General features: G+C 41.9%; 1 protein-coding gene and 1 long non-coding RNA gene across 6 annotated transcripts; one reads left to right on the top strand and one right to left on the bottom strand.

The window, feature by feature from the left end:
• Window positions 1-18,211: 18,211 nt before the first annotated feature.
• LOC133233506 (uncharacterized) lies at window positions 18,212-36,339 on the bottom strand. Its single transcript, XR_009731735.1, has 3 exons — window positions 35,816-36,339; window positions 31,728-31,954; window positions 18,212-19,229 (listed from the first exon to the last, which is right to left on the bottom strand). It is a non-coding gene; the product is annotated as an uncharacterized LOC133233506 (long non-coding RNA).
• A 6,266-nt stretch (window positions 36,340-42,605) lies between these two features.
• PIK3R1 (phosphoinositide-3-kinase regulatory subunit 1) lies at window positions 42,606-137,850 on the top strand. Of its 5 annotated transcripts, none has more exons than XM_061393366.1 (16): window positions 42,606-42,692; window positions 53,422-54,133; window positions 109,430-109,522; window positions 109,962-110,036; window positions 116,258-116,389; window positions 117,158-117,359; window positions 117,567-117,646; window positions 129,063-129,165; window positions 129,696-129,794; window positions 129,910-130,090; window positions 130,360-130,485; window positions 131,222-131,364; window positions 131,573-131,749; window positions 131,848-131,916; window positions 132,635-132,805; window positions 133,686-137,850. In XM_061393366.1, exons 2-16 carry the CDS (start codon window positions 53,800-53,802, stop codon window positions 133,873-133,875), a joined length of 2,175 nt encoding a protein of 724 aa, XP_061249350.1. In that variant the 5' UTR covers window positions 42,606-42,692; window positions 53,422-53,799; the 3' UTR covers window positions 133,876-137,850. The 5 variants fall into 5 exon arrangements, with proteins under 5 accessions (XP_061249350.1, XP_061249351.1, XP_061249354.1 ...); XM_061393367.1 differs by lacking the exon at window positions 42,606-42,692 and adding an exon at window positions 43,520-43,609; XM_061393370.1 differs by lacking the exons at window positions 42,606-42,692; window positions 53,422-54,133; window positions 109,430-109,522; window positions 109,962-110,036; window positions 116,258-116,389 and adding an exon at window positions 116,879-116,971.
• The last annotated feature ends 6,329 nt before the right edge of the window (window positions 137,851-144,179 follow it).

Genomic DNA, 144,179 nt, shown 5'->3' with positions numbered 1-144,179 from the left:
TTTCTCAGGAGGCAGGTCAGGTGGTCTGGTATTCCCATCTCTTGAAGAATTTCCTACAGTTTGTTGGGATCCACACAGTCAAAGGCTTTGGCTTAGTCAATAAAGCAGAGGTAGATGTTTATCTGGAACTCTCTTGCTTTTTCAATGATCCAGCGGATGTCGGCAATTTCATCTCTGGTTCCTCTGCCTTTTCTAAATCCAGTTTGAACATTTGGAAATTCATGGTTCATGTAATGTTGAAGCCTTGCTTGGAGAATTGTGAGCATTACTTTGCTAGCCATGTGAGATGAGTGCAATTGTGTGGTAATTTAAACGTTCTTTGGCATTGCCTTTCTTTGGGATTGGAATGAAACTGACCTTTTCCAGTCCTGTGGCCACTACCGAGTTTTCCAAATTTACTGGCATATTGAGTGCAGCACTTTCACAGCATCATCTTTCAGGATTTGAAATAGCTCAACTGGAAATCCAACACCTCCACTAACTTTCGATGTAGTACTGCTTCCTAGGCCCACCTGACTTCGAATTTCCAGGATATCTGGCTCTAGGTGAGTGATCACACCATCGTGGTTATCTGGGTCACGAAGATCTTTTTTGTACAGTTCTTCTGTGTATTCTTGCCACCTCTTCTTAACATCTTCTGTTTCTGTTAGGTCCATACCATTTCTGTCCTTTATTTTGCCCATCTATGCATGAAATGTTCCCTTGCTATCTCTAATTTTCTTGAAGAAATCTCTAGTCTTTCCCATTCTGTTGTTTTCCTCTATTTCTTGGCATTGATCACTGAGGAAAGCTTTCTTATCTCTCCTTGCTATTCTTTGGAACTCTGCATTCAGATGATTATATCTTTCCTTTTCTCCTTTGCCTTTAGCTTCTCTTCTTTTCTCAGCTATTTGTAAGGCCTCCTCAGAAAACCATTTTGCTGTTTTATATTTCTTTTTCTTGGGGATGGTCTTGATCCCTGTCTCCTGTACAATGTAATGAACCTCTGTCCATAGTTCATCAGGCACTCTGTCTATCAGATCTAATCCCTTGAATCTATTTCTCACTTCCATTGTATAATCATAAGGGATTTGATTTAGGTCATACCTGAATGGTCTAGTGGTTTTCCCTACTTTCTTCCATTTAAGTCTGAATTTGGCAATAAGGAGTTCATGATCTGAGCCACAGTCAGCTCCCAGTCTTGTTTTGCTGACTGTATAGAGCTTCTCCATCTTTGGCTGCAAAGAATATAATCAATCTGATTTCGGAGTTGACCATCTGGTGATGTCCATGTGTAGAGTCTTCTCTTGTGTTGTTGGAAGAGGGTGTTTGCTATGACCAGTGTGTTCTCTTGCCAAAACTCTATTAGCCTTTGTCCTGCTTCATTCCATATTCCAAGGCCAAATTTGCCTGTTACCCAGGTGTTTCTTGTCTTTCTACTTTTGCATTCCAGTCACCTATAATGAAAATGACATCTTTTTTGGGTATTAGTTCTAGAAGGTCTGTAGGTTTTCATAGAAATGGTCAACTTCAGTTTCTTCAACATTGCTGGTTGGGGCACAGACTTGGATTATTGAAATTGAATAGTTTCCCTTGAAAACAAACAGAGATCATTCTGTCCTTTTTGAGATTGCGTCCAAGTACTGCATTTCAGACTCTCTTGTGGACTATGATGGCTACTCCATTACTTCTAAGGGATTCTTGGCCACAGTAGTAGATATAATGGTTGTTTGAGTTAAATTCACCCTTTCCAGTCCATTTTAGTTCGCTGATTCCTAAAATGTCGATGTTTGCTCTTGCTATCTCCTGTTTGACCACTTCCAATTTGCCTTGATTCATGGACCTGACATTCCAGGTTCCTATGCAATATTGCTCTTTACATCGTTGGACTTTACTTCCATCACCAGTCCTATCCACAGTTGGGTGTCGTTGTTGCTTTGGCTCCATCTCTTCAACCAAAATGGGGAGTTCATCTTTCAATGTCCTATTTGCCTTTTCATACTGTTCGTGGGTTTCTCAAGGCAAGAATACTAAAGTGGCTTGCCATTCTCATTTCCAGTGGACCATGTTTTGCAGAACTCTCCACCATGACCCATCTGTCTTGGGTGGCCCTACACGGCATGGTTCATAGTTTTGTTGAGTTAGAGAAGACTGTGGTCCATATGCTCAAATTGATTAGTTTTCTGTGATTGTGGTTTTCATTCTCTCTGCCCTCTGATAGAGAAGGATAAGAGGTTTATGGAAGCTTCCTGATGGGAGAGACTGACCTGGGGGAGAAACTGGGTCTTGTTCCCCAGTCTAATGTAAGTTCTGGCGGCTCTGTGTTGGGGTTAATGGAGACCTCCTCCAAGAGGGCTTATGCCACACCCAGGTCTGCTGAACCCAGAGCCCCTGCCCCTGTGACAGGCCACTGCTGACCCGTACCTCTGCAGGAGACACTCAAAGGCAGGTCTGGCTCAGTCTCTGTGGGGTCTCCTGGTATGCACATGGTTTTGTTTGATCCCTTGGAATATCTCTGGCAGGTATGAGGTTTGATTCTAAATGCAGTTTCGCCCTCCTACCATCTGGGGCTTCTCCTTTGCTCTTGGACGTGGGGTATTTTTTTCTGGTGGGATCTAACATTCTCCTGTCAGTGGTTGTTCAGCAGTGAGTTGTAGTTTTGGAGTTCTCACGGGAGAGGACGAGCACACATCCTTCTACCCTGCCATCTTGTCCTTGTTAATTGATAGTAAATATTTAAAAAATATTGTTAAGTACCATAATGGTCTCATGGATTTATAAAAAGAATCTTTACATTTTGGAAATATACATATAGATGCATTTACTAATAAAATCATACAGTGTCTTGAAAAAATAAAGATAGTAAAATTTGATTTTCTAAAAAGTTTTAAGATATTTGGAAATAGTCATGTGTGTACACATAAATGTGGACATAGAGAAAACTACACAACTGATTTTTAGTAACTGACTTCGAGTAACTTCTGTATTTTTCTCTTTTGCTTATCCTACCCTTTTATATTAGGGATGTTCAGGTACTTATTAATTAAAGAGATTTCAATTTTAAGCAGCAGAATCTAACTCTACTTAATTCAAGAGAGTTAAAAGGGAACTTGCTAGAAGCCTGGGTATCCAGTAGCAGTAGCTAGTCACTAAAGAAAGCCCCCAATGAACCACACTTGCCAGACTCTGCGACCTTACATAGGTCCACACTGAATTTCGGTTGGTACTTTCACTCTTTTATTGTGGTTTCTTTGTATTCTTTTGTCCAGTTTTATTGACATTTAGTTGACATTTAACATTGTATGCTTAAGATGTACAAAATAATGATGTTTGTATCTGTGCAAATGATTACTACAATAAGATTAGTTAAAAGTCCATCACCTTATGTAGTTACAAATTTTTTCCTTGTGATGAAAACTTTTCAGATCTATTCTTTTATCAACTTTCAACTATATAATACAGTATTTTTAAACATACTCACCAGGCTGTACATTACATCCCCAGAATGTATTTATTCCATACCTGGAAATTTGTACATTTTTACTACCTTTAACTAATGTCTCCAATACCCTCAACCCTTTCTCTGGCAAGCAGCAATCTGTTCTTTATTTCTATGAGTTTTGTTTTTGTTTAAATCCACATATAAGTGAAATCATATAGTATATATCTTTCTCTGTCAAACACATTTCACTTAGCATAATGCTGTCAAGTTTTATCTATACTGTTGAAAATAACAAGATGCCCTTCTTTTTCATGGCTGAATATTATTTCATTTTTTCCTATTTAAAAAAATTTGAGATATAAGTGACATCTAACATTACATTGGTTTAGCATTTATTAATGTAAAGATTTGGTATATGTATATATCATAATATGATCACCACAATAAGTCTAGTTAACATCCATCAACACACAATTACACTTTTTTCTTGTGATGAAAACTTTTAAGATCAGCTCTCTTTGCAACTTTCAAATATGCAATATAGTACTATTAATTATAGTCATCATGATACATGTTACATCCCCAGGACTTATTTCTTTTATGATTGGAAGTTTATACCTTTTGACTACCTTCATACGTTCTGCCCACCCTAGTCCCTTGTTTCTGGCAACCACCAATCTGTTCTGTATCTGTGATTTGAGGTTTTGCTTGTTTGTTTGCTTGTTTTTAGATTCCATGTTTAAGTGGGAGCAATCACATGCCATTTGTCTCTTTCCATCTGACTTATTTCACTTAAAATATGCCCTCAGTATCTACCCATGTTGTCACAAATAATAAGATTTCCTTCTCTTGTAGCTGAAATACATACATATCACATTTTCATTATTCATTCATTCTTCAATAGACACAAGTTGCTTCTATATCTTCAGTTCAGTTCAGTTCAGTCACTCAGTCGTGTCCGACTCTTCGCGACCCCATGAATCGCAGCACGCCAGGCCTCCCTGTTCATCACCAACTCCCGGAGTTCACTCAGACTCACATCCATTGAGTCAGTGATACCATCCAGCCATCTCATCCTCTGTCGTCCCCTTCTCCTCCTGCCCCCAATCCCTCCCAGCATCAGAGTCTTTTCCAATGAGTCACCTCTTCGCATGAGGTAGCCAAAGTACTGGAGTTTCAGCTTTAGCATCACTCCTTCCAAAGAAATCCTGGGGCTGATCTCCTTCAGAATGGACTGGTTGGATCTCCTTGCAGTCCAAGGGACTCTCAAGAATCTTCTCCAACACCACAGTTCAAAAGCATCAATTCTTTGGCACTCAGCCTTCTTCACAGTTCAACTCTCACATCCCATACATGACCACTGGAAAAACCATAGCCTTGACTAGACTATATCTTAGCTATTGTTAATAATGATGCAATGAACATGGGGATACATATACTTTTTGAGTTAATATTTTCATCCCTTTTGGTAATATTTATTTCCAGAAGTGAAATTTCTATATTAAATGGTGGTTCAATATTTAATTTTTTGAAGACCTTCCATACAGTTTTCCATAGTGACTACACCAAGTTACATTCTCACCAAAAGTAATGTGGGAATGTGTTTCCTTTGCTCCACATTCTTGCCAACATTTGTTACTTCTTGTCATTTTTCTAATAGCCATTCTAATGGGTGCCTGGTCTTTATTTACATTTCCCTGATGATTGTTGATGGTCAGCATCTTTTCAGGTACTGTAGGCCATCTGCATGTCATCTTTGGAGAAATGCCTATTTAGCTCCTCTACCCATTTTTAAATCAAATATCTTGGGTTTTTTCCTCAACTGACTTGTATGAATTTTTATGTATTTTGAATACTAACCCCTCATCAGATATATGATTTACAACTATTTTTTCCTGTTCTGTTCTCATTGTGTTGATAGTTTCCTTTGCTGTGCAGAAGCTTTTTAGTTTGGTGTAGTCATATTTGTTTATTTTTGCTTTTATTGACTTTGCTTTTGGTCAAATCCAAAAAAAAAAAAAAATCGTTGCCAAGAGCAATGTCATGGAACCTGTTTTCTTTTAGGAATTTTATGATTTCGGGTCTCATGTTTAAGCCCTTGATCCATTTTGAGTTGAATTTTAAGTATGGTGTTGAATAGTGCCTACTTTTAGTCTTCTGCATGTGGCTGTCCAGCTTTACCAGCACCATTTCTGAAAAGACTGTCTTTCCCAGTTATATGTTTTTGACTCCCTTGCTGTAAACTAACTGACTCTATACATGTAGGTTTATTTCTGGACTCTCTTTTCTGTTCCATTTATCTATGTGTCTGTTTTTTATGTCAGTACCATACTGTTTTGATTACTGTAGCTTTGAAACATAGTTTGAAGTCAAGAAATGTGTTGCCTCCTGCTTTGTCCTTTTTTCTCAAGATTGTTTTGGCTATTTAGAGTCTTTTCTGATTCCATACAGATTTTAGGATTGTTTGTTCTGTTTCTATGAAAATATCCTTTAAATTTAGATAGGAATTATATTAACTCTGTAGATTTCTTAGGGTAGTATGGACATTTAAAAATATTAACTCTTCTAACCCATGAGCATAGAAGAGCTTCACTTACTGTGCCTTCTTCAATTTCTTTCATCAATATCTTATGGTTTTAAATGTATAGGTCTTTTACCTCCTTGGTTAAATTTATCCCTAAGTATTTTGTTCTTTTTTTATGCAATTGTAAATGGGATTATTTTCTTAATTTCTCTTTCTGATAATTAGTTATTAGCGTGTAGAAATGCAACTGATTTTTTTTATTGATTTTATATATTCAAACTTAACTGAATTTTTTATTAGTTCCAATAGTTTTTTGGTGGAGTCTTTAGGGCATTCAATACATGATAGGATGCCATCTGCTAATAGTAACAGTTTACTTCTTTCTGATTTGGATGCCTTTTATTTCTTTTTCTTGCCTAGTTGCTCTAGCTTGGATTTCCAATACTATATTAAATAAAAATAGCAAGAGTGAGCACCCTTGTCTTGTTTCTGACCTTAGAGGAAAAGCTTTCACCTTTCCACTGTTAATAATGATGTAATTTGGGAGCTTGTCACATATGAGCATTATTATGTTAAGATATGTTCCCTCTATATCTATGTTGTTGAGAGTTCTCATCACAAGTGAGCTGAATTTTACCAAAAGCTTTTTCTACATCTCTTGAGATGATTGTGTGACTTTTATCTTTCAATTTGTTAATATGACATATTACATTGATTGATTTGCAGATGTTGAATCATCCATACCTTGTTGGAATAAATCCTAACTAATCATGGTGTATGATCCTTTTAACGTGCTGTTGGATGTAGTTTACTAATAATCAGTTAAAGATTCTTTGTGTCTATATTTATCAGGAATATTGACATGTAATTTTCTTTTCTTGTGGTGTCTTTTTCTGGTTTTAGTATCAGGATAATACCAGCTTTGTAAAATAAGGTTGGAAGTGTTCCCTTTTCTTTTTTCTGGAAGAGTTTGAGAAAAATTGATGTTAGTTCTTCTTTAAAAGATTGGTAGAATTCACCAATGAAACCATCTGGTGCTAAAGTTTTGTTTGTTGGGAGTTTTTTTATTACTGATGTGATCTCCTTACTAGTAATCAACCTATTAAGATTTTCTGTTTCTTCATGATTCAGTCTTGGTAGGCTATGTGTTTCCATGAATTTATACATTCTTCCAGTTTGTACACTTTTTTAGTGTTCATAGTTGTCTCTTATTATCCTTTGTACTTCTGTGGTAACAGTTGTAATGTCTCCTCTTTCATTTATGATTTTGTATTCTCTATTTTTTTTTTTTTCTTGGTGAATCTAGCTAAAAGTTTTTCTCTTTTGTGTGCTCAGTCGCTTCAGTCATCTCTGACTTTTTGTGACCTAATTGACCATAGTCCTCCAGGCTCCTCTGTCCACAGGATTCTCCAGGCAGAAATATTGGACTGGGTTGCCATTTCCTTCTCAGAGTATCTTTCCAACCCAGGGTTCCATCTCCTGCATTGCAAGCAGATTCTTTACTGGCTGAGCCATTAAGGAAGCCCTATCTATTTATTTTATTAAAAAACAAAAAAACAAAAAAACAAAAAAAACCAGCTGTTGGCTTCATTGACCTTTCTGTTGTCTTTTTAGTCTCTATTTCACTTATTTTCATTCTGATCTTTGTTATTTCCTTCCTTCTACTAACTTTGGACTTGGTTATTTATTTGTTTTCTATTTCTTGAGGTGTAAAGTTAGATTGTTTATTTGAGATCTTTTTTGTTTCTTAGTAAGCATCTATCATTATGAACTTTTCTCTTAGAACTGCTCTCTTGCTACAAACCACAAGTTTTAGTATGTTGTATTTCCATTTTCATTTGCTTCAAGATACTTTCTGACTTCTTTTTTGATTTCTTTGTTGACCCAATGATTGTTTAGTTGCAGGCTGTTTAGTCACCACATATTTGTGAATTTTCGAGTTTTCCTTGAATTGATTTCCAGTTTCAAATCATCACAGTTAGAAAAGATGCATGATATGATTTTAATCTCATTAACTTTATTAAGATTTGTTTTGTGGTCTAACATTTGATCTATCCTGGAGTAAGTTTTGTGTGAGCTTAAGAAGAATGTATTTTCTGTTTTTGGTCATGGAATGTTCTGTATATGTCTGTATATGTTCTGTGCATGTGTGTGCTCAGTCACTCAGTTGTATCCAACTCTTTGTGACCAGTCTTCTCTGTCCATGGGATTTTTCAGGCAAGAATACTGGAGTGGGTTGCCATTTCCTACTCCAAGGGATCTTCCCCATGAAGGGATTGAACCTGAGTCTCCTGTCCCTTCTGCATTGGCATACAGATTCTTTACCACTGCATATCACCTGTTGCTGCTGCTGCTGCTGCTAAGTCACTTCAGTCATGTCCAACTCTGTGCGACCCCATAGACGGCAGCCCACCAGGCTCCCCGTCCCTGGGATTCTCCAGGCAAGAACACTGGAGTGGGTTGCCATTTCCTTCTCCAATGCATGAAAGTGAAAAGCGAAAGGGAAGTTGCTCAGTTGTGTCCGACTCTAGTGACCCCATGAACTGCAGCCCACCAGGCTCCTCCATCCATGGGATTTTCCAAGCAAAAGTACTGGAGTGGCGTGCCATTGCCTTCTCTGATATCACCTGTTAAGTCCACCTAATTTAATACATAATTTAAGGCTAATTTTCCTTATTGAATTTCTGACTGGATGATGTTAATATTGACAGGTATTGAAGTCCCCTACTATTACTGGATTTCTATCTGTTTCTTCCTTTCAGATCAGATCAGATCAGATCAGTCGCTCAGTCGTATCCGACTCTTTGTGACCCCATGAATCACAGCACACCAGGCCTCCCTGTCCATCACCAACCCCGGATTTCTTCCTTTAGGTCTTTTCATATTTGCTTTACACATTTTGCTATTCTTATGTTGGGTGGACAGATATTTACAATTATTATATACCCTTGATGGATTGACCCCTTTATAATGATTTCTGTGTCTCTTATTACAGCTTTTGTTCTAAAGGTTGTTTTGTCTGATATAAGTATAGCTACTTCACTTTACTTTCGGTTCCCATTTGTGTGAAGTAATCTCTTCCATTCCTTTATTTTCAGTCTGTGTGTATTCTTATATCTGAAGCAAGTCTCTTTTAGGCAGCATATAGATGGGTCATGTGTTTTTTTTTTTTTAAATCCATTCAGCACCTTGTTGTCTTCTGATAGACTGATATGGTCTATTTACATTAAAGTAACTATGAAAGGTATGGACCCTTTGCCATTTTGTTAATTATTTTCTGGCAGTTCTGTAATACCTTTTTTCTTTATTCTTCTTTTGCTCTCTTCCTTTGTGATTCATTGATTTTTCTATAGATTTTTTTTTCTGTGACTGTTTTCAATTAACAGAATGCAACAGACATGATGTTGTAACAGTGTGGGCTCTAAACCTTAAGAAGGTATTTTTATGCGTGGAGTCCTGACCACCACGTACTCATGGTGCTGTCAGAGGCTCACCTGAAGCTTACATCCTGTTGGACCAAATGGACTTAACATACATATATATCATAGGTAGCAAATTTCTTTTACACTTAAACCTTTATATTTTCTATTAGTTGTATCTGAAATGATCTTTGTATAAGGGCCATTACCAAACAAGAGAGAGATTTTATAAGCTAGGAAAATACCTCAAGAGAGGGGTTTGGGGAAGAAGATACATGTATATATATGTCTGAGTCCTTTTGCTGCTCACCTGATACTACCACAACATTGTTAATCGGCTATCAGTTCAGTTCAGTTCAGTTGCTCAGTCATGTCTGACTCTTCACGACCCCGTGAATCACAGCACGCCAGGCCTCCCTGTCCATCACCAACTCCCAGAGTTCACTCAGACTCACGTCCATCGAGTCAGTGATGCCATCCAGCCATCTCATCCTCTGGCATCCCCTTCTCCTGCTGCCCCCAATCCCTCCCAGCATCAGAGTCTTTTCCAATGAGTCAACTCTTCACATGAGGTGGCCAAAGTACTGGAGTTTCAGCTTCAGCATCATTCCCTCCAAAGAAATCCCAGGGCTGATCTCCTTCAGAATGGACTGGTTGGATCTCCTTGCAGTCCAAGGGACTTTTAAGAGTCTTCTCCAACACTACAGTTCAAAAGCATCAATTCTTCTGCGCTCAGCTTTCTTCACAGTCCAACTCTCACATTCATACTATACCCCATTACCAAATACAAAGTTTAAAATTTAAAGGGAAAAAGGAATGTAACTCCTTTTCACTTAGATCAAGAGCTGTCTTGTAAGCACAGAAATTTGGGACAATAGAGGAGGATATGAGGTCACATGGTTTCCTATTGCCATTACAACTCTTTATGTCACCTGTTAGGAAGGGACAATGATGGAAAAGTAACTAAAACCTACTGATCCCCTACTATGTGCTAGGCACTGGCCTTGGTTCTTTATGTATCTTACTGAATCTTCACAAAAACCTTTTGAGTAGGTATTCTTAACACTGCAGATGTAGAAGCTGCAGCTCTGAGAGGGTAACTTGGTGAACGTTGTGTTGCTGTCAGGCAGGTCTTCCATCTGGCTGCAAAGCTCCTTCTCTTCTCCTCTTTCCTTTGTTCAATCCCAGAAGCACCCTTTTGTATCAGTTCTGTTATCCCCACCATTAAGCATAATTAAACAATACCCAGTTGTGGATGTGATTGGTGATAGAAGCAAGGTCCAATGCTTTAAAGAGCAGTATTGCATAGGAACCTGGAATGTTAGGTCCATGAATCAAGGCAAATTGGAAGTGGTCAGACAGGAGATGGCAAGAGTGAACGTCGACCTGCTAGGAATCAGCGAACTAAAATGGACTGGAATGGGTGCATTTAACTCGTTATATCTACTACTGTGGGTAGGAATCCCTCAGAAGAAATGGAGTAGCCATCATGGTAAAAAAAAGAGTCTGAAATGCAGTACTTGGATGCAATCTCAAAAACGACAGAATGATCTCTGTTCGTTACCAAGGCAAAGCATTCAATATCACAGTAATCCAAGCCTATGCCCTAACCAGTAACCTGAAGAAGCTGAAGTTGAACAGTTCTATGAAGACCTACAAGACCTTTTAGAACTAACACCCCAAAAAGATGTCCTTTTCATTATAGGAGACTGGAATGCAAAAGTAGGAAGTCAAGAAACACCTCGGGTAACAGGCAAATTTGGCCTTGGAATACAGAATGAAGCAGGGCAAAGGCTCACAGAGTTTTGCCAAGAGAACACACAGGTCATAGCAAACACCCTCTTCGAACAACACAAGAGAAGACTCTACACATGGACATCACCAGATGGTCAACCCCGAAATCAGATTGATTATATTCTTTGCAGCCAAAGATGGAGAAGCTCTATACAGTCAGCAAAAACAAGACCAGGAGCTGACTATGGCTCAGAGCATGAACTCCTTATTGCCAAATTCAGACTTAAATGGGAGAAAGTAGGGAAAACCACTAGACCATTCAGGTATGACATAAATCAAATCCCTTACGATTATACAGTGGAAGTGAGAAATAGATTCAAGGGATTAGATCTGATAGACAGAGTGCCTGATGAACTATGGATGGAGGTTCATTACATTGTACAGGAGACAGGGATCAAGACCATCCCCATGGAAAAGAGAAGCAAAAAAGCAAAATGGCTGTCTGAGGAGGCCTTACAAATAGCTGTGAAAAGAAGAGAAGTGAAAAGCAAAGGAGAAAAGGAAAGATATAATCATCTGAATGCAGAGTTCCAAAGAATAGCAAGAAGAGATAAGAAAGCCTTCCTAAGCAATCAATGCCAAGAAATAGAGGGAAACAACAGAATGGGAAAGACTAGAGATCTTTTCAAGAAAATTAGAGATATCAAGGAAATATTTCATGCAAAGATGGGCTCAATAAAGGACAGAAATGGTATGGACCTAACAGAAGCAGAAGATATTAAGAAGAGGTGGCAAGAATACACAGAAGAACTGTACAAAAAAGATCTTCATGACACAGATAATCATGATGGTGTGGTCACTCACCTGGAGCCAGACATCCTGGAATGTGAAGTCAAGTGGGCCTTAGAAAGTATCACTACGAACAAAGTTAATGGAGGTGATGGAATTCCAGTTGAGCTATTTCAAATCCTGAAAGATGATGCTGTGAAAGTGCTGCACTCAATATGCCAGCAAATTTGGAAAACTCAGCAGTGGCCACAGAACTGGAAAACGTTAGTTTTCATTCCAATCCCAAAGAAAGGCAATGCCAAAGAATGCTCAAACTACCGCACAATTGCACTTATCTCACATGCTAGCAAATTAATGCTCAAAATTCTCCAAGCCAGGCTTCAGCAATACGTGAACCATGAACTTCCAGATGTTCAAGCTAGTTTTAGAAAAGGCAGAGGAACCAGAAATCGAATTGCCAACATCCACTGGATCATGGAAAAAGCAAGAGAGTTCCAGAAAAACAGAAAAACATCTACCTCTGATTTATTGACTACGCCAAAGCCTTTGACTGTGTGGATCACAATAAACAGTGGAAAATTCTGAGAGATGGGAATACCAGACCACCTGACCTGCCTCTTGAGAAACCTATATGCAGGTCAGGAAGCAACAGTTAGAACTGGACATGGAACAACAGACTGGTTCCAAATAGGAAAAGGAGTATGTCAAGGCTGTATATTGTCACCCTGTTTATTTAACTTATATGCAGAGTACATCATGAGAAACACGGGGCTGGAAGAAGCACAGGCTGGAATCAAGATTGCCGGGAGAAATATCAATAACCTCAGATATGCAGATGACACCACCATTATGGCAGAAAGTGAAGAGGAACTAAAAAGCCTCTTGATAAAAGTGAAAGAGGAGAGTGAAAAAGTTGGCTTAAAGCACAACATTCAGAAAATGAAGATCATGGCATCAAAGTGATGGTCCCATCACTTCATGGGAAATAGATGGGGAAACAGTGGAAACAGTGTCAGACTTTATTTTTGGGGGCTCCAAAATCACTGCAGATGGTGATTGCAGCCATGAAATTAAAAGATGCTTACTCCTTGGAAGGAAAGTTGTGACCAACCTAGATAGCATATTCAAAAGCAGAGACATTACTTTGCCAACAAAGGTCCATCTAGTTAAGGCTATGGTTTTTCCAGTGATCATGTATAGATGTGAGAGTTGGACTGTGAAGAAGGCTGAGCGCCGAAGAATTGATGCTCTTGAACTGTGGTGTTAGAGAAGACTCTTGAGCGTCCCTTGGACTGCAAGGAGATCCAACCAGTCCATTCTAAAGGAGATGAGTCCTGGGTGTTCATTGGAAGGACAGATGCTGAAGCTGAAACTCCAATACTTAGGCCACCTCATGTGAAGAGTTGACTCATTGGAAAAGACTCTGAGGTTGGGAGGGATTGGGGGCAGGAGGAGAAGGGGATGACAGAGGATGAGATGGCTGGATGGCATCACCGACTTGATGGACATGAGTTTGAGTGAACTCCAATAGTTGGTGATGGACAGGGAGGCCTGGCTGCTCTGATTCACGGTGTCACAAAGAGTGGGACATGACTGAGCGACTGAACTGAACTGAAGCATAATTATCAGTGAAGATAAGGAAAGGAAGGCATAAAAGCAACTCTGGGCACATAAAGCCCTGGGGATGGGATTAGAGGAATGAGATTTGCCCTCATCCTCACTCTGTTCTAATACGTTTCATGGCCATATGTGTTCCATATAGAACCCTGAATGTTGAAGCAGTAAGAGAACTTTGTGTCATCTACTCTTATCTTTTCTTTCTACAGTTGATGAAACTGAATCCAGAAAACTGAAATGGCCTGCCCTAAAGTCACACAGTTAGAGACAGTGCTTGAACTAGAACCAGGGTGTGCTTTTAGCTCCACCTCTCTGGTCTATGCTGCTGCTGCTGCTAAATCGCTTCAGTCGTGTCCAACTCTGTGCGACCCCATAGACGGCAGCCCACCAGGCTCCCCTGTCCCTGGGATTCTCCTGGCAAGAACACTGGAGTGGGTTGCCATTTCCTTCTCCAATGCATGAAAGTGAAAAGCGAAAGGGAAGTTGCTCAGTTGTGTCCGACTCTTAGCGACCTCATGGACTGCAGCCCACCAGGCTCCTCCATCCATGGGATTTTCCAGGCAAGAGTACTGGAGTGGGGTGCCATTGCCTTCTCCATCTCTGGTCTATAGTATAGTGTTATTTCAGAGTTCCAATTTTGGAAACACACTACCTGGGTTCAGTACTCAGCCCTATCATTTCCTGAGTGGGCTGGGCAAATAATTTCCCCACTTGTTAAATGGAGAAAAAAACATCACCTCCCTCTTGGATGTAGAGCACATAAAACGGTATCAGGAACACAGTGAGTGCTATGTGTTTCTTACCATTGACCAGCTTACAGCTCCTGGTCTCGGTGACGCTGATTCTTTTTCCATTCTGGCCCTGTCTTGAGCACCTCCCAGGAATTTTGTTATACTCTGGTTACCTTCAGTGTAAACTGAATTACAGTCTTTCTGTCATCTGCCTATATCTGCTCTAAAAAAGAATTTCTGATCCCTGTGCTATGAAGTAAGGGAGACAATCGGGCAAGACCCCGAGTTTTGGTCCTAATATCTCTAACCTTTAGTTTTCCCTTTTTGCTTTTCCCACCTGTTGGAGGTAATAGAAGGAGTGGGGCTCAGAGTTTTCCTCATCCCACCCTCTCAAGTTTGAAATCTGCCACTAGGAAAGGATCTGATAAGCTAATTCTTGGGTAACTTACTGATAAGGCCTAACCAACAACCTCTTCTTTTAGGGACGTTTTGAAGTTTTACAACAGGTTAAAGCCTAAACCAAAAGACCCTCTAATGTTAGGGTTTTGGTATGAGTTAGGAGAAGGATAGGTTTGCATTTTGGTTTTGTGTTGCTGGTATGGGACTGTGGAGAAGGAAAGGGAGGAAATCCACGTCTTTCCTATGAACCCGGGTTCTATCCTCCAGGCTGGGAGTGAGCTAACCATGTGGGCGGTTGGGGAGAAGTACTGGATTTTTTCCCAGAATTTCTTGAGGCAACTCAACTAGGATAGAAAATCAGAATTTCTTTCAGGGGAACGAAAGAGTGGGGTTAGACGGCGACTCCACCAAAAAATAGAACGCTTACTGAGAACAAAAACATATCTAAGCCAGAAGAGGATAGAGTGACCCGCAAGTAATGCCAGGAATGAGTCTGAGCCCTGACCTTACGCTCTTTTTTAATCTGAGCTGGCTTTGTGTGCTATGAGACTGTGACAGATTCAAGGTCCCAAAACATGTTCACGTGTTGCTGCCCTTTCTTGTTGTTCTCGGGGTTCCTACACCTTCAAAAGAGCTGTGAATGGAGGGAGCCATTGACTAATGTGACCAAGAGTTACTTGGACTCCTGGAAAAGTGAAATTCTAGCCAGGCCTATCCATCAGCCCACATAGAGTTCCCTCTGCACTTCTTTCAAATAAAGTTCTGTGGAAATGTGAGGAGGAAGTGGATCTACAGACACTAGAAGTCCAGATGTAACAGCATCTACTAGAGGAGAAGAGCTAGATCAGGAACCTAGTGATGGGCATGGGAGTAGGGTGGGCAGCGGGAGCAGTGGCAGAAATGCCTGCCTTCCCGATTGTGGGTCATTACAGGCCTTTATGCAGCAAACACTAGCTACAGACTTAATAGATATGTTTTCACACATTAGATAACATGTCTCACACATTGGATAACGTGTTTTCACATATGTTTGTCACTGGTTTTTCAAACACATTTGGAAGCTATAGTGTAGTAACATGGTTAATGCTGCTGCTGCTAAGTCGCTTCAGTCGTGTCTGACTCTGTGTGACCCCAAAGACGGCAGCCCACCAGGCTCCTCTGTCCCTGGGATTCTCCAGGCAAGAATATTGGAGTGGGTTGCCATTTCCTTCTCCAACATGATTAATATCATCCCTAATTTATAATTCATTGTCAATGAATGCATAGTAAAATTCAATGACTCTTATACAAGGTTCCATGAACTTGTTTTGACTTGCAAGAGAGATTCTTGTACTTGTAAAGGCTGGAAACACTGGGCTACATATATGTCTGTTCATTGTCACTGCCATGTACTCTGTGACAACCTAGAGGGGTGGGATGGGTTGCCAGACATGAGGGGGATTCAGGAGGCAGCAGACATATGTATACCTGTGGCTAATTCATATTGATATACAAAAGAGGCCAACACAATATTGATGTTCTTGATCACTGCCTGCTGTACAGCATTACGAACATAGTTCTTCAGACACTCTGTCTTATCACATCTAATCCCTTGAATCTATTTGTCACTTCCACTGTAAGGGATTTGCTTTAGGTCATACCTATGTTAGCAGACAGATTCTTAACCACTAGACCAGCAGGGAAGTCCTATTTTATTTTCTATTAAAACTCAACAGTTATTTCTTTTATTAAAACTCATCCAAACCAGTGCTTACGTATATAACGTTGAAGAAGTGATGCTTCTTCAAATTTATATCCTCCTTCATCACCTTTGTACTTCTCCTCATCAGCATCAAAGAATCAGCTGCCCTTTGTGTTTTGTTGGGAAATCCATGTTCACAGTATCGGTTCCCATGTTTAGTAAGCAGACTTTGTTTCCTTGAGTTGAGACACCACCTTGGTGACCTGACATTTATTTTAGGAGCCAGAATGACTCTGGTCTCTAAAATAAATCTGAGGACACTCAACGAATTTCTGAATATCCTATGATAATGGAGGGGGGCTTCCCTGGTGGCTCAGTGGTAAACACCCGCCTGCCAATATAGGAGACACAAGTTCAGTCCCTAGGTCAGGAAGATATCCTGGAGAAGGAAATGGCAACCCACTTCAGTATTCTTGCCTGGAAAATCACTTGGACAGAGGGACCTGTTGAGTAATAATCCAGTCCATGGGGTCGCAAGAATCAGTCACAACTTGGTGACTACACCACCATCATGGTGATTGCTTCCTTGCTTTCAGGGAATATGAAATATGAAATTCTTTCAAAACATGTATATATTTTTGCTTCCTCTATCAGATAACTCAATCACAAAAGGGCTAATGTAGTTTATACTCTCTGAACTCTGAAAGTCTACAATTTGAGAGCAGTAATTTGGAGAGTAGGAGCAGAGATGAAGAGATTAATTAACAAATGGTATCAAATGAGGCTAAACAAGAAGTCACTTTGTGTGATGGAGGGAAATTAATAAGACTATTTTTAAAAGTCAACGAGCACCCCCACTTAAGTGTGGGCTATGCATAGCGAGTTTGAAGGAACATAGAATGGGAGGTGGGGGTTGGGGATAGGTAACCTCCCAGTGGGGAAATCTGATAAACATTACCTCAGCCATGTGATCAAGGTCAACATCAACAGTCATAGGTCATGTTGATAGTATATACCCTTGATATGGTGTGATGAAAATGGCACCTTACATCCAAGGTCCTCTACCAAAACCCATTACCTTAGTCTAATCACAAGAAAATATGAGACTTGTCCTCAGAGAGCACATTCTCTTACCTCTTACAAAATCACTGGTATACTTCAAAACTGGCAAGGTCATCAAAGCCAGTGAAAGCCTGAGAAACTCTCACAGCCAAGAGGAGCCTAAGAAGACATGGCAACTAAATGCAATGTGGTGTCCTAGGTGGAATCCTGACATAGGAAAAGCACATTGGGTAAACACCAAGGAAATCTGAATAAATAGGACCTTAGTTATACTATTTTGATATTAGTTCATTGATTATAACAAAGGTGCATTAGTAGATGTTAATAATAGTGGAAACTGGGTGTAGGGTATGGGGAACTCTGTATGACTCAGTTTCTTCCACAAATCCTAATTGTTCTAAAAACTAACAGCTATTTTTAAATTTAAAAATTTAGGAACAATTATTTAAAATAAGAACAATGACAATTGTTTTAACAAGCTCACTGAGCCCATACTTGGGAGGGTAAAACCTCTTATTATTAAGAAGAGACCTTTCTGCCTAATGATTCGACCTCATCTGACTTTTCCTGGAATTCTCTGTAATGAAAAGAGTATACAAACTATTGATTTACTCTGTACTCCCATGGCCAACTTGCCTTTTCTAGGCCACAGCCACCTGGAAACTTAAAGTTAAAATTTATAAGCATAAGCTATAAATGTGTTTCCCCCAGAAAGAGTAGAAGTTATTTTATAGTCGTACCAGGGTTGGATTTCTGGCTGTACCATTTATAAGCTGTGTAACAGTATTGAACATATCACTTAACCTTTCTGAAACTCAGTGTTCTCCTTTCTTAAAAAAAAAAGAAAGAAAGAAAAACAAAAGACATTGCAAGATTATGACAAGCAAGACAACATGCAGTCCTTAAGTCAGTATCCAGCACATTAGGGTTCCCAGGAAGTGATAGTTAATAATAAACAGGGTCGTCAATCTACAACAAGATGAGATCATCCCTTGGGTTGCACCAAAATATAACTTAGAGCTCTTCCCTTCCAGTCCTCCTTCCCACTCCAGCAGGTCACACAGCATCAAGCATCTAGAAGGCTTTCTGCCAAAAACGGTACTGGTTTGTTATCTAAGTGAGTCTGGGCCATTTAGCAAAGTCAGGGTCTTTGTTATTGTTTTCATCACCACTGGCTGAGCAGAGAAAGACCAAGCCACAGGGTACATCTCTGCCTGCCAAGGTCCTGTGTTCCTAAAACAAAAACGCAGTAAAAATGGCAGTTCATGGCAGACACTGAGCCCAGGCTTGGGAGCCCGTGGGGAGGGGCTGCTCCTTCTCCTCTTCCTCAGCACCTGTCACTGAGACGGGGTGGCCCAGCCCGGGGGCAGCTCCAGCCCCGGGGCTCCCAGCAACGCCGCCCAGCCCACTCAGCGACTAGAAAGCGCCCATTGAGGGCTTGCAGCTGCCAGGGCCGCTTGCCCAAATACTACATAAAGCCTCAACTTCAGCTCCAGTGAAGAAGTCACTACTGTGTTCTTCCTGAGCCCCAGTCACGGCTATCAAACATTCAAAGCAAACTGGCGATGGTTAAACACTGCATGTGTTTACACCCCGAATCTTGAATCACAATGGGGAGGCTTGAGCTGCCAAGGCCCGGCTTTATCCTGGACACTGAAGTCTGTTCTCTGACCCACCGGACAGGAGTAGCGTTGAGTAAATACCAGATCGCTTTGCTTTTCATCGATGTTTGCTCTCAGGGACTTCAGTGGGGTTCGTCTCCAGGCGGGGTTGAAGGGCACATACTTGCAGAGTCAAGATGCTGTCTCACGTGAGTGGGCGTTCAGAAGCTTTAAGGCTTTGGTAGCCATCTCTAAAGAGAAAACACAAACAGTATAAAATAAAATATATCCAAGCAGATGAAAGGATAACTGGGATCCTTTAAAAAAATAAAAATAAAAAACTGCTATGAAAAAAAGCGAGGAGGAAAAAGAAGGATGGCAGTGTGGTTAGTGGGGTGAGCTGAGGGCTGGATGTTTAGCGCCTCATAACACTGTTCTCTACCCTTGAGAATTTAAACACTATTCATTTTAAAAAATACTATAATTAGAAAGACCCTTTGCCTCGCCCCTTTATCTAGGATAAAATACAAAACCTAGATTTTCTTTTAAATGTCCCAGTCTGTTCTGTGTTTTTAACTCTTTCAGGTTTTTTATCCTTTACATTGCATGTCAGGATTTTTTTTTTTTCTGACAATAGAAAAGTACATCATCATTGTGATAAATTGAGAAATCCAGGAAAGAAACATAAAGAAGAAAGTGTAAGTACTGTATCTTTGAATTAGAGTTTGTATTTTTGTACACTTCCTTGCCACCTGTTTACACAGAGAGAGAAAGAAAGAAAGAGGAAAAAGTAATTTTAAACATACTTAAATAGAATCCAATTTTGTTTAGCTTTATACTATGTGTTGTTTTCCTTTTTTTTAACTTCTCATGACCATTCCCCATACCATTTAGATATTCCTAAAAGAATGACTCATAATGGCTTTGGAATATTTTCACCCTATGTTTTTCAATGCCAGAAAAAGTTCAAAACAGAGTTTTACTTGTATACCATGCCGTATTTTTAAAAAATGGAACAAGCTTTTTATAGCTGGAGAGTATAAGGAAATTTATTTTGCACTAGATATATACCACTTTCTCCAGAATAATTTAAGAATCGCAGCTGGATTCAGCATAGTATTTGGCAAGTACAAATATAGTAGTAAGATGAAGTTTTCTTACCTTCAGAAGTGCTCCAAAAGGGAAATGAGACAAAGAAATGGAAATTGAGCACAAGGGTGGGTTGTAGACGTGAGGAGTGAAGCCAGAAATGGGAGATGGTGACTCAGTTCTCACACACAATCACACGCGCGCACACACACACACACACTCACTCACACCCCGACTTCTGCAGTCTGTGTACCAGCTGACAGGACCTCTCTCTTTTAAGAACTTTGGAATCAAAACTCAAAAGGATCCAGTGAAAATCATAAAGATTAGGAGGAAAAGACATACTACATATTAGAATGCAGAATAATTGAAGGGATGACAGGCAGATCCAGGGACAAGCCTCCAGCATTGTCTGGGCACTTGCCTCACCTACAGCCATACGTTGGATACGACGGTGAAAGAATAAACTACAGGGTTTGGCCCCGTGGAGCTCCCAGACTAATGGAGAAGACAGGACACAAGCAAGTCGTTTCAGCTCAATGTAAGACTTGCACGGACGGAGAATGGAAGGCAGCCCTTAGCCAGCCTGGGAGCTGAAGGATGAGGATCCATGTGCCATCAGAAGGTCTCAGAGAGGATGCAGCCTAGGAGCCAAGCTGAGAAGAATGAGACCTCACCAACACAGGAGGAAAGAGAAAATCACAGGGGGAACACTGAGTTAGCAAAGAAAGAGAAACAACTCTATTTTAAAACATCTTTTTGTCATGGGCTTGAGACCCAACGTTATTTGATATAGACTTGTCCTTTCTTCCTGTAATTTACATACAGAATGTATAATACTCTGAAGCACCCCTGAAAACTTTTGTGCTGGACAAACTTTGATAATTTTAAGCATATTCCAAATAAACGAAGGGTCAGTCATTTAAAGAAACCCTATTTAATTTGTTGGGATTCCCTGGTGGTATAGATAGTAAAGAATCTGCCTGTGATGCAGGAGACCAAGGTTGGATCCCTGGATCAGGAAGATTCCCCTGGAGAAAGGTAATTTGTTTATCTAGATAATCCCTTATTCCATTATTTTTTTAAAATATAGGATTATACATACCACCTGCAGTTAGTGCAATGGTAAAAATAGATGTCTCCCTACTTGTTGCATTTGTTAGTTCAAAACCCAGAAGGACCTTGAATGAATTTTATGTTTCTTTTCTGATGCCCTCTCACTCACACATACCCACTTACTTAGTCAACTTATATAGTGAATATTAAAATTCAGATGGCAAAGGCAGATAGCAGTACAGACAAACGTGGCCAGTTGTTGTTCAGTCCCTAAGTCCAGTCTGACTCTGTGATCTCCAAGGACTGCAGCACACCAGGCTTCCCTGTCCTTCCCTATCTCCTGGAGTTTGCTCAAACTCATGTCCACTGAGTCAGTGATATCTAACCATCTCATCCTCTGTCATCCCCTTCTCGTCCTGCCCTCAGTCTTTCCTAGCAGCAGGGTCTTTTCCAGTGAGTCAGCTCTTCATATTAGGTGGCCAAAGTATTGGAGCTCCAGCTTAAGCATCAGTACTTCCAAAGAATATTCAGGATTAATTACCTTTAGGATTGACTGGCTTGATTTCCTTGCAGTCTAAGGGACTCTGAAGAGTCTTCTTTAGCACCACAATTTGAAGGCATTGATTCTTTAGCATTCAGCCTTCTTTATGGTCTAACTCTCACATCTGTACGTGACTATTGAAAAAAAAACAGAGCTTTGACTGTGTGAATCTTTGCCAGCAGAGATGTCTCTGCTTTTTAATATGCTGTCTAGGTTTGCCATAGCCTTCCTTCCAAGCAGCATCTTTTAATTTCATGGCTGCAGTCACCACCTGCAGTGATTTTGGAGCCCAAGAAAATAAAGTCTGTCACTGTTTCCACTTTTTTCCCTTGTCCGTGGGCCATTAAAAATATGGCCAGTATGAATGCAAATTTTACAGATTAATCTCTTTTTTAAAAAAGCAAGTTGAGTTGATTTTGAAAACTTCCACATTTGCAAAGCTGACTTGGCATTTATAATTCTCAGGATTTTTTTTTTCCAGTAAGTTTGCAGCCTCCCGCAACCTACACAGTGACAGTTCAGGGAAGTCAGGACTATAATTACCACTTAGCACATAGAGAAACCAAAACAAAAAGGCAAGGTTGGCTTTTAGCTGCTCTCCCAGGTAGACCTTTAGATGGTCAGCTGTCAATAGAGAGGTTTCCTGCAGTGACTAGAGGCTGCATCCTCAGATGAGTTCTAGGTCCACTGAGTTACAACACAGCCATTTTCAGGAGGTGAATCAAGCCCTCTACTTCAATTTAATTAGAACTCTCAAATCTTGATGGTATTGAAAGTATCTATGAATCTGTGGCAGGATGGTCAAGTGCCCCACAAATTAGCTGAAGGGACAGGAGGCAGGAGATTATTCTTATCTCGCTATATTATTGCTTTGATCCCCAGGCCAGAATGTGTTTCACTGTAGTTAGAGTAATTACAGACTCAGAATGACTTTTTTTTTTCAAACAGAAAAAATTTCATTTTTCATTTGTCCAGAAGAGCAGTGATAACACAAAAGAAGACAAGTGTAGTTGTTATTTAATGAGTCATCTTGGTTTCATTTCTCTTAACTTGAATTTTTATTGTTCAGAATATAATGTTCCACAGATATGTTTCTAGTTTGAAGGAACTTAAACTACTTCACAAGGTTATACTTTAAAAAAGTAAGGTAGTGTAGAACATGCCATGATTGTTTATATAGGTTTTAGGTCACTTATACCACTGTTATCTTTCTCTCCTAGAGCGTGGACTATATACTTATTGGAAAATTTTCTTGAAATAGAAATTTTCTAACTGTGTTCACTTTGATTCTGGAATAATCAAGGATCATTTCAGTGCCGATGTTGTTCTGGTGACTATTGCTTGCGTTACACATTACCCTGAAATCAGTAGCTTAAAACTGACCATTTTATTTTGGTCACAGTTTTGTGGGCTGGGAATTCAGGAAGAGCTCAGCCTAGGCAGGTCTTGCTGAGGATTTTTCAGGCTGTTGCCGTCAGATGTTGGCTGGGGCTCCTACCATCAAAGGCTCCACTGTGCTCTCTCCTGAGTGTGTGGTTGAGGAATTCCTATGGGAGCTTGGCATGGTTAGTTAACAGAGCACCTACACCAGCATGGCGGTCTTGGGGTGCTCAAACTTCCCAGATGCTGCATGACTTCACCCAAGCCATCAGTCCCAAGAGAAACAGGCAGTAGCCTTTGCCAACCTAACCTCCGACATCACACAGCATCACTGTCACAGACTCAATGGGTTACAAGCGAGTCACTAAGATTGAGTCCCCTCTTATACGGAGAAATATCAAAGACACATTTTTAATCTGCCAGATATATGTCTGTGTTTGTGTGTTAAATAACAACTTAGAGTGTATTATCTTAAACTAGCAACCTGGATCCTCCTCAAGACTGCACAAGTCTGTGAGTTCATTTTTTACTTACAGTACCTAGCACAGGCACTGTGTTGTATCAAATGCTCCAGGGTGTCCCTGGTGGCTCAGACTATAACGAGTCTGCCTTCAATGCAGGAGACCTGGGTTCGATTCTTGGGTCAGGAAGATCCCCTGGAGAAGGGAATGGCTACCCACTCCAGTATTCTTGCCTGGAGAATCCCATGTACAGAGAACCCTGGCGGGCTGCAGTCCATGGGATCACAAAGAATCAGACTCGAATGAGCAACTGAGACACACACATGTTAATCTAAGCAGAGAACTGACAAGCTAAGGATACTACAATGCAAATGAAGAAGGGACTTTGTGGCTGCCAAATTTTTACCTTTTGTGAGCTGGAAGGATGATTGTGCTGATAAAACCACTCTATATAGTAACAACAGAAAAGCTTGGGGTTTTAAATGTAAAAGGAATCTCAGAAATCCTATGACCCCACCCTTCCTTACAGCCTTCCTCATTGTACCCCAAGGGCTTCCCTGGTGGCTCAGAGGGTAAAGTGTCTGTCTGCAATGTGGAAGACCTGGGTTCGATCCCTGGGTTTGGAAGATCCCCAGGGGAAATGGCAACCCACTCTGGTACTCTTGCCTGGAAAGTCCCATGGAAGGAGGAGCCTGGTAGGCTACAGTCCACGGGGTTGCAAAGAGTTGAACACGACTGAGCGACTTGACTTTCACTTTCACTGCACCCTAGTTTTTTCAGCTAAGCCCAGAGAAAGTAAGTGACATAACTAAGTGACAAAGATCAAGTCTCCAGTCATAAATTCTAGTCACTGCTTTTGGTACATTATAAAACTTTTTGTCAGCCACTGTTTGAGGTTATGACTTGATCAAATTGCAGGGGCTTCCCTGGTAGCTCAGATGGTAAAGCATCTGCCTGCAATGCGGGAGACCTGAGTTCGATCCCTAGGTCAGGAAGATCCCCTGGAAAAAGGAAATGGCAACCCACTCCAGCACTCAGGCCTGGAAAATTCCATGGATGGAGGAGCCTAGTAGGCTCTAGTCCACGGGATCACAAAGAGTTGGACACAACTGAGCAACTTCACTGTGTTCACTGGTTCACTGTGGTTTAGATCTTTTTCATATATAAGGGTGAATGAGGTTGAGACTCTGCCAACCTGTTGACTTAGCGCGAGTCCTTTTATTACAGGACTTTTCTATCCATTCCATCAGGCGGATAAAAGTCCTAAAAATGTCTCACTGGGAGGCCCCAGGAGTGGCTCTCTTCAGTCCCAGGTCAGAAAACCTAACTTTCTAATGCTTTCTTCCTGTTGCAATACAATCTTGTAGTTTCTACGACTGGGCAGTGTGGAATCTGGAAGGCTTCCTGAAATTTACAAAAAGCCGTGAGGTAACGAAGATGTCCCTAAGATTGCCTATAACCTGTCAGAAGGATCCACTGTATTTCTAGGTAGTGAGCACCCAGCCTACTATGACAGTGTGAGATGCTGTGCTAGCTGTTTAGAGTGTTGGAAGCAGAAAGATAGTTCAGTCCCGTTTTGCATTACACTGATGCAGTTTTGTCTGGAAGAATAGGATTTTTAAAGTGACCACCCAGTTAATTAATATAAGGAAAGAAATCACACCTTCTCCTTTGAAGTTTCTGTAGCTCCCTTTAGTAAGGGAAGGCTCCTGCCATAGCCTGTGTCAGGGCCATGTTTGAGGCTTATTCAATTTAATAAATTCCATAGTTTTGCAGAAAGGCAAGCGATAGAACTGGTGCCTCAGACTTGTTCTTAAACTAATTTCTTAGCTCTGTAAATATGCCTTTAATTCATTAAACTGATGTTTGTGAAAGTGACTGGCTCATAGCATGAACTCAGTACACGTCAGCTCCCCTTTTCCAACCCCTCAGAACTATACAGTGAGTGACTCATGTTCACAATGTTAGTGTTTCTCTAAAATCTTCTGACTCTTCGTTAGCAATGAAATGTAGTTAATATTTGCTTTCCTGACCTTATTAAGGCAGAAAAATCTTCTGGAGCTCTTTGTATTAGGGTTCCCCAGAAACCTAATAGAAAAAAATACAAATATATATATACGTATAGAAAGTGAAAGTGGCTCGGTCGTGTCTGACTCTTTGCGACCCTATAGACTATAGCCTGCCAGGCTCCTCTGTCCATGGAATTCTCCAGGCAAGAATACTGGAGTGGGTGGCTGTTCCCTTCTCCAGGGGATCTTCCCAAACTAGGGATCAGACTCAGGTCTCCCACTTTGCAGGCAGATTCTTTACCATTTGAGCCACCAGGGAAGTCCATATATATGTATGGAAACATAAATATACATGTGTGTGTGTGTGTGTGTGTGTGTATATATATATATACACACAGACAGAGAGAGAGATTTATTATAAGGAATTAGTGATCATGGAGGCTGACAAGTCTCCATGAGGCTTGCAGTCACTCTCCATAAGATCTGCAGTCAACAAGCTGGAGACCCAAGAAAGCCAGTTTAGTTCCATTCTGAGTTCAAAAGCCTAAAAGCAGCAGAACCAATAGTGTAATTCCAAGCTAAAAGCCAGCAGAGTTTCAACTCAGGAAGAGCCAGTCTGAGTCCCAGAGACGGAGAAAAACAAATGTCCCAGCTCAAGGTGATCAAGCAAGAGGAAATTCCTTCTCCTTTGAGGGAAGGTAAGCCTTTTTATTCTATTCAGGTCTTCAAATGATTGGATGAGTTTCACCCACAGTAGGCAGGACACTCTGCTTTACTCAGTCTGCCTATGCACATGTTAATCTCATCCAGAAACACCCTCCCTGACACATCCAAAATGTCTAGGCCCTCTGTGATCCAGTACAGTTGATACACGAAGTGAACCGTCACATTCCTCTTCCAATGAGTGCTAGTCAAACTGAACTTCAGGTGAAATTGGTATAGTTATAACAAAAATGACTTTCTAGTTGAAATGGATGTTACTGAGGATGTGTGATGTAGCCAGTCCTCTGTGCCGTCACATGTTACTGTGTGCTCAGGACATTTCATTCCAGTGCTGTGCGCTTAGTCACTCAGTCGTGTCTCACTCCTTGCAATCCACCAGGCTTCTCTGTCCATGGGGATTCTCCAGGCAAGAATACTGGAGTGGATTGCCATGCCCTTTTCCAGGGGTTCTTCCCAACCCAGGGATCGAACACAGGTCTCCCACATTGCAGGTGGCTTCTTTACCATCTGAGCCACCAGGGAAGCCCACAATAATTTTGTGGTTATGTAAAGGAGAAAGCAAAATTCACTCAGTCGTGTCTGGCCCTCTGCGACTCAACCCCATGGACTGTAGCCTGCCAGGCTCCTCTGTCCATGGAATTCTCCAAGCCAGAATACTGGAGTGGGTGGCTGTTCCCTTCTCCAGGGGATCTTCCCAACCCAGGGATCCAACCCAGGTCTCCCGCATTGCAGGCGGATTCTTTATCGTCTGAGCCCCAGGGAATCCCAGCATTCCAGAGCATGTGAATAAATGTGATGTCCCTGGGAATGCATTTACAAGCATAAGGCAGGGCCAGAGGCAGGAGGATGTCCTATGTAGAAGGTTGCCTCAGTCACTATCCTAGGAAGGGGTGCTGGTGCAAGCCCTCCGTCTTCCCTTCAGAAGGTGAAAGACTTGCCTTCAGAGATATCACAAGGCATGGAGAGTATAGTACACTTCACAGACGTTTGCAGACAGCAATGGCATTTTAGTGCCTGTAGTCAGAAGGTAAATCATTTGCACAATCATGATTGATCCAAAATTCAGAAATTGTAAATGTGCTGCACGTTGGTCTTATTTAGAAACCAAATATTGCTGCTTATGTGGTAGCAGCAATATTCTTGCCTGGGAAATCCCATGGACAGAGAAGCCTGGCAGGCTACAGTCCATGGGGTTGCAAGAGTTGGATGCAACTTAACGACTAAACCACTGCAGCAGCAAGTTTGCCCCCTAGCAACTGGGGGTGTCGACCGCAGTGGTTCAGAGCATGCAACTATCAGGCCTCCTCCTGCTGCCAACACAGAAGCGAAAATGGGGAAACTTGTAGAGTTTCAGAGTAGAAAACAAGTTATAAAAACAATGGCTGAAGAAGCCTTGTGTTAGCTAGAATTTGTGCTTGTGTTAGCTAGAATCCATTATCTTTATAATGAATCGCTAAAGAGATTGTATCTATATAATGTTGTATACCCACTGCACTGTCATCTTGCTCATGATACAGTCTGAAAACAGAAACAGAGAACATAACGAACTTGTCCTCAGGTCATGCGGCAAGTAAGTACCAGAGCTCTCTGTGGGAGTTTGAAAAGAGAGTCTGGCTGCATGTCTAGTCACCAAACTAGATGTCCCATCTAGAGAAGTGGGTCCTCTCTCTGCAACTCAGACAAAACCACAGTCTCTCCCAGTAACCCCATAGCGTTGCTGCCTTGTCCTGCCAAGGCCCAGGGGGATTACTGAGCAAAGGTTCTCCTTTTGTGTTTTCAAGCCGTGCCACTTAAGCCATAGGTAGAAGTTTATGGGGGTGAAATGAAGACCAGCCCTGGTGGAGTCAGAGCCTCTCCTCTGGACCCTTCACCTAACTTGAGCCTTTTATGCCCTGCCCATTCCATCCACCATCAACTACAAGCCCCTTAAAATTTTTTATTGCCTATTCCACTTAAGACTTGAATTTTCCTTTGGAGTTTTTGTTAGTTTTATAACAAAAATCTTGGCACTGAATTTTAATTTCCATAGCAGTACGGTAGCCCTCAGGAAATAGTTCCCTCTCCTCCCTTGGTCCTCGTCACAAAGAAAGAGGGCCGCCTCGTCTTCCTTTGTGAGGAAAGCTGTGGACTGGAGATGCAGCAGTGAGCAAAGCAAACAGGGCCCCTGCTCACAGAGTGTATAGTTTAGTGGGGAACACAAACATGATTCAGAGACTTACACATAAATATAAAGCTTACTGTGACAAGTCCTATAAAGGAAAGGTGCAGAGTTCAGTGGGCCAGAATGGGCAGTTGACCTACTCAGGAAGGTCCAGGAAGTCTTCCCTAAGGAGGTGACATAGAGTGAAGATCTGGAGAGAAAGGAGAGTGTGTCACAGGAAAAAGCTGCTCAGAGGCCGTAGACCCAGGCAGGAAGGAGTATGGGGATTTTGAGCAACCAAGAGAAGACCAGCGTGGCTGGAGAACAGTGGATGGGGATGTGGCAGATAATGAGGGAAGAGAAGGAAGCAGAAGCAAGACCATATCCAGCCCCCATGAAGCAGGGCTTATACACCTAGAGCAGTTCTTACAACTCTAACTTTTCATTAGAATCACCTAGGGAGTGTTTTAGAAATACTGATCAGAAGATCCCACTCCAGAACAATTCAATCCAGACTTCTGGAAGTGAAACCCAGGCCTAAGTTTTGTTTGCTTGTGTGTTTGCTTGTTGTAAGGCCTCCAGATGATTTTATTGTGAAGTTCAGAATGAGAATCATTGCCCTGCAGCAAAGAGGAAACAATATAACATTTAAAAGATGTATATATTGTGTGTTTGGGGGGAGATGGATGTCATCATCAGATTTACACTTCAAAAAGCATCCTTTAGCTAGAACCATGGAGTAAGAAATGCTAGGAAGTAAAGATTTCAGAAAGGAGTCCAGTTGAGTGACAAGTAAATGATGCAACAACTTTGGATTAGGGTAGCAGCAATGGAGGGCTTCCCATATGGTGCTAGTGGTAAAGAATCCAGTGGAAATTAAAAGAAATGGGTAAAGATGAGAGACTTCTCTTCGATTGAACAACTGGGACTGGTGGAATGGTGAAATGATGGACTTGGTACAGGAGAAAAGGAGAAGATGATTACTGGGGTTCTGCTTATACAGCAGACTAGATAATTGTCCTCTTTATTGAGACAGGGACAAAAGCTAGCCCCAGACATGGTTAGAGTGAGTGCGGGTCTTCAGTTGTGGCCTGTGGAGTATGCTTTCATTGCATACTTTCCTTCTCTTTTCTCCAGGTGATCAATATGTCACTCACCAGTCCTTGCTATTTATTATCCATTAAAACAAACAACAGCTACAACAACAAAATTATTGAGCACTTACTAAGTTCAAGTCACTTGCCTTATTAATCTGCTTTCAATTTACTCGAAGAAGCTTACTTATGAGTGAATAAGCTTTCTTAGTAAATATACATATTTCCCTAGCATAGTTCTATTTCATCTTCTCCTTAAAATTTTTAATACTGTGTATTTATTAAGACATTGAATGCCAAGTGACAGAAGCCCCACTCCAATAAACTTAAATAGAAAAAACATTTTGTTGTAATGATATAAAGGTATCTCATGGACACAAATTTGAATCTGTAGGAAAAGCTGAAATCAGGAAGTCAGGACTCCATGGTAGCTCTCCTCAGTTCCCCCTCTCTGCAAAGCTGTTTGTTCTTTTCTCCTCACAAACCAGCTTCCATGACATTTCATGTCAGCATAAAAGAAAATAGGGTAACAGACAGTTTGGGAGCTTTAAATGTTAGAGCTCAGACTGACTGACTCATCACAAAATCCAAAATCCTGAGAAAGGAACTCATTGGCTCAGTTGAGCCACATGTCCTCCTTTGGACCAATCAGCTGTGGCCAGGAAGTATGAGCTGAGGAAAAGGGGATGGTCCTCCCACACTGATTCATAAACCCCACTGTACTCTGGCTGAAATGAGTGCTCCTATGATAACCCGTGGGTACTGCATCAGTACCAGGCTTGCAAATCCTGGAGAAGCAGAGGTTAGGCAAATAGTGCAAGTTTTCCAATCCATCCCAGCTGAGTAAATTCACATATGTGAGCCATCAGCTCCATCTGAGAAGAGTTTCAGAAAGGTTGATACTTTACAAAATATTTTATTTCTTTGGACTGGCGCAATCATGACATCTGAAGTTTCCAAAATTTTGAGAATGTCATATTAGATAGTGATTACACCAGTATATTTGTATTTGAATGTATATGATTTGGACTGGGCTTTTCTGGTGGCTCAGATGATAAAGAATCTGTCTACAATGCAGGAGACCTGGGTTCAATCCCTGAGTCAGGAAGATCCCCTGGAGAGCGAATGGCTACCCATTCCAGTATTCTTGCCTGGAGAACTCCATAGACAGGGTAGCTTGGCAGGCTAAAGTCCATGGGGTTGCAAAGAGTCGAACATGACCGAGCAACTAACACTTTTCATGATCCGGACTACAAGGTTTTGAATGGATTCAACAAAGCAATGCACTAACTGTAAAATTATGCTGATTTGAAACATCATCTGCATTTCTGTAGACGGAAAATTATATAACAATTTCTAGCTCTTTTGATTCTCATTAATATTTGATTAACACTGACTCCCCAAAGCCCTAAAAGAAGGAGCAGGGGTTGCAATTTCAATTGCATTTGGGAAAATATGTACTTTGTTCCCTTGGAAATGAAGGAGAACATATTAAATGACAAGTCAGGAAGAAGCTGGTTTTGACAGTGTTTTCTTTTGAAGCTCTAAGATAAAATGAGGACTTTGCATATGACGGGTGATGAAAATGATCAGAAATAAAGATTTTGGCTGGGCTTTCTTATGGATGGGCCTCGAACAACATTAGGAAGTGATCAGGTCGATATTTGCATTCTAACTTCTCAGGGTGGGGCCCTCTTTGTAGACCATACTCATGTATTCATGACTTTTGGAATGTCCCTCAAGGCATTTACCATCCAGTTAGAATTAAACGAATGCATAGTTAATACCGTTTATAAAACTTCTACTTCTGAGAGTCCAGTAGACAGTCTACATTAGTTTTATTATTTTTTATTTTTTTGTGCTGCTAATGAAACTTTTATTTTAATGAGTCACAGTTAACATCCAAACTGTTGAACAATCTTCAAAGAAAACTGGAATGTGCAAGGCTGCAAAGAGAAGTCAAGGGATGGGAATCCAGGCAGGCATGAGCGGCCCTGCCCTGCTGCCCTGACAAAACTGTGAAATAACTGCCTCCAGACACTTTCATCGGGCTTCCAAGGTGGCTCAGTTGGTAAAGAATCCACCTGCAATGAGGGAGACCTGGGTTGGATCCCTGGGTTGGGAAGATCCCCTGGAGAAGGGAAAGGCTAGTGACTCCAGTATTCTGGCCTAGAGAATTCCATGAACTATACTCATGGGGTCACACATTTATCAGCACAGACTGAGTTTCCTCCCTATTGGCCTCTCTTTACTTACCTTTAACTTCCTTCTCCATCTTCTGGAGGGTCACTCTGATTCGTTCCAGTCTTGCTCTCAACTCATCTTTAACTCTTTCCTGCTAAGGCGCTAACTGAAAATTGAGGTGTTGTCTCAAACACAGCAGGGCAGCGAATTGAGGGTTTAGATTCTGGATCCGTGTCTGCTGTTATCAGTGTCATCTGGGGGTCAGTTTCTCTCATGTGCCCAGACCTCAGTTTCCTCACCTTTAAGACAAATGGGAAAGAATTAGATGCTAAACTCTCTCCCGGATATTGCATGTTAGTCTATGTAATAACAGCTTTCAGATGTGTTTGTATTCTAAAAGGTATGAAGAGAACAGCCCCTCTCCCTCCTCCAGTATAATTCAGAAGAAGGGTCAGCACACTCTTTCTGTAAAGAGCTAGTAACAATTTTAGGCTTTGTGAGTCATACAGTCCCTGTTGCAACTACAAACTCTGCCAGGTGAGCATAAAAGCTGCACAGAAAGGGGAGTTATTTACGATAATAGGTGGTAGGCTGAAGTTAACCTGCAAGATAGAGTTTATAACCCCCTGGTTTAGAAGATGCTGTATGAGACCAAGTTGCTTGAGTTCAAAACTCAGCTGTACCAGGTCCCTGATCTTTTTGTGCCAGATTCTTTATCTGCAAAGTGGGAGAGATGGCACAGTGGAGAAATTAATTCTTATGTGTACAGCATGTAGACCAGTGCTTGATTCATAAGAAGTGTGGTTAGCGGTTATTCTCTTCCCTCTTTTCAAATTCATGTTATGTTTCTGCACACTGTCTTTCTGTTGATGAGCTTAGCCCAACAACCTATTCTGCAGGGAGGTGTTACTAAGGCAAGGGCCACTGGCCTGCCAGGTGAAGAAAGACCTATCCCTGGACAGAAACTCATCTCTTCTGAGCTTTCTACTGGTGGACAGTCACAGCTGTCTCCAAAGCTTCTTACTAGAGCAAAAGCATATGAGCTTGGCCTGCCTCAGATGAATGGCTCTTATGCCCTCTTGTAGGATACCACCTGAATCTAAGATGAATGGTCTTGTACCTTCTGCAGGGTAGCCTTATTGTTAAGCCAGGAAGTTTCTGAACCCCTTGCTAAGAGAGGATGAATAAGGAAAAGCTTGACAAAGCCACCTCTGTCAAAGTACTGAGCCTTCCTTGGTGGTCTAGCAGTTTAGACTCTGTGCGTCCAGTGCAAGGGTTGCAGGTTCGATCCCTGGTCCGGGAACTGAGATCCCATGTGCCGTGAACTATGGCCAGTAAAAGAAGGTACTGAGTCTCATGATGTGTAGAATAACAGATTTCTGGTATTATACCAAGGATTGGTGAGGGAATGTCTCCTGCATGAGGGGAATGTCAGGACACAGTTTTAATGTGGTCCCACATGGTCTGCAGAAGGGAGATGGTGGTGTTGCTGGGTGTAGAGAGGGTATGTGCCATCATTTTTGGCTGGGTAAATGGTTTGGGAAATGGGTACATATTCTTTTTTCCTTTTGAATTGAGTGACTGAAAAAATAGCAGGAATTGCCATTTCTTTGCCACAGAATTGTGTGGTAGAGTCTTTTATAGCATTTCACATTTAAAGAAGCTTTGTCCTTAGATTGCATCATAAGCCTGCATGGTTCCTCCTATTTTTTCATGTGGCTCAGTGCCTGAATTATGTACAAGATTATTAATATTTTACAAGGCCATTGTTGACAGACCTGTAGTCATGTAGACGAGTCATAAACCTTGTCTTCCATAAGTCAACCGTACCTGTTACACTTGGCAAGTGCTTACCAGGCACCAGCTAAACCAGAATCATACCGGTGAGGCCATGGGCCAGACCAGTAAGGCCCACAGCTGGTTTAGGAGATGTAGGTTCTTGTCATGATTCTGTAACTAATTGGCTGTGTGACTTGGAGCATCACCTAACTCAGTATTATGGAGACAGTTATCTACCCTCTCTGAGACTCAGTTTCCTTCTCTGAAATATAACAGAGTTAAACTATTTGGTTGGTTCAAAAGTAATTGCAGTTTTGAATTGTTGAAGTTTGTTGTTTGATATTGGAATACATTCTTAAATGTGGTTATGTTATACATCATTCTAATGTGCATTTCTCACTTTCTGTTTTTTGGTAATGACTTATTACTTGCTGTTTATTTTATATTTATTTTAGACTAGGGAAATGATGTTAGACAAAAATCAAATTCAAGCAAATTTTTTATTGAGTTAAAAATGGGTTGTAAAGCAGCAGAGTCAACTCACAACATCAACATATGGCCCAGGAACTGATAACGAACATACAGTGCAGTGGTGGTTCAGGAAGTTTTGCAAAGGAGACAAGAGCTTTGAAGATGAGGAGCATCGTGGCCAGCCATTGGAAGCTGACAATGATCAACTAAGAGCATCATTGAAGTTGATCCTCTTACAGCTAGAGGAGAAGTTGCCCAAGAATTCAACATTGACTATTCTATGGTCATTTGGCATTTGGAGCAAATTGGAAAGGTGAAAAAGCTCAGTGAGTGGGTGCCTTGTGAGCTGATTGGAAATCAAAAAAAATCATTGTTTTGAAGTGTTATCTTCTTATTGTATGCAACAACAACAAACCATTTCTCAGTCAGGTTGTAATGTGCAATGAAAACTGGATTTTAAATGACAACTGGTGATGACCAGCTCAGTGGTTGGACCAAGAAGAAGCTCTCAAGCAGTGCCCAAAGCTAAACTTGCACCAAAAAAAAGGTCATGGTCACTGTTTGGTTGTCTGCTGCCCATCTGATCTACCTGATCCACTATAGCTTTTTCAATCCTGGCAAAACCATTATATCTGAGCAGTATGCTCAGCAAATCAATGAGATGAACCAAAAACTGCAGCAGGCATTGGTCAAAAGATGGGCCAAATTCTTCTCCACGACAACGCCTGACCACAAGTCGCACAACAAACATTTCAAAAGTTGAACAAATTGGGCTACAGAGTTTTGCCTTATCTGCCATATTCGCCTGACTTCTTGTCGGCCCAATCACCACTTCTTCAAGCATGTTGACAACATTTTGCCAGGAAAGTTCTTCCACAACCAGCAGGTTGCAGAAAATGCTTTCCAAGTGTTTGTCAAATCCTGAAGCACGGATTTTTACAATATAGGCATAAACAAGTTTATTTCTTATTGGCAAAAATGTGTTGATTGTAATGGTTACTATTTTGGTTAATAAAGATGTGTTTGATCTAGTTATAATGATTTAAAATTCACAGTCCAAAACCACAATTACGTTTGCACCAACCTAATAGATGCAGCAGGTACCTGCCAACTCTGTGATTCAGGATTACCCAAGGAAGCAAATGAGGTGTTCCCAGAGGTGTGAAGTTTTCTGATCAGCCTAGATCCTGAGGGAACTTCCCTGGTGGTCCTGTGGTTTAAACTCGGCCTTCCAAGGCTGTGAGTTCAATCCCTTGTCAGGGAGCTAAGATCCCTCAAACCTCATGGCTAAAAGACATAAAACAGAAGCAAAGTTTCTCCTGGATTTGTAGTGATGATAGATTAGCTGATAATTGCAATGGTTAGATTGAAAGTTGCCTAGAAGTGACTTATCACAGATTGAGGATAAGGAGCACATTAACCAAAAGGGAGGTATTACTGAACAAGGCAGCATATGCTGCAGTCCTACAGTTAAAAAGCCCCAGCCAAGATTTTATTCTGCTGCTCTCCATCTATGAGACTTGGGTCAAATCACATAGCCTTCCCAAGTTATCTTCTTCATCTGTAAAACGGAAATCATGATGCATGCTCTGCCTACAATGTAAAGCAGATGCATCAGTTGAAAGAATTCATGACCAAGCCCTCTTGAATCGTTGCAATCCAACACAAAAGCCATCATAAGCGTGGCTCCCTTTTACAACAGAAAGCATAAGATGTATGTTTCAAACATATCCATGGTTAAAGAAGCTCATGTCCCCCCAAACCATCCTAAATAAGGAGTCGTCTTTCCTTCACAATGCATTTTGCTCATAACTGAAGAGAGGAAATCCTTGTTAACATTGGGATACAGTCACCCAACAAAAGATTTTAACTACTTTTAGAAAATTGGTACTGTCAGAATATAGCCTTACCTGATGTAAAGCGTTTTCTTTGCACACCCAGCTTGGCAAGACCTAGAGGAAAGGCAGTGGGGTGGAGAGTAGACTGGAGAGGCTGATGGTAATGGGTTTCCTTTATTCTGTGAGGCTGTCTGAATCCTTGGGGCTCGGACTGACAGTTCTGGATCCCCTCCAGTGGAGGGAACAAAGGCTGGAGTTTCTTTTGAAAAATTCTTTCTGAGGACTGAGATTGTCCAACACAGTTTCCTTGATAAAGGGCTCATTATCTATCAGTGTGACTTTGCCCTTAATTTTTATGCTGGCAGTGCCAACATGAGAATATTTAAGCCAATCCTTTTACCCAGACAGCTGTAACAGCACCCTAACAATTTGTGCCAGTGCTCAAAGCTTGGGTGTAGAATATAATCAACTATGGGTGAAATTTCCAATTAGTTGAATCACCAAGAAATACAATTTATCAGCTTGCTTTTCATCGTATTTACACTTCTTGTCATTTTCCAAATGCAAGCCCATTTTAAATTTAAAAAACATAGAACATTTCAGAATTACTTCCTTAGCTCAACCGACTCATGTTTATAGATCTAAAGAGGTTGCTTTTGTTGGAGAAAGGTGGCTCCAAACTTCGGAAAAGGGGACCCTCTGAAAAAGAAATCCATATTAACAATGAACATATGAGCAACCAGCCAGAGAGGGAGAGTCTGTTGATGGTGATGGAGAAAATCTTATATATCACCCAAGTCTAAACAAGGTGACTACATTTTAGTCTCTAAAACTGGAAGGACTGGAATGTGACGTTAGCTCAGAAAGCTGAAAGCTAACTAAGTATACTGTAAGCTTTGTAAACGATTTTTAATCAAAATGACAAAGCTTCAAGGAGCCTACACAAAAGGGAATCAAAGAGTACAAGTGAAATAGTACCAAGGGAAGGCGTGTGAGGTGGGCTATATAAACAACACGGCTCACTGATGGGGAGGGGTGCTCCCCATCAGGTGCCTGGGACACTTTGGTAAGGTTTTCCAAAGGCAGGATGAAACATCCCTCCAGCTTCCCCACCCTGTGTAGTATGGATGTTTTCAGGGTTTACCCACGTTGTAGCCTGTGTCAGGACTTCATTCCCTTTTTTACGGCCAAATGATATTCCACTGCACATCAGTATACTTTGTTTAGCCTTTCATCTGTTCTTGAACATTTGTGTAGTTTTCAGCTTTTGGTTATTACGAACAGCACTGTTATCAACGCTGCATGCAAGTTATCTATTTGAATCCCTTCTTATTGTGGTTTTTATTTGCTTTTCCCTAATAACTAAAGATGCTGAGCTTCTGCACTTTATTCTTGGGTAAAGTGTTCAAATCTTTTGTCCATTTTTAAAACTGTTTTGTTTACTTTAAAAAAAAAATATGATTGTGTTGTGAGAGTTCCTGACCTATTCTAAACACAAGTCCTGTGTTGGATATATGGAGAAGGCAATGGCACCCCACTCCAGTACTCTTGCCTGGAAAATCCCATGGATGGACGAGCCTGGTAGGCTGCAGACCATGGGGTCGTGAAGAATCAGACACGACTGAGTGACTTCACTTTCACTTTTCCCTTTCATGCATTGGAGAAGGAAATGGCAACCCACTCCAGTGTTCTTGCCTGGAGAATCCCAGGGACGGGGGAGCCTGGTAGGTCGCTGTCTATGGTGTCGCACAGAGTCGGACACGACTGAAGCGACTTAGCAGCAGCGGCAGCAGTGTTGGATATATGTTTTGCAAATATTTTCTCCAAGATGTGGCTCTTTATTTTCATGAGTGGTTTTTGAGGAACAAATGTTTCTGATGAAATCCAATTTATTGATTTTCTTCTCTTGATAGTTCATGCTTTTTGTGTCCTAGTATTTAAGAACTCTTTCCTAAACCTATGTTCTCTTTTAGAAGTTTTATAGTTCAATTTTTAAGTGTAGATCTGTGATCCATTTTCAGTCAATACCCCATATTCAGTGGGGTACTAACATCAAGGGTCATTTTTGCTTGCGTGTAGCTTTCCAGTTGCTCCAGGCCTGGTGATGTTTCAGCACCACTCACTGACTAGTAGCATTAATGGTCCAGTTGCTCTGTCCTCAAATCTGGTTCTGACTTAGACATTCAGAGGTTCTGTCTGAACAACCTTTGCATTCTATTGCTTTAACAGTAACACATATTAAGAATTTCCAGTTGTTTCATTTAAGCTTCCAGACCTTTCTCCATTACTGAGTGTCCACAGTGTACCAGGAAGTCTATTATTTGCTGGAGTTATACAAAAATACAAGTGGTTCTTGGCATTAAAGAAAATAGCTACAAAATCTCATTTGCATGTTTCATATTTTATCAACTCAAGTTAGATTATCGTATTAATTTTTTTAAAATCCAGCTTCTTATTGCAGGGGATTTTGAGAGCAGATACAGAATAGAATTAACTGAAAACTATTACTAAGGTGGCTCATTTACTTCCATTGCATACTGGTTGATTTATTTAGTTTCCTTCCTAAAGTGTGAGGACTAAAGAGCTGAAAGAGACAAGAAATGCCCAGACCACAGATTATGACCAAAGAACTCTGAGTACAGGTGATGATGATCTGACATGTTCACTGAGGGTACAGTCAGGAAATTGCCTCTCCTTCTGATCCTTCAACATGGTTATCAGCATGTACAAGCTCAGAAACAGTAGAATGAGAATTCTCAATCTGTTGGCCTTCTGAATTCTCCCTTTGCTAGGAAGTACTATTTCAGCCAATAATTTTTTTATGCTCCTTGTAATATGTGTTTAACCTGGGTAGCTCACAAAGAGTGGAAAATTTTAAGCTAAATAATACAAAGATTGATTTTTCTCCCATTTTAGTTATCAGGGCAGGAGATAGGGAAAATAAAAATATTGGGAAAAATGTCAGAGTATTTTGCCCCAAGGTTGCTAGCACTGGTATCTCACCCATTACCAATTCTCAGCCATTGAATTCCTGCAAATGTTTGGTGTTGTAGGGAACAGAAGATTCAAAATACATGAGCCTTGAGATTAACAGTTTGACCTCAAGTTCATTATCTTCTTGGGTGTTCTTTCTTTTTTTATTCTTTTTTTAGGCCCACTTAATTTTATGTCATAGATCATCATAAAACTATAAACTGGTGGTCATAACTCTTATGTGGCCTAAACCCAGGGTTCAAAAAATGTTGAATGAATTGCCAGCATTTAATAATTGGGAAATCGCCCATTAAAAAAAAAAAAATCTGGATTTCCAACTTCTCTCTGAAAGGCCTGGCAAATCTGGGCTCACATTCCTGCATGGCCACAGTCAGCTAAACTCTAGTACCAGCTGCTTCTTTTAAGACCAGCCATTTAGGCTCCAGTCTCTCCCCAGTTGGCTTTCCTGTGGCACCTTTCCCACCTGGGTCCTTTAAGACAGTGGTTCTTGAACCTGGCTTCAAATACTGGAATCATATGAAGAACTTTAAAAGCTACTGATGACTCTGTTCCAACCCCCAAAGATTTTGATATAATCTGTTGTGTAATCCAGGCATTGGGATTTTTATAAGCTCCCCAGGCAATTCCAAAATTGAGGACTGGTCTAAAAGCATCTCAGAGTTTAACTTGCATACAAAACACCTGGGGACCTCGTTAAAATGCAGATTGTGATTCAGCAGGTCTGGGATTCTGCAGATCTAGCAAGCTCCTACATAGTGCCCATGCTGCGGGCTTTAAGACAAAGGCTTGAAGGCATTTGTTCTTGTTTAATTTTGATTTTGACCCTGAATGACAGACTTAGGTTTCACGTCTAATAGAAGTTTATTCTTTTTGTTTGAAGTTGTTTATTTATTTATTTCTGGCTCTTCTGGGTCTTTGCTGCTGCACGTGAGCTTTCTCTAGTTCAGCGAGTGGGGGCTACTCTCTAGCTGTGGTGCACGTGCTTCTCACTGCACTGGCTTCTCTTGTTGCTGAGTACAAGCTCAGTCGTTGTGAGGCCCAGGCTTACATGTGCAATCTTCCTGCACCAGGGATTGAATCAGCGCCCCCTGTTTTGGCAGGAAGACTCTCAACCACTGAACCACCAGGGAAGTCCTAACAGAAGCTTATTCTAGCACTCCTGTCATTGAAGTAGCTGGAGTGATGGTAACAAACGAGAATATCCTACTGGTCCTCTTTGAGGAGGGTACTTCTCAGCTTGCTGTGGCCTCTGAAAGCCTTTCAGTGTTGGGGGTCCTTGAGCCCTGTAGGTCTGCCTTCTGAGCCACCTTCGCTCTCACCAACCATAATATCGTGTCACCACACGATAAATCCTCTCTCCCTTTGAGAACTGTACCTCCTTTGACGTTTTGAGCTCTTTGATGGTGGCACTGCTGCCAGCCACCAGTTCGGCTGTTATTGATTGAAAGGTAGTGTTTGCGCATTTATTTGAGCATTTTATTGCAGTGGTTTCCGTGTGTGTTTCCAGATGCCTTAGGCCTGGAGCAATGGTTCTCACACCCTAGCATGCCACTTAGAAGGCATATTAAAACAGATTCACAGGCTCTACCCCCAGTATGTCTATTTCTCTGAGAGGGAATTTGTATTTCCAACAAATTCCCAAGAGGTAATGCCATGGCAGGTCCAAAGACCTAGAGATGCTCTTGGTCTCACCACATGACTTCTTATAACAGTTACATTTTGGGAGTCCAGATAAGATTAGATTAAAGCAAAGGTTATTTTTTAAAAATCTGAATATTGCTGTTCTGGTGACTTTCGCTTTTATTATTCAAGTTAGTAGAAAATGAATAAATATTTGAATATTAGTGAAATGGTGAAGAGATCAATTTAATAGAGATGAAACAAAGACTAAAATTATTCAATTTATGGAAAGAGAGACGTATTGTCCTTCCATGCAACACTCTATGGACTTATGCTTTGTGTTCAAATACGATAGAAAAAATACATATATACTGGAAATAAGTGGCTGAAGTCTATCTAGAAAAAGAAGCTTGATCAAGGATTTCATGCTATTTTTAGTTTAGGGAGAATAGAACACCACTAGAGCAGTATATAAGTGTCTTTCCAGGAACTCATTATGTAGGAAAGGAGACAGCTGGTAAGGTTTCTTCCGGCCCATGCCTAACGGAAACACAGCAAATGTCATAGCAGTTATATCTCAGTTTATTGGATTGGATAAAATTATTCTGTCACAGGGTGAGGCCCCTCCTTTCGTTTATAAAGCTCAATGTATGAGGTCCTTTATTTCACAGGATGCATGGGAATGATGTAGCTTGGTAAACTTCATATTTACTTTTAGATGAAGTGGATTCTTACACCAGTAGGTAGCTGTCTGCTTTTGTATCTCCACCTCAAGAAATACGTTGGAATAACAAAAATGCCAGGCCTGAAAACCCTAAAGTAGAACTAAGCTGTCCATCAGAATGTGAGTCACCTTTAGGGATGACTGTATTTCCCAAGGACAGTCAAATTTCAGGATATTCTTCCTCTACTTCCATTGTCCATTAAAAATAAAGAAAAGAAAAAAACAACGGAATTAAAAAAATACCTGAAAAAAAAAAAAAAACCCACCAAATTCAAAGTTTGACAAAAGTAAGTTGTTGGTTTAAAAAAAAAAAAGTAATATTCTTGCAAGGAAATTGGGAACAGGGCTTTAGGGCAAGTCGACTGGGCGGGTGCAGGTCTCGAAACCGCAGAAAGAGGAATCTGGGAAGAGGTTTTTAAAAGGCGGACTATTACATGTTTTTATGGGCGAAAGAGGAACAGAGCGGGTGGTGGCATCCCATCATATCGTCAGAGGAAGGTTTGTATCAACAGCAGATTTTTCTTGAGCAACTAAAATAATGAGGACTAGCTGAAAAATGTGCATTAGAAAATTAAGAAATTTAAGGAATTCACAGTTCACGTGAGCTTTCTTCCACCGACCCCACGAGCAACTGCGGTCTGCCTGAGCGACCTACATTTGCTCCGTCATCTCAGGACTGGGAGGGATCAGTCAGCGTGCGCCCTCCTCATAAAACTCTGCCCTTCTGGCGGGCCCGCCTGGCTCCCGGGGGCGGCAGTGCCAGCCAGGGTCCTGGAGTTCCAGGCAGGCTGCGGACGCCCGTCCCTCCGGTTCACCCTTTCACCCCTCCTTCACCCCGAGGCGCCACGCGGGGTGGCGCGGTTTTTCCGCCCACCCCCGCGGCCGCACTGGCCAAGCCGAGAACTGCAGGGCCTCCGGCTTTGGCGAGCCTGGAATCCGAGTCCTCCCAGCCTCAACCCCTGCGCTGGGACGCTGGGGGCTCGAAAGAGGCTGGGGTGTGTTTCAAGACACCGCGATTAGAGACGCAGCTTCTAAGTCTGAACTCGTCCTCGGTCTCTCGCAGACCTGCCGCCTCCGGTCTCGAAGACGCCCGGCAGCCGGCTCAGCCCTAGGCGGGAAGCAACCTGGCCGGGCTGGCGGGCGAAAACCCAGAGCACTCGGCCGGGTAGCCCAGGGCATCCCCGCGGCTGGGGGCGGAAGGCGAACCGGGCCGCAGGAAGAGTCGGCAGGAACCGAGCTCCGCCCAGCTGGCCGCCGGGCTCGCAGGCCGCGCGGTGAATGGCAGCGGCGGAGGGCGCGGTGCTAGCGGAGAGGGGCGGAGCCGCGGGCGCTGGTTGGCGAGGGCTCGGGGGCGGGGCTCGCGGGGCGGGGCCGGAGGCGGGGCCGCTGCCCGGCGCTGGAGCTGCGGGCGCACGGAAAGGAGTCGCGAGCAGCTGGAGCGGAGTTGGAGGAAGCGGCGGCCACTGCTGGCAACGGGTTGGAGACGGCGAGCTCGGGTCGGGAACGGCTGGCGGGTCTGAGCTGGGTCAGGGGCTCATCGGAGCCGTGCGCGCCAGAGGCTGCCGGTGCAGCCTGGGCCCAGCAGAGGAAGGAAGCCGGCCAGCGGGGGAGGTAGGCGGCGGCAGCCGGTCCGGGTGTGTGCTCGGGAGGGGGAGGCGGTGCGTGCGCGCGCGGCCACCGCCGCTCTCTTCCTGTCACCAGCAGCCGCTTCTCCTTCTGCAGAACCGAGCCGGGGGAAGCGAGCCGGCCCCCGTCCTCCCTGCCGCTGGCATCTGCCGCCCTCCGGGCAGCCGCGGGTTCCCTTCGCGGCCAGCGTCCCCGCGTGCTCCCGGTTCCCTCGCGGCTCCCGTTTCCCTGGTCCTCTTCCGAGCGGGGTGTGCGCGCCGCCGGGAGCATTCGTCCCCGGAGTTGCAGGCGAACTCGGGCTTCCGCCACCTATCCGTCACCGTACACTTTCCTGAGGGTTCCCCCAGTCGCCCGGCTGCAGTTTTCCGGAGCCCTTCAGCGGAGAAGAGCTCCCTGACCGCCGGCTTCGCGTAGCGGGCTGGATCTCTGCTTTCCCCCGCGCTCTCCGGCTGCAGCCGGGTCGCTGCCCGGGCACTTCCCCGGGGCGGGCGGGGGTCCCAGGAGCTCGCCCGCGGCCCCCGCCCTTCGAAGTTTGCCTCCCTCCTCTTCCGGGGTGGGGGAAGTGTGCCTCGGGGCGGCCGATCGCCGGGGCCCTAACTCGGCGTGTGGTGCCGGCCGGGCCTGTGGCAGGTTGTTGGAGGCAGATTTAATGGGGTCTTCGGATAGCCCGGAAATCTAGCTTTTTGTAACGTGGGGCTAGACTGGAGGGACCGGCCCCGCAATATGGAGCCGGCTAGAGGGAGCGAGAGAGCGTGCAAGCCCGAGCTGAAAGATCGTGCGGAATTGTCTGGAATCCACAGCTCTCACGCTCACTTCCCAAGGGCAGAAACTGCCCGGCAGATCACAAGACAAAGAGAACAGGAAAGCTCAGGCCAACCGCTCGAGTGCAGAAATGTACTTTGGTAACCAGATTCGATCGTGTACTGAAAGGGTGTGAGCGGAATGGCTGTTACATGTTGAATGCAGAATGTGTGTGAACTGGATTTGGGGAAATTCTGCTTCTCTGGACGTAGTTTGATATCAGAAAGCTCTCACGTTTACCGTTAATCTCTGGTGTAGCTGCAGTACTGCTGGTATATAAGTGTGAGTTTACTGGGTTGGGGGGTTTTATGACTTTCGAAGCGATAGGGGTTTTTCCGGCCTTTTTTTTACCCCTCTCCAGTTCTTTCCTCTTTGTCAGTCTGTGCGAAGTACGAATGGATAAAACAGTTCCGGGTTTTGAACGCAGCATTAGATTGTCATTTCAGTGTGATGGGGCTGAAGTTTTTAGTTGTTAGGCGGGACATTCACAATATAAGTTACCCAGGCATTATGTGAAGTGGGGTTTTTTTTTTGCCCCCCCACCTTTTTTTTCCTCATTGGCTTGTGTTGCGTTTTGGCAACTTTAAAGGTGGTTAGGTGTTAGTTAGAAAAGGTCAGAATAGGTAGGTATCAGCTAGAAAAGGCCAGAGTAGGAAGACAGGTTTATCAGTCATCATCAGGAATTTGGTGACTTCTGCACAGAAGGCCACAAACATTGAAATCGTTGAAACACACAAATCATTGAAAGAGAGGGAAAAAAATCACTCCTAGCCATAATTTCTTGATAGAGTACACTGTCTTGAAATAGTTTTTTAAAAGCAGTAGATGATAGTTTTCTAAGGAACAAGAGTTACTTAAGCTTTGGGAAGCAAGTGTTTTGGTCATTCCAGAGAAAATACCCAGAGTGATTTTTTTTTTTTTTTGAGGGATCCCTCTTCAATTTGGAAAGATATGTTTGGTTGAGGATCAGGTTTAAACTGGAAAGGCCTGTGGAGGAGGGTCTCTGCCTTGCAGAAATGCTAGGTTATGTCAACTACTGGCCTCTTTAGCTTTTATATGCCAATTGCAACTAGAGAGTTGTACTTTTTTTCCATAGAAGTATATAAATTTTTGTGATTGGAAGAAAGTTTTGTATATCTGATACTGGCTTGTAAAGTGTGTTAGAATGTAGCTTTTTAACTTTCAATCTTGATCTGGGACCTGTTCTTGTCAGTTGCATAATAGATATTTGCATTGTACACATTACTATCTGCTGTTTTATCTGCTTTTGTAAAATGATGATATCGCTGTGTCTTTTCACCTCTGATGCTGAGAGCTGACGTGAAAAAAAGCATTTCATTTTCCATTGATTAATAGTATTGTCTTTCTCTACCTGTGTCTTTAAATTGATTAAGAACGGTAAACCCCTGAAGTATTAAGTTGATTTGGGAAACAGAAGTGGTACAGTAAGTCATAGGTGATATGTATGTTGCTTATTGACAGTGGTGGTGGTAGTGCAAATTTATCTGCTGGAAATGTCAAGTGCACCTTGGTTGGTTATAGAGGGTTTTGTATTTTCATGCAAGCCTGCTCCACTTATTCAAATTTTGTGTTGTTTAAAGTTTTGCTCATATCTTTAAGTAAAATTTCATGAATGCCCGGTAATTCTTAGGCTACTATGTTGGTCAAAATCTTTCTTTCTTAGGTATTTTAAGGGATTATTCTAAAAAGACATCTAATCTGAAAGATTGTCCACTTGCTCATTAAAACAGGAACAATTCTAGTTGAGCTCGCATTGTGTTTGCATTTTGTCATATGCAAAATCAATTTTCGTGAATAAAGAGATGGTCAATGAGCAGATTTTAAAAAAAAGATTTCGTGGTCAGGTAGAATATTGAAAGCTAAGATCATGTTTGCATTTGGTGTTTTGCTTTTAATTCTCCCACAACTGAGGCATACACAATGCAGAAGAAAAGGGGAAGTGCCTTTTTTTAGTATATTATACATTTAGATGGGCTCCGCACAGCTCTTCTGTATTTTGGAGGACGCAGGAATTTACCAGTGAAGGCAAGAGAATAGAGTGTCCTAGTGAAGCCCTCAGAAGCCCTTACTTATCAATGGAAGGAAGGGGTTATCACCTTAGAAGGCAAGGCATAATATCAATTATATGACAGCTTTTAATAAAAAACTTAGCCTGTAATTCATTTTTGAAATATTCATCCTATCCCTTTTTCTACCCGCCCCTCTGTATCCCGGTCTCCTCTACCTACACCCTAATGTGATTACCTGCCATGATTCTACCAACGCTCTTATTGGAATTACTTGCTTAAGAAAGTGGCAATTAAAGGCCATTTCACATACATGATGCCAAAGCAGCTGAAAACAGACTGTAATTACTGCTAACCATGTCTGTTTGGGTGATGTTAGGGTTTTTGTGTATATTTGAAAGGATAGAGTGAGTGTAATATACCTTTTGCTTAAAAAAAAAATCCTAGTATAAAAACATCTTGGAGATGTTATATCCTCCCAGCATTGTTTTCCTTGAAGTATATCTATACATACATGCTCCCCACCCCCACTGCCCCCCACCCCCTGCACCTGTAGTCAAAATGGTGTTCATGTTAATAATCACCCCAAAGAGTATTGCAGTCATAGGAGTCTGGCAGAAGGGAGGAGAGAGTGAAGAAAGGGAGGTGCCAGGCTGTACCCCTCTCCCTCACTGGACTTCAGTGGTCCAGCCCTGGACTCAGCCTTAGGAGCTAGGGCTGCAATAGGAGCAGCCACTGCTTTCGGTCCCTGGAGAATGGTGTGAGTGGGATCACCTGTTTTCCTTTGAAGGCAGCTAGGAAGCAGCCACCACAGCTTCCTGGAGAGTTTTGTCCCCTAACTCCACCCCCTGCCTCTTACCACCCTCTCACACAGCCCTGGCCCCTCCCAGGTCTCCTCAGCCCTGACCTCTATGGAGCCACCCTCTGCCCCAGGACTAGATGGACAAAGTCCACAAGCAACCCTTATCTGTCTATCTATTTACTCTGAAAAGGAGTTAAAGAAACAGAGTTTTATTTTGGCTAGCTTCAGGAATCTTTCTGTACAGTTTGCAGAGTTTAGAAGCAGTGCCAAAGAAAAATTCTTGGCAAATGTTTCCAGTTTTAAATAGGAATTGTATAAGTGGCAATCAATGCTAATAATAATGATGGGATATACAGTACTGCTGCTACAGCTGTGATTTACTGGCTGTCTGACCTGAGGCACATTATTTAACTTCTCTGTGCTGATTCTCCTCTCTGTAAAATGGAGATGATAAACTGTACCCAGAATGCAAGGATTAAATGAGTTGATATATACAAAACTAGAAGGACAGTGCCTGGCCCCTAGTAAGCACTGTGTCGGTATTATATTAAGCTCCGATTATCAAGACCAGAACTCAGCCTCTGTATAAATAATTTCCTTTCATCTTCATAATAAACAGTGGCACAGAGAGGTTTAAGAGGCTTGGTCAAGTTGGAAAATCTAGGCCCCAATGGGGACAAGCATCTTTGAGTGTGAAGTCCAGTGCTTATACTCGCCTGCTTGCTGAGAATTTTCCGCAGTAACATCCTATTTTTGCAAGAGGAGAGACGCTAGAGTGTCTTCTTCCGCCCTGCCATTCCAGGGTGGCTTCCTCTCAGGGCTTCCTTGCCCCGGGGTGATGCAGAGAACTGGAATGGTCCACCCCAGGGCCTTTTCTGGGTTATAGGATGTGTTTCTCAGGCTCTGGAAGCCACAGCCTCCCTGTGATGACCACTGAGCCTGAGAAATGCGTCCAGCTGGGGCTGTGTTTCTGCACCTCGGGCAGTGCTGGCGCCATCCCATCGCTCTGCTTTCTGGAGAGCCCCATGTTCTTGTTGTTTGACCAAGGCTTGTCCTGTCCCCACATACCCAGCCCCCGGAGGGCCTGCGGGCAGGAGGCATGGCTCAGATGCCCAGCTCCCCCAGGGCATGGCAGCCTGGTGCTCATTCTGGTTGGTTTGAAAAATGAATGGGGATACTTGAGGACGCTGGTTTGGGGCTTCATCCCAGCCCCTCATTTTATTTTAATTGAGATGAAATTCTCACCCCATAAAACTTTACCCTGAGCCCAGCACTTTAGGTTGAAATTCATTATGTTTAATAGGAAAATTTGATTTTCATGATTTCCAGGACACCATATTTAAAAGGGGGAAAGATTTTTAGATGATGATTAGATGATGAATTGTGTTTTCTGTTTTTTAAAAAAGCGATGTGAGTTTAGGTAGGGAGCTTGCCCTACTGAAGATGAAAGGATGAATTGTAGGGCTGGGGCCCAGGCATTGATCCATAGCTTTGCAGCCGGATTGAAGGTCTGTCTTGTGCTGAGAACCAGGGCCAAACAGCTGATTTCATGGCAAGGTAGAATCACACGATCAGGATATATTCTTGGTTTATTTTAAGTGATTTGAAAATATTCTTTATTCCTGCCTCCCCACCAAGATTGCTAAACCTCTGTCCTTTGTAAATGGGAATGAGTAAGTCAACAAAGTCAGAGGACTTTTCAAAGAGTTGTGTTTGGTTCTTTGCCCAAATGCCTGCGGGTTAGAGGGTTAAATTGAAAATTTACTTTCAAGCAGTTGGACATTGAGAAGTCATGGATAGCTTCTTGTGGGGCGTCAGAAACAACTTTATTCTGAGGAACAGAATGATAATTGGTCAGTATTTTAGCAGAGAGAAAATCTGCCTTCATTGCAGGCAGTCTGTAAAAGGCTTGAAAGATAGGAGCAACATAATTCCCGTTAAGGAACTTTCGAACTGTTTCATATGATGTTCTAATAAGAGGAAGTTAATTTGTTATTGTTCCTAGGTTTTCTTTATAGCTTTTGTTACAGTAACTCAGGCTATGCACTGGCTTAGAGCCTATGTCATAAAACTGCCTCAGGTATTTGAAAACATTAATTACTAATGGTGGATACTGTTGTTTAGTCGTTAAGTCGTGTCTGACTCTCTTTGCGACCCCGTGGACTGTAGCCTGTCAGGCTTCTCTGTCCATGGAATTTACCAGGCAAGAATACTGGAGTCAGTTGCCCTTTCCTTCTCTAGGGGATCTTCCCAACTCAGGGATCGAACCTGCATCTCCTGCATTGCAGATGGATTCTTTACCATCTGAGCTGCAAGGGAAGCCCCGTGGTGGATATTATCTGCATATAAAAACCCAAACTATGGAAATAATTCCATTGGAACTGAGTGGAAATAGTTCAATGGACAGGTGCATGTAGCCAAAGGGTTAGAGGTACAAGCTGGTGAATCTGGGGAACATATAGTTTGGGCTCCACACTGACCGCAGGCGAGTAACCTAGGCACTACCAGTGTCCGAGGTTGTAGAGATTGCTGCTGTGCTGGGGCAAACCTGAAGGTGAGAGAAAGAGAACTTGCCAGTCCTCTAGACATGGTCTCCCCAGTGCCTGTGAATGATGATTTACATCTCTCTCCCCCACCACCCAGCAGGGACTGAGTTGTCAGAAGTTGTGCAGTGAAGAGGACTGGGGTAGCAGCAAGAGGCATTTAGGTGACAGAAGCTGAAGCTTGTAGAGCAGACATGGACAGGATTCCAGAAGAGGGCAGCCTTCTAGAAGTTAGATGCCCAGTATTTGATTCACCCCATTATGGACTTGTTTGGCAAGGATGCATCTCAGTGAAGTCTCTTTGGAAGAAAATCTGCATGGTCCAGGATGCTGAGTCTTGGACTTGAGGGCACTCCTGCTGAGTTAGAAAGGCTTCTCTTTGTGCAGGTGTTTTTTTGTGAAAGAGCCACAGATACTGCCAGTAAGGCCACTATCACAGAGAGTAAAAAGCAGACCATCAGGATGAGTGTGAGAGGTCTGAGTGTGCAGGCAAGGAATCTACATGGGTGACCTTATTGACGTATCTGGCCATCCATGGGCATCCAGGGAAACTGAGTTTGAGCAGCAGGTTTTAGAATGTTAAAAGTGATGACTCTGAAGCCAGACTGCCTGGATCTGAACTCTAGTTTTACCTGTCACTTGCTGAGCATTGTCATGGCCAAGATAATCACAGCCAAGACACAAACTCTGCACCTCATTTCTTCTTGCGTAAAGTGAGAATGTTGGTAGTACCCACCTCATGGTCACTGACCCGTGTCAATACATATATAGCTCCCAATAAATATTTGATGGTGATGGTTGAATGGGTTAATACATCTATAGCTCCCAGTATTAGATGATGACCATGATGACTATGACATCATTAAAATGGGCGTGGCCATCAGGAGAAAGTGTAAGGTGTGCAGCAGAGAAGCCACGTGCTTCCTCCCTCTAGCCAAGGCCTCTCTGTGCCTCTCCATAGGATGCCCTTCACCTGCCCCCCAGATGGCTAGGCAGCTCTCCCTCTTAACTGCTCTCCACTCACTTAATTGCCACTGAATCATGGCTGACCTTGGATTGTTTTGATTGGTCTTTCTGGCCTTGATGGTGGAGTCCCAGAAGATAAGAGTAGTGTGTGTTACTTGCAGCCCTAGAGTCATAGAAGATCTGGGGATGTTTTTTTTTTTTTCCCCCCCGATGGAGGGCCCAGAATTCTGCACAAGATTCTTACACACAAAGTAAGGTGGTTCTTACAAATGGTGAGGAAGGGGAGCTTTGTAGAGACAAGTCTCTGGCATCTAAGGCGAGGTTTGTTATTGCTGCTCTAGAGTCTAGCAGTTGCTAGAGTCTTAGGGTTCCTCAGGGTTCTTCATCTCTTTGCAGGGATTTAGCTTCAGGCCGGTGTTAACATAGTTTTTAGGTTTATAAAACCTTGAGCAGACCTAGGGCTTTTCGTACTACAGTGTCCCTGGTGCAGGACATGCATAGCTGCAGAGAGATGTCATGAGCAAGGCTTTGCGATTTGCTGAGACTTTTTAGAGGGGAGAGGAGGAATTGCAGGGGACAGGGAAGAAGGGAGAGAGGGATCATTATACTGCTCATTCTGTTAAGAATCTCACCAAACTGGCCTTCTGGGTTGTTGAAACAGGAAGCCATAGGCAGCATCTGGCGGAAAGATCTACCCAGCCTACTAGTTGAGGATTTTCCTCCCCCCTCTCCCCCCCAAAAGATATAAACTGCCAGGAAAAGCTAACAAAAATTTCAAGGCAAATTTGAAGGAATTAAATTATTCTTAGGCATATTGCCTGGTTTCCAGGCATTTAGGGATATGTAAATTTCCATGTTCTTTAGAGTTCTGTGTCTCATTTGTAACAGAGTACATTAGTACTAAAAATGGGATTTGCTAGTTCTACATTTTCGTGTGAATTTATGCAGTGAATATTTAATTTGATTCTGGATCTGGCAAAAGGAGAGGCTGTCTTCAAACATAACATAGTTTATTTTTCTCATATGCTCTGCTGGCTGCTTTAATTTTTTTTTCCTCTGCCGACTGAAATGCAAAGTAGAATACTACCCCAAATTAATATTCTTGCTACACAAAGATCTCTAGTGTTTGTTTTTGCTTCTTTTAATATGTAACTCTCCTAAGAGCGTTATTGTATTACAGCTAAGAGGCTTTAGCCATGTAAAGTTGAATGCTTTACACTTCTGAATGCCAGTATAACAATTAATCTGTGATTAGGTTTTGCTTCTTAAGATGCCTGCACCGCAGAGTGCCTATAATGTTAAACTTCTAAGGGGTTCCACTCTTGAAAACTTACAAAAGCTCTCTTTGACATAGCACACCGACATTGTGAGGCTATTGTTTTTATTGCTTTATTGTTCAGCCAGCTTAACTGAAACCTTGAGTTTGCTTTTCCTCTTTATGACCAAGATAACCTGGAGAAATGAACGTGGGGCGCATAGTGCGTCCAAGTGCGCGCTGTTCTCTGTTGTTCTAGCGGCAATCCAAGCTGCTTACCGCCTCTCTTAAGAGAGTCTCTTGACTCTCCAAGCCCTCTGCCTCCACTAGTTAAAAAAAGAAGAACCTTGCATTTCCTCCTCCACTGAACTGTCTTCATAGAGTGATCTGCAGCAGCCATCTGCTTTCTCTTTATTCCTTAACTCCTTAAAGGCGTGCCGCAAAGTCCACGGGGTCGCAGAGTTGGACACGATTTAGCAACCGAACAACAACAGATCCTCTATACCATTAGACTAGAGTGGCTTGCTCTGCTTTTCTACTGTGCGTCCACGATGGACCCAGCCCTGGGGTGACCTAGCCCTGCCTATTTTACACTCCCAGAGGCCTCTGCAGGATTTCGTCTTAGAGATCACCCTTTTCTACCTGAACCCTCTTACCCCGTATTTCCAGGGCATGGCATTGTCTTCAGACCTTGACTTTCCCATTTCAGCAGCATTCAGTGAGCCTCAATGTTTTGTCCTCGGATTTTTTTTTTTTTTTTTGACTTTTAATTTCTTTTTTTCCCCTGAGTTCCTTTATTCCATTGAGTTTGCCCATGTCTTATTTGCAGCTGATAACCAAACTTCAGGTGTGTTCCCTGTCCTGAATCACAGACCAGGTTTTCAGCTACTCACACGTGGGTTTGGATGCTCAGCATCACTGCTAGCCCACCAAGGCCTCCTGGCTTCCCTTTACCTGACACTGGTATCTACGGTCTTCTCATGAACTCAGGGTCATGCACCCTTTTTGCTCTCTTTCTCTGTTTAAAAAAAAAAAATTATTTTTATTGCTTTTTAATATCAAACAGTAATAACCTTTGGGATAAAGGAGAAAGTGGGAAGGAGAGAGCATTTTTCCTTTTTATTTTGTACTTTTCTGTACAGTTTATACTTTCTACTTTGCTTTTTTTTGCTTGGAAGGCACCAGCAAAATGACCTAAGTTCTGGTATTATATACTGAATTTTTGTGTCTTTTTTATTTCTTTTATTACCACATAGTAACATGTTGCTAAACAGACACACAAGTAAATATTTCTCGATTATCTGATGTCATGTATAAATGAGTTCTAAAATAGTGGATGGAGTAGCTGATCTCTAGGCCCCAGTAGTCGGACAGCGCCTTGAACCTTCACTCAGCTCTCGAGGCTGGGAAGAGCCCTTCCTCTTGGCTTCTCTGCGGTCCTGTTCCTCATCTTGCTGTGGTCTCTCTGTCTCCCACACTGGGATGCAGTATCCTAGGCCCGTGTGCTTCTCTCTCTCCATCCATTTTTCAGCACTGCCGTGCCCCCCCACCCCGCCACACCTCTTTGTCCCTTTTCAGTTCCCGCCTTTCCACGCCTTCTCCTGCCACTTTGGTTCATGCCCTCATGCCCACTTGCCCAGATGGCTGCAAAACGCCTTGCCTGGCTCTCCTCTTCTGTCTCTATGACAGCCCCTCTCATGCATCAGGATTAGATAGAAATTCTTCACATGTAACCCTGGTCCTGCCCGTCCCCTTTCTCCAAGCCTTTTTCTGGCTCATTGCAGATAGCATTACTCATGAACCCGCCACGAGCATGTGTGGTGTCATACAACCCCTGCTTATCTTTCTAACTCGGATCTGACGCCTCCTCTTTGGCTTCACACATACTGGACTGCCTGTTCTGGCTCTTCCCAGAATGTGACACATGCCTCCTCAGAGCTTCACCTAAGTTCATGCCGCATGTTCTTTCTGTCTTCAGATGCCTGCAGTGAGATGTGGGCTCTCCCCTGCTGGAACTCCCTAGCGTTCAGTCTCTGCTCTCTTAGGACATGTACCTCATGTCACGCTTCCTTTTGTCCCTTCTTGTCTCAGAGATGTTGCCACGTGCCAGCACCCCTCTCAGCCTGCCGAGCATTCTTAGAAAGCAGGGACTGCCTGCCTCCCTCATCTTTGTTGTGTATACCGCGTGAAGCCCAAGTATGCCGGCCCATGTCCGTCTGCCAGATTGGTTAAGTACTTGTTGAATGGCAGTCCAAGTCCAGACTCATGCAGATGGCCCAAGTGTGCTGCTCATTCATAAGTCTTGCTTTCCCTTTGCTAGGTGCAGCTCGCATGTGGCGTGCCACAGTCAATGACAGATGGGCAGTGTGACAAGAGTGTCAGAAAGGATCGGGCCTCGCCGGGGGACTCAGCCTGGAGTCGGCTTGTCGACGAGTCGCTGAAGAGGAAGCTGGTGGGGGGACCGTGGCCACAGAGGAGGAGAGCCTTGACTTCAGTCACACCCTTCATGGAGGACAGATGGACGGCCGGATGGCCAATCACCTCTCCTCCTAAACCTTTGGAGATTGATGCTTTGTCTCCTGCTGGAGGTGTATCAGGAGCCTTCGCACACACTCTGAATTCACTTCCCGGAGAAACGTCAGGGTAAACTGCAGTGTGCAGCCAGCCTCAGCCGTCGCATGGTCTCAGGTCTGCAGCCATGAGTGCCGAGGGGTACCAGTACCGGGCGCTGTACGACTATAAGAAGGAGCGGGAAGAAGACATTGACTTGCACCTGGGGGACATATTGACTGTGAACAAAGGGTCCTTGGTCGCTCTTGGATTCAGTGATGGACAGGAAGCCAAGCCTGAAGAAATTGGCTGGTTAAATGGCTATAACGAGACGACAGGGGAGAGGGGAGACTTTCCGGGAACTTACGTAGAATATATTGGAAGGAAAAAGATCTCGCCTCCCACACCAAAGCCCCGGCCACCTCGACCCCTTCCTGTTGCCCCAGGTCCTTCAAAAACTGAAGCAGACAGTGAGCAACAAGGTCAGTATTGATGAGTGATTGCTTCATGACTCCTTTTTTTTTTTTTTTAAAGGAAAAGTCTCAGATTGGTTGGGCTGGGCTAAAATGCTCTGGGCAGAAATTGTTTTAGCAGCTTTACTTGAATTTACATGCGGTGCATAAAAGTTGATTAGTTATTACATGGCTAGAAATTTGTGTTCGTGGGGTGGAGAGTTGTTGTAAAAATAGGACATGATATATGAGAACCTGTTTAGTGAATGTCTCTGAACATGATTATTAGAGTCACCGTGGAATCAAACACCTATTGCATTCTTATTCGTGTAATTGGTAATGTATATCCAAATAATCATTAGGGGAAAGTAGAGGGTAAGGTTAATGTAAGTATATTTCTTCATGGAAAATGGAGAGAGTAATAAAATGACCACAGAACTCGGCAGAGAGGAAACCAGTGTTTTTATAACCTGATGTCTGCCTCTTGGTTTCTTCTCCAGGAGTACTGGCTGAAGCCGAAACTCAATCCTGTAGTTAGTATAAATGCATAGGGAACCTCTTGCTGCCCGGGTCATGTCGTCTGTTCATGAGAAAAAAAGAAGCCACTGAATGTTTTTCTCAAATGGAAACCACCTTGATCCAAACCCACTCGTGGTTTTTTTTTTTTTCCTTCATATATATGTAATTTCATTTATTGATTTTTGGCTGTACTGGGTCTTCATTTTCTCTAGTTGTGGCCAAAGAGGGCTACTCCCTAGTTGCAGTGCTTGGGCTTCTCGTTGTGGTAGTTTCTCATGTTGCAGAGCACGGGCTCTAGGGCACTTGGGCTTTAATAATTGTGGTTCCCCAGGCTCTAGAATGCGGCCTCGCTCGTTGAGGCACATGGACTTAGTTGCTCCAAGGCGTGTGGGATCTTCCCAAATCAGGGACCGAACCCATGTCTCCTGCATTGGCAGCCGGGTTCTTTACAACTGAGCCACCAGGGAAACCCCGAAACCCACTCATTGTTGATGGGAGATGGTCTCCACTTCAGCTCCGAGCACAGCTGTTCCTTAAGGTGTTTCACAGGGACAAGCCTTTTGCTGTTTTGCTGTTAACAGCCTTGTCAAGTCATTTTTTCACTAGTAAATCTCAAGCGTTATTCCCCCTGTATAATCTTTTGCCCACAGACAGAGAAAGGTATGGAAAGATGTGTTTCTAATGGGTGGACTCAACTGCAGTGGTTATTGTCAAGTAAAACTGACTCTGTATTTCTGGATAAGCTCCTGGTACTTTTGTGTCTTCTTTAACATTGACTTATTCTAGTGTAAATGAATGAAGTACCAAGAGTGAAGAAGCAGAATGCAAGGCTAAATAGAATTGGGAATATTTTATAAAAGTCAAGGAACTCACTAAAGATTCTTGAAGAGAAGAGCTTCTCTCTTCCATCCCAACCCAACAGGGATACTTGTTTTATAAACATTATACCATTTGTTAGAAGTAATGCCCAAATGATACATTTAACTTGACAGTTCAAAACAATAGTTCAGAACTGATTTCCTTTAGGATTAATTGGTTTGATCTCCTTGCAGTCCAAGGGACTCTCAAGAGTCTTCTCCAACACAGTTCAGAAGCATCAATTCTTTGGCCCTCAGCTTTCTTTATAGTCCAACTCTCACCATCCATACATCTCTACTGGAAAAACCATAGCTTTGAATAGCCAGACCTTTGTTGGCAAAGTAATGTCTCTACTTTTTAATATGTTGTCTAGGTTCAATATGTATGTCTGGGTCACAGTTTTTCTTCCAAGGAACAAGCATCTTTTAATTTCATGGCTGCAGTCACCATCTGCAGTGCTTTTGGAGCCCAAGAAAATAATGTTGGTCACTGTTTCCATTGTTTCCCCCATCTATTTGCCATGAAGTGATGGGATTGGATGCCATAATTTAATTTTTTGAATGTTGAGTTTTAAGCCAGCCTTTTCACTTTCCTCTTTCACTTTCATCAAGAGGCTCTTTAGTTCCTCTTCACTTTCTGCTATAAGGATGGTGTCATCTGCATATCTGAGGTTACTGATATTTTTCCTGGCAGTCTTGATTCCAGCTTGTGCTTCATCCAGCCTGGCATTTCTCATGATGTACTGTGCATATAAGTTAAAGAAACAGGGTGACAATATACAGCTTTTTTTTTTTTTTGCTAACACTTTTATTTTCCTATCTTTTTTTAAAATATCAATTTATTTATTTTAATTGAAGGCTAATTACAATATTGTATTAGTTTTGCCATACATTGACATGAATCTGCCACAGGTATACATGTGTTCCCTATCCTGAACCTCCCTCCCACCTCCCTCCACATCCCCTCCCTCTGGGTCATCCCAGTGCACTAGCCCCGAGCATCCTGTATTATGCATCGAACCTGGACTGGCGGTCTGTTTCACATACGATAAATATACATGTTTCAATGCCATTCTCCCAAATCATCCTACCCTCGCCCTCTCCCACACAGTCCAAAAGACTGTTCTATACATCTGTGTCTCTTTGCTGTCTCACATACAGGGTTATCGTTACCATCTTCCTGAATTCCATATATATGTGTTATATTGTATTGGTGTTTTTCTTTCTGGCTTACTTCACTCTGTGTAATAGGCTCCAGTTTCATCCACCTCATTAGAACTGATTCAAATGTATTCTTTTTAATGGCTGAGTAATACTCCATTGTGTATATGTACCACATCTTTCTTATCCATTTGTCTGCTGATGGACATCTAGGTTGCTTCCATGTCCTGGCTATTGTAAACAGTGCTGCGATGAACATTGGGGTACACGTGTCTCTTTCAGTTCTGATTTCCTCAGTGTGTATGCCCAGCAGTGGGACTGCTGGGTCATATGGCAGTTCTATTTCCAATTTTTTAAGGAATCTCCACACTGTTCTCCATAGTGGCTGTACTAGTTTGCATTCCCACCAACAGTGTAAGAGGGTTCCCTTTTCTCCACACCCTCTCCAGCATTTATTGCTTGTAGACTTTTGGATCGCAGCCATTCTGACTGGCATGAAGTGGTACCTCATTGTGGTTTTGATTTGCATTTCTCTGATAATGAGTGATGTTGAGCTTCTTTTCATGTGTTTGTTAGCCATCTGTATGTCTTCCTTGGGTAAATGTCTGTTTAGTTCTTTGGCCCATTTTTTGATTGGGTCGTTTATTTTTCTGGAATTGAGCTGCAGAAGTTGCTTATATATTTTTGAGATTAATTCTTTGTTAGTTTCTTCGTTTGCTATTATTTTCTCCCATTCTGAAGGCTGTCTTTTCACCTTGCTTATAGTTTCCTTTGTTGTGCAGAAGCTTTTAATTTTAATTAGGTCCCATTTGTTTATTTTTGCTTTTATTTCCAATATTCTGGGAGGTGGGTCATAGAAAATCCTGCTGTGATGTATGTCGGAGAGTGTTTTGCCTATGTTCTCCTCTAGGAGTTTTATAGTTTCTGGTCTTAGGTTGAGATCTTTAATCCATTTTGAATTTATTTTTGTGTATGGTGTTAGAAAGTGTTCTAGTTTCATTCTTTTGCAAGTGGTTGACCAGTTTTCCCAGCACCACTTGTTAAAGAGATTGTCTTTAATCCATTGCATATTCTTGCCTCCTTTGTCAAAGATAAGGTGTCCATAGGTGCGTGGATTTATCTCTGGGCTTTGTATTTTGTTCCATTGATCTATATTTCTGTCTTTGTGCCAGTACCATACTGTCTTCATGACTGTGGCTTTGTAGTAGAGCCTGAAGTCAGGCAGGTTGATTCTTCCAGTTCCATTCTTCTTTCTCAAGATTGCTTTGGCTATTCCAGGCTTTTTGTATTTCCATACAAATTGTGAAATTATTTGTTCTAGCTCTGTGAAAAATACCATTGGTAGCTTGATAGGGATTGCATTCAATCTATAGATTGCTTTGGGTAGTATACTCATTTTCACTATATTGATTCTTCCAATCCATGAACACGGTATATTTCTCCATCTATTTGTGTCCTCTTTGATTTCTTTCACCAGTGCTTTATAGTTTTCTATATATAGGTCTCCTGTTTCTTTAGGTAGATATATTCCTAAGTATTGTATTCTCTTCATTGGAATTTTTTCCTTAATTTCTCTATTTTCTCATTGTTAGTATATAGGAATGCAAGGGATTTCTGTGTGTTGATTTTATATGCTGCAACTTTACTATATTCATTGATTAGCTCTAGTAATTTTCTGGTGGAGTCTTTAGGGTTTTCTATGTAGAGGATAATGTCATCTGCAAATAGTGAGAGTTTTACTACTTCTTTTCCAACCTGGATTCCTTTTATTTCTTTTTCTGCTTTGATTGCTGTCGCCAAAACTTCCAAAACTTTGTTGAATAGTAGTGGTGAGAGTGGGCACCCTTGTCTTGTTCCTGATTTTAGGGGAAATGCTTTCAATTTTTCACCATTGAGGATAATGTTTGCTGTGGGTTTGTCATATATAGCTTTTATTATGTTGAGGTATGTTCTTTCTATTCCCGCTTTCTGGAGGGTTTTTATCATAAATGGATGTTGAATTTTGTCAAAGGCTTTTTCTGCATCTATTGAGATAATCATATGGTTTTTATTTTTCAATTTGTTAATGTGGTGTATAATATTGATTGATTTGTGGATATTGAAGAATCCTTTCATCCCTGGGATAAAGCCCACTTGGTCATGATGTATGATCTTTTTAATATGTTGTTGGATTCTGTTTGCTAGAATTTTGTTAAGGATTTTTGCATCTATGTTCATCAGTGATATTGGCCTATAGTTTTCTTTTTTTGTGGCATCTTTGTCAGGTTTTGGTATTAGGGTGATGGTGGCCTCTTTTGGAAGTTTACCTTCCTCTGCAATTTTCTGGAAGAGTTTGAGTAGAATAGGTGTTAGCTCTTCTCTAAATTTTTGGTAGAATTCAGCTGTGAAGCCATCTGGTCCTGGGCTTTTGTTTTTTGGAAGATTTCTGATTATAGTTTCAATTTCCGTGCTTGTGATGGGTCTGTTAAGATTTTCTATTTCTTCCTGGTTCAGTTTTGGAAAGTTGTACTCATGTCAGATGAAATAGACTTTAAAACAAAGGCTGTGAAAAGAAACAAAGAAGGACACTACATAATGATCAAAGGATCAATCCGAGAAGAAGATATAACAATTATAAATATATATGCACCCAACATAGCACCACAATATGTAAGACAAATGCTAACAAGTATGAAAGGGGAAATTAACAATAACACAATAATAGTGGGAGACTTTTAATACCCCACTCACACCTATGGATAGATCAACTAAACAAAAAATTAACAAGGAAACACAAACTTTAAATGATACAATAGACCAGTTAGACCTAATTGATGTCTATAGGACATTTCATCCCAAAACAATGAATTTCACCTTTTTCTCAAGTGCACTTGGAACCTTCTCCAGGATAGATCACATCCTGGGCCATAAATCTAGCCTTGGTAAATTAAAAAAAATTGAAATCATTCCAAGCATCTTTTCTGACCACAGTGCAGTGAGATCTCAATTACAGGAGAAAAACTATTAAAAATTCCAACATATGGAGGCTGAACAACACGCTGCTGAGTAACCAACAAATCACAGAGGAAATAAAAAAAGAAATCAAAATATGCATAGAAACGAATGAAAATGAAAACATAACAACCCAAAACCTGTGGGACACTGTAAAAGCAGTGCTAAGGGGAAGGTTCACAGCAATACAGGCATACCTCAAGAAACAAGAAGAAAGTCAAATAAGTAACCTAATTCTATACCTAAAGCAACTAGAAAAGGAAGAAATGAAGAACCCCAGGGTTAGTAGAAGGAAAGAAATCTTAAAAATTAGGGCAGAAATAAATGCAAAAGAAACAAAAAGACCGTAGCAAAAATCGACACAGCCAAAAGCTGGTTCTTTGAGAGAATAAATAAAATTGACAAACCATTAGCTGTACTCATCAAGAAACAAAGGGAGAAAAATCAAATCAATAAAGTTGGAAATGAAAATGGAGAGATCACAACAGACAACACAGAAATACAAAGGATCATAAGAGACTATTATCAGCAACTACATGCCAAGAAAATGGACAACTTGGAAGAAATGGACAAATTCTTAGACAGTATACAGCTTTGATATACTCCTTTACCGATTTGTAACCATTCTGTTGTTCTATGTCCAACTGTAACTGTTGCTTCTTGACGTGCATACAGATTTCTTAGAAGGCAGATAAGGTGGGCTGGTATTCCCATCTCTTTAAGAATTTTCCACATGGTATTCCTATCTCTTTAGGAATTTTCCACAGTTCATTGTCATCCACACAGTTAAAGGCTCTGATGTAGTCAATATAGCAGAAGTAAAGGATTTTCTGGAACTCCTTGCTTTTTCTGTGGTCTCTTGGTTGTTGGCAATTTGTGTTGGCTCAGATGGTAAAGAAACTGCCTCCAGTGCTGAAGATCCAGTTTCGATCCCTGGGTCAGGAAGATCCCCTGGAGATGGGAATGGCTGCCCCCTGGAGTATTCTTGCCTAGAGAATTCCATGGACGGAATTCTATGGGCTGTAGTCCATGGAGTCACAAAGAGTCAGGCACAACTGAGCGACTTTCACTTCATTTTCATTTGTCGCAGTTTGAGACTTCCCTGGTGGCTCAGATGGTAAAGAATCTGCCTGCAATGCAAGAGACCCAGGTTCGATCCCTGGGTTGGGAAGATCCTTTGGAGAAGAGAATGGCTACCCACTCCAGTATTCATGCCTGGAGAGTTCCATGGACAGAGGAGCCTGGTGCATACAGTCCTCTGTAGGGACAGAGGACCCTACAGTCCATAGGGTTGCAGAGAGTCGAACACGACTAAGTGACTAAGCATGCACACAATACGAAAGATTACAAAATCATAAAAATATCTGAGTTGGAGTAGAAAAGATTATTTAACAGGTGGAAAGGGGTGCCTTGCCAAGGTTAGGGACAAAAATTTTGTAAAAATAACTGCTAAACAAAAATTGCGTTTGATATCTGCTGTCAGGTGTAACTTCATTTGATTATAGCATATGGAGAAGCCAGTTATTCCTTAAAAATAATTTTCTCTTTGTAAAATATAAAATATTTTATAATGCTTTCTTTCTCATGTACTATGGTAACAATTGAGATTTTTAACAGCTTTTTCTTTTTTTTTAATGTATAGAAAGTTAGAGTAAAATAAAAAATTTTAGCAGAGTTTAATAAGAAAGAGATACATAATGTGCACTAAAGTACAGAGCAGGCCTGAATATAAATGAGAAACTAGGAGCCATTGAAAGGTTGAAAAGGTAGTATGGGGAGGTTGGGTAGGGAGCTGAGATGCTAAATATTAGATTTTCTAGAAACGTTAATCTGAATGTTAATGTCTTCTGAAGAGGATTCAGCAGCTCATGCTAGTTGCACGTCAGATTGATAGGGAAAACAGTTGTAAGGACAGATTTGTTGGAACCTGTGGGACTCTAATTTCGTTTGCCTAAGCGTGTGTTTATTATTTGAAAAGTGTTTGCAGGGACAAATTATGTGAAGGTGAGAAAGGATGGTTCTTTTCTTACTGTAATTGAATTCGTTGGCCTTTTTTCCGTTTTTACTCCTTCACCTGACTTAGCCTGTTTTTCAGGTTTGACTGTCTATTTTATTGAGGAGGTACCCCTGTGACATGCAGGTCTCTTTTGTGGAAGGAGTATCCTGGGGATGGTGACACGGCACCCCTGCTTGGAATAAAAGGAGGCCGCTGGGACGTGCCTTTAAGACCCCTCACTGCCTACCCTCTTTGTAAAAGGAAGTTGTCCTTAAACTCTGCCCACAAGTAGAATCTGTGTGAGAAGTTCCCCCTTAGATAACAACATGCTTTCCCCACTTTTCTTGTATGTTCCTAGAAATAAAGCTGTCATGTTTCACTTTGGGGAGGAAAAGAGGGTCACAAACCTATTTGAAGATCTGGCACCCAGTTCCTCTCAGGACAATGTGCCATTCAGCTATCTGGTTCGCGTGCAGTTTTCTTAGTAAGTGCTGGCCTGTTTGGATTGAGTTTCTATACTTGATAACCTTGTGTTTCTTGGAGTTTAAATGATCTGAGTGCCTATTCTGTGCCAGAAAGCAGGGATGAAAGATGAAGTCAGGACCTGAGAGAGATGGCGTGCCCTCTGATGCACTTTGCAGCCCCCCTCAAGCCCCTTTCCCACCTTGCGCTCTGCTTGGACACCCTCTTGGCTGACCTACTCTCCACTCTTTGCTTAAAGCTTTCTTCTCAAGGAGACTGGCTCTGCCTACCTCAGTCTCACGTGGCAGCCTTCCTCTCCGCTTTGGCAAAGCATTTATCATCTAACTTACTACAGAATTTACTTGCCGTGTCCTTTGTTTATTTTCTGCTCCCTCGGGTAGACTATAAGCCCCGTGAGGGCAGAGCAGTCTCTATTGTCCCAACAGTGCTGTGGGTGCTCAGCAGGGGGACAGATGCTTGCTGTTGAAATGTATCATCTAACTGGTTCACAGCCCACGTGACTGTGGAAATGAGCCATATGCTTTGTATGTCAAGTCTGTTGCAGCCCATTTCTGTTTTTAGACATCATGGTTTATTGTGCATGCACATCACTCACATCTGAGGGATCTTGCAGCCTTGGCCTCGACTGTTGCCTGGTGGTCTGTAAAACTTATTTTTTTATCCCATTTCCTAGGACTGGTAGTTCTGCTGGCAGGAAAGCTTGTGGAGCTGAGAGTGGGCTCTGTCAGCCACTTAAGCAAAGTGAATAGAACTTGTGTCAAGATCAGCAAGTGTTCTCAGGAACAGATTTTATGCCCTCACTCCCCATCTTTTATCTCCTCTTTGCATGGAAGCTAAAATTGCGGCTATGAGCAGCACATTTCATTTCCGCAAAACCCAGTCAAACCCTGTTTTACCCTCTCTGAAGAGAACCTCTTCCCTGCCTGGTGCAGGTAATGGGTGTGCACAGTGGATGGGACATGTGAGCTCTTGCAAAGCCATCCTTCCACCCTCTCTGCATCAGGCTGCTTGCACGGGACATGGCATTCCCATAAACACAGCCCTCTTCAACCATGCTGCCATATTTCCCCTGACACAAGGAAATGAGTTGATGGAAGTGGGGATTTAGGGATAAGAGAATCAAGAGAATCAAAATGTGTTTCTTTCAGATAGCATCCACTGGGGCTATTTCTCGAGACAGTCTTCTGCAGTCCTTTAATTAAAGTCACGCTAATGTGGAATATTTAGACTAGCGAGATTCCAGGACCACAGCAGTTTGTAGAGGATGTTGAAATCCGCTAGCCTGAGTGATCACTTAGGAATCTGAGTTCATCCCCACCTCCATCCCCTATCCACACACTCCTCCCCCAGCTCCTACTTTGGATTCTCACAGTGGGTCCCAGCTGGTCCCACATATAAAACATAAAGCACACATTTGGTGTGGCTTATTTTAAACTTTGATCAAAATTCTTTCTAAACAGAAAAGGAGAAAAGCCTGCAGCTTGTGTTTGCTTTCACGGTCTCCCCAGGCACGTGATTTTTCCATTTTTCACACTCAGCATTTGTGTGTCCCTTCACGGCTGTCGTTCCCTGTCTGGGAAGCCAGCTGTAATAAATCACATAAATCAGCTACACTACACAGAGGTCACAGAGGATGGCGACCTGATCCCAAATTATACACCTCTGCTGAGCCCTGTGGTAGAACCTACTGCTGTTACCCACAGAAATGGTACCCGTGAAAATAGTTTGCTGTGCCTCACGAATTCCTGCCTCATGAATTCTGTTTTAGTTCAGAATCTGCTTTCTCACAACTTTCCTCACCTTTTCTCCTGCTTAAGTGAGACTTTGCTGTGATGCGGGAGGACTGTGGTTAACCACCAGTGATGGGGTGAGACCTTTCACTTTGGTGCTGACTCCCTGTTTTTCATCAGTCACTCTGCTTTGGGGAGCAAGCAGGCCTGGTTATAGGATATTTGAAGATCAGGGCCTTGGTGTCCTGTCTTTAACTTCTGACCAATCAGAAAAAAATCAGAACAATAGAAAATTTTACCCAGATATTAATATATAAGTGGTTTTTTTGTGGGGCGGGCGGGAGCGTGGATATCTTAGTTCCCTGACCAGAGATTGAACCGTGGGCTCCAGCAGTGGAAACACCCAGTCCTAACCACTGGACTGCCAGGGAATTCCCAATATATGTGTTTGCTCTTTGTGTTTTAGTAAGAAGAGAAAAGTGCTGATGAAAGATGTCAATGTAATTGATTAAAGAGCAGGCCTGGGTGAGGGGGGAATGTGATAATCATTTTTGATAAAATCAGGTGAGCCTAACCACTTCTCTCATGATAGAATATATCACTCAGGCATTTAGTTACATATTAGAACACAATTCTCTCTCTCAGAAGCACCAATGTTTCTACTGAATTCTCTAATTTTAAGATGTTGTCCCTGTTAAATTTATTTATTTAGTTTCCCCGGAGGAAGTAACCCTAATTAACAATTTCCGTATCTATGGTTATTTGAAAAGGAAATTGACGAGAAGAGAAAGGATTCTCACCTTTGCTGCTTTTTAGCAGGAAGGTTCCACCCGGAGCTGACCCAGCCACGTTAGAAACTTGCAGGCCACCCCGAGGTGAGAAGGAGCCGGAAGCTCCCCTCTCCCAGGTGGAAATGAGCTGGACTCTCTCCTCTTCAGCTAGAGAATTTAGAATTCCTCCCTCCTTCTTCCAGTGTGTTATTAGACGAGAAGGTCTTGATACTCTCTTTCCTGGAGCTTCCGTGACAGCTGAGTTCAGGGTTACAGATAAGACATTCGAGGAAAAGCTTTCCTCCCAGGCTACCATGGCCTGTGTCATTTAGAATCTCAGCTGTAGTATGAACATTATTATTACTTTTTACTTAAGTAAAATTAATATTATTTACTTTTTACTTACTTTATTTCAGAGGCTTTTATTAAGGCTACTGGCTCTACAGGTTTCATTCCCTGTTCTTTTTTCCAAAATGGGTAAAGGGTCCCATGTCTGCATCTGTGCAACCCAGCAAAGCCCTCCCACTTCTGATTCAAACAGGAGCTGTGTGAGTGGAGTGATCCTGTTTTGTTTACTAACAACCTAGCTAATGTTAATGTTCTGATACAGTTTTCTTTGTCGTGAAAGTAGAACGCTGTATGTTAAAAGTGTTTCTGTTTTAACTTTTTAGCTTAGCTGTCAATGGATCATTTGATAACTTTGATGTCAGTCTTTTCTGGTTTCTCAGTGAACGCATCTTTGTCTAAAACAGGCAAAATTCTGAATTCTGATTAATAAGCACTTTTTCAGTAAGTCAGAGTTTGAGAAAATAAACATTCAAAATTCTGAAATTTAGCGACACATGGCACCTTATATGCTAAGTAGCTTCCCGAAAGGGGAGAATATGGTACCTCTGGCAAATAAGAATACCAAGTATTAGATGCTATTTACATATCCATGTTTTTCTTAGTAAAACAAAACAGATGTTAGCAGTACAGCTGGCTGTTGCATATTTGTGTATTTTTGTTGCTAACAAATTTCCATGAGGAAGGGCATAAAATTGGTTTGAAGGCTAAAATGGGAGAAAATAAGTTGATATTTTAACTAGAAATGAGAAGCATAATTACATGATGGATTATATCTTAATTTTTGAGGTCTTGATTGAATTTATAGCATTCAATATCAAAACAGTGTTTTCAGCGTTCAATGAAACTAATCTAAATAGAGGAGGTCAGAGTGAACTAGAAATTGGCTTTATTTTAATTACTCGGTACAGCTCCCTAAAATGTCAAGTTTAATGGAATGTTAGCATACTTTGTATAGTAAATGTGTTATTCCTAGTTACTAATTTATATAAAAGACTGTGATTTGCATCTGCTATGATAATTGCATGCAGGATGCATTTTTTAAATGTTCTGATAAGACATAACTTTGCAGTTAAAAACAAAACGGGCATGCAGAAGATCTTTGTTTCATTTTTATATGCAGAACTTTGTCCTCCTGACTCTATGCGACCTAAAGTTTGGCTGTCGTTTTCCTGAATACCTTCTCTCCTCTGTTTCTTGCTTGGGGGTGTTTGCATTCATCTATTTTGTCTGTTCTCGGTTGGCTGCTTGTGTTATGCAGCAACCTATAGATCCTTCTGTCCTGTCACAATCTGATGCAGACTAAACTTAGCACTGCAAGTTCCTTACACTCTATTGTAGGAGACTATTTGTAATTTGATGATCAAATCTGATACACAAGATGGTGAAGATGTAGGCATATGTGAAATAGAAATCCCTAGGATATATTATTTGAATCAAAAATTCCACTCAGCTTTGCTTTCTGTAAATTATGTAACCCTTCTTATCTCAGTGGTCTCTACTTGTAAAATAAGAAGTAGATGCTGGATCTTTTGAGTTCTGGCTATATTTTTATTTTAACCTCTTAGTGACACTTGACCAGTAAAAGTTTCTCCATTCCTGTTTATAAGAATTGTTGGGCAACCAAAACCCAGAAAATGTAAGTTCTTACTAGTAGTGTTTCCCCAGTAAAGCAAACCGAGACTTCCCTGGACCTCCAGTGGTTAAGACTCCATCACTTCCTGTGCATGGGGCAAAGGTTCAGTCCTTGGTCAGGGAACTGGGATCCCACATGCTGAAGGACACAGCCAAAAAATGTATGTGTGTGTGTGTTAGTTGCTCAGTCGTGTCTGACTCTTTGCAACCCCATGGACTGTAGCCTGCCAGTTTCCTCTGTCCATGGAATTCTCCAGGCAAGAATACTGGAATGGGTTGCCATTCCCTTCTCCAGGGAATCTTTCCGAACCAAGGATCAAGTCCGGGTCTTTCCTGCAATGGAGGCAGATTCTTTACCATATGAGCCACCAGGGAAGCCCCTGCCAAGAAATAAAAATAATAATAACAATAGTGTAACCCAGAAGCTAGAAGAGAAAATAAGGAAGGAACTCAGAGAAATAAACAAGGACAGTTGAGCAGATGTGCTCACGTGACCTCACGCAAGATCTGATTGCAGGTCTGTACTTGGGATGATGTGGGATTGTTGCTAATGAAAGTGCCAAATTGGTCCCAAGTTTTTGCAGATCTATGTACTGTATGATTTTAAGATCTGTTTCACCAGTGTGAGAATTTATGCTCTACCTTTATCGCTGGCATCAAAATTGGTTTGGGAGTCTTCCCATTTTACACATTGCAGTTCATCAGCGAGTTAAAAGACATTGATGAAATGCCTCCCTTGGCCTGTGTCTGTGTGGCATAACTGCATTTGTTGACGTGATATGTGATCAGAGCTCCTAGGGATTTTTCTAGTGGGTTTTTTGTTAAATTTTCCAAGGCAGGAGGTGATGTTTATAACATTTGCCTATTCAAGTTTTAAAGATTTATTTAGACTTCTTCCAGTTTATGAGATAGGCATATTAAAATATCTACCCAAGAGAATAATACTCTTGCATAAGTGTTAGGTGAGTGTGCATTGTAAAATTAGAGGGACTGCTGGGGGGTCAGTGTTCTCTCCCAGACTTTAACTGCACAGTGCCCTCAGGCTCAGCGCGTGGGATCACCGCCACAGCAAGAGAAAGGCAGCATTGGTTCCCACTGGCTACTGTGTTTTGGAAAATGCAGTTTTCAAAATGACCTGAGGTTGTTCATAGAATAACCTATTGTGAATCTGCACTAAACCACTAGTGGCTTTATTTTTATTCTTTAAAAATTTTTTCTAATGTTTAAGAATGTTGCTTCTTTTATCAGTAAATAATTCATTTGAAATTTCTTTCTATTCCTGTGTCTTAACTATGGAAATGTCATTGAATATTTGTAACATTGTTAATTTATAATTTCAGATTATTTTACAGCATGGTTAACTTAGGTCTTGCCATGTTTCTTCCAGGAGCAAAAAGTAAATTTTCCATTTTCAAAGGAGAGAGGTTCAAAGAAGTTAGAGCAAGATGTGATTTTTATTGGTAAATAATTGCTCAGTGATTATCTACAGGGTACCAAGGAATGAGATGTAATGAATTTAGTTATCAAAGTATACATTAGAGTCATTGTCCCATGTTTCCCCATGTATTTATTTAAATACTGAAAATGGCTTTTTCAAAATACACTCTAAAAATTTGCTGACTTAACAGTTTGCTAAGCATTCTGCTAGGCATTTTAAAGACATTTTTCCTTTGATCCTTATAGCCACCCTGCAAATATGGCATTATTATAACCATTTCCCAGATTAAGAAACTAAAGCTCAAATGATTGTATAAATATTTGAAAGGGGGGCTCCCTAAAAGGAGCATTCAGAGGTTTAAGAACACTCCAGCAGGCAGTTGGGTGGGTCTCGTGAAGCAGTCTTTTGTGGCGTTACCAGTAACTGAAGAAGTCAATTATTTTCTGCTTTTTGGGTGGTCTGTAATTATGTGTATTTAATCTGTTAAGTTTAATTGGCTGTTACATTCATACAGTCACACAAATTATCTTATTTTACCTACAACTTATAGAGTTTTCTTATGTTGCTAAAAATATGAAAGAGTTGAGTCGCAAAGAGACTGATAATGGATAAGGCCATGAACCTGAAACCAAGTTTGGGGTTACATGTGTGTATGTGCAGTTTTTGATAAGTGATTAGTTGGAAGAAGTTAAATGTCTGCCTCAAATGTTTCCCTGAGCTCTACATTTTCTGACTTCTGATTCAAAATTGAGTCATTTTGGCTAAAATTGAGCACAGGCTGGTTATTACCTGCTTCTTAGAAACCCAAAGCTGAGGATATTCAGCATAAAAATTATGTGTTTTGGTGTGTGGATAGCAGCTGCTTAAAATTCCTGATTATAAGAAATCTCAAATGAAATCAAGTGAATATGAAGTCTCGTACCTGAGTTCTGTCAAAATTAGCAATAAATGCCATTTTTAGAGTTTGGCTAAATAAATTCCTTTGAATGTCAAATTTTATTTCTCAGGAATGTTAGTCACTGCCAAGTTTATAACATAAACATCGTGTTTTTGTTACCTGAATTCCGACGACAAGAGGGTAGATGAGGGCAAGTGAAAGGCTCAGGTGAATTTTATTTCTAGGTGTTTAATTTAAAAGGACACTGTGACATTACACAGAGAAAGTCTTTCTAGGGATATGAGTGCCAGTAAAAATTCTTGGATGCTTTTATTTTTGATTATTATTAATTTTTTCAATTAAAAAGGAAACTTGTTAAAAGTTTTCTGATTTAAAAAGGTGTCTGCCAGGTAGTCCTGACATGCTTCTTGCTGGAGTCTCTAAGAAGGTAGAGAAAAGCCCTTACATTCTAAACAGTTAGAAAAACTAGAACTAGCTGGAGTAGTGTCTACTGTAAACCAAACGGAACTGGGTTTAAAAATATGGGCAGAATAAGTTTTGACACCTAAAAATAGGTAGGGAGAGCCATGTCCTTGCTGACTCTGCCTATAATTCAGAAAGAGCCTCCTAGCAGCTGTCCCCAGAATGCTCTTCCCTTCCTCTTTCTAATCTCCTCCAACAGTGCCTTTTTATTCAGTGGAAGGTCATAACTCAGAAAATAACCAGGCAGAGCTGGGGGTGGGGTGGGTAGGGGCTGTATTACTGTTACATCCTGAGAATCTTACTCCATAAAAGTCAAGTGCTGGAGGTCGGGTAGAGTTAGAGCTGTGTTTCCTGAGGGTTTGAGTATTGTTTGAGTCCACCATCATTTAGAGCTTCAGAAAGCCTTGGCAGTAAAGGTTGGAGAAGGTTTGCTTTCAGCAAAACTATATTGGAATGAAAATCACATTGGAAATTGGCCTGGGAACTGTTCAGCTCAACTTGCCCACTAGCTCTTGGTCTGAAGCCAGCACGCATGTGGATCAGCAGTAGCTCAGAGCAAACACCAGGGCTAGGCAGATATCTCCCTGTATAATGACCAATAAATAGGAGGGGGAAAATAGCTGAAAAACATTGCTTTGTAAAGGAAAGGCGAGATCATAGCGAAGATTGAAGGAAGAGCAGACCGCCAAACAGTGGCCCAAATGAAAGAGGAGCAGAAACCAGTTAGATGATAATAGCTAAAAAGAATTAGATGGGATGAAATGAGAGTGAAACCATTAAGAAAAAATTGTAAAGAAATTAAGAATGCTGTATAGCGCGTTAAAATCTGTAGGGGATGGCAATAAAGAATAGAATTAACACTACTGAAAGTAAAATTAATGTCGTGGAGGAGAAACTCACAGCTCTTCCAGAGTCCAAAGAGAGAATAAAGAAGATTGTAGATGCATTGTGGAAAGATACAACCTGGGGATTTTAAGTGTTGATAAATAAGAACTAAGTCATATCAAATGGAAAAAAAACAAATATAAGAATAAGCCTGTGTGTATTTTGTGCTGATTTGAAAGTGTTGCTCACATTGTTCAGATAAGATCAATGAAAGGCCACCTCTAGATACGTTTTGACAATTAAAAAAATTTTGTTTAAGAATACTATCGAACATCTTGCCAAAATATCTGCTTAACTATCACAAACCCAAGTTCAGGCTTCCTTCTCTTTTGTACCAGTAAAGCCAAGGTGGTGGATGGAGTTTTGAGGAAGAAAAATTTTGACGCAAGACCTCAGTGTGTTGCCTCTTTATATATCATGTGGAAGGAATTGAGAGGTGTTCTCTGATAATCAAGAACTCAGGGAGATACTTTCAACTTCTCATGTCAGGAGGGTGAACTTCAAAATTGCCGTTTGATTAAGTTTTATAATTAGAAAAGCATAGATTGAAAAGCAATTCATTTTGATTATCTTAAAAATAATTAGCAGAAGATATATTTTTTCCAAATACCTAGGCATATTTATTAAAAAAAACAACTAGACACAAAGAGCAAAACTATTATTGACATGGAGAAAATGTTTACCATGTATGAAAATTTAAAGAAATACATATATCAACACATATATACATACAGAAATACAAAATTCAATTTGTTACCTACCTATATTTGTGTGTTCAACAAATACTTGTTTTGTGTCAGATGCTATTCTAACATTTTGCTACATTGACATGTTACTTTTCATTAGGTGTCATGACATTGGCCTTAATGTTTTACCTGCTCTAAAGATAAAGAAATGAAAAAGCTTAGTTAATGGCCCGTAGTCACATAGTTTATGCAGGAGTTAGGGTTTGACCCCAGCCGTGTGACTTTTGACCCAGCTTTCTTTCCTTCTTTCTATCTGGCTGTACTGGGTCTTCGTTGCTGTGTGCAGTCTTCCTCTAGTTGCTGGGAGTGGGGTCTCGTTGCAGTGGCTTCTCTTGTCGCGGAGCACAGGCTCTACGGTGTGTGGGCCTCGGTAGTTGGAGCACACAGGCTCAGTAGTTGGGGCTTGAGGGCTCCAGAGTGTGGGCTCAATAGTTATCACTCACCAGCTTAGCTGCTGCGCAGCATATGGAATCTTCCTAGATCAGGGATTGAACCCGGGTCCCCTGCATCGACAGGCAGATGAACGCTGAGCCACCAGGGACGTCCTGACCCAGCATTAGTAAGTGATGGTGTGACACAGTGATGCACGCTTGGGCAGTGTTGTTTGTGCTGTGTGACACTACTGTGTTTCTGGCCACGGTCTCCCAGCCAGGAGGACAGATCATCTCCTGGTTTGCCAGTGACCTATGCTGTGGTCTGATATGGGGGGGAAAAAAGGAGTTAACCAGGTTTTTCCATTCTCAGGCAATAGACCCAAGAAAATCTAAAGAGAATGAAACAAATGCACAAGTTACTCTTGGATCCAGCAAAAGAACCTCATCGGAACAGACTGGGAAGAGGTGATTAGTTTTAAGGGACAGTCCTTCCCTTGGCAGTTGGAAGCTGTGGGGCTTATTAAATGGTTAAAATACTAACCTTTGCATCAGCCCTCACTTGGCTAGGGTTTCTCAAAACGTTTTATATATCTATATCCATAGATTTATTATTATATATATTATATATATACATAGATATATAAAACAAAAGATAAATTTATAAAATGGTATAACTAACATATAATCATGCATGTATGTAACATGCATACATGTATATATATGCATGCATGTATATAATGTAACATACATTATTATATAAAGTTATAATTTGTGTGTTTAATAACATTTATGTAGACAATGTTTATGTAAACATCTATCTGCTAGTGCAGTATGTAAGGCAATATAGGAAAGTCATTGTTGGGTTGATTATGCAAATGTAATTGATCTGCTGTTTCACTAAAACAGGCTTGAAAGGATTGAAAGCTCACTCTAACTCGCTACTTTCCTGACCATCACTCTGCAGTTACATGCACAGTTATATTGTAACTGTCATTTGTGGTCTAATCTTCCCCTCAAGGGAAGCTTGAGAAACCCGGTAAGCTTTAACATTTAGAGGAAGTTTAAACACACTGGAACATGAAATGTACAGTTGTTTAGGTTAAAACTCCGTTTCTTGTCAGATCACATGTATCCAGCTCTTCTGTGATTAGAGTCATCTGACTTTGACCTGAATTAAGGAAGGGCCTCGCAAGACACACAAATGTTTGCTCTTGTTTGCTTTGCCAGCTTCCGGAGACTGTGCAGTGGGCTGAGACCTCTGCTTATCTGAAGGCAGTGTGGCCATGTAAACCAGTTGTCACTGGTTAACTGTTTTCATCCCCTGAGCTGCTTTGGGTGAATTTCAGCCTAGTAACTACATCCCTTTAATATTTTCAATAATTTATATTCTTTAAGAGTGAAGATATTTATGGGATTTTTTTTTTTTTTTTTTGAGGGGCAGGGGTTAGTTAGAGTATAGCTGTGAGGCTAGTTCCTTCATATACTCCAGAAGAGAAGCATAGGGTCAGTTTCACAATGATCTTTTTCCAGAATGCAAAACCACTGTCCTCCTCATCTCTTGGGCAACCCCTGCTCAGTCCACTTTCTAGAAGAATTTAAAATGCAGCCAAGGCTTTGGCTTCAGAGTCTCTGGGTCCCTAAAGGATCATCTTTTGTCTGTGTCAAATGTTGTGTTTAGGTTGTATTTTGAAATGTTCCAAATTTTATATGCTAGTAAATATAGTTAATAGTCTTCAGGTTATGTTGTCTCACATTTGTGTATAATTTCCTCAGAAAGGGAAATGGAGAGGGTGGGGGTGAATAGAGTAATTAAACCTTCTTTAAAGGAAGGGAGGAAAGTCTCTTGTTTATACACGTTGAATAGACCACTACTGATTGATGTTAGTCTTTTCCCGGAAATCCATCTCACACAGTTGATACTCAGCGTTTTAGACAGAGGTGGTATGGGCTCTGATAATTTTGTTACCGTATTTTAGACCTTTTATTTATGGTCATTTAGTTGAATGATGAGGGCTCCCTTGTTGGCTCAGTAGTAAAGAATCCGCCTGCCAATGCAGGAGACCCAGGTTTGATCCCTAGGTCGGGAAGATCCCTTGGAGGACGGCATGGCAACCCACTCCAGAATTCCATGGACAGAGGAGGCTGATGGGCTACAGTCCATGGGGTGGTAAAAGAGTTAGACGTGACTTAGTGACTGAACAGCAAGTTGAATGATTACATGAATTTTTTATTTGCTAAAAAGGTTATATATGCGGTTTTTAAAATTTTACTTTTTAGTTCATTGAATCTGAATGCTGGCTCTTTCCTTTCTTAAATATGTGTCAGATGAAATGTTTTACCTCTGAGATGAGAAGTTCCAAGTTTATTCTTTATTGATATGTTTGCTAGCATGCGTGAGCATTTGCTCTGTGCTTTATCTCCATAATTTTATTTATTTAGTGCTATTTATAGGTGGTGGCTTAGAAAGAACAACCTAGTAGATGACATTAGACATCTGATGTAGTAGATGGTAGACAGCTGAGACTTGGCATGCAGGCTCTGACCTGAGGATGTGTGCTTTCCAACCTGTATCATCCCCAAAGGAAAATGGGGAAGGAAGGAACCTTTAGAAGAAGTAACTTCTCCAGAAATCATGTCATTAAAGCAATCACGGGTTCTGAAAGCAAATACTAAAAGGCAGACATTTTAAACAGTCTCACATCTTTGTAATCTTTGCTCCATAATCAGGTTACCCTCAAATTAATTGAAAAATGTTAAAGACAGATAACTAAAAATGCTTGATTGGCTGATATTTTGTCTCTGTCAAGATCATGTGCTTGAACCATATGTCAAACCAGAGACTTTTTTGAGACAATTTGTATGAAAATGTCAACTTCTCTAACAGTTTTCTTGCAGTAAAAAGGGAAGAATATGAAATCTATAAAACAGTGACCTCATTCCGTTCATGCAAAAGTGTTGTGCTATCAGAAGAGAGGAGAAGGGGACGACAGAGGATGATGGCTGGATGGCATCACTGACTCAATGGACATGAGTCTGAGTGAACTCCGGGAGTTGGTGATGGACAGGGAGGCCTGGCGTGCTGCGATTCATGGGGTCGCAAAGAATCGGACGCGACTGAGCGACTGATCTGATCTGAGCAGAACAGTATCAGTGTTTAAACCTGGAGTTTAACTCTTTGATAGCAGTTCCGGTCTAGAAGAGTATGTGTGCTTTAATGTGTCGTTTAAAGGTTAATTGTTTAAAATTAACAATTTTAAAAATTTGAAAAGAGAGTAGCTCTGAGAACAGTTGAAGCTAGAACATGGATCAGGGGACTGACTGAATGTCCCCATGTGGCCTCTGGGTCTTCCTCAGGGAACACAGCAGCCAAACTTCAATTCATCTCAGTCATGAAGTCAGAAGCCAAAGAAAAAGTCCTAGGTGCTAGGTGGTTTTGTTAAGTCATCAAGATGGATTTAATGTTTTTACTTGAAGCATTACTTCCAGTGAACCACAGCTTGGGGGCTCAGAGTTCTTGCAAGAGTAGACAGGCCCTCAAATGCTTTTCCAGTGTCCATTACTGCAGTCTATTTTAACTCTAAGGCAGAAAACTCCTCCCCTCTTAGAAGTTAAGAGTATCCTCTGTAGCTGGGATAGGGGGAGCTTCACTCCCATTAACTGGGAGGTATGAGGGCTTGACCAGTTAGCCCAAAGCTCAACCATAGACAAGGATTTCTCAAATTCACAGGGCCTCTTTCTTAAGCTTGTCTTCTTTCAGACGTAACCCTCAGTTTCTGGGTAAGTTGCTGTATATCTATAGGGAAAGCCCCTGGTTTGAGTTTAGTCACGCTTGCCAGAGAATACTGGATCTAAGTGGGAATAAAATTTACTGACCCCTGTTCTCAGAGGTTAACATTTTCATTTATGTTTTACATGACTCATTTTAAATTACAGTGCTCTACAGATATAGAAAGAAGCCTTCCTCTTCCCACCCTCCCCCAGACACCACATAATGGAAAAAGCAAGAATTTTCTGCATAAGCAGGACTTTTTTCTTTTTTAAACAAAAAGCCAGTCTCTGATGGGACTTTTTTTCCTGCCAGAATTCCCACTGGTCCACTGTTGCAATATTTACAAAAGGCCACGAAGAAAGAGGAAGGCCCATTTTTGAACACTCTGCCTCTGTGCTACGTGAAAGTCACTTGTATTTCTGTTCTTGGTATCAGAAGAATTGTTCTTTTTTCTCTTCTCTGATAGGTTTATAAACCTACTAGGCCCTCTTAACTCTTAAGGTATCATTTTAAGAGACTTGTTTCTCTGCTCTAATTAGACACATAAAACTTTGAAGGGTTTTGATGTTCTATTTCCTGTTTAAAAAAAAAAAAAAAGTGTCCTCTCTTGCGAACTCCAACTAGATGAGAGGATTTTCCTCAGAGAAAATTCAGCTCTGGGAAGAACCATCCATGGAGGTCGTAACCGAGAACATTTTTGAAGGGAAGTTTCAGTGAATTAAAAGAGGGCAGGGTAAGGAAACAACGTTCTGTCCTACCATAGCTGCAGCTAAATAAATCATTTCACTCTAGAGCCTGGGCAGTATCATAATTTGTAGCCAATTGTCCACAGAGGTCACTGATTTCAGTTCATTGTGGAGGGGAGAGGAGGTCTGGACCCCACTAAGAATTTATATTAATAGTTGTATCTTTCCCAGAATGTTCTCTGGAGAGAATTCTGTTAACCACTGATCCTCAGTCATCTTTTATTTCTACATCAATTCAGTTCAGTCGCTCAATTCATGTCCGACTCTTTGTGACCCCATGGACTGCAGCACGCCAGGCCTCCCTGTCCATCACCAACTCCCGGAGCTTGCTCAAACTCTTGTCCGTCAAGTCGGTGATGCCTTCCAACTATCTTACCCGCTGTTTCTACATAAAAACCTTTTAAAACGGAAACACTTTGACTTGATTTTTCTTTTTATTTTTTTAGTTAGGTAAAGGAAAAGTGAATCTGCTCAAAGCACAATTAAAAGAAGTGTATTTGCTTGGGTGCGGGGCTGAGAGATGGAAAACTTCTGTTCTTTCACTCAGTGGGACAGTGTAAGCAACTGTGGTAAACACATATCCCCTTGTGTAGCCTTTCTTCTACTTTGGAGACAGTCTTGATACGGTGACCAAAAAGAAGCTACATCATGACAAGCTTCCAGCCCAGGGCTTTAGCATAAAGCAAGTGCTCAGTTCACTTTGGGGGCTCAGGAGGAAGAAGCAAGTTAGTTTTGGGATCCAGATTCTGAAGAGTCTGCTGTTGAACACCCACATGGACCCGGGTGACAAGAGATTGTTTAATTGAAGCTTCATAAAATGGTTCCTTAAGTTTCATGGACAATTAAGTAACTTCAGTTTCCTCTCTTTACTCTTGTTTACTTCCTGCTCTTCTAGAATCCAGCATTAGCTACTCTGGTCTCTTACAATGAGAAGATTAGACAGATGTAGTTTAAATTAAAGCATTAATTTGGAGTGTTCTGTAGCTGCATTAATTATATCTTTACTAAGATTACATTCCTTTGGATTCGACAGAGGCATATGAGCAGCAGTATGACTTACCTGGGGCAAACCCAGATTCTGTTAACCATTGAGCCTTGGTGATCTTTTATTTATACATAAAAACCTTTTAACAATGAAATAATTCACCTTGATTTTTTTTTTCTTTTTTTTTATACTAGTTCGGTAGAAAAACAAAAGAACTGGCATGGTGCACAGTTGTGAAGAGTGTTTGCATGGATGCAGAACTGAAGTATGTATGAAAAAGTCTGTTCCTCGGTGAGAATTAGCAGGAAGCATGTGTTGAAAGTTTCTCACCTAAACAGGTCATAATTACAGACTTTAGGATTTATTTCTTTTAATTAGAACATGAAGCTCACTTAGTGGTCCTTCTGAAAACTTTCCTTCTAACTGCACATTTTATATCGAATAGTAGGTTAAATTTCTCAGGTAGAAAGAAGAGTTTTTTGTTGTAACTGTAATTGTAGCTCGTGCTGAATACATCAATGCTGCTTTTCCCTAAGTAGTTGACTAGTCAGCTTTTAAGTTTTCTTCCTTTGTTTTCTAAGAATAGTCTTAAGACAGTGTTATGTTTTTAGAAAAATGTCCTTGTTTGGAATGTCTCGGATCTACCATGACCATCAGTGGGAATAGAGGTGAGAAATTACAGCTTTAACTGAACGTCATCTAGAATTCTGTAATATTCCATTGCACGACACACCCCATGTGTTTCACAGTTTCTAAGAAATTCAACGTTGTGTGCAGTTTTATCAACCTCCCTGCATCCCTGGAGCACAAGGAATTATTTTTGTTATTGAGGGGACAAAACAGGGGTGAAGTGACTCACAGTTAATTGCCGGATTAAATCGGGCATCTAAGCCTCTCTGCTTTGGGTAGATTCTCAGACTCAGCTGCTATCGTCAAAAGGAAGAAATACATTGCCGCATCCGAAAAGAACATGGTGTGCAGTATGTGATGGGTCTTGTTAACTATCCCTTGTTTTCTAATCAAAATAGCCTCCGGGCTGGAGGAAAATTTTGAACTCCTGTAGTAAATTAGCACATCTCTTATTATGTTTCGTCATTATTTATAGCATTGTGAATGAATTAACAGTGGCAAGTTGTGGTAAGTTGACGAATTCTAATTTTTTTTTCTTTTAATTTTAAGATGGTTGAGTTTTACATAGGCTAAGTTTTGATCTCTGTGGGCTTGTAAAGATGCATCGGAGATTGCGTTCGTTACTGACATTACAGGAGCACCCAAGCAACCATCACACTGTTCAGCGTCCTTTTTCATTGTTCTTGCTTTCACGGAGCCCTGTGCGGCGGCCGAGCATCTCAGGGCTTTGAATAATGCCCTTTGCCAACCGTTAGTCCTAATTGCTGTAACTAATTTGCTGTGTGACCTAAAGACAGTAACATCCTTAACTTTGGTTTTCTCATCTGTAAAATAGAATTAATGACACTCTACAGGCCAGGGATTTCAGGGAGGCATCATCATCACAATACTAATTAGAGTATTAAAAACCAAATATTTGGTGAAAGCCAGATATACTCATAGATGCCAGTCAAAACCATGAAAAACACATTTGCCACAGACAGATACAAAATATTTCATAGACTTAAGTGATATGTTTAGACCTGAAGGAAATGAAAGGAATTGAAGTTGTTGAGCTACAGGAAATAAAGATCTAGGGCCGATTTAAACAGTTGAAAATGATTTGAAGAAGTGTTTTGTCTCCATAGTAATGAATTTTTTTTAGCTTCTTTTGAGGCTATCCAAAGAAGAAGTGAGATTCAATTACAGCAGAATTACATAAGTTAGACAGCAACGGTAGTGATACCAATTCTTTGTAAGACCCAAACTTGAGTACCTCAGTTTCAACGAAAAGGTCAATGAATTCGCCAGAGTTGTGTATGTGTTGCCTCAAAAGAAAATCGAAAAAACCCCACAAAAACACTGGGCTAGTGCTCTGAAGATGTTTTCTTGTTATAACCCCTGTGTTCTTTTTCTATTTGTATGGCTTCATTACCTATACAATTTCATTGATAGACATTCCACAATCTTTATTATGCTATCTGGGTATATTGTATACTTTTTCTTTGCTGTACTTGGAGATAATACTGTCAAAACCATGCTGGCTACCCCCCGACCCCACCTCCCGAAAAATATCTCCTGTTTTTTGGTGTTTATTTTTGAGGAGATTTCCAGGTTGTCTTTTTTTCCTCCATGCCAAAATTACAATAACTTAGTAAATTACAACTCTTTCATTTTTTTACCATTACCGGTCATTTGTCAAATAGTTCATTTGTTTAAAAACAAACAAAAAAAAATTCTGAGCCTTGACAGGAGGGAGAAAAAAACAATCTTACCCAACTGAATCTTTTGCCTGAATATTCTTGGTGATAAAGATTGCCACCTATTGGTTAAAGAAAAGAACTAAAACTAAAAAAAGGTTTGCCAGTCCCAAGTACTAAGTGTGATCAAAACAGAATTATTTCAGTGGTGCTCTGGGTGGAGGTATTTGAAAATGTGTGATCTGATGAGAATCTTTATTCTGTGCTTTGAACTTCGCACAGCCAGTATCATTAAAGTACAGCAGATATTTAAGGAGAAGGATCCCTTAAATATCTGTTCTCAGGATCCCTTTTTAAACATGTATTTTTGAGACTGTCAGAATTCCATTTTAATGGAATCCTAAGTGGATAAGTGCATGTTTAATTGGACAAATGTTGGAAGCTTGATTTTGAAAACATTTTTCTTTTTTTCTTTTTTTTTGAAAACATTTTTCTAACTCTGTAGTTTGGGCTTCCCTTCAGACTTTGAAATCCAGCATTTCCTGTCCAACCAAAATGGGATGGGGTTGGTGACACTGGCTTTTCGTGCCCCTTGGTGCCAGGATGTGTTTTTTCCAGATCGCAAACACTACATGGGGCATAGCCCTGGGTGACTTCCTCTCTCCAGGGTCATCACGTGTCCTTTTAAGGTGCATTTGATAATCAAAAAAAAAGTTCCTATTTTCTTGTTGAAAAGTCCCAAATGGTTGCATACTGGGAAAATGTTCTTTTTAATTATTTTTTCCCAATATTATATATGTATTTATGCTGCTGCTGCTGCTAAGTTGCTTCAGTCGTGTCCGACTCTGTGCGACCCCAGAGACAGCAGCCCACCAGGCTCCCCCGTCCCTGGGATTCTCCAGGCAAGAACACTGGAGTGGGTTGCCATTTCCTTCTCCAATGCGTGAAAGTGAAAAGTGAAAGGGAAGTCGCTCAGTCGAGTCTGACCCTCAGCGACCCCATGGACTGCAGCCCACCAGGCTCCTCCGTCCATGGGATTTTCCAAGCAAGAGTACTGGAGTGGGGTGCCATTGCCTTCTCCGATATGTATTTATACATACATATAAATTCAATTATTAGGAATACTTCTACTTAATATAAAACACCAGTGTACCAATTCTTTGTTAATACTATACCATCTTAAGTCTGCCTCCCTCTGTGTTTCCTCAGTATCTAAACACCCTTTACATCTACAGATAATTAAAGTTTACAATGCGTTTTATCAGTGATTGTGTGTTACATATGTATATGTAGGTATATATCCTAATAAATTTAGGATTAAGGCTATCACTGCTCCTGTGTTTATTTTTTGCTCATATGTGTTGGCATTTAAAATGTTAAGCTTTTTCATCTTAGGTACTTCCCAAATAATTTGATGCCCTTTGTTGGCATCATCTATTTGGTTAATAAATTTGACAAAGCCTGTTTTATCATCCTTCCTGGCTAGGGAACCAAGTACTCTTAACAGCTACAGAAGAGGTGGTACAAGGGAAATTAGGAGAAGAACCATATGTTATTTGACTTAATTTGTACATAGCACACCTATATGTGTGTTAAAAATATACATAAACTGTTATAAAGCAACATATTGATGAATTTAAATTAGTAGGTACAATTAAAAACAAAAATCACGCAGAAGAGAGGTTGGAGTGAGGCCATAATAAATCAAGGAATGGTTCGCAGCAGATTCCTATGGATGTCGGGAGTAGGCTTATATACCTGCTGTGTACTTTGAAAAGCTGAAATAGAGAAGAAAAGATAGCTTTGTCAACATTGTTGAAGAATTGAAGACCTGAGCATTTTTATGTAGGAAAGTTGGAACACATTGTTACAATCAGTCTGTGTAATTTCCTTCTGTAAAGGCCTGCCCATTTACCAGTAATGATACCTTCTTTCTCTTCTATTTTTGTCCCTTCCTTTAGGAAAAGGAATATATGCTTACTCATTATTTAAAATTCAGAGTCATTTTCCTGTTCCAGTCGGTGGGGTTCCTACCATTACAGAAGAGTGGAATTAGGTACATGTGAAACTTCAGCCCTCCTTAACTTGTACTCTTTCCAGCTACCCAGCTTTGTATACCTTTTAGAAATCCACTCTTCCAATCGTCAATCTGTATAGTGGTTAGCTCACCTTGGTCTTTTTGTGGTTTGTTTCCATCAAAGCAGATGTACTGGGCTTTTTCAGTTGCTGAAATGATCTGCCTTGGGCACTAAGAGGTGCTGTCACAGAATCCAGTACTTAAACATACAGGATTGACCTGTTTAAGTTCAAACTCATTTATAAAGAATACTGTGTAGGGCAGTTGAATGTCTTAGCTAAACAGTTTCTTTTCCCCAAAGGACATGTTAGTCCAACAGGCCATTCTAGGACTTCTACTAGCCCAGTAGCTCCTGTTACCGTGCTGCTATGATAATGATTTAATCTCCCATAAAGCTGCATTTTAATAGGTGTTTATAGGCATCACTTACCAAGCGTTTCAAGTACTCTTTGGATGGAAACTGCTGGGGGAAAATGTTAACACAGGTACTTTCTCAATCAGGCCACCACATAGAAAGCAGTTGGTAGATGATTTCGTGAGTAAATGAATATAGTCGTTTACATTCAGATGGGATTTGTTTACCAGTTAATAATATTTATTATTCAGATGGGTAAATGAATACCCAGCTCAGGCCAGTGACCTTCAGTTGTTCCTGTAGGGATGTGGAGGTGATTCCCTGGGCACCTCTGTTCACATTTATTATGCACTTATTTTATGCCCCATGCTGGGCTGGATGCTGGGGTCACCATAATGAATAAAACATCTTCATTGCCTGCAGGGAAGCTCCAAAAGTGCAGGCAAACAAAGAACATGAGCGAAGTGCCACCCCCGCTGTGTGTACAGCGAACCTTGGAAATGGAAGGCGGTGCTTTCTTTCACCCCTGCACCAAGCCCCTCTCCTGCATCACTGCCCTTGCCCGGGCTGCAGTGCCCCCTCCTCTGCTCATCCAAGCAGGAGGAGGGCGGGGGGAGCCTCTCACAGGGTCTCGGGTGTCAGTGACAGTCATCAGCTGGATAGAACCCACAAGTTGCTTCCTGGAATTGCTAGGTCTCTTCTAACTCTTGCTTCCCACCCCTTGAATTTCCCCCTGCTCCGTCATTGCCTGTGCCTCTGATGTCACTGGCAAAGGGAGGGAGGTCTGGATTATTCCTGTTGGTCTTGAGATACTTACATAGAGAAATTCATACAAGTGATTTCCGTGTGTATTTACTATAAATTCTGTTACCCATGGTGCCATGAATACACTAACTTGCAGTCATCACCCATGTAGTTATTGAAAATAGCTTGTGAAATAGACTTTGGTGGTCTAATCTGGGGAACCTAACCACCTTTTGTAATGTTTCTAGGGAAAATGTGTTCCAAGTTTTGCACAACCAACTTACAAATGAGCTTGGAAAACACAGTTCATATATAAGTCAGAGACTTCCTGTATTGACGTTCAGCCACACTGGGAGAGCCTCATTTTGCTAGTGCTGGTGTATCCCTAGCCTTCTGCTCCCAAAAGTAATCTGAAAGCAATGCTGCTGGGGATTTCAGATTGACTTTGGGATTCTTGAAGTTAGGTACGCAATTTCAAAATCTGCTTACCAGCACCACAGAGCTAAATGAAACCTAATTCATATCTGAAATGATCCTTTCCGATCAGAAGTGTGTGTTTTTACCTTTTATGCACATACTGAAATTAACCTGGTGCTCCCATCAACTTTGTTGCCTTGGGATGCTCTGAGGCACTAGGGAAGGGAGGGAAATGATTAATTTCCTGACACAGTAACCACCTGTTGGGTATTAAAGATTTATCGTCAAAACCTCTCAGCATACAATGGGTTACCTTCGGATAAGGATCCCATTTAAACTGCCTTAGGGTTTGTATTGTTTGTTTGGTTGAGGGTTTTTTGTTGTTTTTTTTTTTTGCCAGGAAGATTCTTGCAAGGTAGTTGATTCTTAGTTAAAATTCCTGAATTCTAGATTTGATTTTAAAATAGCTATTTGATAATGTGTAATGTATTCTTGATAACACCTTTCCAGACATCTCTGGTGGCCCTGCTGTGCATGAGATGACCCAGAGTTTCTTGGTTCAGTAGATGCAAGGTGTACAGTGTTTCTGAGTTGGTTTTTCAATGTACCCTGTGTTTTAAAAAAAACTTTATAATGAATATATCTTTTTTTGAGCTTTACTGGTCCTTGACGTTTTTACTTATTTGAACTAAGCAAGCTGAATGTTCCTGAGCCATTGACTAATACAGGAGCCCTGGATCATCAGCCACTGATTCTAGATGGTAGACTCAGCTGCAGAAAGTAGGAGGCCTCCCTTAGGGGCTAGAACAACTCCTGTTCTTTCTTTCAAAACTTCTAGCCTTTTCATTTTTCAGATTTTACGGGTTTGAAAATTGAGTCTTTCTGTATCCAGAGGAAGGCACAAAATTGACACCACTGAGAGAGAAAGATTGGAGGGGACTCGTGTCCTCCAAGGAGGGCCTCAGATCTGGAGGTCTGCATGTCCCCCACCCTGCTGGGGGTAGGGGGTGTTGGTGGAGCCTTGGCTGTGTGTGGAAGGAGTGGCTGACCTGGGAGATGTTCCGGCTGAATCATGCATTTGGGCTTGGAAAGCCCTGCCTCAAGTTCACTGGCAAGAATGAGGCAGAATTCACGATGTGGTGTCTTAAGATCCTGACGTTTGCCAAGGGTTTGAGCAATCCTTGACATCTCCTGTGGAAGAGAAGGCTATGCCTTGTCTCACAGTAAGTCCAGCAGAGATGGAAAAAGTCCATCCCTTGCATCTCTCTCGTGCTGTTTAGACTAAGACCTCGGCCTTGCTGGCCCACTCTTGGCACACTTTCCCGAACCTGACGACCAGCAGAATTACAGGCCCAATTTCAGGCCGACTTGAGTTGGTGTCTGATGACGGACAAGTACCTACATGTGTCTTTCATTATTCTGTTGCCTTAGGAGATGCTGTTTAAGTTGGCAGATAGACTTATTGAAAGCAAAGCTTGTCACTGGTGAGATTACTGATTTCCCAAAAAAAAAAAAAAAAAGATCAAATGCCAAGGGAGAAGGAGGGGCATGTGTAGCATTTAAAAGTGTGGTGAAGCCATCAAGTTAACAAGAAAAAGTAGAATAAAATGTGGTTTCAATTTGTTGTACTGGGCTTGGGATGATAATGTTTCAATAGTAAACTGTAGGGAGAGAGTTTTCTGAATTTCAAAATTCTGGAAGTTATTTAGGAGGTTTAAATTTGCTTCAGTTCCCAATTCTATACTATAGTAAATCAGGATTTTTTTGCAGGACTTGCTGATGATGAGAATAGAGATTGGCAGTTCCTAGGCTGGAGGTCCTCAGCCTCTTTATGGAGAGAATCTACTTTTTAATCTCCTGAAGCCTTGCGTTGTGGGGCAGAGCATGTTGAGGATGTTGAACGACCCATCCTAAATCTTCACACTTCTTACCTACATGACACCCAGCTGCCATCCAGTGGCAGCTGCTGGGCAGCACGGGAGCTGTAAAATCTACCTCGTTTTGTTCTCCCTTCCTGAGCATCCACTTCTCTGCTGCTTCTAGTTTGGGGGTGTTTTCCATAGATAATACCTGACCCAGTCTTTGATGGGAAGAATTGACTATATGTCTAGTTTCAGTCTTTCAGGGTAAATGTGCATTTCTTTACTTTGTCCCTTCTTCCTAGTGGTACTAATTATTATCCATATTGATATTTTTCTTCCTCCAATTAGTGATAATGTGCATACTTTTTCCTTGAATGTTCTTGTTTCTTTGGCTAAAGAATTAGTGCCTGATGGTATTTCCCCTTGTTACAGTTTTAATTCAAAGAGAGTCTTCACTTATATCTTCATGTTTATCTTTGAGCTGCGGTTTCCCAGTTCCCAAGTATGTTTCATGACACTTATCCTACATTTCAGACGAGGATTTGTGTGTCCCATAGGATTCAAGCTGGATTTGGAGAAAGCGCCAACTAGCAAATGGAATTATTCTGCCTTGTGAAAGGTTCCAGCCCTTTTAAAACTCGACTCAGCGAGATAGAAAACAAATATTCTTGGGAAGAAACTGGGTTTGTTAGTACTTGGCGAGAAACTTTCAGAAAGGAAAGAACATTTCCCTTGGCCTCAGGAGCACATTCAATGTGAAATATGACTGTTTTTAAAAGAGTTAAACTTAAATTTATCTTTGGGTCATTTATTTGACTTGAAAATGAATGAATCTAGTCCTTACTTTAAAAAGAAAAGATTCAGAGTCCTATTTTAAATAAGATGATAGTTCAGTACATTAGGCAAGATGCTCCCAACATCAACTCTTCACTGAAAACAGCTGGGATTCCAGAGGTGTTTGCAGAAATCTTTACGAGCTGGGGGATGGGCGAAATGTGGCACAAGTCAGTTCCAGCTGCACACATTTGCCTCGTCTGAGCTCCTTATGGTAAATGAAGCACACGCTTCAGACTTACTGTGGTGGAGTCAGATTCTCTCAGCAGCGGACTGAGCAGGTGGAAAGTTTATTTAGTCAGAGGAATGACTGAGAGCAGTGAGCTATAAATCCATCAATAGCCATTCCAAGAAAGAGCTGTTAAATGTCTTCTTTTTATTTTCCCACAAATCCCATTTTGGGGGTTTGTTTTCATATTTTTATAACCTTTCCAGAATCTTGAGTGATTTTGAAACGCTTGCCATTTGGTCATAAATGTGACAAGTGAATAGGAGCCTGTGCGCTTGGATATGATTTAAAGCAGTTGACCCACCAGTGCTGGGCATAACTTCTGAAGATGGCTCTGTGAACACCCTTTCTCCTGGCACCAACAACAAACAGGAAGTGGGCCAGGAGAGATTTGTTCTTGACAAAAGAGTGATCTGTATCCCAACTCTAAACTCACACGCTGTTTAGATGTTGCTGTGTTTGGTGTGGTCAGTTCCCTCCTCTTGTCCTCTCCAGGGTGGAAAATGGAAAGTTTACCGAACAGAATTTTGAGTGGAATTTTAGATTGGAAAAGGACCATAGGGATCATCTAGTCCAAATTGAAAGGCAAAAAAAAAAAAAAAAACTTCAAAGAGGATGAATGATGTCATGTTGGGATACTGGAATCTCTTCATAAAGCAAGAATCATCTTAAGGTGTCTTCATCTGAGACCTCTATCCAAAAGGGTAGCTTTATAAAGACTGCTGTAGTGAAGTCTTCAGTTTTAAAAAAGTGGCTCTTTGTCAGGCATTCTAAGGACAGGATAATGGGTATGTTTCCTCAAACAGTAAAGAATCTGACTGCCTTGCAGGAAACCCGGGTTCAATCTCTGGGTGCAGAAGATGCCCTGGAGAAGGGAATGGCAACCCACTCCAGTATTCTTGCCTAGAAAATTCCATGGATAGAGGAGTCTGGAGAGCTAAAGACCATGGGGTCGCAAAGAGTCGGACACAATCGCCAACTAACACTTTCGCTTTCAACATTTCCTGAACACTGGTTTAGTATTGAAGTCATTCTTACCTTGGTGCTGGTCTGAATAGCCTGGTAATTGAGTTAGTCACCATCTGTAACTTACTTTGTACAATTTTAATGTGATTTAAGGGAAGACACCCTTGGAAGTGCTTAGCTATGGTTCATGCCCATAATCAATCAATCATATTTCTTTTCAGTCTTAAAATTGTATATAATACAGGGAAGTAGATTGCACAAGGACAGTTTTTTTTTTTTTTTTTTTTAATGAAGCAGATGAAGCAGTGTCTTAAATCAGGGTTTCCTGAGGATCCAGAATCTTATTCCTAAATTTTCCCCTGGGTAGCCTCCAAATCCTTCTCTCGCCTTTGTCCCTAGTTGACACGAGTCGGGTCACGATTTACACTGTGAGTGGAAACGATGCTGCTCTGAGGCGATACTTGCTGGCAGGGAAAGATTTCTTCAAGGGAAATGAATCTAGACTGGAACGTGTGTTGCTGGATGGCTCCAGAAGCATTTCCTTAGAGCTTAACTTCTGAGATTTTTCAGTAAGGGGAATGAAATTTAACAGTATATAATTTTCTAAAATTACTGAAAGAAAATGGTTTCAGCCCCTGATTTGCAAAGTACTCACATTATAGTACTCTTGAAATTTTTGTTGGATAAAGATTTTTCCATGCCACGGATGTGGAGGGAATGGCCCACTCTTGCTGATAAAGGGAAGCTAGTGTTGGACGGGAACAGACGGTGAATTCAGGGCTTTTCCGGAGTCTTTGGAGGTATTCATTCTTGACCAAGCTATATGCGAATAGCATCTTTATCCGGGTCTGCCTCTGATTCAGCCTCACCATCTCCTTCAGCAATGGATTAAACAAATGTCACTTGTTAGCTACTTCTCCCTGACCCTAATGGACCAAGCATTAATTTGAAGCCATGTTCTGTGAAATACTCCTTGGGGGAAATGGGTCAGTGATTTTATAATGATAGTGGGGGTTGGAGAACATGCTTAAGCTTGCTCATAATGATTGCATATATCTTCATTTTGATTCTCAGCTTCACTACTTTCATAGATTCTTTTAGGATCCCAGCCTGACTTCATCCACCCTGCACTGCTTCTTTTAACTCAGAAATGGAGGGCCCAGAGAAACGTGCTGGCCATCGGGGTGAAGCAGCTTTTCAGCATTGGTGTCTGTGGTCTTCTATCACTTTTAATGGAGAGATTATAATATATACATTCAGCAGTGTTCTTAGGTTGGCTGGAATGGTATTTATGCTTTGCAGAATTCCCAAGAGTGATGCTTGGAACTTTGGTCTGCAAGCCATTTTGCTTTAAAATGCAGATAACATCTTTAAAAACCACGAAGTCATGGGCTTTGCAGGCTTGGTAACTGAGTGCCTCTGTGGTGTGGTTTTACTCTTTTTTTCTGAAGTACTTGGTTGCAAGGAGTGGGACACTGAACTCATAGGGGCGTATACACTGAAACCTTTAAAAATAGTATCTATTTATTCCACATAGCACATCCTTCAAAACAACTTTGATGACCCCAACTGGATGTTTTTCTGGTCTTAAATGATAACATCCTGAACTTATTTATTAACCTGGTCTTTCTCCCCCTTGACCGCTCCCCTCTGCTTTTTTTCTTTATCTAGTTTCTCTCTCGAGGATCTCAAAAACAAACACATATGAACTCATTTTGTAATCTTTTAAAGGGTCTAGAAATTGAAGGCATTATTGTTATCCTTCTTTCTTTTACTGTTGTGGTGTGAAGTGGATTGTTGCTGAAGCACTAACAGCGAGGATGGTTGGGTATCTTCAGTGATCATCCAGTCTCAGCTTTGCACACCCACCAAGATCCTGAGCATTTTAATGATCTTAATTAGACATGTTCTGATGATTCATTCATAGCAAAGTACTAAAGGACCATATAAGTGGGTGTATGTTTTCAGAGAAGATTATGCTTGGAGTTTCTGCAGAAGAATTTTGCCGCAGACCCTATTAAAATCAGCCCTGTCCCTCTGATATGACACAGAAAGCTTTGTTAACTTCCATTTCAGTGTGATTATTTATCAGACCTTTCCTAAGAGACTGGTTTCTGAGGGGGGTGGTGGGTGGAGGGGGTGGGTGATGTGAGAGACCGTGGGGCCCTGAGTGGTCTCAGGGCTGTGGGAGGAGAGTTAGCAAGAGAGCGGGATGTTGGAGGAAGAAACGTTTGCCAAGCAGGACACAGCTTTAGGAGGAGAGGATGGAGACGCTCAGGACAAGGCCCCTGGTTTTCAGTTGTTTTAGGCTTTGCCCTGTTGAAGAAGGCCAGTGCATCCACCTGGCCGGCTCGGGGTTACATTAGTACTTGTTCTCCGCGGGGCGTGGCCACACTGGGGAGAGGCAGATGTGCTTTATGGCGCACCCTGCTCACTTCTGTGGTGGGTACCACGGGGACACGGGCCACTGCACGTCTACAGTCTCAGGTGGGAGCCCCAGAGAGGGGGTTGCTGCAGGGCCCAGCCAGGCCCCACTCACCTCCACAGCCTGTCATTTCTCTCCTCGTCAGTATTTTGAATTACAAGAGCAAGTATGCTAGCTGCTGCTGCTAGGTCACTTCAGTCGTGTCCGACTCTGTGCGACCCCATAGACGGCAGCCCACCAGGCTCCTCTGTCCCTGGGATTCTCCAGGCAAGAACACTGGAGTGGGTTGCCATTTCCTTCTCCAATGCGTGAAAATGAAGTCGCTCAGTCGTGTCCGACTCTTCGCGACCCCATGGACTGCAGCCTTCCAGGCTCCTCCGTCCATGGGATTTTCCAGGCAAGAGTACTGGAGTGGGTTGCCATTGCCTTCTCCGGGAGCAAGTATAGGGGCTCATAACTCAAAGAAATGTGATAGACGGACAGGGGAAGCTGCGTCTTCATCAGGAGAGGTCACAAAGTCCCTCTACCCACAAGTTTCACTCCCTCTCATCTACCAAGTAGCCTGCTGCAGTGCAGACTTTACCATGAGAGACCAACCCATTAATACAGGCCTGGCCTTTATTAATTTTAAGTTGGTCCTAATGCCTTTGGCTTATTATCTGTGGAAGATCCTAAAAGGGAGTGATAGAGTTTGATAGTCGGTAGGATGGGGAAAGGGGCTTTCACTACTCTGAAGTTAGGATACTTTTACTTGCATCTTGCAGAGCAGTATTCTCCTTCGTTTGTTACGCAATTTTTGCAGAACGCATTAATTGACATTTTCAAACACTTAACTGTATATGGTGTTACAGTTTTGTTTCGTTGTTTTTTTTTTTTTCCTAACACCATAACATCATTTTATTGTTCATCAGTAATCTCTGAGTTATTCATATACCATCTTCAAGTGCTGAGTAAGGAAAGATCTATTACTTATGATTGTTAAAATCTTGGTGATACGTTACGTTAGGTATTTTAACATATTGTTAACAGAAATACACAACACAGTTGCTCAGTTATTTTCAAACAGCTAGTTCAGTTCTTAACCATTGTTCAGAGAGCGCTTGAAAAGATCTTAGAAATAATCCACTCCTTATAGTTTTATGTCTTAGAAAACTGAGATCCAGAAAGAGTCAGCTTAGAGGAGTCCAACATTCATTCATTAAAAGGCTTTTATGTATCAGGCACTTCACAAAGTGCAGGGTCCAGTGATTATCGTCCTTCCTCCAGTTCCCTGCCCTGGAGACACCACCCGGTGGAAGAGAAGCAGAGGTGTCATTTGAACCCAGGTCAAACTAATTCTAAAGTGATTGCTCTTTCATTAAGCACCTAAGGTTTCTTAATTAAGCACCTCAGATGGATTGTAATCTGTCCAAAGTTTTATCTTCCAATGGTCCTCATAGAACAAGACTTCTTAAACATTTGGGGTGACAGGGGCCCCTTTATAAATGCATTCGGTCAGCTGATCATATCCTCTGTGTCCTTGTACAGTGAGTTTGGGGCACATTCCAAGAGTGATCTCCCCAAACCTATATTCTCTTCATGATCTGGAGCACCTTTTGGAAATATGAGTTTGCAGCTGAAATGAATCTCCGGGCTCTTCAGTGTAGGTGGTGTGGACCTAGTTTTACAGACCATACTCTTCAGCCAGTTTTCCTGGGTATTACCACCATAAAGCACATTATACCAGGGTTTCACCTGCAGAGTCAAACCCTGAAACCATTCACACTGACACCTCAAAAGCCATGCTACCTTGAAGAACTCTGGGTCAGCTGCCTTTCAAGGAGCCAGCTCATGCAGACTTTTGCTTAGAAGTTCAGGCAGTTTGGAAATTCGTACTGCCTTCAGACCTGTAGACCTTATGCCAGAAAGAGCCCGGAGGGCTCAGAAGGACGCACTCACTGGAGATTTCTGTTCTTTTCTCATTGCCTTTCCTGCATGAGGAATCTTGATTCGGTGCCTTTGAGCTCTTTCTCATGTTATCACATCATCTGAATTGGAGCTGCTTGCCTCTTCCAGCCTCTGCCACCCGTGAAACATTTCACATTTGGAGAAAACAATAGCAGCTTGACTTTCTAAAGGAAACAGCTTCTCTTCTGGGATCAAACTGGAAGCAGATATTTGAGCTGTGAAACTTTTTTTTTTTTTTTAAGTGTCAGGAGCTGAATTGAAGCATCATGTTCCATGTACTGGGACAAAGTCAAGTTTTAGGGCTAGAAGCAGGTGGCGTGGACACCTGTTGCAGGAGAGACTGCCTCGGACAGTTCAGTCTGTCCCTTAAGTGTCTCCACCCTTGTCCACAGCCCCATGTTTTAGCCGAGGTTTGAAGCCCAGAAGGCATTTACTATTATAACCCATAGGGCTTAGTCTCCAAGATTTTATAAGAATGGATACATTAAATTATACCTTCTGAAAAGAGTCAGTGTATTAAGAGACTGAATATAAAGATGCTGGGTAACACATTGGACCAGCTTATCAGAAGGAACGCTCTCTAAGGTGCCTGCCTCTGCCCATCAGAGTAGGTAGACATTTCTACCTCCATCCTTTTGGTTTTTGACTTCTGTTTATTTATCCTGCAGCAAACATCAGACATGTTAACGAACCCTAATTTTATAAATGAAATTATTGCAGCTCACGCTGTCAAGATGTGAACCTAACCAGACCTCAGATTTTCTGACTTAATAGCTGGACTGTAGCAGCCTTTCCCAGATAATGCAAGCTTCTGTCAGCTGCAGTCAGCCACCTGTTTCTAACAGGAGGCACCCAGACACACAGAATGCAAATTCTAAGGGTAGCCAGTAGCAGATGGAGAGCCACCAGATGAAGCAATTTCACTAATCATGGGCATTTCTGAAAAACTGACTTACAGGTCTGGCCTCATGTCCTGACCCCAGGCCAGGCACTGTGATGGACACCGGGCATCTGCTGCTGCATATTCCAGAAGGTTCTTAGTGTATAATGAACTCTGCAGGTGCCCTAGACTCAATGCCTTCACAGTAGGGTTAAAGCTGGTTGTACTCATTATACACAGTAATGAGTAAAGAAGAGTAGAAAACTCAGAACTCTTGTTTGGTCTTTGGGGATCTAAGGAATATATCTCTTTTTTGTCTGTTTTTTTTAGTTTTGATCCCACAGCTAACATCTTTTGCAGATTACCAAATTCACATGAAGACAAGCTGAAAGCTGTCCTTCTTAGGCTGTGCTTCCCGGTACAGGGTCCACCAGCCACATGTTTCACAGTCACCCTGAACCATGGAAATGTGGCTGTGAGTATGAAAAGAGAAATGAAAATTGTCAAATAGCTCATTAATAACTTTTATACCAATCATATGTTGAAGTACTACTATTTTGGATATACAGTACTAAATAGAAGATTAAACTTTCACCTGTTTCTTTTTGCTGATAACGTGGCTAGTAGAAAATTTTAACCAACATGGCTTACATTCGGACCCCACCATTCAAGGTACATGGAGTAAGAAGTGGCAACCCACTCCAGTATTCTTGCCTGAAAAATTCCATGGAAAGAGGAGTTGGGTGGGCTACAGTCTCTGGGGTCACAAGGAGTTGGACATGACTGAGGAACTAAGCACATTAAAGGTACTGAAAGCCTCTTCTTTCTCTGAGTTTCTATAAACTCAATGACTATTTTGCATATTCTGTTGGATTCCATTTCATGTATGCATATCTGTGTCTTTTTTTCCAAAATGAATCGTCACTTACTCAAAGACAGGACCTTGGAAATAGTCTGTCTTGTGCCATGATTTTCAGCAGTGGAGAGGACTGGTGGTCCCCATGCCTGGAGGGGGCTTCTCTCCTTTGTGAGTACAGAGCACCTATGCTCAACATCCTATAGAATGTAATAGAATTCAAAATACATGGTTACCAGGGACATGGGCCAGCAGGAGGTGCTATTCCTGAGCACCTGTTCTCTGCTTTCCTGGTCTGTCCTTGGGAGAACTCTAGACAGCTTTGTGTTTTTGTTTTTTTCCTTTGTGGTTCTGACTCTTGGCTGTACCAGTTTCCAGAGTAGACAAGAAAAGGTGCAGTCTTTAAAGAAGCCATGTGCCCTGTGTCCTCGGGGGGAGTGACAGTGCAGAAGAACCCTTTGCAAGGGAACTGCTGGTTGGTTCTCCAAACCAGATAACCCTTCTCAATTAAGTCCTGGCTCTGACTGGTACAGCTGTGTGAGCCTGGGCAAAGCTCTTAACCTCTCTGAGCCTCCGTTTTCTTCTGTGTAAAATGAGAATACAGATAGAATATTTGATTATCATAATCAGATAATTTCAGTAAAATAACTTAGCACAGTATCTGGCACATCATAAGTGTTACCTATTGTTATTATTGCTGTCACGGTAATGAGAGCCTCAGCTACTAAGCAATCTTGAATGATTTTTTCCTGATCTTGTGTGATTTGGGATTATTCCTACTGCCACATTTTTGAAAATGTACCATTTTTCAAATGACTGAATGGCAAGCCCCAAGTCCAGAGGGGACTGGGTAAACTTACAAAGATCTAGGATTTGGGGAACAGAGCAATTTCCTCTGAGCATCTAATTCTGTCCCTTTACCTGTTTTTTCACTGACATTTGTATTCACTGAGTGCACAGCATAGATCGCAAGCTGATTTTGCATGGACTCCCATTTACTGGAACCCAGTGTGCTTTGGTCAGAAATCTCAAGGTGTTGAAAGGAACTGGGTTTACAGGCAACTTAATTCAGAAACTCAGAAGAGGGTGTGTGTGTGTGCGTATGTGTGTGTGCATGCATGTGCGCTTACTCAGTTGTGTCCGACTCTTTGCAACCCCATGGTCTGTAGCCTGCCAGGCTCCTCTGCCTCTGGGATTTTTCCAGGTAAGAATACTGGAGTGGGTTGCCATTTCCATTGCCAGGGGATCTTCCAGACCCAGGGATCAAACCTGGGTCTCCTGCACTGTAGGCAGATTCGTTACTGGCTGAGCCACCAGGGAGACCCCAGAAGAGGATGAACAGGAGAAAACTCCCTGGAGGAAAATCACAGGTGAAGTAGAATGAGCAGGGCCCTTGGATTCAGACAGACATGGGTTATAGTATCTGCTCTGCCAAACATTAGTCAGTTGACCTTGCTCTAGCCACCTAACCTGTGTCTTTCCCACATACACAGTGAGACGGATGGACTTTGCAAGGCTGTTACCATGACTAGGAAGTGACCTAGATGACTAGAACAGTCTAAGCCAGTGACTGCTCACTCCTCCCCTCCCTTCCTCACTTGGCCTGACCCTGACTCTTAATTTCACGATCTTTCCTCCCCACCTCTGCCCCCTTTAATCGTGGTATACAGCAGGGGTCCACAACCTCTGCAGTCTGATGCCTGATGATCTGAGGTGGAGCTGATGTGACAATAATAGAATTAAAATGCGCTTGAATCATCCAAACACCCACACCGCCTGTCCATGGAAAAATTGTCTTCCACAAAACCAGTCTCTGGTGCCACATAGGTTGAAGACTGCTGGATAGAAACCATTTAGTGTTAGATCCCCTGACTTGCAGCAGCAGTGACTGTGGAAACACTTAAGAACATGTGGTCCGTCGTCTTCCATTAGATCCACTCACACAAACGGGAGGGAGGTTTTAGTTCTTGAATTTACTATTCATTCTGGAGAAGTGGAAGTTTATATCTCACCTAAAAACACTTTCAAAAAAGTTTCCCCTCCTCTTTTGGAAATGATGGGTTAAAGTATAAGAATGAAATATAACTAAATGCTGCCATTTTCCTACTTACTTTATTTAATTTACCCCCCACCCGGTTATTTAACGTAAGTTTTTGCTTGGGGCCAACACCAGCCATCTCCCAGGTACCTGTGATTTTTTTCAGATCTACAGCAACATGGTGGCTAACTGGGATATAGTTATTTTTACAGTAATTTATGATTAAGTGCAATTTAGTATTGGGCATATGATCTCCTTGACTTTTATCTTCAAATCATGGAATTTTAAGGACTAGTAGTTACTTTAGAACTTATCTAATCCTTACCACTTCACTGATACAGAAGTGAAGACCCAGAGGTATTAAATGTCTTTCCCAAAGTTCCCAATGTGTTACTTACAGATCTAGAACTCATGTCCTTGCCTGTTGTCTTTTTTTTTTTTTCCTTACTATGACACAGTGGCTTCTGGGTTGCTTTTCATATGATACAGTAACAGTCTTGCATAGGTATGGCATTTTAATAGTGTTTGGTTTGCTTTTTTTTAAACAGAAGTCACAGAAAGTCCATCAGTGTATTTTAGGACCCTAATTTTCAGTTTCTTTAATAAATTACATTCAAGTAATGCCCAGAAAGTATTTTACAGGCTGAAATGAAAGCCTTTAGTCTTTAAAAGACTAATGCAAAAAGTGACCAACAGGGGGAAACCTTCTACAGCCTTTTGGATTAATTCGCTTAGGTTTAGCCCCTTTTAAAAGCTCCTGTTGAAGTCAGCAGAAAACATCTGTTGACTTATTTATAGCCACAATTTCTAAGAAGCATATTCTATAGCAGATGAAAAAGTAGTTGACAGCTCATAATTCATAAAGTTACTGAGGCCTAATCTAGAAGAACAAAATGTACACAACCGGCTCCTGTGGTTCAGGCCCTGTCGCTCCCCTTTCAGCTGAAGACAGAGTGGTGTAACCGAGCGGAGTGCAGATGGTTCTGGTGGTTAAGAGAGAGGTGGCTGAGTCCTTTTTCATGACAACGTCACAGGTCTTTCAACTGTAGGAAACCAGGGTTTTTCTGACCAATCTCACTTTTCACTGGGACGCTTAAACACGGTGATATCTGCAAATTGTTAACAGTGTATTTTCTGTTAATCTAAGATGTTGATGACTATGACTGATTGAATACTTCTGTATCTGGGTTAAGCTTATTCACTCCTTTTCTTTGACCACGTATTGTATTATAATATTTGACAAAACCACGTTGTCCTTGCTGACTTTTAAGCAATTACTAAAAATATACCTAAAAAATCTGTATTTTTTAGCTCACTTCTGGTCTTTTGGGAAACGTAGTCAGATTTCTTTCTGTAATTAATTCATTTTATATTTTGCTTCTGTTCTATCTGTAGGACCTCCTGTATATCACAGTTGGTTTTTTTGTTTCTCGTTTTTCTGGTTTTTTTTTTTTTTTTGGTCACAGTTTAGGGGGAAAGAAGATGGTAGATTGGTCTGGCACAATTAAGTCTCTGTAGCATAGTACTATTTATTATACCCTGTGCTTTTTTGAGAATTTAATGATAGGATCCAACTGCTGCCAATACTGACCCATCTAAAATTGTTATCCTTAAAAAGAAATTTACATCCAGAGCAAGTCCATGGACTTCTTTAGCTGAGGGGTGAATAGCCTTGTGTTCATTTCACAAATGATTGTTGTACATTGTGAAAACGGAGAATTTATTAACCCACCAGAATTACTTACATTTGTCTGAGGTTGTAAAAGTATGACTCTTATTTTTTAAAAACTCTTGATTCCTCGCACAATTGTTAATGGTTGTGTTTGCTTTTATCTCACAGTTGCTATCCTTTATTGTATATATGAATTGCTTAGTTTTCTGTGATTTAAAAAAAAACACATTTAATCAAAAAGCATGATTAAGTTACCTCTTGCTTGCTTAATTTTCTCTATTAGCTGACAGGGTATATCTATTCAGTTATTTTCAGGTCCCTTGTCTTTCTCACCTTTTTCTTTGTAATCCTGTGGACACATCATCTTTTTCCTTTTCTCTGCCTCTTTGATCATGAGCATTTTAACTCCCTTATCCTTATTAAGCAGGCATATGACATTAATACTTCATTTTGGACTCTCTGAAATATAAGTTACTATGTAAATCTTTAATTTTTTTTTTTTTGGTAAATTATTCGCGGGGCCCTCTCCCCGTCTGATGATTAACCAAAATAAGTCCATTTGTATCTTGCAGAAAGTGATAAGTTAGTCAGCTATATTTAGCAAAATAAAACCCATTACATCCTTGGGGAAGAATGTGCTTAGTTTAGCCTTATGAGAAAACATTTAATAAATGCTGTCCTGAGAATATTTAGCCTGGCTGAGTAGACTGGCGAGGGTTCAGTCCTGATAAAGCTGAGGTGATGGTGAGAAGCTGGCCCTCTAGTCCAAGCTCAGGTTGAACAGTCGCACCTGTTGTCAGTAAGGGGTGTAGCTGTGGGTGTCTCCTGTTGCCAAGTGCTTTACCACTGGCTTCCTGCAAGGATATTCCCTCTGCTTCTCGTGGCTCGTAACCTCCAGAAAGGCATATGCAGCATGTCTGCGTAAGGAGGAAATGAGGTTCACGGAGTGGTTTTATGGCCAACGTGCTGAACTTGGCCTCGGTTTCCTCCTCTGTAAAATGGGGACAATCATAATTCCACACAGAGTTCTGCACACTAAATGAGGTGAAGCACATCAAGTGCTGAGCAGTTTCCAACACTAATTGTTCAGTACATAGAAACCACTGGTTGTAGTAGGAGTAACTTGTCAGGTCAGCTTTTCTAATGTTTCCTTACCTTCCTCCCTCCCACCCACCCTGCAGTTTAACAAGCTGAGTCCTCTGAATGTGGCAAGGTAGGAAAAGCTCTTGTGTGGGCCTCAGGACTGGGTTCTAGCCCTTGGCCTGAACTTCTGTGGGACCTTGGACACGTTGAGACTTAGTGATCTCTTCCCACACAATGGTACACAGAGGCACAGAGCAACAGTCATAAAATCACACCTTGGTCTCCATTCTGCTGGTGATCCTTCACCTTGGAAGAGAAGAAAAATGCTCATCTCTCTCTTCTGATACTTAATTGGGTATGATAGCAGATCTAATTAGAATTGAGAGCCAGACCCATCACCTGCCTGACACATATTTGGATATTGTGCTGTGGGATCTGGTATAAGATCAGCCTGTGAAGCCCAGAGCAATTTAAGCAACAAGTTATCAGTGTGTGAAGGTTAATTGTTGAGAGTTTGTCTCCCACAGTGATCTGGATTTTCTCTCTCCATTTGGTGGGCCCAATCCTTGCTATTCAGAGTGGTCTGAGGACCAGCAGCTGGGCATCAGTTGGGAGCTTGCTGGAAATGCAGAATCCCGAACCTCACCCTGATCTACTGAATCAGGTTATTAATACACATTAAAGTTCAGGAAGCACTGCCCCAAATGGCTGCCATGGGGAATATTCTATCTGACACAGAGGACATTTACTAAATAACTATAGAATTGGTATTTAGCATTGATTTCCACCACCCTCCCTCCCCCCCAGATTTATAGCTTCTTTCCTCTCTTTGGGTATAGTGTGTTGATGTGTTAGGTGGCTCAGTTTGTCATGACAAAATACCATATCAAAGTGGCTTAAATAGCAACAAAAAAAAGTAGTTTCTCAGTTCAGGTCATGTGGCTGAAAGTCTGAGATCCAGGTGCCAGTGTGGTTGAGTTCTGGCGGGGGCCCTTTCCTGGACTGTGTACAGTAGCTTGTTTTGTGTTCTCGCATATTAGGGGGGGCACTAGTGGTAAAAAGAACCCAGCTGCCAACGCAGGAGACATGAGAGACGTGAGTTTGATCCCTGGGTCAGAAAGATCCCCTGGAGAAGGAAATAGCCACCCACTCCAGTATTCTTGCCTGGAGAATCCCATAGACAGAGGAGCCTGGAGGGCTGCAGTCCATGGAGTTGCAAAGAGCTGGACATGACTGGAGTGACTTCAGCACATATTGGGGCTCTCTGGTATCTCTTCTTACAAGGGCACTAATCCTATCGTGATGGCCCCCACCCTTATAATTTTATCTCAGTTTAATTACCTCCCAAAGGTTCCATCTCCAAATATCACGTTGGAAGTAAGGCTTCAACATATTAATTTGGAGAGATGTGGTTCAGTCCATGGCAACTGATTTCTGCAACTTATTTTGAGATTCATCCAAAAAAGTAAAATAGGCAGACGGAAAGATACGTAATTAAATATAGTAAAATGTTAATAATAAAATCTAGGATGTCCATATTCACTGTACAGTTCTTTCTGGCATATTCAAAATTGTCAGAGAAAAAGCCCTGCTCTCTTTAGTTACTGGAGTGAATCTAGTGGTTCTTTTCTCTGATTTCCATCCAGGCTTTCTTAAAACGGCCTCGCTGGACAGCTTTGCCTCTTTGGCAGGAGCCCCCTCTGCACGCCCTCCTTGGTCGGGTAATGTCCTGCTTCTGCACTGTTAGTTATAAGGTTCCAGCCTCCACTGAGATGCTTCATTCTGGCCTCCGGTTTCCCCAGTAGTATCTTTCTGTTCGGTTTCTCGTTTACCTTAGCCCTCTCCTGATGAGAGGATCCTTTGATTCTTATGAGGTTGGTGCCTCTCAAGTTTCGTTGAAAGAGCCTACATAAAGCATTTCTTACTTTTTCTGCACTTGACTGTGAAATCTATTATCAGATGAAAGTGGGAGAGAAGGGTGTGCCTCCATGGTCCACCCTGCCCCTGAGAGAGAGAGCATGACTCACCTGGAGCCCCCACCTCCCTCATGTTATTAACGGGGCTCCCATTATTTTTTTAGGACCGTCAGGATCTGAAGTTCAGGGTATTTTCTAGTGAGGGGCGATGTACTGGCTTCTTTATTTGGTCATTTCAGTTCAGTCGCTCAGTCATGTTCAACTCTTTGCTACCCCATGGACTGCAGCACTCCAGGCCTCCCTGTCCATCACCAACTCCCGGAGCTTGCTCAAACTCATGTCCTTTGAGTCGGTGATGCCATCCAACCATCTCATCCTCTGTGGTCCCCTTCTCCTTCTGCCTTCAGTCTTTCCCAGCATCAGGGTCTTGTCCAGTGAGTCAGTTCTTTGCGTCAGGTGGCCAAAGTATTGGAACTTCGGCATCAGTCCTTCCAGTGAACATTTGGGACTGATTTCCTTTATGGATTGATTAACTGGTTGATTGGTTCAATCTCCTTGCAGTCCAAGGGATTCTCAAGAGTCTTCTCCAACACCACAGTTCAAAAGCATCAGTTCTTTGGTGCTCAGCTTTCTTTATAGTCCAACTCTCACATCCATACTGGAGAAGGCAGTGGCATCCCACTCCAGTACTTTTGCCTGGAGTGGCAATGGAGGAGCCTGGTAGGCTGCAGTTCATGGGGTCGCTAAAAGTCGGATATGACTGAGCGTCTTCACTTTCACTTTCATGCATTGGAGAAGGAAATGGCAACCCACTCCAATGTTCTTGCTTGGAGAATCCCAGGGACGGGGGAGCCTGGTGGGCTGCCGACTATGGGGTCGAACAGAGTCGGACACGACTGAAGTGACTTAGCAGCAGCAGCAGCACATCCATACGTGACAACGGGAAAAACCATAGCTTTGACTACACAGACCTTTGTTGTGTACTGGTAATGTCTCTGCTTTTTAAGCTGCTGTCTAGGTTGGTCATAGCTTGTCTTCCAAGGAGCAAGAGTCTTTTAATTTCATGGCTGCAGTCACCATCTGCAGTGATTTTGGAGCCCAAAAAACGTCTGTCACCATTTCCGTTGTTTCCCCATCTATTTGCCATGAAGTGATGGGACCGGATGCCATGATCTTAGTTTTCTGAATGTTGAGTTTTAAGCTAAGTTTTTTGCCCTCCTCTTTCACTTTTATCAAGAGGCTCTTTAGTTCTTCGCTTTCTGCCATAAGGGTGGTGTCATCTGCATATCTGAGGTTATTGATATTTCTCCCGGCAATCATGATTCCAGCTTGTGCTTCATCCAGCCTGGCATTTCGCATGATATACTCTGCATATAAGTTACATAAACAGGGTGACAATATACAGCCTTTACATACTCCTTTCCCAATTTGGAACCAGTCTGTTGTTCCATATCCAGTTCTAACTGTTGCTTGTTGACCTGCATACAGATTTCTCAGAAGGCAGGTAAGGTGGTCTGGTATTCCCTTCTCTTTCAGAATTTTCCACAGTTTATTGTGATCCACACAGTCAAAGGCTTTGGTGTCAAAAAATCAGAAGCAGATGTTTTCCTGGAACTCTCTTGCTTTTTTGATGATCCAATGGATGTTGGCAATTTGATCTCTGGTTCTTCTGCCTTTTCTAAATCCAATTTGAACATCTGGAAGTTCACGGTTCACATACTGTTGAAGCCTGGCTTGGAGAATTTTGAGCACTACTCTGCTAGAGTGTGAGATGAGTGCAGTCGCGTGGTAGCTTGAACATCCTTTGTTTATTTGGTGGGGAGTGCAAAAACTGGTGTTATTAGAGTCATTTTACTTGAAGACACCAGAGAGTATCAATACTACAGCTGCCCACTTGGGGAGCAGCCACTGTGTGTCACGTGACTCCCTTGCTGCAGTTACCCTTAAACTAGGGAGCCTTGGTGGGAGATTCGGAGAAACTTATCACAGGTTTCTGTCTTTGAAAAGAAAAAATAAGATTCTGGTGAAGAGAAACAGGCCCAAGCTGAACTCAGGGACACTATTCAGGAGGTTTGTGATTAAATGACTTCATTTCTCTCTGTCTCCTCGCCTTTAAATTGAGGGTGATAAGGAACTGCTATAAAAAATAAGTGAAAGCCTGTCTGTAAAATACTTAGTGTGGCAGTGTGATTCCTGACTGATGTTCAGTAATAGTCATTCACTCAATAAATGGTCAAGCGTCCGTTGGGTTTGAGTCACACGGTTCTTCTCTTTCCTTCCCTTTTGGGGCCTCTCAGCACACTTTGTATGAAATCTTTCTAAGCCAACCAACCAAAGGATCCCAACTTTTCTTATAAACCATTAGGCTCCCAGATCCTAGGGACTCAACTACAAATTATTTTCCGTGTGGGGAGAGGGAGAAGTCTTTTTCTCTTCCCCATTTATCTCTTGCCCAGCATCTTAATTTGCTATATGCTATAAATGGTAATCTTTAAATCAGACTCCAATTTAGGTGATAAGAATCACAATTAATTAGGCTAGCCTGTCAAAGATTAAGTGTAATCTTGCATTTCAATTATCTCAATGCTGAGACTTCAGCCAAGGCCATCAGAAGCGAAACTGTAATGTCTGCTTATGTTTAATAAAGTCTTTGCCTGCTGTTTGTTTCCTGGACTAGTCTCTTGTCTAGAAATAAATTGATGGGCAGAGGATCTCAGATCCCTTTTTTTCAGCTGTGGAGCAGAAGAGATAAATGGGAGAAGATAAAACTTAAAGGTATTAAAGACTAATTAGGGGATCTGAAAAGATTTGCAAACTTCTTATTTAAATCTGTTGACAACTCTTTAATTCCCCCCAACTAGTTATGCCTAAAAATAGTGTAGTTATGGCTGAAGATTTCCTTTGACATTTACTTTCTACTCCCATTTTCAGTTGCTTGTATTTTTTTTCTTCCTCCTACTCCAAAAGAAAAATCCTAGTTTACACCAAGTTCAGTATCATTCCAACCACATCCTTCCTTTACATTCAGAAAACTGAAACATAGTAGCTCAAATAGATAGTCCTTACAGGGAAAAAGTGCGCTGTAGTGAAAATCATGTGATAATTTAGATATAATTTCTGAAAAGATACTGAGTGTTATATATGGAAAGGCAAAATGCAGATATCTACTCTAATTAAATATTTCCTGTTTGCCACGTTAAAAAAAAAAACTGTTGAGAATTCTGTCTTAATTAATAATTTCTGGTGTTAAAACTTACCATTGCTTTTAGGTATTTTAAAAAACTATGAATAATAATAAAAAAGATTAAATGGATAATTCAAAATTAATAATAGCTACCCATTAGCTTGTGCTTGCTACATTCTAGGCACTGTGCTTACCCGTGTTTGTTTATGTATTATTCATTTAATCCTTGCTACACTTAAAATTATTCCCATTTTACAGGTGAAGAAACTGGGGTTCAAGTTAATTAACATACCCAAGATTATACTCAGTAAGTGGCAAAACCAAGATTAAAACCCAGGTCTCTTTGGCTTTAAAGTTGTGCTTTTAGTAATTTCTCTATACTGCTGATTAAACAGTTACAGAGTTAAGGAACTCATGATTATTTTATTTTTGTGGGGTTTGTTTGTTTTGTTTAGCTTTTTTCTGCATTGCCTTAGCCAGCATTTGTTATGGCTTTGCCCACGGAACTTGAGAAGTTTAAACGTTCAGAGTACTAACCATTATAAGCATAAAGTATGAATGTGCTTATAAGGTTTATTTGAGAAAAGTATTATTGGGATTTGTTAGATTTTAGCCTACCAGAATGTCCATTTTTCATTTGAAAGACTGAGAGAGATTGTTCCAGGTGGAAAAAAGTTTTGATTGAGCAACAGTTAATAGGCAAGCATCTTGATTTAATATTGATCCACAGTTTGCATATACTTTCTTTTCTGTTTATTTGTACTACATTTTAAAAGGTAAGTGGCAGCTTTTTATGTACTTCCAAGCTGCTTCCATCAGTAATGAAATACTTGGCTTGGGCCGTTTCTGGAGTCCCAGAATTTCAGCCTAAATTTTCCATTCGTCCCTGCCAGGCCCTAATTCTAAAATATCTTTTTTTATGGAGAAGGCCTCCAAAAGGTGCAGCTGTGTGCTGGTTTCATCTTGCACTTTGTAGCGGCATTGGCACCACTGATCGTGAGGAATGCCACTGTCTCCCACACACCACTGGCGCCCAAGGACTGTTCAGGCCTGTCCATGTTAGTGATTTGGGAAGGGCCTGCTTCGGGAGGGAAGGCTCTCTCCTGTGCATGCGATTGGTTGTCGCCAGGGCAAAGGGGGGGAAATAGAACTAGTGGGAAAGGCAGCATCTGATGAGTTTGAGCAAGCGCTGGGAGTTGGTGATGGACAGGGAAGCCTGGTGTGCTGAAGTCCATGGGGTTACAAAGAGTCGGACATGACTGAGTGACTGAACTGACTGACTGACATGTCCTCAAGAATTCTTTTCTACAACCTGGGACAGGTTCATTAGTTTGTTGTTGTTCAGTCGCTCAGTGGCATCTGACCGCGATCCCGTGGAACTGCAGCATGCCAGGCTTCCCTGTCCTTCACTGTCTCCTGGAGTTTGCTCAAACTCATGTCCATTGAGTCGGTGACGCCATCCAACCATCTCATCCTTTGGTCGCCCCCTTTTCCTGCCCTCAATCTTCCCCAGCATCAGGGTCTTTTCCAATGAGTGGGCTCTTAAACAGTATGACTAGTTCATTGGTGTTCCTGTAAAAGGCTGATTCCTCTTTTTTTTTTTTTTAAACAAGATGCATCTTGGCTTCACCATCACTTTTAGAGCCTTCTGCTGTTCTTTCTTGTCTTCTTTCTCTTTAATACCTATTTCTTTTGCTGAAAAGTGATTCAGCTAAGGGAAAAACTGGTGTTGCTTATAGTGGAGGAATCTAAAATTCACCCAGCTTTAAGAGTAGACTTGGCTCTCCACACGTTTACACTGATTACAGCAGGAGTCAAAAACCAAAAAAACATTCCTCATTCAGGTATACAAATCTGTCTGCAAGGTGAAATCAAATGAGAATTCATATGTATGAGGATTACGCTCTGCTAATTTGTGTTTTGTTTAATGGTCACCATATATGACCTCTATATTGTGTGTGTATATATGAGTTCCATTATGTTTTAGTTTATTGACCTGTATGATGTACTTCATCAAGGACTTTTCAAAGAACAACTTGCCAAATTTGGTACTTCTTAGCAGTTGTCATTTCCTGCTGAAATTCTTTAAAATGGGATCTAACAGAAGTGTAAATATTGACCTTGAGTATTTAATAAAACTAAAGGAATAGTTGATTTTAGGATTGTGGAAATAATACTTTGTTTTAAAATGCTTTTTAGACTTTCACTGTTAATTGATCCTAATACTCAAAGTAGAAAACGTGAACTTCATAAGTTTCTTGGGTAAAGCTTTCACATCCCCTGTGTTTAAATATTTTAAAGGGAAATGGACTGAATCATAGATATTGTACTACAGAATAGGAAATCCTTGCATTGTTATTTTTAAAAACCTTGTGTCTTTGTAAAATTTACTTTTTAAAACCCCATTGCAAAACTTTAATCAGTTGTAATGATTTATACATTTAAGTAATAAGCTTTTTTCAATATTAAAAAAAAGATGCAGTGATAAATTCACTCGATGTGTTACAAAGGAGTACCTGTACTTCCTACTGCATACGTCTAGTATTTTTCTTTTTAAAATATTCTGGGGTGTACTTTGAGAAAGGTGTTGCTATAGATACCTGATAGCCATCACAGCGCTTTTTAGAAACTTCACGTTGCACTTGTATGAGTGAAACAGATGATACTTTGCATCTCAGGATATGGAAAGCAAACTACCACGTTTTGCCAAAGAAACATTGAAAGGACTTAGGAAAGATTTTTTTTTCCCTCCTTCAAACTGAAGTGAAGAAACAATTTTATATGTAGTATTTGCAGCCCAGTAATATAACAGCTGTTGGGTACACATTTCAATCACAGTTAGGTGAAATCTTTAATTATCACTTAATTTAACTTTCATATTTGCTTGCAGAAATGATCGTGTTGATAAGATTCTGGGAGAAGATAAACGTTTATTAAGCAATTCCATCTTTGGTTGCCAACTTTAACTTTTTTTTTTTTAATTAAAAAAAAAAAATGCCTGTGTAATTTATGAGGGAAGAGAAAGAGGAGCTAGACATGTTAGTTGGATGAATGTTGTGCGGATATGTGGGTTCATGTATTTACTATTTAATCTTTAGCTTTTTGCACTTTGGTGTATGCTGAGATCTGTAAGTTTGAGAAGGTTAAGAGATGCTACTGCTGCTGCTGCTAAGTCGCTTCAGTTGTGTCCGACTCTGTGCGACCCCATAGACAGCAGCTCACCAGGTTCCCCCGTCCCTGGGATTCTCCAGGCAACAACACTGGAGTGGGTTGCCATTGCCTTCTCCAATGCATGAAAGTGAAAAGTGAAAGTGAAGTCGCTCAGTCGTGTCTGACTCCTAGCGACCCCATGGACTGCAGCCTTCCAGGCTCCTCTGTCCATGGGATTTGCCAGGCAAGAGTACTGGAGTGGGTTGCCATTGCCTTCTCCAGAGATGCTACAGTGAGTCCTAATTAATATTTCTGTACCTCTGATCTCTACCTTTGTGTTTTTCTCCTGTTACATGTGCTGATAGGAAATTTCATTTTGCTCAGTGTAGAAGGCATCTGTAGGGGAGGATATTTTTTGTGAACTGACAGTCTAAGGCAAAAGGAAGTAGTTTATAGTTTACCAGAGGAAATGAGATGCTGTGCTCTTTTATAGTGTTGTTTTTTTTTTTTTTTTACAGTGCTTTTAATTAAAAAGACTAGTTAAAAAGAAACTTTCAAGATATTTGCATTTTTTACTAAAGAATAGTTGATTTACAGTATCATGTTAATTTCAGGTGTACAGCATAGCCAGCAATTCAGTTTCATATATACATATATATAGTCTTCTTCAGATTTTCTTCTGTATAGATTACTGCAAATACTGAGTAGAGTTCCCTGTGCTATACAGTAGGTCCTTGATTATCTATTTTATATATAGTAGTGTGTATATGTTAATCCCAATCTCCTCATGTATCCCTCGCCCCACCCGAAGATACTTCTATTTTAAGGACTTTTCAGGTGTACTCATATTTTAACAGATGTGGGCAGTGTCATTGCTGGATTTTTTTTCAGGCAGTGGCTAGGGGTCACTTGCGTGGATTTGCTTCTCATATTCAGATGGGATTGGATCAGTCGCTCAGTCGTGTCCGACTCTTTGCGACCCCATGAATCACAGCACGCCAGGCCTCCCTGTCCATCACCAACTCCCGGAGTTCACTCAGACTCACGTCCATCGAGTCAGTGATGCCGTCCAGCCATCTCATCCTCTGTCGTCCCCTTCTCCTCTTGCCCCCAATCCCTCCCAGCATCAGAGTCTTTTCCAATGAGTCACCTCTTCGCATGAGGTGGCCAAAGTACTGGAGTTTCAGCTTTAGCATCATTCCTTCCAAAGAAATCCCAGGGCTGATCTCCTTCAGAATGGACTGGTTGGATCTCCTTGCAGTCCAAGGGACTCTCAAGAGTCTTCTCCAACACCACAGTTCAAAAGCATCAATTCTTCGGCACTCAGCCTTCTTCACAGTCCAGCTCTCACATCCATACATGACCACAGGAAAAACCATAGCCTTGACTAGACGGACCTTTGTTGGCAAAGTAATGTCTCTGCTTTTGAATATGGTATCTAGGTTGGTCATAACTTTCCTTTCAAGGAGTAAGCGTCTTGTCCTAAAACTTATTACTAACCTAAAACAGATGACTAGCTTCATTCTTGGATATTCTGATTCTGGGGATTTGTAGTTTTACCAGCAGTCTGTCTGCATAACAAGTTCTCCAGGTGATCCGTAGGCTCAGGTTGGTGGCGGAAACACAGGTGAGGTGAAGTCGCCACTCCGCTTTCTGCATCGTGACTGTCTGGCAAGTCAGCAGCGTGCCTGCCCTGCTTTTATGAAGTGCCAAGTATGTTCAAGTGCTGTTGCAGCAGGACAGAATGGCCCAGGAGACTCAGGGATAGACCTTGCGTGCCCTGTGTTCACACACTCTTGAGTCCCATGTACCGATGCTGGGTGCTCAGGGCCGGCTTTACAGTGAGGTCTTTGTAATACGAAGTCAACTCAGGAATCTTTCATGTGCTTTTGACGAAACTTGCCCTTGTTCAGGCTGTGGGACTGTGCTCTTCAGGACTGTGGTCAGTAGTCATTTATAGCTGTTTCATTTTAAGTCAATAGACATTAAAAATTCTCTTCCTCTGTTGCGGGAGTTATATTCCAAGTGCTCGGAGCACTTGCTGGGTAGCACAGCTAATAGAGCATTTCCACTATCACAGCAAGTTCTTCTGGAGAGTGCTCCTATAGGATTTTCTTCCATAATATAGCTCTTCTCCTTTTATCCTCAGTAGTTGGTATGGCTAACAGTTAGGTGGCAAGATCACGTTACTGTCTCAGGGAATAGAAGGGTCTTATACTACAGGGTCTGGGTTTCCAAAATCACATAAACAATAATTTTCTGAGGTCAAAGTTTAACATAATCTTGCTTGACTGTGGTTGTCTTGTGAGTCTGTTGTTTTTCTATCTCACTATTAGTGAGATATTCTAATAGTGCTATCTCACTATTAGAAAGATGGGCTGCATTAGAAATTTGCTTAACATGATATATGGCTTAAAAAGTCACACCACTGAAATCTCATTGAAACGAAGTTTTCAATATTTAGTCTTAGATTATATAAACTATGTGAGAGTACACACACAGCCATGAACCTTAAGTGTCTAAAAGTGATTTATGGGTGGCTGATAAATAGACTTCACAGCTAGGTATTTTCATAAAGACTGTCATTTACCTATATTTTGCATTTTGAGAAATTTGAGGTGCGTATATTTAGCTCCCTCTTCTGGTGTCTTATAAGAAAGGTATTTATATTTTTTTGGAGTGAAAAATGCAGTTATCAAATGTTGAAGGACATTATGTGTGTCACCCAATTAGATTTTTTTCTTTTGTTATCATTTGGTAAAACATGTAAATAAAAGCATGGAAAGAACAGTTTGTGACAGTATCACATGTGTTAAGATATTAACTGACCAAAGCATGTGTAAGCCAATAAAGGCATTTCAGCAGCAGGTCCATGGGGACTTGGACCTGTTTTGTATTTGATAGTACACCCACCTTGGCATTTGTGGGGCCTGGGACAAAACACAAAGGAGCCCCAACTTGCATCTGAATATTTGAAAGTTAAAATCACATCAACAGACAGTTTGATAAAAGCGGTTCCATCCTATTATGTTGACAGTTATATCTTCACAATGACCAGGAAGCTGGACCTGAATTTTGATTTCTTGGGTTCCGAGTTCTGCCTGAGAGCGTGGTGACATGTGGAGAGCTGGTCCGCGCCTGGCTTGGCCCCATGCCGCCGGAACCTTGCACGACCAGACTCCATTCCATCCTGAGCCCATTGTCCTCCACCACAGCCCATGCCTTGAGCCAGTGGGGCATGCCGGAGCTAGGTCTGCGCTCAGAAGGATGGGCCTGAGGCAGAGACCCAAGAAGCCACTGAGGCAGGGGATCTGGGCTTCTGGGGAGCCCTCTGATCGTGTCCTAGGAGAGGAGCAGCAGGTGTGTGCCCCAGGCAGCTCACCCCGTGGGAAGAGGCAGTGCTGGAGGGTGGTGGCCTGAGAGGAGCCTTCTAAACACAGGGCCCCGCTCAGGCGCTCTCTTTCTTCCTGGCCTGAGTTTGCTGCTGTCCTGATTGCAGTCCATGACCTCGTGTTGGGATCGTTTTCACTGCTGTTGACTGCATTGGATTACCCTCGATCAAACGTAACCGCAGGATTGTTTTTGTTTGCAGCTTCCACTCTCCCAGACCTTGCAGAGCAGTTCGCACCCCCTGACGTTGCTCCACCGCTTCTTATCAAGCTCGTGGAAGTCATTGAAAAGAAAGGTAATCCAACGGGTCAGGGAAATCAGCTCACAGGTTATGGCCTGATCTCGTGGGTGTCATCATTTGTATCTGTTGCATGGACGTTCATTGAATCCACTTCCTGCCACCTGTGCTGGATACATAAGTTGTTTGTGGCCGTGATGTGGGGAGATAGTCTTGCTCTGACTTCTCACTCCATACTAATGTGTAGTTACTATATGGAAACTTTTAAATTCTCCCTATCTTAATAAATAGAATTAACTTGTTCCTCAGTGGCCAGATGATTTTGCCAAAATTATTGATATGCCAAATAAGATGAATAGTGGGAGTTGACTTCCAAGAATGCTCCGTACACATCTCGAATAGACACTGGATGAAAACTGGAATGTCTATCTGGCTGCAGGCTTGCAGGTTCCCCAGAGAGCTGTGTTTTGCATACTCAGTCTGTTTTGTGTCCTAGGTCTGGAATGTTCAACTCTATACAGAACACAGAGCTCCAGCAACCCAGCCGAGTTACGACAGCTTCTTGATTGTGGTGAGTGTCAGAGAGCTGGAAATACACAGAGGGAAAGACGGTTCTTACCTTTGCGTTTTAGGTAAAGCACAAAACACTTGAGCTTAAGCGTGCAACGTTCTTGGTTTGGAGGGAGCTCAGAAATCATGCACACTTCCCTCTGTGCTCTTTCTGTAAGTGGGCAGGCCTTTGATGTTTGTCTCCTGAGCAGAGGTGTCTGTGCCCGTCTGCCTGCAGGTACATTGGCTGGCATCACAGCCATGAGCCTCTTGGACCTGCAGAAACTGCACAGAAGAGAAATCTTGGGATTTCTCTGATTCTGCTCATCTGTCATCTTTCTCCACCCTTGCCATTGGCTACATCTAATTCATCTGGACTAGTTGAAAAAGTACTTATGAACCTGTCATTTAACAAAGGTCTCTTCTGACCTTTTCCCTTCTTTTCTGTCTTCATTCCTTTCTTGCTTGCTTGCCTTTTCATGCCATATTTTTGTCAAGTAAAGTGAAAGTCGCTCAGTCATGTCCGACTCTTTGTGACCCTATGGACTGTACTGTCCGTGGAATTCTCCAGGCCAGAATACTGGAGTGGGTAGCCTTTCCCTTCCCCAGGGGATCTTCCCAATCCAGGGATTGAACCTGGTCTCCCGCATTGCAGATGGATTCTTTACCAGCTGAGCCATATAACCACACTATAAAGAATCTGCCGGGTTTGATCCCTGGGTTGGGAAGATCCCCTGGAGAAGGAAATGGCAACCCACTCCAGTATTCTTAACTGGAGAATTCCATGGACAGTATAGTCCATGCGGTTGCAAAGAGTCGGACACAACTGAGTGAGTAACACTTGCAACATCATGATATTGTTATATTTAGTAGTGTGCTGGTAAACCAATTCTTGGAGAAGGGGAGGAAGCCCTGGTTTGTAGTGTAGTGTAAATATTCCTATGTGATTAATTTCATGTTACCAATGTGTTACCACTTGGGAAGAATTGTGAGCCAATTCAAGTCAACTCTTAGCACACCATAAATGGCATCCATTAATTTAACCAAATGGTACCTTAACTATTAGTTCCTTCTCTCGTTGCCATACAGAATACAACTATAAAAATACAAATTTACTTGCCATCATTCCAGCAAGTCATCTTCTACATCAGCTTCTGGAATCTTTTAGACCCTTTATTCCCTCCCAATTCTTTTCTTTTTACTGATAATTTTTTTTGCCTTGCACTGTTTTAACTGGATTTGGGTGCTTGAACCAAAAGTAAAATCTAGTTTTAGAAGAAGCATTTTCAGATGTACAGTTATGCAAAGAATACCCACGTGATATTTAATAAATGAAAAAATCTGAAGTGTAAGGCAGCTTCAAAATGAGGCAGCTTATGAAAATTTCTAGAAAAGATGTTTCTGGGAAAGAAAGGAGATTAGATCTTCATCAGTCGATAGTTTAACTTGAAACACACCACCCAAATGTTTGAAGCTTGAAAAAAAAATTTTTTTTAACTTTCATTTTTCCTTTGTACATGGAAATCAGTCTTACACACAACACAGGGTCCATCCTCCTACACACCCAGAGTAGGTCATTAGAAGTTGACTGGCAGAAAAAGCAAGGTGAAAAGCCGTGGTTTTTTGGCTTTTTTTTTTTTTTCTAACAGCTTTACCAGGGTGTTAAGGAAACACTGAATTTTGTCCTAGCCAATTGAACTAGAGATACATGTTTTGGTCAGAAAATTGGTCAAGTTGAGCATGTTAAAAGTCACAGGAAATGTTTAGACTTCAGAGACTGATGAAATGGGAGTTATTTGAAAAAGAGTAGTTACGTTTTCAAATGTAACCAAAACCAAAATGATCCAGTTGATCTTTAAAAAAAAAATCTTCACACCACCTGTAAGAGGGAATAAATAACCCAAGTTCAAGTCAACAAGATATTTTGATAGACAGCTTTCTTCCCCATTTAAGATCAACACACACAGAGAAAACTGGTTTTCCTTGGATTCTGTGCCATAAAAGTAAATTTTGTGGCAAAACAAAAAGAGTAAAAAACATTATCTCAGTTTAGGAGTGAGGATCCTCCAGGACTATTTCCAGCTTGAGGATTTGTCTATTTAAAAAAACCGTAATTTCCAGAGATTAAAAACTTATCTCTGGAGGAAGCTCAGAGATAAGTCACTTAAACTCAAAAACAAAAAGCATGGCTTTTAACTAACCCCATGAATTACCAATGTCAGAAAAGGGTGGATGTGCGTGGAGGACCACAGCCCATTTTTAGTAGCACCCACTAAGTTACTTTATTTCATCCACACATCAGTCTTGTGTATAAAAGTTATGCTGCTTATAAAGCCATGACTTGCATGCAGATTGTTCTGGCCCTAAAGTCCTTACTCTTTTTACCCCCCCACTGTATTGCCCTAAAATACATTGTCTTTTTAAAAATTTTAATGGTGTGAATTATTCTCCCTCTCCCCACCTTTTTGGTTTTTCTTAACCTGATTCAGGTTTTTTCTTTAAAAGTTCTCATCACAAGAAAAAAATTTCTATGTGTGACTCTGTGGATATCAACCAGACTTACTGTGGTGATGCTTTAACAATGGTATATACAAATAAGAAATCATTATGTGGTAATCATGTGTCAAGATGCCTCAATTTTAAAATTCAAACTTTTTCAGCCTCAGTGCGTGGACATTTTAGGATGGATAATTCTTTGTTGTCAAGGAGCTGTTCTTAGCATTGTAGGATTTCAGCAGCACTCCTGGCCTCTGCCCACTAGATGCCACTGAGATTGTACCCAGCTTGTGACAATCAGAACTGTCTGCAGGTACTGGTGTCTCCTGAAGTCAGGAGTAGGGCAGCAAAATTGAGGACCCCAGTCGACAACCCCTTGACTCAGCTAGAGATCAGTCAGGGAGGGGACTCCTTTCCAGTGGGAGAAGGGCTGAAATGTGGCAAAGGTTACTGGTTACCTGTCAGGTGCAGACTCAGTGAAAAGCAGGGTGGAAGAGAGTGTAAATGCCCCCAACCCAGACCTGAAGACTCAGCCAACTTCCATAGTCCTCACATGACAGCTGTTTCCAGCTCTTGGAAAAGCATGTTAGGATAGCTTTAATACGGAAAAGGAGACTTCTAGAACAGAAGTCAGAAAGTCCAAGGAGCTTTAGAAGTTATCTGTAAATAAATAGAATGTACTACATCAGCTCTGGTGGAATTTGACATAAGGTGAGGTTACCTGAAGACTCGAAGTAAGGTTATTTCATTCAAAAGCTATAAAGTCTCTTTGGAATAATACCTCATGTGTTGGAGAAGGGCTTCAGTGAGTTAACATCACTCTCAGGAAAGTCCTGAGCCCACAAAGTAGCTCAGCCCACAGACATTTAACAAGCACATTCTGTGCTGAGCCCTGAGGGATGTGAGAAAAGCAGGTGAGAGCCACAGTCTGTGCCCTCAAGGGACGTCAGCCTAGGAGTGCCCATCGGTCTCCGAGAGAGACTCGTAATTACCGTAGTGGGAAGTGTCCCAGTAGAGGGATGGCTTATCAGCACTGCTCCTGCACAGAGAAAAGGCAGCAGATAGCCTGCCTGAGGGAAGGACATGGGGAATATTTAGCATCTTAAAGTTTATACCTCATTGCAAAAATGGTTTATTACTCTTTTTAGGATGAGCAAATTAAGAAATACGAATTTTCTGGGCAAAGTGACATTAAATGGAGTATACAGGTGATTTGGTGGCAGGTTGGGGGGGTGGGGGGAGCTGGCCAGCAGCTATGGAATGCTCCAGCAGGAATGCACACACAGTTTTGACAGTCACACTAGTTATATTACTTTCCACATGGATCTTTTATGCAGAGACCTAGTCTTGCCCTTCCCCACACTTAACTAAGGATGTGATATGTACCTGGTTTGTTCTTTGTGGGACATTTAAGTGATTTAACCCCTTGCTTCTCCACCTTTTCATTCTTTCTCTATCCATATTTGCTACCAGATGGATATCTCTGAGCTTTATGACATTACATGATTATCTTTCATAAGATCTACCTAGCTGGCGAGACAGGTTTGGCTTAGGCTTATGATGACGATGTGCTCAAGGAACTCTGGGAGCTTCCAGCTCCACTTGAGTGCTTCATACAGTGTCACACCTGGTTCATGAGCGTCCAGGATGCTGCCGCTCCTTCTCAAGCTGAACATCTCCCCGTGAATTTTGCTTCTCTCTCATCCTCTCCTGGGCCACCACCCAGTCCCGTCCGTCTCCTGGTTAGGTTACTCCTCCTAGTTAGTTTCTAACTGCCTTGGAATCCAGATTACCAAACGTGGTATCAGCACTTGCAGCAGTGCACCTTTCAGACTTATTTGAAAGCCCAGTTAATAAAGCTGTTTAGCAAATATCGTGTATTAAGGAAAATATACGGAATCTAGAAAAATGGTACTGATGAACCTGCTTGCAGGGCAGGAAGAGAGACGCGGACGGAGAGAACTGACTTGTGGACACGGGGCAGCGGGGAAGGAGCAGGTGGGACAGAGAGTAGGGCTGACGTGCTACACTGCCATGTGTCAGGCAGCGAGCGGGGAGCTGCCGTATGGCGCGGGAGCTCAGCTTGGTGCTCTGTGATGACCCAGAAGGGTAGGATGGGGGTGGGAGGGAGGCGACAAATGTATGAAAGTGAAAGTCGCTCAGTCGTGTCCGACTCTTTGCAACCCCATGGACTATACAGTCCATGGAATTCTCCAGGCCAGAATACTGGAGTGGGTAGCCTATCCCTTCTCCAGTGGATCTTCCCAACCCAGGAATCAAACCAGGGTCTCCCGCGGATTCTTCACCAACTGAGCTACCATCATGTATACATAATAGCTGATTCACGTTGCTGTAAGCAGAAACTAACAACATTGTAAAGCAGTTACCCTCTAAAAAAATTTTTTTTAATGAGAAAAAAAAAAAAAGCTGTTTAAAGATGTAGCATTTTGCTCCTCAGCTTCCCTGTTCTCCACCGAGTACACGAGTCCCCAGATTATTGCTCTTGAGTCGTCTTTCCCATCACTAGTGTGCATCCTTCAGCAGTGACTGTGATCCTTCCAGCCCCCAGCAGCACTTCTTCCTACTGGGCCGTATGCCTCATTATACCCCAGGTACTCTCAGAGCAGCTGTGATTCACATCAGCCCAGGGTTGAATTGCCTGACCTCTTTTCCAGATGAAGGATTTACTGGACAGATTGCACATGTTATATTTCTTTCGAGATAGTTCGGTGCCCACAGGTTTAATTAGTAATACCTTAATCAGAATACTCTGTCAGTACTAGGGAGAAATATTCTAAGGATGTTCACATTATTTTTATGGCTATTCTTGAGATTAGTAAAATTCTGTAATCGCTTGCTGTTAAATCAATCAGTCTGTACTCTCTTGGGTTAAATTGATACTGATATTGAACAACTCAGATTTTAGGAAATCTGGGGACAGGATTGCATTTCATGTTTCCTCATTGGGATTTCAGGAAGGTTTTACCATGTGATTCAGCACCCTTAGACAGAACCCTTCTCCACCAGGGCAGAACCCCCGTCTCCAGAATGTATGTGCAAATGCTGTGTGGGCTGCAGCAGTTTGCCATGGCTGCCGTAACAAAATTCCGTAGACTGGGTGGTTTAAAAAACAGAAGTCTGTTTTCTCACCGTTGTGGAGGCTCGAAGTCCCAGCTCAGCAGGTTTGGCTGCTTCTTGGCTTCCAGGTGGCCGCTTCCTTGCTGTGTCCTCTGTGCGTGCACCTTTGCTGTGTCTCTGTCTAAATTCTCTCCTTTTATAATACCAGTCCAGTTGACTAGGGCTCACTCTTATGGCCCCTTTTATTTTAAACACCTCTTCAAAGGCCCTGTCTCCAAATACATTGGTATGTGGAGGTGCTGGGAGTTGGGGCTTCAAGATAGGAGTCGTGGGGGACACAATTCAGCCACAGCAGAGGCACTGTTTTCTGTTGCTGCAAAGTCTGGGAATGTGTTCTGGCACCATGGGCAGGGGCAGGGGCAGGGGCCTTCATGCTAAATGCTTGCAGTGTGGGCGACAGATCTGCATGAGGAGAAATGCTCTATTCGAAATGCCACGAGCAGCCCCTGAGAGAACACTGCTAATAAATGCTCAGGCATCTTCTATTTGTCCTCATCCTGCTTCCTTTCACGTGTCACATGTAAGTTGCATATTCAGAAAATCACCCCAAACAGTGCATAACAGGTCTGATTTTTTGTTGTTGTTGTTGTGGCACATTTCTATTAATAGATACCGCCTCCTTGGACTTGGAGATGTTCGATGTGCACGTTTTAGCTGACGCCTTCAAACGCTATCTCCTGGACTTACCGAATCCTGTCATTCCGGTAGCCGTTTCCAGTGAACTGATTTCTTTAGCCCCAGGTATGTTGTCTCTTCTGAGAGCCTCCTTGAACATGTGTTGAGATGTGGATGGACTTGTAGACTCAAGTGCTGCATATAAAGAGAGATTGCTTAGAAAATGTTAGTAGGACTCTGTCCCCCGCCACCCCCACCCCGTCCCATCAGCACAGAGTCCCTCCCTTCCAGGGTATCCAGTAGAAGACCCATGTTCTCCTTTGCATCCCCATGCTGAATTTGGCTAATTGTGAACCCTTGGTCGGTATTTTAAGACTCACTACATCAGAGAATGGCTCAGAGTGCCAAGCATCATCACTGGACTCAGGGAACTGGACTAGGACTGAGGGACTGGGGATGTTCTCATCACCTTCCTCCAGTAGAACATGAGTTCAGGGAAGAAGACTCTCCGCTTCAGGAGCTAATGCTCAGTTAAAGTGCTCCGGGGACAGGAAATTGTGGTTCGTAACCTTCAAAGTTAAAACCTGCGATACTTATCTGCTGCTCCCCCGAGTTAGCCAATCACACTCGAAGCTGGCCCACAGAAGGCAGCACACCCAGTACCTCCTGGGTTCTGCACACCAAGAGTTTCTTGCGTTTCCATTTGACGTGAGATTTCGACTTTCTCATAATGCCTTTTCTAATGAGAAGAGCAAACATAATTCTCTGCTGATTCTCGTGCCTTCGTTCTAAACGACTCCTCTGTAGCTAGAACGGAAATCTAGGTGTTTAGTCACTGATAGCTACCAACAGTGTCTTAGTCTTTTCCTTGCTTTTTTTTGTTTTCACTCACAGAAGTGCAGAGTTCTGAAGAATACATCCAGCTGTTGAAGAAACTCATTAGGTCGCCCAGCATACCTCATCAGTACTGGCTCACACTGCAGTATTTGCTAAAACATTTCTTCAAGCTCTCTCAAACGTCCAGCAAAAATCTTCTGAATGCAAGAGTACTTTCTGAACTCTTCAGCCCTCTGCTTTTCAGATTCCCAGCAGCAAGGTAAGTGATAGAAGAGAAACCTGGATTTGGGGATCATGAGGGTAGTCCTAAGGTGATGGGTCATTAGGCTTCTAAAGATACTAGTTCACAAATGCATTTGCATACTTCCATCAGACAGAGTCACCCAAATGTGCAGAAATGAAAATGAGTTTGTTGTTTAGGGAACAAGGTTTCTAACAGACCTCTCTTTTTTTTTTTTTTTTGTAGTTCTGAGAATACTGAACACCTCATAAAAATTATAGAAATCTTAATCTCCACCGAATGGAATGAACGCCAGCCTGCACCAGGTAATGCCTTCTGAACTTTTAAAATTTCCTCGCTGTTCATTTTTTAGAGCCTGAAAAATGGTAGCTTTCAACCTCCTTTGAAGTAGCATAAGTTTCTCATGAAATTGAGATCCATAACAACATGTTCCTTTATGATTTAAAGAAAAAATATCTGGGTGCTGCATATATAATCAGTATTATCTGGCTTTTAAAATTTGTGGATTTTACATGATCTTGGTTTTAGGTGAGGGTTGTTGGGAGTGCTCCCCTGACCCCTTCAACTCAATGCTTCTGGTTGCTGCATAAATTATGGCGTTCATTTTACTTGTTGACATTTCTGTTTTTCTTTCTAATACTTATAAGGTAGGGAGTTTATAATTACTATGTAATTTAAAGTATTTTGGAATGTGTTTTTTGGAAATACGTAGGCTAAGAAATGTCTTGTCAAAATAAACATTTTTAGTAATGCAAGCAGTAGGAGAATAGGGGTCGACTGCAACAAGTTAGAGCAAGCCATACACTTCCGTGAAAGCAGCTTGGCATTCAGTTAGCCTTTTAACAAAGTGGGAAATGCAGATGGAACTAGCAGTGGATTTTATCTAAACTGATGTATTTTTCTTCTACTGTGGAAAGTCTAAACCACCTTGGTTAAAAGTGAACTGGTCATTTAGAAATGGTGATGAGCGCCCTAGAAGTGAAGTGCGAGGTTTCAGGACCAGTAATATCGCTTGTAGTGTGAGTTTATGTCTTGAATTTAATTAAAACATCATGAATGTATTGCTTATTACAAGTAACTCATGCAAATTACCAAACTCATCTCTGTATGAGCAAGCAATGGGAACCCAGTTATCAGTCATACGTTGGTACATTATGTTGTGCTTGTGTGTGTGCGTGTGTGCGCGTGTGCACACGGATTTTTTTAAGGGTGTTACATAGCCAGGCTTAGTTGTATCTGAACTGGGTGGACAGAGAGGGGAAGGCCTCAACTTAAAACCCACCTAAAGGATGGGATGGGCATTCATGACGCAGGTATCGGGCAGGGCTTCTATGGACAGACCCAAAATATGGGAGCCACAGGTGAAGGCTGTAGCAGAAACAGTCCATAAGGCAACTCTGGTCCATTCCAGTGTTCCAGATCCCAGCAAGGAGGGTATAAAACAGGGATATCCTGGATTGTAGGTCCACTGCATTGGAGAATGTTAACAGGTATGGCCCAGGTATGTAGTCCTGGGTGTTGGCCACAAAGTTTCATCTGTGTGACTGCTCAGATCACTTGATAATGGTTAGGGAGCTCTGTGTTGGTGTTCAGAAGCTGCCTTTGGGCTCAGTAGGAAATGACGCAGTGACAGGTTAGAAGTACTCTGTGGGCCGGGGATGGGCCAGCGTGCCCAGGGCACTAGAGCTGCTTATTGACCACCCCCTCTAGACTGATCACAAGGGTGGAGAGGAAGAGGACCAGCAAGAACAGGACAGGACCCTGGGTCAAAGCATTGAGCTTCCATCTTTCACTTCCTCCTGATTCTTGTGGAGGTCCATCTCAGAGACAGGGAGAGCTGCACCCAGCTTGCAAGGAAAGGGGGGGTTCCTAGTCCTCTCAGCGCCGCACCCTGCTCCAGAAAAGAGGGGAAAACATGGAAGTGAAAAGCCAGACCAAGCTTGACAGAGACGCACAAACGATTTCATTCCACGAGAGTTTTCAAGCGTTTGTACTGCAGAGTATACTAGAATCGGTGGTGGAGTTTGATGCTTCTGCTTCTGATGTAAAGTGGCTAAATGTCTTTCTCAGTTTCAGCCTAATTCCACCCAAGAAAAGCTTGCTCTGCAACTGTTTTTCATCATGCACGCTCAAGACTGCTTGCTATGTCATGGACCCTACCTACATCTTTCTGCTAAGAATTTAGTGTGCCAATTTCAAGGGTGGATTTGTTCTATCAGCTCTGTTGAAAATGACTATCCCAGAACTCAAGCAGCCTCTCCCCCTCAAATTGCATCCAATTAATTTTTAAACCCGAGTTGGAGGCATTTCCCCATTTGTGTGATATCTCTCACGTGATTCTGGAAATCATATGGAACCTTTGGAATTAACTTGTTGCTTCAGTGCCTCTCACTGGTGAAAATAGCCCACCCACCCCAGGACAGTATCTCCTCACCCACACCTTTGTATTCAGGAATGGCTCCAGTGTAGATGATTGGCGGGACACCCCAGGTTAGAGAACTGACTTCCTTGGCCTGGTAGGAACGTGATATTTTCTTGGAGTCTCATCATTACCCTGACACGTGCTCGTCCCATGGGGCTGGGAAGAACAGTACTGGCGCACCTCCAGGGAACAGTCATAAATCATTCATTTGCAGTAACTTCATTATCGTGAATAGAAATGAATGCCTGAATGATATTTGGGGGGTGGAGGACAAGCAAGACTATTATGGGGCAAACAGATACCTTTTCTAGTTGTTGCCAGTTAGAACTGGAAATGAAAGGCAGAACTAATGATGTGTGAGGCACTGTGTCAATTCAAATAAGACCCATCAGCACATAGCATCTCATTAAATTCTAGGTGGGAGGGCGTGTACTGGAAGTATAAAAAGAATTTGAGAGATGTGATTGGTGACTTTTTAGGGTAATTGAATAGACAGAAAAAAAACTTATAGGGAAAAACACAGAACTTGAAACGGGCTTTGAAGAATAGGTACAACTTGAAAGGGGGAAGAAGAAATAGCATTTCATTGAAAGACTTTCAAAGATTTATTCAAAATAAATTGTAAAGGATAAAAATAACGGCTCGATATTTTTACCAGGTTTGAAAAAGCAGTAAATACTTTAAGTGACAGTATCATCCAAAGCGTCACTTTAGAGTTGAAAGTATTGTCCAGCTCTTCACTTGCACCTGAAGGCCATAGAGCTTGATGGTTTCACCTGGGGCCACCCCAACCAGTGTGAGCCAGGGGTGGGTCTGCGGCGGGGGGCCTGGCTCAGGACACCAGCCTGCGGCTCTGTCTGCCGCCTGGACTTTGGGAATCTTCACTGGCAACAGGGCTGCTGTTAGTGTCCAGTCAAAAAGTTCTCTGAAGTTTCCAGCAAGTAATACATTAAAAATAGGTGACGTTTGCGCCCAGGGATCACATACAGGGAACAGCCCCAATGCAACTGTTACAGCTTTTGAGATCAGGCTCCAAGTTGCTCTGTCGTGCTTCATACATCATGCAATGGAGAGAACAGGATGAGTCAGATAGATCCAGGTGTTTGAATTCCAATTCTTGCTGCTTCCTTGCTGGCTTCATTGCCAAGACCTTCATTCAGCCTTTCCAAACTGTTTTCCAGTCTGTGAAATGGGAATAATGCCTCTCTCCTGGGATGGTTATGAGAATTGAAGGAGGTGAGGAGGACTGAAGCGCGTGACAATATAGCATGCCTTTCGTGTCCTCCTCTCAGCTCTAGTGTTTGAGACCCTACCGGAGCTGGCCTCGTTCTCAGCTCCGTCTCCTCAAGCCGCCTTCCTGGTTAGTGCTGTCCAAATCCCAGCAGGCAGTGCTCCCCACTGAAAAGCTGGAGGGCATCTGAAAGGACACTCTCCGGGCAGTTGCTGCCCCGTGGGCGCACTGCTTGGAGGTCTGATGGCCTCGGCCCTGTGTGCAGCCGGGTGAGTGGAGGCGCCTGCATCTCAGGACCAGCCCTCCTCCGCCACCTTGCCCTGGTGCCCTTAACCCAGTGCACACGATGTATCAGTGCCCAGCAGCCGCTGACAGTGCCATCCTCTTCTTTGGCACCCAGGGAGCCTCTCCCCTGCTGGATGTGCAGGGTTTTGACCCATTCAGTACATTTATGTCCTGAAGTCCCTCGTCCTCTTATATTTAGCTGTTCAGTAGTGTTCTGTTCGTTTCATCTGCTCGGCTACATTTCTCAAGGACAAAGCCTTCTTTTCGGCTCTTCCTAGCGTAGAACTGGGCATAGCATAATAATCCTCCAAATAAAATTTTTAAAAATTCTTTGATAAAGTTCCCTACTGTCAGAGAACTTCTACACACCAACCCATTTAATGCAACCAGCACACCTGTGAAGTAACTTCTCTCCTATAGGGAGAGAAACTAAGGTTTCAAAGAGTAGGCACCCGGTATGTTCTTAGAACTTGGTTGACAGTTTGCTGTTCTCTTTGTTACTGAAAGTCAAAAATGGTTAAAGTGGAGCAGCAGGTTTTCTTGAATCACTTTGTGTTATGTTTACCCTACTTGATCCTTAGGTTGCTAAAGCAGATTTCTATAGAGCAACTAAGGTAAAACAGGGGCTATTTAACACAGGGTGCCTTTGAATGAAACCCATTATAAGTGTATTGACATATTTCAGATTTCATGGATATATTCAGAAAATTGAAGTCTAATATTGCACCCTCAAACCCAGAGGGAAAATGACTTTCTTTCTCCCCCTTGCCCTTCTACACCTGTCAGAGTTAATTTTTAACCACTGGTGCATTGCAAAACATTTATCCTGAAGAGCCTGATTCATAAATCTTGTTTTAAATGCTCCGGGCTTGGTTTGCAACCAGGACTAAAGCAAGCATTAAGCCAGAGGGAAATGACTTTCAAAGAGTTTTACTTTTCTCTGATTTATTTTTTATTGGGTTTAAAATGCGGTCTGACATTAGAGGCTTGTTTCGAAGGTGAGAAATGAAACCTTGAAAAAACTGTGTGTGTTTAATAGATGGGTAGGAGTAAACAGGCCAGGCGTGCTAGGTTTTGACAAAAAATAGGAAGTGTATTTGTGCTCTGAACAGCAGGAGCACGTCGTGGAGGCTACGGTTCACTTTTACTTTATGTTTTCACAGTGCAGCCTCCTTTGTCTCAAGGGACAGCTGAGACGGAAATTGTGGAGGGGCTCTTTTTTCTTTTTTCTGCTAAGCAATGGGCACACCTTTTCCGATAGTCTATAGAACGTATAACTTTGGTGCATCTGTAAACCTGAGTTTATGTATAAACTCTAATGGACATTTTCCTTAGTGTAGGGTCATGACGAGCCCTGGATGTGGACTGCAGATCTGGCATCACCCTGAAAGGCCTTTCTACTCTAAATTGTCTTAAGTTAAAATTAAGTAAAGAGGCATTAGTTGAACCATTAAAAGAAGATTTGGGTTCATTTATTTTTTTTTCTCACTGCCTTTTTTTTTTTTTTTTCAATGGGCTTTTGTTCATAAATTGTGGCCCACAAAACCATTTAAGAAGCTGTGCAGGTTGAAAGCTGCCTGTGGGGCATTGGCCACTCAATGGTGATTGGCACGTATGAGATTCAGCATTCAGTCTGGAACTTTCGCACTATATTAACAATTAAGAAACCTTTTCCTGACTAGCTCACACCTGCTGAGAACTGCTACATGGCCTATTTTGCCTCTGAAATGAATTTTACAAAACTTTGAGGAAGAGGAAAGTCGTAAGACTTAGAGTTTTGAAGAATCTAGAAGGTAAAGTTAGTTTTCAATTGAGTAAGTTTTCTATTGTGGAAACCCAGATTTCTGAAATCTCTGGGTTTCAGAAATTAAAAGTTTTCTTACAAGAGTTTAGCAGGCATGTGTAAAATATTTCCAAGGTTGTTATGACATCTGTGCATTTATTTTTTTTTCTTAGTGAATCATATAGATTAAATGACAGTTGGGCAGTTATGTTTTTTTGTGTGAACTTTTGAACACTGGGAGATGAGTTAAATAAATACACAGCAAGTTTTCTCTGGAGCCAAAGTTACTGATTCTGTTCTACCAGCAGAGGGCTCCCTTTTTAAACTAATAAATAGCATGTGTTTTGCAGATTACTAAATTGACTAAAATTGAATGGGAAGAGACTCTTCTCATACTTTGAGTAATTAATAGAACCTCTGTGGTAGATGATTGTACATACTGTGAGAAATTTGAAGCAAAGTTTTCAAATCTTTTTTAAGATTTTCTATAAGTAGTGTGCTGTTTCCCCATGGATAATTTTCTTCTGACACAGGAAACAGACCGTTGGACTAGAGAACATTTTAATCTTAAAAGGTTTTGACGTGACACATTCTGTAAATCCAGACAGGTATGCGTGAGTGACTGATGTTTCCAAGATCCCCAAGCTTTAGAAAGACTTTTTTTTTTTTTTAGGTAGGGCAAGATTATGCAACTCACGATGCAGGAGTATTCTCTGAACTAACCCTATGTCTGTAATCAGCTGGCAGGAGCTAGGAAATTCACCTATAGACTAATTTTTCCCCCATAGGAAAAGTAGGTGCTTCATAGTCTATCAATTGCACCAAAGCAGAGCTTGTAAAATCACTCTCGTTGTGAGTTTGGCAGCATTTCCCAGATATTGCAATAATTCTGAAACTGGTTCCTCCCTTTTGGACTCTGGGTCAGCACTTAGATCTTCCTTTATCATTGCATATGACCTTTGACATTGCATGTCACCTTCTCGTATAGAGTCTAAGGGTATCACAGAATGCATGTTTCTTCGAAGATAATTAGAAGGCAGCTTTTCAAAAAAATTAAAAATAGGAAACAAAAAAAAAAAGTCAGTTTTGTTCTAGGTGTGAAGTTTTTTGCATGTGGCTTAAAAGAAATTAACTTCAGTTTCACTTGTTAATTTTTACTTTCTCTGGCAGAGGGAAGTAAAGAGCAGGGCCAGTGGGTGGAGAAAAAGGAGTTTAGGACCAAAAAGGAGTTTAGGACTAGTGGTATAATCTTATGCAAACCACTTCACTCTGGGTCAGAACAGTTTGTGTGTGTTGTACGGGGGAATTGCTTGGAGTGATCTCTAAATTTTGTTCTGGTTTTCAAGCGAGTGTTCTGGTTTTCAGGCATGTGTGTGTGTAGTAGGAGGGAATTGCTTGAAGTGATCTCTAAATTTTGTTTTTGTCTTCTAGCAAATGTTCTGGTTTTGAAACGTGTGTTGTGTTATAGTAGGAGGGAATTCCTTTAAGTGATCTCTGAATTTTGCTCTGGTTTTCAAGCTAGTGATTCTGTGATTTTACATTGGGTTAAGGTTCTTGAGATAACAGTGAAGCCATCTGTGCTGATGTGAGTGAAAATTTTCTTTGGCCAAATTTTAGGGTTTTTTTTGTTTGTTTGTTTGTTTTAAATAGAAGCCAAGGGTCCTAAGTTTGGCAACTTTTATCAAGTAAAGAGAAAAGACTCCTCTAGCATGGGGTGCCATCTCCTTGCCCTCCTACTCTTTGCTTCCTGTAGCGTATGCATGAACCTAATGCATTTTTATGGCCATATCAACTGGAGTTGAAATTGACTCCATACAAATAGCTGCAGAGTACAGTTTTTATCTGAGTGTATTTTTAATACTACGGCACTTACTGGAGCCATGCAGTCACTCTTCCCTAGGAGCCTCCTCCTGTGGACCAGTTTGTAACCCTGTTCCCTGCAGGGTGGCTCCCCCGGGGGCTCTCCCGTGACACCTGCAGGGCTGTCTGTGCTGGTGCGTGGGAGGAGGTGGACGCGAGCGAGGCACGGTGTTCTGGGCCCTTCTGAGAGAGGTTCAGGCCTTTACAAGCGAGGCTTTGATTCTATTTTTTGCTGAACTAGCTCAGCCACTTCCTGTGTTTGGCAGCGCCAAGTGCCTCGCTGCACTGTGGCCACTTGAGCCCCACAAGCCTGCGAGCCGCGCTGCCGCCGCAGCCTGTGGAGAACCTATTTTAGGCCCCCTGACAATGGCCTTCTCACTTCCTCGGCGAGGAGGAGGAGGAGGACCCGGGCTGGCAGTGGCCACTTGTTAGCCGATGATGACAACTTGGACTTGGGCTCCCCTCCCCCACCCGAAATCCCTAGCTCAGCAAATATTTGAACCTGCCCAAGTTAATCATGAAGCCGCGATCTTTATCTGAGAGGGACGTGCGAGCGCCCCGGCTCCTTCTCTCGCCGGCGCAGCCCGGGCTCCGGGCGGCCGGCTTCTGCACGGGCTGCGGGCGCTGAGCGGCAGAGTCCCGGGGTCCTGCGCCGCCTGGCTGGAGGAATCGGTTTGGGGATTTTTTTTTTTTTTCCATTGTCGGATACAAGCATTTCCAAGGGAAACCGTTGAAATGCATAACCTGCAAAGTAAGTTGCCTTTCATTTACGCACTGTTCTGGCCCTTGGCTTTTGCACTGTTTTGGGGGGACTCTTTTGGAAGGTTCATTTCTACTGTGTGTGTGTGTGTGTGTGTGTCCCAGGGAGAGAGGGAGAGAGAGAGATAGTAAGCACTGCATGAGGAGGGCAGATGAGAGATTAGTGGAACCACTCCCCCATTTCCTTGGGCAGTGTAAGGGAAAGATGGGCTCCCGTTGGAAATGGGGAGGGAAGGTAATTACCAAGTGCTGGTCTGGAAGTTGGGGTCTGGCCAGGCCTGGGAGAGACGTGAAAAGTCACCTGTCTCCCTGCCCTCCTCCCGGGTCTGTTTGCCACATGGGCTCCAGCGGCAGGACCGGTTTGCACCAAGTGCGCCCAGAGGCATGGGGTGGGGGAGCCCTTGGGGCTGTGTGCTGTCCGAAGCTGCTGGGAGGACTTGGGTCAACATTTTTATTAAACTCAAAAAAATTTTTTTTCTGATTCTTTTCTGAGGGCTTATCCCCCCACCATCACTTTTACCATTTTTACCATTTGTCTTTGCATTTCGGGTTACTTAAGCTTTAAGCAAAGAGAGCATGTGAGTGAGAGAGGGTGGGAGGGTGTAGGATGCATCTGCCTTCCTCCTTAGTGGGAAAATGAAATAAGCTGGAAGAGGGACACGTGAGCAGTGCTCAGAGACTGCCTTGCCTTTGCTATTTCTATATATTTTATGATTCCAAATTTGACAACTTCTAAGAATAAATTTCAAGGGCTTCTGTGTTCTTTAAATTGTCACAGAAATATGTGACAGGCACACGTACGCAGATCACACAGCCCACTGTAGTTTTTTAAATTAGCTACATTTACCATGGGTGAGGGAAACCTTTTCTTCCTTCCTCCCTGCTCATTATAGAAGAACTAGCATTTAGATTTATAGGGGAGTTGATTTCTTTACATTAAATACTGCTAAGAAGGAATAATATTTCTTCCCAAAGTGAGGCATTTGAGATGGAAGGGGGGAAAAAAGTACCCCCCCCCAAGTGATTACATCACCCACCCCCTCAAGCGGTATTTAGCACAGTAAATCTGAAGATGGGCTCATCAGTGAGAAATACTTTGCAAAGATAACTCTGCCTGTACTCTGCATTCTGATATTATGGCCTGTCTTTTTTTGAGGGGGTGGGGGTTGCATTCCATATTCTATAAAGTCTAGTTTCAACTGCAGTGTTTAATAGAGATTTTTGCCTCTACATTTTAATTGTGCTTTCTAATGTAGTACATTTGTGACACTGTATAAGTTCTGAGTGCATGAAATATCCAGAGAGTTCTTGATCCTTCTTGCTCTTAATATATATCGGAGGCATTTTAGGACTGTAAAACATATCTTAAGTATACCATTTGGATGCCTTTGTAAGATTTTTAAACCAAGAAATGATCAGGCTATCTATAAACCCAGATGCACTAGGGGGAGGCGGGGACAGGGTGGTGGGGGGAAGCTACGTGCTGCTGCATATCAGCTTTGTCAGCCTGCCAACAGTGGAGCATACCATGCTGCAAGGAGCAATAAAAAAGGAATTAGACAACTCACGGCTCAAGAAGAACAGTCAGATTAAACACCTTTTTGAAACGAAGAGCGTTTACACATTGCAGCTCTGTCAAATGTAGGATCTTCGTGAGGTTGGGGCTGTGTTAAGGCTGGTAGGGAAGAGAAATGATGAAGCAGGAGTGGTCTGGTGACATTTTTGTGACTTGATTGGCTGGGGTGTGTGATGTCATAGGTTACAGTGCAGCCCCTTATAGGTTTTAAAATGAATTCCAAGACACCATTACAAAGAAAGCCGGACTCTTTTCTTATAACTGAGCTCAGCCAAGGAAACTCTCGCACAAATGTACAACACTGTTTGGAATATGGAAGACCTGGATTTAGAATATGCTAAGACAGATATAAATTGTGGCACAGACTTGATGTTTTATATAGAAATGGATCCACCAGGTAATACTGCAGTATTCTTTAGAGAACTGGTTAATGTTGTGGCATTTAATTTTTTTGACAACTGCTATTAACAGCTCCTCTTTGGATGTCTGTTTTTATTAATTTGTTCTAATTTAATGAGTTTGCTCACAGTGTGAAAATGAAACAAATGGTTTGACTGCCTGTGGCAGCAAGCAGGTCAGGCTGTGTTTGGTAAATGCTTATTCTTAGTTGAATGGATATAAATTGGATTCCAGTTTTTCACCTGTGTCTTTTGTGACTCGAGCTCGTTTGCTATTTGGGTTATATTGTTGTATATTGTTCCTTTAATTAAAAGGCTGCATCCTTGGTGCTTCTTTTCTGACAGTGGTTGAGAACAGTGTGGTACTTTGCAGTGATAACACTTGGTACTTTAGAAAGCATGTCAAATGTAGCAGTGATTGCAACTCAGTTCTTGGTGCCCTGAAACTATTCTGAATCAAATGTTGAGACTTTGTCTGCTCTCTCTTCTTTTAAGATACTGCAGTGAGAGAAGTTGGCTTTCCATTATTGAGTCTCAGGCATTATAAGATATACCTGCTAGACTCCTGAAATAATTTTTGCTTAAAATGTAATAGTGGTGCTTTAAAACTTATGACTTAGAATTTAGCAAGATATCCTAGACTTATTTTACTGTCTCAATTATTTCAGCCTTCCTCCCAATTAAGAAATTCAGAAATACTGCAGTCTTTATTTGTCACCAGTTGGTATATGAATACTGATTTGACATTGAGGAAGAGGGGATATGGTTTTTAATTAGTCTTGGCATAATGTAGAGCATAGTTATCCAATAGAATATTAACATGAATACTAAAGAGATTGAGGTCACAGAGGAGTCTCTTCAAGTGGCATTTGGCAGAACAGTGCCTGAAATACTAAGATTAGAGAAACCCAATTCCTCCTCTTAAAACATATTGCTGTGTAGATGAGCTTTTTTATTACCGCAACGGCATTTGTGGAGGACAGAAAGGAAATTTGTCTTTTATAATTAAATAAGAGGAGGAAATTAAAACCAAGCCATGTGATTCCTCCTGCTACTCTGTTCGTGGTTTCTTACTTTAGCTAGATTTGACCAGATATGAAACTTTAATACAACTCAAACCTAAAAGTAGAAGATGCTGTGACCCTGGATTTACTTTGAAATTCATTTACATGGCCAGCCCATTTTATTTGCTAGTCTCTAAGCTCTTTTTTAAAATTTTAATCGGTAGTCAAAAATTTCTGATTTAAAAAAAAAAGAAAGTTTCATGGACTTGTACATTACTGCTGTGTTTCATAGCTAATCTTTCCTACATGAAAATGTTGTTTATCTAAGGGAACTTGGGTAGAATTTTAAATGTTTATTTGCAGTTGGGATTGCAAAAACTTTTTCTTTCTCCTCCATCTACAGCACTGCCTCCCAAACCACCAAAACCCACTACTGTAGCCAACAACGGTATGAATAACAATATGTCTTTACAAGATGCTGAATGGTACTGGGGAGATATCTCGAGGTAAGGCTATAGAGACTCCGAGTTTTTCAGCAGAGCTGGGGAGTTTAGAGGAAGAGAAAGCAAAGCAAAAGCACCAGCTTGCTAAATTCCATTTTTAGGATATCATCCAACATAAGCATGAAGCATAGTTGGTTCCCTTCCAGAGACGACCATAGAAGTCACTGAGCTCCGGGGAGCTGTGGGTGCTGGATGCCGCAGGAAATTAAATACCCGAGAAGTTTCATTATTGCCAGAGATGTCAGGGAGGCAGTAGGGTGAAGTGGCACTGCCTCGAGGCAGAGTGTAAAGTCACTCTCTATTAGACAGGAACTCTCAGAATTAACGTTAAACGTAACAAAGTGGCATTCTTAGTCTAAGCTTTTTTTTTTTTTTTGAGGGGAGTAAAGAGGCAACCTTTTGGGGATCATGATTTTCTGTGCTGATTTGTCCAGAGTGACTGGGTGTTAATTCTGAAAATGCCTTTAAAAAACATAACTCGAGAACCATCAAATCTTCGAGGTGAGCATTAGCTCCTGTTCTTTTCACTTCAGGGAAGAAGTGAATGAAAAACTTCGAGACACAGCTGACGGGACCTTTTTGGTACGAGACGCATCTACTAAAATGCACGGGGATTACACGCTTACACTAAGGTGAGTTAGGGCACGTGGCTGGAATGGCATGTTCAGGGTGATGGTAGAACATGCCGGCGTTTGTTTGTTTTTTTAAGAGAATTCTAATGCCATTATTTTTATATTGCATTTGCAGGAAAGGAGGAAATAACAAATTAATCAAAATATTTCACCGAGATGGGAAATATGGCTTCTCTGACCCATTAACCTTCAACTCTGTGGTTGAACTAATAAACCACTACCGGAATGAATCTCTAGCTCAGTATAATCCCAAACTGGATGTGAAATTACTTTATCCAGTATCCAAATACCAACAGGTAATCACATGCCCATGTTATTATAATATTTGTAAAAGATTCTTTTATTGCGTAGAAAATATTTTGAGGCAGATGAATGCCATGTCATTAAACTCAAAAAACTTTCAAACTGTAATTTTGTGATCACAAATGTATAAAATATTTTAACAATAAAATACTGTAACAAAATATCTGATGTGGAAAAATCCTCCCAACAGTGGTCATTTAAAAGTACCTTATCAACTGAATTTATTTTTCCCTTTTTCTTCCAATCTCTATAATCCTTCCAGGATCAAGTTGTCAAAGAAGATAATATTGAAGCTGTAGGGAAAAAATTACATGAATATAACACTCAATTTCAAGAAAAAAGTCGGGAATATGATAGATTATATGAAGACTATACCCGAACTTCCCAGGTGAGTTTTCTGTGAAAATCACATTAAAACTGTAGAGTTCTTAATTATTAGAATCAAGTGCATGTTATATTCAGCTTCCAAAAAAGACTGTAAAATGTTTTTTTCTGGCAATAGAGTGATGAGAGAGATCATTTATTTGTGAATCATTGTTGATTATTCTAGTACTTACTTACTATATCTCTAAACCTTTTAAATGAAGCCTGTAAGTATCAGAATAATAAATTAAGTTGATTTGACATAATTGCTGACTGCAGAATTCTCTTTAGAGTAAAAGCTAATACTAACTGGAAGTTCTACAGACTTGTCTAATCTCTGAAATGGGGATTTAACCATGATAGGTAGGTCCTGTTGCAATGAAAGGTTGAGGCTACATTTACTGCCTTGTTTTCCTAGAGGCTTAATCTCCTCTAGGCCATCACATATCTGGGACCGCCAGAGGGAGCAGAAGGATGCCATAAACTGCTGATAAAAGTGGAATGGTTTTTTAAAAAAGATGAAAACTGTAGCAAAGTGTCAAGCAGTCATCTTCCATAGACTGGGAAAATTCTCCAAAGGAAATGTGTGCTTCTCTGATACTATTTTAAGGAGTTTTATGAATTAGAGTCCTACCTTGCTAACACTGGGACTTACATGTCAGATAGTAGTGCCAATCAATTGTGTCTAGCAGTGTCTTGCTGTAAGAAATTGTCTGTTTTGTGAAAGGAATGACCCTGTCTTATTAAAATTTGTGTTGCAGGAAATCCAAATGAAAAGAACAGCTATTGAAGCATTTAATGAAACCATAAAAATATTTGAAGAACAGTGCCAAACCCAGGAGCGGTACAGCAAAGAATACATAGAAAAGTTCAAACGTGAAGGCAACGAGACGGAAATCCAAAGGTTGGTGGCCTGGGCGGGTTTCACTGTCCTTGTGCTTGAGCTCACCACACTTCTCTTATACTGTCTAAAGGTGACCTCTGTTTCTATGAAATGACAGGGAGAGAAAGCATTCTTTACCTGGCGCGAACTGCTGAGAATCAATACTGAAACCTTGGGGGAACTTTCATGATTCTCCAGGTAATTACAGATGCATCTCTCTTGCCTGCAGGATTATGCATAATTATGAAAAGTTAAAGTCTCGAATCAGTGAAATTGTCGACAGCAGAAGGAGATTGGAAGAGGACTTGAAGAAGCAGGCGGCTGAGTATCGTGAGATTGACAAACGCATGAACAGCATTAAACCAGACCTCATTCAGCTAAGAAAGACGAGAGACCAATACTTGATGTACGTACTGGAAGTGGAATCCTGCCTGTGCATGATAGGTAATTGCGAAAATAAAGGATAGGTTCTTAATGCATTTTCTTTTTAAAACTCTTTTCCAGGTGGTTGACTCAGAAAGGTGTTCGGCAGAAGAAATTGAACGAGTGGCTGGGCAATGAAAACACTGAAGAGTAAGTAGTTAGTACAGATGGGAGGAGGCAGGGGTGATTTTTTTTTTTTCTTTTGAGGAAAATGCACGACTTGCTTTGTCTGTAGAGCAAGTGAGGAATGGACTATCTTGTAGGAGATAATACATCTGTCTCATTACCGAGAATTTTCAAAAAGGAAAGTTTAGCAAAGGAGAACGTAGATTTATCCGCACCACCTCCCCACCCCCACCACAGGCTGGGGAATGAGTGACCCTGTGTCCATAATGAAGCCCCAGAACCATCTGGAAAATCCCAACATATTTTGGGAACAGTCAGAGGGGAGTTGGGAGGGAGACAACTGCTGTTTAGTATATTTTTAAAGCTTATGTCTACCTTTTGTTTCAATTAATTATTTAAAAACTGGCGTTCCTCCTAGTCAGTCAATTTCCTGATCTAAACTGGACAAACAGGATTGTTTAATACCGTCCTCTCTGCCCAGGTAGCTGAGCATAGTTGCCGACTTGAAAACAGGAAGAATCTCACTTAGTGCTGCTAGCTTTGTTCAGGGGGTTGAAGGCTAAACGCTATGAGGAAGCTCAGGCCCGAGGAGCTGGTTGAGTCAGCCCCGTGACTGCCAGCCTGAGTCGCTCAGAGCAGAGGCAGGAACTAGGTCGAGGCGATAGGCGGGCTTTTCCTCAGAGGGGCAGCGAGTGGCCGCCACTTGTACTTCACTCAGAAACCTCCTCTTCCACCTTTTCAGCCAATATTCGCTGGTAGAAGATGATGAGGATTTGCCCCACCACGATGAGAAGACTTGGAATGTTGGAAGCAGCAACCGAAACAAAGCTGAAAACCTGTTGCGAGGGAAGCGAGACGGCACTTTTCTTGTCCGGGAAAGCAGTAAACAGGGCTGCTACGCCTGCTCTGTGGTGTATGTATCTCCAGCCAATTATCTGTCTTGTGAAACACGTCAAGGAGGTATTCCAGCCAGCCAACCTTGGGGGCAAGGATTTGAAAAAGTTCTAATTGTCAAGCATTACGATAGTGTAGAAGAGGAAATAAAACCTAATATTTGAACATCTAAGCAGGAGTATCTATCTGTTCAGAGGGCTAGTAGAAAGCAAGCTGCTATTCAGGTGGAGAACTGGGGCTCTGGGCGGCAGGTCAGCAGCTGTCTCATCAAGAGAAGTCTGTTGCTTTTCATCTTTAAAATGGAAACAGCCATACTTGCTGTTCGGGGGCTTCCGTATAGTTAAAAATCTGAGGAGATTCTCGTGGAAGCACCACCAACAGGTAAAGTCCCCATCAGGGACCAGTTAAAACAGTAAGAGAAAGGGCTCTGCTCACTGTCCCTGCCAAGAGAAGACATTTCCCTCCTAGGGCCGGTTTTCCTTTGTTTATTGTCAAGAGTCTGGGGAGTACCATGAAGGGGGAGAGGTTGGATCACTAACATTATTTCAGAGAAGCGAGTGGCCTGCTGAAGGAAAAGGCTCTCGGGTATTTTCTAGCCTGTCATCTCCCTCCGTGTAAGCAGAGGACCACTGCCACAGGAAGGAAGGGGAAAGACCTTGAATAGAGGACAAGGCAATAGGAGAGTTTAGAGTAGATGGAGAGGTATGTGGACAATTCCAAAGCTGTCTCGAAATGATCATCCAGCGGCTCAGGGAAGCTGGTTACCCCCGCAAATCACTCAGCCGCTAAGGAGCACGGGGACAGCGCCACCAGTCCCGAGCTCAGGCAGCATCGGGGGTACCTTGGCATGACGCTCTTCTTTAGCTCACGCAGGCCCGTGTGCTCTCTCCCCCGCGCAGGGTGGACGGCGAGGTCAAGCACTGCGTCATCAACAAGACGGCCACGGGCTACGGCTTCGCCGAGCCCTACAACCTGTACAGCTCCCTCAAGGAGCTGGTGCTCCACTACCAGCACACCTCTCTCGTGCAGCACAACGACTCCCTCAACGTCACACTAGCCTACCCGGTGTACGCGCAGCAGAGGCGATGAAGGGCCGCCCTCCAGCCTGCTCCTCACCTTTGACTCCCCAAGGCCTCTGGCAAGCACAGGGCTCCCCTGCAGCCTGACCTGGGAACTGAGCTGCGGACACCCAGCCGCCTGTCTTCAGATGGGACTCGAGCCTTCGACCCCACGGCAGGAAGGGAAGACGCATCGCAGGGCCACGCACCGGACAGCCGCCGTTCCTCGTCTGAGTGCTTCGTCAGCCTTTCTCTCTTCCCTCTTTCTGTTTCGGTTTTTTTTTGGTTTAATTTAAAGCCACAACCACACACAAAGAGAAAAAGAAATGCAAAAATCTCTGCGTGCAGGGACAAAGAGGCCTTTAACCATGGTGCTTGTTCGTGCTTTCAGAAGCTTTACCAGCTCAAGAGTTGGGACCTTGGAGACCGGAGCGGGGACGGGCTGACGAGCCCTAGCCTGGGGTCGCTCGGTCCAGCCTGGGTGTTGCCGTGCACGGTGGCCCCCAGACGCACTGCACTGTGGATTATTTCATTTTCTAACGAAATGAACCGATATGTAGCAGAAAGGCACTTCCGCTCGCAGGGAACACTTGAGGGAACGTCTGCTCCGTGTGTTCAGAGGAAGTTCTGTTGTAGCAGAGTGCCAGAAAGTGTTTTGTTGAAATTCTTAAACCAAGAAGACCCACCAACAGAAAAATGGAGCTTTGAAAACGGGACTTCAAAATGACATTTAGTATATAAAATATGTACATACCATTGGATGACTAACTATCAAATAGATGGATTTGTATCAATACCAAATAGCTTCTGTTTTGTTGTGCTGAAGGCTAAATTCACAGTGCTATGCAATTCTTAATTTTCACTGTTGTTATCTGTTTTAAATGTACCTTCAGAATAAGCTTCCCCTGCCCCAGTTTTTGTTGCTTGAAAATACTGTCCCTGATTTTTTTTTTGTTAATATTCATTTTGTTACTCATTTCCTTTTTTTTTTTTTTTAAGAAATGTACAGGATGCCAGTTTAAAAAAAAAAATGGCTTCAGAATTAAAACTATGAAATATTTTACAGTCTTTCTTGTACAGAGTACTTGGCTGTTAGCCCAAGGTTAAAAAGTTCATAACAGATTTTTTTTTTTTGGACTAAATGTTTTGTTGGGCAGTGCCTGATAAGCTTCAAAGCTGCTTTATTCAATAAAAAAAAAAAAAGATATATGAATATGACAAAGTATCGCTGAGTTCAACAATGTTGTTTCAAGACTTAAGATACGGTACCTGGCAATGTTTGTTTCGTAAAGAATTGTGAACTTCTTGAATCTAGGGACGGGGATGTAGCAAAGGGTTGTACAAGTGGGGTGGGGGAGGGTTGGTGAGATGGCATGCACTTTCTCTTTCTTGTTATTACGGAGAAGTGGATCACTGCAAAGTGGAGTCTCTTCCCACTTTGATCTGCTACTTACTATGCCCTCATGACAATTACAAACCTCCTGGAACGCTAGCAGGCAGGGTCTTCGAGCAGTGTTCATCCTTGTTGGAAACACTGATTTCAAAATATCATTGCTGCATTTAGAAAACCTGTCTCTCTTTAACATTAGATGACCCATTACCAACCAGCCAACATCCGTTTTAAGAAAAAGCATGACCTGAAAAAGATATTTTTATCCAGGTATCTGCTATTTTCCTAGCTTTCCATTCAACTTAGATCAGAGAGCCTCACATGGTCATCATCGTTCCTGCCCCGATTGTGGGGGAGCTTGTTGAAGTCATGGCCGTTGTAGGAATCATAGTAACAGTCCTCATTCACCCAAATAATTGTATGTGTTATTACTTCATTGTGGGGAAGAGGGAGGAATTATTAGAGTATTCTTTCCAACTTACCTTAGCAAGAGCAAGAGGTGTCTATCCCCAACTTGTAAGTAAAAGCCTTTCAGTTTACTGGGAACTGTACCTACACTGGAAGGAATAAAGGGGAGATTAAAATGGAATCTTACAACTTCAGTTCTTCTTGCTCAATATTAGATTCTCCACAGGTTTGTTTTTCTTTCTTTCCAACTACTGGGGTAAGGGGTTTTGTTTTGTTTTTAATGTTGTTCCTTTGAAAGGATCAATCCCGCAGCTGACTTAACTAGAATGTATTTTTTTTTTCCTTTTTACATGAAGCTACTCATATCAAGAGCAATAGTCAGTCTTACAGCCAGACAGACTGTCAGTCCTCAAACTTGACTGTACTGACCTGACCATCTCCCTTTCATCTCCAGACAATTGATGATTCCCCTAGTTTTAGTCTAGGAGTGTCTGCTTTACAACTATCCTTCCATGTCATACAGAAGCCCAACCATTAGTAAACAGTAGTTTTATCAGCTAGGTTTATTGCTTTTTTGATAGCACATCCATGTATATTATTAACTTTCATTTAATTTCTAAACTATCTGAGATGGAGTATTTCGTGGAAAAGCTACAGTTCTGTTCACCTTTTTTGCTTCAACACTTTGCAAGATGGCATGGTATTAGGCACTTGCCTCATTTCTACATCTCATGAGCATAAATGCAGTAGATTTTTCTTTGAACAGCAAAGGCAGAATTCATGATTTCCTATCACAGTGAGTCACACCTTACGTAGGATGCTATGCCTCTGCCCGACGCCTTATTGATAGTGTATAGCATCCCATCACATCTGTCTTTGTAGATGTTTGACCAGCAGGGTTCTTGGAGTCCAACCATTCATCTTACAGCACTGAGTGGCTTGTGAGTATAAATGGAGACAGCAGAGGCATTCCTGATACATGCTTACATCCATGTGTGGATTTTCCCCACCCGGTATAGCATCCTGAAGGTAAAAGCCAGAAGCTAAGCTGCAGAGAGGCTATGATGGGGCTGTAGAAGTGGGAGCGCTGCGATCTGAAATCACCCACGAGAAAAAAATCACAACTATGAGGAAAAGGCAGAAAGCTTGTTTTTGCAACTTCTGACAACTTCACGGCCCTTGATATATGTATATATGTATATGTGCATGGACTGTTTCCAGTACACCTTTCAGCCAAAACAGATCCACAGTCGTTGAGTTCAAGTACATAACGAGACAATGTCTAGTACAATTCTTGTATATGTGTATGGGGTTTTTTTCTTTGAAGTTGTTTTGTTTTGTCTTAACAAAGGTGAAAATTGTTTGCAAGTGGAGTGAGAAGTTCATAATTCTTTGGCTTTTTTCTGTTGTTCAAAAGTTACTCCTTTGGGGTAGCTGGTCTCCGTGGCTCACTGAACTTGGAAACCCACGTTTTCGGTGTGTTCAGTCAAATGTGTTGATGTGAGCTGTCACTGCGGAACCAACTGCTTTGTCATATAGCTGGTTATGAACTAGTAACGTGTTTGGGAAGTCCTACTGATGTTCCTTTTTGGGAGAAAAATTCTGCTGGTTCTAACAACTGTGCTTCTGCTATGCATGGTATCCAAGTCAGTTGGAAAGCAGACCCTGAAATTTGAGTTTAGGGTCATTTAAGAAAGGGGCAGTTTATGGCACAATGCCTCACATGAGACAAAGTTCTGAAATGCCAAATTCTTATTTTTTAGAAATCTAGTTAAATTACCAGTATAAATGACTAGTATGAACAGAATTGGGTTCATTGGAAACACTAACCAACTTAACATTGAGCTTGTCACCATGAGAGAGCATTAGCTGCCCAGGATGCTGCTATTTAAAAAAAAAAAAAAAGGCAAAACAAAAATAGCTCATTTATATGTGTGTATTTTTTAAAGCTACGATCTGTTCGATGTTTTTACAAATCTGTTTCTATGATATTGTTAAAATAAAGTTGGTCTTTTGACGAGAGGGAGGTTGTCATGGTCAGCTGTAATTTTGCCTTTACAAGGCACCTGGGGCGGGGGGCGGGGGGACTGTGCCTCCTTGACATTTGTTCAAGCTATAGGTTCAATGGAGCTATGTCTTGTTGTTTTAAGTTGCTTTAATGCATTGTATTAGGTCTTCAAACAGAATAAAGGTTGTTTTGAAACTGAAGTCATGGTTTGAAATTTCAGCAATCACCAAAGGAATTTTTAAACACTCTTCCTCTTTATGTTAATGTTGCATCTCCTTCTGTAGTCCCCCACCCACCCCATCACTGTCATTATCTCGTTTTTGTCCAGTGAGAAAAACAGGAGTGGTCACGTGAATGATGGGTCAGTGTCATTTACACCATTTCACTATATGCTTAATGGTGGAAAGAAATAGCTCTAGGTAATATCATGTGTAAGAAAACGTAATCACTGTCAGTCCCTCCCATTCACTGTCCATTTCCAAAGCTGCAGAATCGTTCTCTAAAAACTGGTCGGTGAAAGTAACCTTTGTCCCTCTGTTCTCTGGGCTGCATATATGGGCCAGCCACAGCACAGGGGTCCTGAGAGGCACTGTGCGGCATGCAAAGGTGACATGGACCTCCAGACAGGAAACGAAGATTCACTCTAGATTCTGCTTTCACATTATAGCATCTAGTCAATATATGTAAACCATTCGTAATCTAAAATAACTTTCCCACTTGTTTTGATTGCTGACTGAATTTATAATGAGGTCACTTTGCATGCACCTGGCACTCAACACCTAAGCACAGTGAGGGTCCCAGACATGAAGGCATGGTCTGGTGATGGTGATGAGATGGGCACACAGTAATTACAGTCATGGCAACAATGACTAATACACCAAGTATGGCAGTACCGCTCGGATTCATTTCCTGCTCTTTCCCTGCTCTGTTCTGTATTAGAGAGAACTCTATACTCAGAATCTCCTGACCTCTGGCTTCTAGGGAGCGACTCTCCCTTGTTTCACTACCTCGGTAGTGCATCTAGGTGGTGAATCTCCCAGCTCCTGCCAGAAAGACTTGGGGATCTGAGCAGCCTTACTATGCTCCTCTCTCCCTCTCTCTTCCTCTGGCAACTGTGTCTTCCCATTTTTACTCTAACACAAGGTGTAGTTGCAGCTTTATGTTGTTGCTAAACTTGTGGTTTCTCTCAGAACTCCCAGTTTGGTTTCTGAGCCAAACCTAGTCTGGTTTCTGTCACCTAAGTAGCCAACCGTCTTTATTCAGGCCTTTCTTTAAGACTAGATTCATTTCTTTTCTCCTCACTGCTCTTTGATTGATAGACCAAGTGAATATTATCCATTTAAACTATGTATGTGTTATCTGATTTAACAATTCTTTCACAATTATGAGTTAGAAGACAGTATCTCAGGTGGGGAAACAAGTATCAAATCTAGGTGACTTATCCAACGTCATGCAGCCCTATGACCACAGAGTACCCAGGCGGTCTGACTCAAGCTACAGCTCTTCACTACTAAGTGCTGGAAAAGGCACTAGGAAGTTCAGAGAAAAGTCCACTGGTTGGTCTTCCTGCTGGGGGATCTAACCATACAGCTCTCAAGTGGTGGAGAGGGTACACGTGGCACACAATGAGTGGCAGGAAATGGCATGGGTTGCTTTAGACCAGTGGTTCCTGCAGTGTGGTCCCCAGACCAACAGCATTAGCATCAGGACTGCTTGGAAACCTGTTAGAAGTGCCTCTTCAAGCCCCACCCCTGACCAACTCAGAGTGAGTCCCAGAAATCTGTGTCAGGAAGTTCTCTGGGTGATTTTAATGTTAATACTAAAATTTGAGAATCACTACTTAAGATCACCAGATAGTTGAAATAGTGCTTCTTATATTTTAATTAAAAGTCACTACCATTAATGAGTGATATGTAGTTTTACTTTATCATTTGTATTCATAGCATAGACTCTATATAGGGAAGAGACCAAGATCCATTTACAGCTTAGGACGTCTTAGCTAGGTCAGCTCTTTCTTTAACCCAGCTGTGGGAATTTATCAACTCCACATACCTGTAGACCTCCAATTCTACACCTGTGAAGTAAGGTTATGAGAAAGTCCAGAAAGTCTTCAGGACTCCTAGAGCACATGTTGTGTATTGAGTGAAACAACTCAGTTGCCCAGTTCTCCACTTACAATTTGGCCAAAGTTATAACCCACAACATGACTGTGGCTATAGACCACTAAGACTGTAGTATGGCCCTTTATCTGTAGCAATGGCCAAGAAGCATTAGCAAAATTAGAATCCTCTTATCTTGTTCATGTCTTAAAGCTACACTTCAGATGAGTCAAAATGGGAAGCCAAGTTCTTGATAATATGATGAAGAATACAGTTGAAGATGGCACTTTGTCCATCTATCTAAACCACAAGACCCTGAGTCAGAGAACTTGGCCTGCCAAATCTGGGACATGGTTGGAGTTAGGTAAGTATAGTAAGACTTGATACTGTGTCAACTCAAAAAAATATTTCCTCCCTGGACTTGCCCCTTAAAAACGAAAAAGTATTTGTCTAAAAATAAGAATCCTGTAAAGACTTAAATGTACAAGACCTGAAACCATGAAACTCCTAGAAGAAAACAGGGGAAAAGCTCCTTGGTGTGGGTCTTGGCTATGATTTTGGATGGGACACAGCATAAACGACAGAATCAAAAATAAACAAGACAGACTGCATCAAACTAAACAGCTTTTGCACAGCAAAAGAAATAATCTACAAAATGAAAATACAATGAACAGAACGGGAAAAATATTTGCAAACCACACGTTTTGTGAGGTAAATATCCAAAATATATAAAAAATTCATACAACTCAATAGCAGAAAGCCCCACAAATAATCCAAATGAGCAATAGACTTGAGTAGACATTTTTAAGGCATTCAAAAGGCCAAAAAGCACATGGAAAAAAAGTTCAAATCACTAGTCATTGGGAAATGCAAAAGAAAACCACAAGTTGTCCCCAGAATGCCTATTATTGATAAGTGATGTCACCCAAATGGTGACATAAGTGACTCCTGATTTGACTTCCCCTCACACAAGGAACAATTCACAACTCAACTATTCATGGACAAGCTACAACCGAGAATCGTAGAACAAGGGAGTGAGGGAAGCATGCCCCTGCTTCAGCAGTTGTCCCAATCAGCAGCTTTGCTCACCTGCAGAACCAAGTCAGTGGCCCAGTCTGGCTAAGGATACTGGTCTATCTGATTCAAGTTTCTAGTGGAAGAGTTTTGCCAGCCCTGGAGCCTGGTCTGCTCAAACCCAGGCAGAAAAGCTGAGTCACAGGCCTACCAGCTGCAGAACATGGCTCCCATCCTCATATGACAGGAAGGGCTGGTGAGAACATCTGGAAGCTGTGAAACCCAGCAACACTCAAGCTGAGAGGCAGGTGGACAGAGCTGATCACCCTTAGAGTGAAGCTAGTGGACCTGTTCAGCCAAGAAACTTGGGGCCCACGTCTCTGTGAGTCAAGACCACAAACAAAACGCTTTTGTGGCTTTGGAGCTACTTTTCTCAATGTGCTCAGTCAGGGAAACAAATTTATAGCCCTGCTCATTGCTGAAGACAGCCTTCAGCCTATCTGACCAGGGAATCTAACCAGAGCACACAGGAAGCTGTATAGCCCATCCAGTAATCCTGCTTACATGGGAACTTCAACCGAGAGCATACCCCCATGCTTTCTCTGTCTCCAGAGCAAAACTGGTGACCAAAATATTCAGTGCACAGTGTTGCCTGATTCAGGTCCCCATAGAATCAGTTGTGCAGGCTATCCTACCCTATCCTATCCTGCTGTCCTGCCAGGGAAGGGAAGCTAATTCATAGGCCCACTTACTCCTGAGTACATTACTCAGTCCCTGCCATCTAGTAAACATGACCAGATAATCCATGCAACTGTGGAGCCCATCCTAAAGCATCATGTGGCCAAGTAACCAAGCTGGCAGTCTTATCCAGCTGTTCTCAGCCAGTGGCACATGACCCCACTCCTGACCTCAAAGCTCAAACTGCTGCCTCACCCCGTAATAGACCCTAATAGCAGGCTCAGCCTGCCCAAGGTCATTACCAGGATACCTGTCCAGAAACCCAATCTGAACTAACTGGTGAAGAATTATCTCTACCGAAATGTACACGTAATATCTGGAAGAGGAGGCTACATACTCAAATGCACAGATATCAATGTAAGAAATCAAGGTTCACAAAAAATGAGGTAAATATCATACCACCAAAGGAAACTAAGGAAGCCCTAATAGCTAGCCCTAAAGAAATGGAACTCTGAATAGTCAAAATTTTCAGAATAATTCTCCTAAAGAAGTTTAGTGAACTATAAGAACACAAACTAAATGCAATTAGGAAAACCACATGACCAAAACATGAACTTCAACAAAGAAACAAACCAGTAAAAAAGACATCCTAGAGCTGAAAAAGCTGAGGATTCAATAGAGAGCTTCAAAAATGACTCAATCCCATAGAAGAATCAGTGACTTGGAAGACAATATATTTGAAATTAACTAGTCAGCAGAGCAACAAGACAAAAGAAAAGAAAAGAAAGAGTGAAAAATGCCTACATGACTTATGGGACACAATAAAAAGTAAAAATATTCATATTATGGGAATTCCAGAAGAGAAGAAGAAGAGAAAGAGAAAGGGACAAAGTCTAACTAAAGCAATAACGACTGAAAAGTTCCAAAACAGAAATAGATGTTCAGATCCAAAAGGCCCAGAAGACCTCAAGTAGGTTGAACCAGCACAGGGCTGCCCAGAGACACAATATAATTAAATTATCAAAAGACAAAGAGCAGCAAGAGAAAAGAAAGGAATTACATATAAGGGAATCCCTATCAGACAATCAGCCATGTTCTCAACAGAAACTTTTCAGGCTGGGAGAAAATGGGATGACATAGTCTACATGGAGAAGGCAATAGCAAGCCACTCCAGTACTCTTGGCCTAGAAAATCCCATGGACGGAGGAGCCTGGTAGGCTGCAGTTCATGGGGTCGCTACGAGTTGGACATGACTGAATTACTTCACTTTCACGCATTGGAGAAGGAAATGGCAACCCACTCCAGTGTTCTTGCCTGGAGAATCCTAGGGACAGGGGAGCCTGGTGGGCTGCCGTCTATGGGGTCGCATAGAGTCGGACACAACTGAAGCAACTTAGCAGCAGCAGTAGCAGCAGCAGTCTGTGTGAGAATGAAAGTGAAAGTTGCTCAGTCATGTCCAACTCTTTGCAATCCCATGGACTATGCAATCCATGGAATTCTCCAGGCCAGAACACTGGAGTGGGTAGCCGTTCCTTTCTCCAGGGGATCTTTCCAACCCAGGTCTCCCACATTGCAGGCAGATTCTTTACCAGCTGAGCCACCAGAGAAGCCCAATATGTAGACTATCTTTCAATAGTCTACATATTGAAAGATAAAAACATTTGACCAAGAATTCTACACCTGGTGAAGCCATCCTTTGGAAAAAAGGAGTAATACAGACTCCCAAAGAAACAAAAGCTGAGGGAATTCATTACCACCAGAACTGCCTTCTAAGATATGCTAAAGGGAACTCTTTGAGTGGGTTAAAAAAATGCTAATTATAATCATAAAAACAAGATTGGGAGAGAAAATGGCCAAGTAGAAGGACATGAGCTCACCTGCTCTCACATAAACACCCAAATCACAAATAACTGTTTAACGATCATTGATTAAAAAAACACTGGAACCTATCAAAAGAGATATCCTACATCCAAAGACAAAGGCAACTACAATGAGATGGTACAAGAGGCACAGTCATTGATAAAACCAAATCCCATACTCACTAAGTGGGCACCCTCAAACTGGGAAATAGTTGTATCACAGAGGCTCTCTGACAGGAGTCAAAATTCTGAGCCCCACATCAGGCTCCCCAGCCTGGGAGTCTGGCAGTGAGAGAAGCCCTCAGAGCATGTGGCCTTGAAGGTTAGCAGGGTTTGATCATAAGAATTCCACCAGACTGGGGGAAACAGAAACTCTACTCTTGGAGGGCACACACAAGATCTCATGCACACCAAGACTAGGGGAAAAAGCAGTGACCTCATAGGAGTCTGGGTCATACCTACCTGTTGGTATTGGATGGTCTTCTGTGGAGGCTGGTGGCATCTGTGGCTCACTATGGGAACAAAGACATCAGTGGCTCTAGTTTTGGGGAGTACTCATTGGCATGAGCCCTCTCAAGGCCACCATTTTCTCACCAAGACATTGCCCCACCCAAAAGCCTGCAGGCTCCAGTGCTGGGATGCCTCAGGCTGACAGGGCAGAAATATAGCACCACACACCAGTAGACAGGCTGGCTAAATTCTCCATGAATCCACAGCTGTCTGCTAAACACACACCTTGACAGAGCCTTACCCACCAAAGAAACAACACCCAGCTCCATACACGAGTGGGCAGGAACAAGCCCCACCCACCAAGAAGGCTGCACAAACCTCTTAGACCAGCCTGATCCATCAGGGGGCAGAGAACAGAGGAAAGAAGAA

This window comes from Bos javanicus, chromosome 20, assembly GCF_032452875.1.
Source record: "Bos javanicus breed banteng chromosome 20, ARS-OSU_banteng_1.0, whole genome shotgun sequence".
Classification (NCBI taxonomy): domain Eukaryota; kingdom Metazoa; phylum Chordata; class Mammalia; order Artiodactyla; family Bovidae; genus Bos; species Bos javanicus.
This window is presented reverse-complemented; position numbering and strand designations above follow the sequence as displayed.

Bases quoted from the DNA above. Each gene is read 5' to 3' on its own strand.
- PIK3R1 (XM_061393366.1), top strand. From the start codon at position 53,800: ATGAGTGCCGAGGGGTACCAGTACCGGGCGCTGTACGACTATAAGAAG. The intron at 110,037-116,257 runs GTGAGTGTCAGA...TTCTATTAATAG, and splicing joins ACGACAGCTTCTTGATTGTG to ATACCGCCTCCTTGGACTTG. The intron at 130,091-130,359 runs GTAATCACATGC...TAATCCTTCCAG, and splicing joins CAGTATCCAAATACCAACAG to GATCAAGTTGTCAAAGAAGA.